This window comes from Equus quagga, chromosome 7 (genome assembly GCF_021613505.1).
Source record: "Equus quagga isolate Etosha38 chromosome 7, UCLA_HA_Equagga_1.0, whole genome shotgun sequence".
Classification (NCBI taxonomy): domain Eukaryota; kingdom Metazoa; phylum Chordata; class Mammalia; order Perissodactyla; family Equidae; genus Equus; species Equus quagga.
In genome coordinates, this window is record NC_060273.1 from 70,501,227 (window position 1) to 70,645,405 (window position 144,179).

At 45.3% G+C, this 144,179-nt stretch overlaps 1 protein-coding gene and 1 long non-coding RNA gene across 4 annotated transcripts; both read left to right on the forward strand.

The window, feature by feature from the left end:
- The first annotated feature begins 13,984 nt into the window (after nt 1-13,984).
- Nucleotides 13,985-64,412, forward strand: CSNK1A1 (casein kinase 1 alpha 1). Of its 3 annotated transcripts, none has more exons than XM_046667696.1 (11): nt 13,985-14,624; nt 15,240-15,346; nt 39,106-39,232; nt 42,824-42,922; nt 45,343-45,426; nt 49,583-49,722; nt 50,608-50,686; nt 51,696-51,770; nt 53,851-53,957; nt 54,942-55,090; nt 61,921-64,412. In XM_046667696.1, the coding sequence occupies exons 1-11, from the start codon at nt 14,502-14,504 to the stop codon at nt 61,926-61,928; spliced, it is 1,098 nt and encodes a 365-aa protein (XP_046523652.1). In that variant the 5' UTR covers nt 13,985-14,501; the 3' UTR covers nt 61,929-64,412. The 3 variants fall into 3 exon arrangements, with proteins under 3 accessions (XP_046523652.1, XP_046523653.1, XP_046523654.1); XM_046667697.1 differs by having other exon boundaries at nt 13,987-14,624; nt 54,942-55,054; XM_046667698.1 differs by lacking the exon at nt 45,343-45,426 and having other exon boundaries at nt 13,991-14,624.
- Nucleotides 55,098-61,537, forward strand: LOC124242552 (uncharacterized). Its single transcript, XR_006889476.1, has 2 exons — nt 55,098-58,955; nt 59,703-61,537. It is a non-coding gene; the product is annotated as an uncharacterized LOC124242552 (long non-coding RNA).
- Nucleotides 64,413-144,179: the final 79,767 nt, after the last annotated feature.

A 144,179-nucleotide genomic window follows, 5' to 3' on the forward strand; every position in this document is an offset into this window, starting at 1 on the left:
TTTGCATTTTACAGACGAAGAAATGGAAGCTCAGAAAGATTAAGTAACCGCTGCAAGATTACATGGCTCCTAGGTGATGAGCTTGTAGCCAAGTCCGTTGTTACACAGTACTGTCGCTCACGTGGTTGCTTTCTTCAGAGACCCATCACCACTTTTTTTAATTCTACTAAGTCCGAATGTAAGTTTGCAAATTATTTCTTCTATCTTCTGAGATATTAAACTGTCAGAAAGATAAGTCAAAAATTATTGAATGCAGTGTCTTTAGCAGACAAAGTTTTATTAGATAATAGGCTAATGTAGTAACCCCATCACTAGTGTATAAAAAAATTTTTTAAGAAGAGTGTCTGCTTTAATGACCGCATGTTATAAGCTAGGTACGCTACTAGTCAGCCCTAAAAGATAAGTATCATCATCTTCTTTTTACAAATGAGAAACCTGAGATTTAGAAAGATTCAGAAACTTGCCAGGGCCTCGCTGCTAGGAAGTGGCAGAATTGGGACTGCAACCTCAGCAAAATGACTCCAAAGCCGGCATTTCTTCCAGTATGTCATACCCGCTCTGGGGCAGTTTTCTAATTTATATCGAGAAACGTCACTAAGTATCTTTTCTGTGTCTTTCTCTTCCTGGCTTCCAGTGGCTTCCCTCTGGGTTCCTGGCTCTTTGCAGGTAAAATAACCCTTATAATAACAAAGCTGTTCTCTCTTCCCTTCCAGGCTTTCCAGCTCCCTCTTCCCACAGGCAAGGCCAGAATCTCCCTGCACAGTCTCAGCCCTGAGCTCCGGAACACTCCTGTTCTTAATCTGTATAAATATGTGAAGCCTTACCTTTGAAGTTTAGGAGATTGCCTCTGAGACTACTTTGCTGAAACTCTATCACTGAGTCAGTGCTTCTGTTCTAGCAATTGGTTTTAACCTGTTACCATCATGATTTTCGTAGCCCGGTTTTGGGGAACTTGCATTACTTTTACCATACTCCTTGTGTTAGTCAGGACTCCTTTGTTTGGTTCCAGTGCCAGAAATCCAACTCATTCAGAAACTATGTCCGTTCGAAGAAAAGACCATCTTTGCCTGTGTGTCTCTTCAAGAGAAGAGTAAGCCTCCAAAAAGCTCTCCAGCAGACTCTTGCTCCTATCTCATTGACTAGAATAGCATGTCCATACATAACCAGACCTAAAGCAATCACTGATTGGCTTAGATGGATGAAGGCCCAACACTGGGCCAGCCCCACTCTGAAGCACATGGTGATATAGGCTTAACAAAATTGGAGTCTTATTGGGAAAGAGGAAGGACAAGAGGGAATGCTCTTGGGTAGGCAGCCAACAGTACCCGCTGCAGGAGGGGATGGGCAATTCTACAGAGAGGTTGCAGAGCCAAAACTAAGGTGGCCCTTCCTGCTGAGTCTTTAAAGAGAGAATTCTTACCGAGTAGATAGGCATGGAAAGTTAGGCCAGGTAGAAGGGACTACATGCAAAGGCATAACAATATGCAACTACCTTGAGTTTTTCAGAAACTGCAATCACTTCATTATAACTGGATTGAATGCTATACATTCAAGTTTGTAGTGACAGATAAGATTGGAGAGGTAGGCAGGCACCAGATCATGCGAGGCATGTATGCCATGCTAAGGAATTTAAACTTTTCCTGTAGGAAATAGGGGAGCCATTGAAAAATGGGGATAGCATGATATTCGTTGAATTTTGGAAAGATCATCTGTCCAGAGAATGGAAAATGGATCCCAGAAGGAGCTAAGGCTGAAAGCTGGGAGAGCAGTTAAAAGGTCGTAGCTTTCAGCCAGGGCAGAGATAATAAGGCGTCAGGTTAAGGCTGCACTAATAGTGAAGTCGAGGAGGGGAGGGGAGGAATGTTGAAAGAATATCTACAGAATTTGATAACCTACAGGATGTGAGAGGATGGGAGGCCTTGTCTGACTCTGAGATTTCTATCCTGGGCAACTAGGTGGATGGTGGTAGCCTTCACTAAAGAAAAGGCATCCTAAAGAAGGAAGAGGTTTGGGGCAAAGGCTTAGGGGAAAGTAATGAGATCAGTCTGGGACCAGTTGACCCCTGTGGCTTATCCAAGTGAAAGGGTCCAGTGGGAAGATGGATGTAAAGTTCTGGGAGAGGGAAGTGGCATTGGCAATATAGATTTGGAGGTCACTGGCATATCTATGGCACATGAAGCCATACAGTGAATGAGATCACCCTGGGAAAATAGGAAGGGCGTAAAAAGAAGAGGCCTGGTGCCGGCCTGGTGGTGCAGCCGTTAAGTGCACACGTTCCGCTTTGGTGGCCTGAGGTTCGCCAGTTAGGATCCTGGGTGTGGACATGGCACCTCTTGGCACGCCATGCTGTGGTAGGCGTCCCACATATAAAGTAGAGGACGATAGCCATGGATGTTAGCTCGGGCCAGGCTTCCTCAGCAAATAAAGGAGGATTGACAGCAGTTAGCTCAGGGCTAATCATCCTCAAAAAAAACAAAAAAAGAAGAAGAGGGTTGAGGACAAAGACCTGGTGAACACAACCAAGGGGCAGGCAGAGAGAGGGGAACCAGCTAAAAAGACTGAGAAGGAGCAGTGAGAGCTGAGAGGAGAGCCAGCCTTTTATTAAACTTCCTTATGAACAATTCCCTTCTACTGCTGTGTTTCAGGCTGGTCCCACACCACCAAGTAAAACTATGGTTAAAATACTTACCAATACCCTTTCAAGTACTGCTTGAATTCTTGCAATACCTGATTTTTATTCATTGGTTTCTAGTTGGAAGTCCCCTCTGTCAATGCAATACTTTCCTGGAAACTGCATGAGAAAAAAGTCTAGTGAGAAAAACAAAGTCCCTCTCCTGGAATATGCATTCACCGCCCTGGAATAGAGACTCAAGGGCTTGTTGCTGCACGTTTAAGGGTCTGCAATTGTGTGGGCAATTGTGTAAGCAGTTTGTAAGGGTTTAAGTTGATCAAACCTTTTTGACTCAGAAATTTCATTTCTATTAATTTATCCTATAGAAATCCACACATGACTGCACAAAGATACATGCATAAGGTTTTTTATTGTGACTTAAAGAAATCAAAGTGAAAAGCTAGAAATAGTCCAAATAACTATCAGCAGGTGATAAATAAATTCTGGCATGGCCATACCATGGAATACTATGCAGCCAATAAAAAGAGTAAGGTTTAGCTATAGGCATGGACATTTAAAGATGTCCATGTTATAGATATGATATATTGTTAACTGAAAAAAGTAAGTTTAATATGTGCATATGTAAATCTATATAATCCATTCAGTCATTCAAAAGATACTATTGAGGTAGACACTGTTCTCAGGATACATTAGTGAACAAGACAGAAAAATCTCCTGTCTCATTGAGTGAATGTTCTAGTGAAGGAGGTTAAATCAATATAAGAGTGAAAAAATAGGGGCCAGCCTGGTGGCACAGCAGTTAAGTTTGCACATTCTGCTTCAATGGCCCAGGGTTCACTGGTTCAGATCCCGGGTGCAGACATGGCACCGCCATGCTGTGGCAGGCATCCCACATATAAAATAGAGGAAGATGGGCATGGATGTTAGCTCAGGGCCAGTCTTCCTCAGCAAAAAAAAAAAACAAAAAAAAACCCGAGGCTTGGCAGCAGGTGTCGGCTCAGTGCTAATCTTCCTCAAAAAAAAAAGAAAGTAAAAAAATAAATATATAGTTTTAGATACTAGTAAGTGCTATGAAGGAAAATAAAGTAGGGTTAAGAGCTGAGGAGTAACTGGGTATGGTGAGGGGATGCACATAAGGGGGTATTTTAAATAATTTGGTCAGGAAAAGTGTTTCTAAGAAGAGAACATTTTAGCAGTGACCTGAATAAAGTGAGGAAGCATATTAAAGTTCTCCAGAGAAAAAGAACCAACAGGATGTGTATTATATATAGAGAGAGAGAGAGAGATTTATTTTAAGGAATTAGCTCATGTGATTGTGGAAGCTTGATAAATCCAAAATCTGCAGGCTATGCCAGCAGGTCAGAGACCCAGGGAAGAGCTTCAGTTTGAGTCCAAAGGCTGTCTCCTGGAAGAATTCCTTCTTGCTTGGAAGAGGTCAGTCTTTGTGCTATTAAGACCTTCAACTGATTGGATGAGGCCCACCCACGTTATGGAGGGTATTCTGCTTTACTCAAAATCCACCTATTTAAATGCTAATCTCATCCGAAAAACACCTTCACAGAAACATCTAGAATAATGCTGGGCCAAATATCTAGAAACTATGGCCCAGCCGAGTTGAGGCATAAAATTAACCATCATAAGCCCATCCATTGTCAACTTGGCACCCATAAGCATCTCCTTAAACCATACTTAGTCTCCAAATAAAGACAGTCAAAAAGTCTCACTTCCAACTATCATGATACAACTGCCTAGTATACAACTGAAAACACACTAACTCTTTCCCCAGAAGAGGGTACAGAGTCCTTGGGTGACGCTTGTTCTTCTCAACAACCCCTACCTGCTCTCTGCCATGTGAGGACATAGGAAGTCTGCAATGCCAGAACTCATCCCTGCTGGCACCCTGATCTGAGACTTCCAGCCTCCAGAACTGTGAGGAAATAAATTCCTGTTCTGTGAGATACCCGGTCTAGCTATCGTATTTTGTTACAGCATCCTGAACTGACTGAGACATGGAGAAAGGAAAGTTTTTTCAACCAGTGATGCTGGAATAAGTGGTTATCCACATGGAATATACACATATATAGACTATATCTTTGTTTTCTTCCCTCTCTTATCCCCTTATCATGTAACGTAACATGCATTGACTTTATATCATAGCACTCAAGTATTGTTAACGAGAAACAAGGAAATGCTTGATCCTGTTCAGAAAGCACCCTAGGTTTCCTCAAACTCCTAACACTTGCCCAGCCCCTCAAATGTTATTCTAAGTTCCCCGACTCCAGCCCTTTCCTTGGCATTTAATGGTTGACTGTTCAGATCCAACTAGGTAATTCTGCCATGCATGAAGCCAGCTAAAGTAACAGCAAGTGAGCACATCCACCAGATGGCAGCAGTGTATAACTATTGAAAACCATGATCCAGCATGGGTTCTTTTTTTTTTTTAAAGATTTTTTATTTTTTTTCCTTTTTCTCCCCAAAGCCCCCCGGTACATAGTTGTATATTCTTCGTTGTGTGTCCATCTAGTTGTGGCATGTGGGACGCTGCCTCAGCGTGGTCTGACGAGCAGTGCCATGTCCGCGCCCAGGATTCGAACCAACGAAACACTGGGCCGCCTGCAGCGGAGCGCGCGAACTCAACCGCTCGGCCACGGGGCCAGCCCCCAGCATGGGTTCTTGAACATGAGTGGATGTCTGTTTTTCTATGTTTACTTAATCTTGAAATAAATAAGCAGTTTCTTTCCAAGAGTGTTGACAGTTCTGAGATGCATAGACTGGAGAAATCAAAAAGCAGTTTCTTTGGAGTCAGAAAAATCTGAGTTCAAGTACAAGATGCTCTCCTGACTTTAGTGCACTTGGGAGGTCAACTAAGATCTCTGGGCCTCAGTTGCCCTATCTAAAAATTTAAAACAATGAAATTACTTCCCCCATAAAATCTTCTTTATGACATAAGATAATATAGGTAAGAATAATACTGTAGGAATTGCTTTATAAACATTTAAAGTAACTATTTAGCATGGGAAAATCAATCAGGGTAGATGTCATCTTAAAACTTCAAGCTGATTAGAAGAAAGGTTCTGAGGCCTTTAGAATAGCCTGGAATATTTGATTTCTGTTTCCTGTGACACATGTTAAAAGCCTATGGTGGTGACCTTGTCAAAAGGAATCATTTAAGTAAAGAAATCAGTTGTGGTAGTGTCGTGGTTCCTATGCTTTTCTTATTTTTGGTTTTGGACAATAATTGTGAAGCTCCTATTTCAGCAGACAGCCTGTCTTCCTCCACCAGAAAGATGAGAAAAAGTCACCTCTGGCTTGAATTGCCTAATAATAACAGCAGCCGGGTATATATGTATGAGGTTTATGGCTTAGACAAAGTGCTCTTACATATCCTATTTCAACTAAGGCAGAAGCTATGGTAATCAATGATACAGTGTGGGACAAGACAATATAGGCTAAGGAGGTCAATAGAATTTGGAATTCTAAGCAACAAAGAAAGTGTAAAAATATATGAGTTTCATATGGATTTAGAGGGTGTTGGGAAGGTAAGCAGAGCTACCCTTCTATCATTTGCCTACCCTAGAGAACGCATATAAGAAGCAACCTTAGGAGTTCGGATCAGGTTCAAAGTCCAACAGGAAGTACCAAGGGTCTGGAAAGTCCGGTAGGTAGCTAAGATTTAAATAAGTCAGTTGGCTTTAGAATCTGAAAGGAAGAAATTAACACCAGTGAGGCAGGAGGTAAGCGGCATTTTCTGCATCAGTATCAGTGCTTCCTGGCATTAGCATGGAGAGCTGAGAGTTAACAGGATGTGTTCTTGGGACCGGCTCTCCTCAGGAAGGGCAACTCAAGCATCTTCCAAATTTAGTTTCACAAAGAGTAGATTACTATACTGAGCAATAATGAGTCACAGGGAGTACAGTTTCTTGCCCTTGCTAATGAACAATGCAGAGGAAGAGAACAGAGGCTGAGGAAAGAAAGAGACATAGAAATTGCAGAAACTCCAAAACACTAATAAAATTCTTTCAAGTAAAAATAGCCAACACAAATATCCCAAATGCCATGCATGATAGTGCATTTCCAGGAATTAATGGTTCGTGTGATTAAAATAGAAATTTTAAAATATAATTTGATTATGTAAATATCGCCAGGTCAGACAGACTGACCAGCACAAGATAACGGGGATAGAGTGGAGAAGGCAGGGGACTCAGGTGTTTCATCTTTTACGGTGCCTTTCAAGTCCTGGCCTTAGTTAGTAAGGTTTTCAATGAGTACACGGAACATCAACGATCTGAATTTCCTCGTCAGGACATATCTCTGGCGTTTAAATATTACACTGCAGAGTGTTCATTGCAGACAAATGAGTTAAAGCCTCAGGCATTATTTCAAAGCAACTCTGAGAGGGAGTGGTGGGGCTAGAAGAATCAGTATTATAAGAGGATATGAAACAAGCTTTGCTTGATTTCCGCTGTTGAATCTCATTCCTTGCCGAGAATGACTGTGTTAAAGAGTAAAATCATTTTGAGCTTTCCCTCTATGAGAATCTTGGCAAGGATTTTTTTTTTTTAGACTAAAAGGGAGCCACGGAGGTCATTTAAGTGAAGCCCCTCCCCCACCTCCAGGGACAGCTATATGTAAACGAAGAAACAATTATTGCCTTTCTTAAACATTTCAAAAAGAAGATATTTCCCAATCTCTTCTAATTTGGGAATCTCTCTTTTTTTTTTTTAAAGATTTTATTTTTTCTTTTTTCTCCCCAAAGCCCCCCGGTACATAGTTGTATATTCTTCGTTGTGGGTCCTTCTAGTTGTGGCATGTGGGACGCTGCCTCAGCGTGGTTTGATGAGCAGTGCCATGTCCACTCTCAGGATTCGAACCAACGAAACACTGGGCCGCCTGCAGCAGAGCGTGTGAGCTTAACCACTCAGCCATGGGGCCAGCCCTGGGAATCTCTTCTAATTATATCTTTCCATTGCTATGTTTCACTGATAGAGAATCTGCTTTTCCTGACAATTAAGTATTAAGGAAGGCCAGCCCTGGAGTGGTTAAGTTCCTGTGCTCTGCTCCTGCAACCCATGGTTTCACTGGTTCAGATCCTGGGTGCAGACCTAGCACCACTCATTAGGCCATGCTGAGGCAGCGTCCCACATGGCAGAATTAGAAGGACCTACAACTAGAATATACAACTATGTACTGGGGGGCTTTGGGGAGAAGAAAAAAAAAAGATTGGCAACAGAGGTTAGCTCAGGGCCAATCTCAAAGAAAAAAAAGTATTAAGGAGCATGGGTAAGGATATGCCCAACAGAATTTTATGTATTTTCTGAATTTTAAGAAGCTGTAGAAAGAAAAGAGCACGTTAATTTCCTCCTTCTACTTCAAAATATAGGAATCATCTTCAGTAATTAGCACAATATTTATTTTTTTATTTTTTGGTGAGGAAGATTGGCCCTGAGCTAACATCTATTGCCAATCCTCTTTTTGCTTGAGGAAGATTGTCCCTAAGCTAATGACTGTGCCAATCTTCCTCTGTTCTGTATGTGGGACACCTCCACAGCATGGCTTGATGTGTGTAGTCTGTGCCCAAGATCTGAACCCATGAACCCCAGGCCACAGAAGTGAAGCGCATGAACTTACCCAGTAAGCACTGGGCTGGCCCCAGTAGTACAATATTTTTTAAAGCTAGAAAGAACCTTAGAATCTGACTTCTCTTTTAAAAGATTACAGTACTGAAGCCTAGGAAAATATTTAAGGTAGAGTCATAACTAAAATTCAGATTTCCTGACGACTTAGGTCAGGATATGTTTCCCTACACCATTTAACCTAGCCTTTAAATACCCAAATAAAGGGATAATTTGGTTTCTCCTCTCCCACCTCAAACCACTTTTTAAGAATAAAATAATTTTCCACTACTCAAGTATTATTTCCATGGGCTGTTACTTAAAGTTAGGAAAACTTACTTAAAGTTACATCCTCTAAATGTAGATGGCAACATTTTACACACACAGGTGGAAAAGGACACATTCTCACTTAAAGTACACTGAAATGCCTAACTGAAGCATTTCAAAGATTTCTGTAGTAAAGTCTGGGTTGATCTCAGTTTTGGAACAGTGACAAATTGAATTCTTCCCCATCTCTAAAACCTTGTACATTTATTTTTGTGGGAATACATATTTACTTCTGAGGGAATACTTGAATTTATGCAAAATATGAGAGATTTTAACATAAATGAGATCACTCTGTTTTTCATACTTGGTTAGCTACATTCTTGATTTTGAGGGTCCTTTGACCTCCATTGTCTCTTACAGGGAACTAATTTTCCCCCTCTTTCAACTAAGTCTAAATATCTCTACAATGTGATTGCTTCACTAATGGCCAACACATGTGTTTTGTTAGCTATGTCCATAAAAGGGACGTTTCCCATCCTATGAGCACATCCTTGCAAACCACAGACTTGCAAAATTCTTGAGATTTTGAAATAGGTGGGGAAGGGAATAGGGGAGTTGCAAAGAAAAGATGTCTTCTAACTAAGTTTATTAGGTTTTACAACAACAGCTTGTCAGAAAAGAAAACCTAACAACCTCTTTTAAGGACAGAATGAAAGGATTAGGATTTAAATTTATAAAGATAAATCTAAGAAATGAGGAGAGCCCATGAATATGGGTTCAATCATCACAAACTGTACCAAAACAGAATTGGAAGTTGTTGTTTATGATCAAGACGTTTTAAGACCAGTTACATTTCTAGAAATATATCCTAACCAGTTAATTTTGTATGTGAGAAAAGATTTAGCTACAGGACTATTCATTAAAGCGTTTTCATACTAGCAAAAGCTTGGAAATAACCAGAATACTCAACTGGGATTGGTTAAATGTTGTTCTGTCAATATGATACATATTTAACATTAAAAATGATAGTTTGGAAGATTATTTAGTTATATGTAAACATATCTCTAACAAATCATTAAGAGAAAAAACTGGGTCTCAAAACTGTGCACTATAACCATTTGTTGCAAATTTTAAGAAATAAAATTAAATATATGTATACACACACATTATACTGATAGATATACATACACCCAACATAAATACACACACACACACACACACACACACACACACATACACAAAATAAGCATAGAAAAAAAGACTGGACATTTATAAACAGCAAAATGTTAACATTTGGTGGTTAAATTCTAAGAGATTTTTATTTTCTTTTTTCTGATTTATCTAAATTTTCTAAACTTTTCAAATGAGTTGTCACTTTTATAAGGAAAAGAACAGCAAACATTTTATATGTATATACGAATATTAAAAGATCATCAGGTAATATACATATGGAATGTATCAATCTTTAGAATCTTGAAACCATGTGTCAAAAGCATACATAAGTTGAAAGAATGAAATTAACAGAAATAAATTTATGGTTAATGACTCCATAAAAAGGAAGAAATGTTTGTGAATGTCTCAACTGGGCTTGTTGCTCTCATAGAAGCAGCAATCGACTTTCACAAAATTTCGTGAACAATGCAGAGAACAGGAACTGACACGAGAAAGGGACATAGAAATTGCTGTCACTGTCAATGACTAGAAAACAGACTAAATGCTCACTCTGATCCAATAGGACATTTCTGATGTTCTCAAGTTTTCAATCACTCCACTAACTCACTTATCTAATACTGATTACCCACAAGGCTATGTAATGACACCTGAGACAGTGTTTGACATATTCCAAGGCATTTCATTATTTTTACTTATTTGTACCAAACAACCTAGGAGATGGGCAGGCTACCCTTGTGTTTTTATTTTCCTCTTGACAGCATCCATCTATATTTCACATGCTCATCCTTATCATTTTACCCAAAACACACTCTGGTTACCAGTGACATTGCCTTAGATAAACACTGTGGCTTTAAAAAATGTTTTATTCAACCTTAAATGCATGTGGCCTTTGATGCAGCAAGTTCCTCTTGCAGGAATTGATCCTAGAAAATGTTTTCACATGGGCATGAAGATTTGTGTACCAGGATGTTCACTACAGCATTGCTGGTGATAGAGAAAAATGGGCAAAATTTTCAATATGGGAAGTATATACATATATTTATCATATAAATTATGCTGCATTCATACAATGAAATAATACATAGTGATTAAAAAGAATGCAGCGTTCTGAGGAGCTGGCCCCATGGCCGAGTGGTTAAGTTCACGTGCTCCGCTGCAGGCGGCCCAGTGTTTCGTTGGTTTGAATCCTGGGCGCGGACATGGCACTGCTCATCAAACCACACTGAGGCAGCGTCCCACATGTCACAACTAGAAGGACCCACAACGAAGAATATACAACTATGTACTGGGGGGCTTTGGGGAGAAAAAGGAAAAAAAATAAAATCTTTTAAAAAAAAAAGTTTTATTCATCTTGACCTCTCTATGAACATAGAAGTAATCACTGGGGCATGATTGTCCCAATCTGCCTTCTACCCTTTCCTTTTTCTCTTTCTTTGTGTTAGAGATTGGGTTTCTAGTCCTTTCTTTGCCACTAAGATCTGTATGATCTTGGACAAGCCACTTTGTCCTAGTGGGGCATGAGTGATATGTGTGAAAGGACTCTGTAAATCGCAAAGCATTAAAAAATATAATTATTGAACTAGATGTTCTCTAAATGTCCCTCAAGTTCTAAAATATTTATTCTATACTTTTTTTTGAGGAAGATTAGCCCTGAGCTAACATCTGCTGCCAATCCTCCTCTTTTTGCTGAGGAAGACTGGCCCTGAGCTAACATCCGTGCCCATCTTCCTCTACTTTATATGTTTACCACAGCATGGCTTGCCAAGTGGTGCCATGTCCACACCGGCGAACCCTGGGCCGCTGAAGCAGAACGTGCAAACTTAACCGCTGCGCCACTGGGCCGGCCCCTATTTATTCTATACTTTTGATTACAGATTTAGTGAATTCATCTGATCCAGGAGTCAGGAATTGCATTTTGGCACATTTTAGAAGACTCCTTCTATTACCCCAAAGCTGCTGTGGATTCAAAAGTACAGAATGATTTGTAACTAAAATAGCAGCACCCAAAACAGGTAATCCTTCAGTTGCTGAAGCTGAAAGTTATCACAGATGATACATGATTTTAAGGAGATGGCTGAGTCATAGCCAACACCTAAAAACTTCATTTTCTACGTCTTAAAAGAAAAAGCAAAAAATGTTTGCCCTTCTTAAGTCTGACAAATTTAAATCTTAAAATGCAATCAACTGAAATCACATTCAATAAGGCTATGACCTCTCATACAGCATTTTAGTACATTTTGCTGGATATTGTCAGTGCTGGAACAGTGACTACAGCAGGCATGAAACAAAGGAAGAGACACGCCAAATACATACATAAAATCATAGAATTTCAGAGTTGGAAGGACTTCTAAAAGTCACTTAGATTAGTGGGTCCCAGAGTGTAGGATTTCAAAAACCTATAAAAGTTGGAAAAAAAAAAGGCGGGTGAGCAGACATAAAGCGTCAACTTTTAATTTTGCCAAATAAGGATATTAACAAAACAACCATCTACCATCAGCACCATTTTATAAAAGGGCACTTTAATGACACATATGTAGGAAGATAAAATCTCAGAATAAAGCACAATTTGAAATTAGATAAATGAAAGAAAACTGCATTATACTGCTCTCATTTTTCTAAATATCTCTATGGAAATCTCTGTTAGACTTGTCCCTGTCCATACACCTTTGGGAATCCTTAACCTAGTCCACTTCCTTTAAAGGTATACCCCACCTCTTATGGGGAACTCTCTAAGCTGGGGAATTCATTAAGTTTTGGATGGCCGCGGTAGAAAATCAGCAGACTGGTCGCTATCTCTGGAAACTTCAAGATGCTTAAACTTAGCTTTTTTTTTTTTCTTAAGACCAGAATCTAACAATCTAACAGCAAAGAATTTTAAGTAAGCCAAAAATGCTCTGGAGTCACCAAAGGACAATGTCTAATGGTGCTGATCTGGGAGTCAGGCAGCCTGGATTTTGATAGTGCCTCAAAACTTCATCCTAAACCTTAGAGGACGTCTCTTCCCCTCTATTTTCAAGTTCAAGACATTTAGACTAGAACTTGATGAAGATAAACACTTAAGTCAGAACTAGAGTAACATGGAGAAATTTTAGTTCAGATATATTCCAGGAGGAACCCCATCACTTCAAAGTGGCAGTTAAGTTTACATTTTTTTTCCATTTCCATTTTAATGAAATTATTTTATTTGGGATAGGTTTTGCTGTTTAAATTCTTACAACTGAGGTTTGATTCATTCACTCACCAGGGTTTGATTCATATAATAGACGATACCATCAACCACGTAGCTTTCTTTCGTGATGATCATTATTAGAGCCCAATATTGCCTGGTCAAATTTCATAATCCAAAACGTGGTCAAGATTTGAATCTTTTATCAATTTTTAGTTAAAAAAAATCTTACTGTGTAAAGTTTTAAACGCTGCCAATTTTATTCTGTCATAGCTATTTCTACCCTATCTTTTTTGGGTGAATACTGTTTTCAACCAAGATATGATTTTTTCGGGGTTTTGTGTGTGTGTGGGGGGGGGGGGGAGGGGGGGGTGGGGATAACAACTTTATGTGCAGTTTTTTTCAAGGTTGGAAATTTTACTTTATGATGACTGTATCTGCTACTAAAATTATGACTGGGATATTGCGTTTTTTCCTTGGGGATCAAAGGTATCAGTAGAGCAACAACATAAAGACACAGGGCAGCAGGGTAATTCCTGGTTTCCCTCTTTTCCTCGCTTGTAAAAAGAGCGTCTCCAACAGTCCGTAAAGCGCAGGATTCTAATTATTAAGCCTCATCAGCTAGACTGGGCTAAAGCAGGGGGCCCGGAAGAAGCCCTGCCCGCCCAGGACTGCCTTTCTCTCCCTCCCCACCAGAGGCGACAGCCTCTTTCAAAACAAACTGAGCTGGAACAGGCCGGCCGGGGGGAGCGGCCCGAGCAAAGATCAAAGGTTAAAAACCGCCTCAAACATAGAGCAAAGGTCAATACCCAACTCCTAAGGAGCCCTGAAGCTTCCATCTTCCCCGAAAAATGAAGGTGAATCCTCCCTAACATGCCCTCGAGGCCTGGGGCCGCCCGGCATTTCAGACACCGGGCGAGTCGGACGTGACAAACAAACAGGTAACGAGAGAAGAACTGCCAACGACCGGAAGTGGAAGTGAGCCCCGGGAGGAGTGGGGGGGGGGGGGGAGTAAGGAGAGACGACGGCACGCCTGCGCAGTCAGCAGCGTTGCAGTACGCATGAGCGGTTGGGCGGGGCCGGGGTGACGCTCCGAGCGTGGGCCGCGACTCTCACGGATCCGGGTCCGCCCTCCCTCTCGCTGCCGACCCTCCGGGGCGAGCGCCCGAGATCCCTTTCCCAGAGTGCTCCGCGCCGTGAAGAAGCGGCTCCCGGGGACTGGGGGCATTTTGTGTTGGCTGGAGCCGGAGTAACAAGATGGCGGCGTCAGCGGAGTGACAGAGGTCCCTCCGGGCGGGAGCCGGCGGCAGCGGTGACAGTGGTATCGCTGCCCTAACACACCGCGCTCCTTTTCCGGCCCGCGAGGGCGCCGCGAAAGCGAGGCCGCGGCGGCCGCCCAGAAATAAGTGGCCCGGCCTGGTAACCGAAAGAACCTCCTCACAGACTGCGGCCTGGCCAGGGAAGCCTGACTGAGCGGCGGTGACCGGCTCGCCTCGGCCGATTCTGGGCCCTGTAACGCCGAGAGAGCCGACGGTTTCCGTTTCCTGCCGCCCTCCTCCGCAGCCTCGCTCCGCGCCCGGGCCTCAGAGGCCTCCGTCCTCCCCTCAGAGGTGTCGGGGCTTGGCCCCAGCCTCCATCTTCGTCTTTCAGGATGGCGAGCAGCAGCGGCTCCAAGGCCGAGTTCATTGTCGGAGGGAAATACAAACTGGTACGGAAGATCGGGTCTGGCTCCTTCGGGGACATTTATCTGGCGATCAACATCACCAACGGCGAGGTAATCCCAGGGGTGGGGTCCGCGGCCGCGCTGCGGCTGTCCTCCCTCCCTTCCCCACCCCCTTGCGGCTCGGGCCGTTTCCCCCCGCACGCACGCCCGGGGGGGTCCACTGGGAGCCAGCTTTCCTGGCTTACGAACCTCCCCCGCTCTCCTTCCCTAAAAGGGAAAGAACCCGATGGGAAGGTTGGGTGAACTCAGAAGTTTCCCAGCTTGTTGAAAATGCGCCTTAATCGAACTTTTTAAACCGTCGTTTAAGGTGAGAACGGCCGAATCTGTGATCCCCATGTTTTTCCTCTTTGTATTTAATTCTCCTGGGGTTCTCGTTCCCATTAGGACGATTCCCGATCGCCTGGTTCCTTCCTCACCTCTCCTTAGGTTTTCTGGATGAATCATTTTCCTGCACTTTAGAGGACGTGCGGATTTCGTCACTACCCCCTGAAGAGGCCTTGGAGGCAGCTTGCCTCGCTCTGTAATTACAAAGAGAGCTTTCTCTTCCCAGCCTCTCACTTCCACCTTCGGGTCGCGAGCTGGAGCTTTGCTAATGTCTCCCGTCCCTGCCCAAGTGACATTGAATCCTAGGGATGTTGATGCCATCGTCCCCTCTTTCCCCTGCAGGAAGTGGCAGTGAAGCTAGAATCTCAGAAGGCCAGGCATCCCCAGTTGCTGTACGAGAGCAAACTCTATAAGATTCTTCAAGGTGGGGTTGGCATCCCCCACATACGGTAAGAACCCGTAAGCAAACAGGCGGTTCTCCGAGGGGAAGTACGGATTGGGGAAAACGGGGAGAGGCAGGTAGTAGGGCCAGCTGAATCCGGGTCTGGGTATTTGCGTTACCGGGGTTTCCTATAGCCGGGCGTTTCGTGTGAACCGTAAGTCACCAAAATCACCGAGTAGATTTGAGTCTGCCAACTTGGTCTAGGATTTCAGTTTCTGACACTGTGTCCCACTTAGCTTCCGTCGTCCTTCCCGAGCCTTTCACCTGCAGTCAGTATGCGGGTCATCTTTGCTCCCTGAGCGGGAGGATGCAGCTGCTTTCTTTACGTCGGCACCTCTGATGTTCTTAGGTTTGTCCAGTGAGATGCATTCGAAGCTGCCGGAGCGGCCGGGCTCGGCCAGTTCGGGTTGCTATTGGAGCTGGCTTGGGAAATGGCTGCTCTTTTGTTGTGTTTTTGTTCCAACATGTCTTCCTCCTCCGCTTAGAAAATGGCGGAACGACGTGACTCAACCACATTTTCCTGCCCTTTCCTCCGCTTGGGTTCACAACTTAGGCTTCCTTGATTCCCTCTTTAGCAGCCCTGAGTGGATTAAACCTTTGAAAAGCCCAGAATAAAGCCGCAGGCGGCGGCGGGGTTCAAGAAAGGAGATGGCATAATGACAGTCTGTTTGTGATCTCTGCAGCAGATGCCACGCGAAATTGTTAAATTATACTATGTAAATCCTTTATAGTCCTTGTAAAGTTGTTAATTACTCTTTTGTGAATGGTAATGTTTGCTGCGTTTCAGTCTATACTAAATTTTTTAGGGTAATGACAAAGAAAGGCACTTTGAGCAGCACTAACTTAAAATTTACTCAAGTCGGTTGTATTAAAAGAAAGCTTAATCACGTAGCCACAGTTTGATAAGTAGCTTCAACCTGTTGAATTACTTGGTCAGTAACTCATCATATCAGGGAAATTGTGGCCCTTTTTTGGGGTGGGATATGGGTGAAGGCAAACAGTAATGGTGATCAGGATAAAAGATGACTAGATAAAGACATTGGGTTCTTTTAAATGGTTGACTTTAAAGGGTTTTAGAGTGTTTCGACTTTTAAAGAACCTCTTCCTAGAGTAGAGACTAAAATAAAGTTTAAAACCCAGCCGTTTTCCAACAGTTACTCAAAAATAACATTTGTGAAAAGATCCAGAAATAGTTGAGAATTAAGTGGAATGGTATTTGCCTCTTTTTCCATTCCAGTTTTTCTTTTCAAACTTTCAATTAAGGACTGGATTACATACATTAGTTCTGATGTGGAAACAAACCGAGTAACACTATCCTTTAAAAATTTCCAATGGTGATAGACATTTTTAATGGAGAACTTGAGTGATAAAATGTTCTATTGCTTGGAAGTGATAAATTATTTGGAAGAAAATTCATTCATCTTATGAGCTGAAGATTAGTGTGAAATCTGAGATGATTTGCGATTTTAAATGATTCCCATCCCCCCACCCCCCAAAAAAGCCAAACCTTGCTGTGTGGGAAAGTAAATGTTATTGTGGAAGAATGAAAATCTTGATTAAAATATTTAAGGGTTTTTCTTCTCAAAACATTTCCATTGCACTAGCCTAAAAATTTAAAACTCCTTTCCCTTTGCATTTAATCCCATCTCTCCATCCCGGCCCCCACTGGTTTGCTTTCTATCACTGTAGTATTTCTTGGAATTTCATGTAAATGGAATCATACAGCATGAGGTCATTTGTATCTGGCTTCTCTCACTTAGCATAATGCTTTTGAGGTTCATCTGAGTTGGGAGGTTTTATAAATTTCACAAATTAGATTGAATATAATGTACTTGAAATCATTTTCAAAAAGCCTTTAGCATCTGGCATTTTCATTGCTAAACTCAAATACATGCCCTTTTATCTGGTAGCTTTTATTTAAGGACAACACTGATACAGACCCACAATGGCAATAGTTAATATAGTGAATAAACACATGAATAAACGAAATTAACCTGTGAGCAAAATAATAGGCATCTATTGTAAGATGGTGAGTGTAGAGAGAGTTGCAGTAGTTATACCCAGTCTGTGGGTGGAGCTAAAGAGAAATTTACCTGGCTTTAAAGGTAAGGCTTTCTGGGAGAGAAGATGGGATTTCAGGATCTGCCTCTATGGAAGAAAGCTTGGTGAACTGGTTGGGGAGGGCATCCAAGAATAGAGTGTGGCTTCTGGGGGTAGTCTCTAAGGTGGAGTGTAGTGATTGGATGAGGGTGGGGAAAGTAAATTTGTTTTAGGAGTGGTAGATTCCGGTACATAGAAACAAAAGTAGTTCGTTGGTTTTAAAGTGTGAGAGAATGGTTTTTCCAGTGAAGTGGAAGGGATAAGAAAGATTTATATAAGCATTGTTTGTTTGGCAGCATCTTCCCATCCCCTCAGTTTCTTCCCCACTATTTCCACGTTACCTGTATATATAGTATACAGTCATTAAACTAGGTAAATATGGAATTAAATTGACTGTTTAGCTAGATAAAATAAGGCAGTCTTTGTGTTATCCATTGTTTTAGAAATGTTGACACTAATTTTAAAAATTTAGATTTATGCTGCATTTACACTTTGCTCACCTGTCCGTGCCTTTCCCCCCGCCCCCATTTTCTTTAAGATACTTTGGGATATCCTAAAACAAAGGCTGAAGATTACCTGGCCTGCTTAGCAGACCTGCCTAATCATAGTAAGGACCTTACTAAGGGATCTGTTGTTATACAGAAGTGTAGCATCCAGTGTAAGCAAGAATGAGAGGATGGCATTCAGTGTCTTGATATTTTTAAGTAACTGAAATCCTTGGACCTTGTGATTTGACCTCTAGGAGCTTATTTAAAATTACTGTATTTCTGTTAACAATCTTCCCTTTCTTTATACCACTCTGAATGGAATTAACATAAAGAAGCAATTATGCTACAATCAAGCCCTAGATCCACCTGTGGTGTCTATCTACAGAGTGATCTGGGGTCAGTCCCTTAAGCTCTTTGGGCCTATCAGTTTCCTCATCTATGAAATAAAAAGGATTTTACCAAGTTAGTAATTTTCTAATTTTGTTGGAGTAGGAAAAGAGAGTGGTGGACAGAAAGGTTTAAGATTTCGTACCCCTCTGGAAAAAGTTTTGCCTACTGAGCTTTTGGGTAGGGTTTTGTTTGAATAAGGTTCCCTACTTAAAAGTCACTGGCCTAGTTGATCTCGGAACTTTCAGCTCTGAAATTTTAAGACTTGTTTTCGGATGATGGTAGCACGAAAGCGTTTCATCACAGTTTGGTGTTATGTCTAGATCTTAACCTTTGAATGTTACTGTAGTAACGAGACACCACTCAGGACTTTTAAAAATGCTATCTGGGGGCCAGCCCTATGGCTGAGTGGTTAAGTTCGCATGCTCTGCTTTGGCGGCCCAGGGTTTCACTGGTTTGCATCCCAGGCGTGGACATGGTGCTACTCGTCAGGCCACGCTGAGGCGGTGTCCCACATAGCACAAACAGAGGCACTCGCAACTAGAATATACAGCTATGTACTGGGGGGCTTTGGAGCAAAGAAAAAAAAAAGGTTAGCAACAGTTGTTAGCTCAGGTGCCAATCTTAGAAAAAAATGTTATCTGTATCAGGTACACCCTAGGTTACCATTTAGAAGGAAGTGAATTAATGAAGTATACTTTTGTAGGGAAATAGTGAATAAAGAAGATGGGAGGGGTATGGGAGACTTGTCGTTGCCTTGCTTTTGTTTGTTTGTTTTTTGCTGAGGAAGGTTTGCCCTGAGCTAACATTCATTGCCAGTCTTCCTCTATTTTTTAGGATGTAAGCTGCCAGCACAGCATGTCTGTTAACAGAGTGGTGTGAATCATGCCCAGGAACCGAACCTGGGCCACCAAAGCAGAGCACACCAGACTTAACCACTAGGCCACCTGGGCTGGCCCTGTTGCCTTGCTTTTTTTTTTTTTAAGATTGGCACCTGAGCTAACATCTGTTGCCAATCTTTTATTTTTTTTCTTTCTCCCCAAAGCTGCTCAGTACATAGTTTGTACATTCTAGTTGCAGGTTCTTCAAGGTGTGCTGTGTGGGACTTTGCCTCAGCATGGCTTGATGAGTGGTGCCATGTCCGTGCCCAGGATCCAAACTGGCGAGACCCTGGGCTGCTGAAGCGGAGCGTGTGATCTTAACCACTCAGCCACGGGGCCAGCCCCTGTTGCCTTGTTTTTTAACCACTTTTTTTTTTTTGCCGTCTCTGAATGTCAAGTATTCTAGAAGATACTTATAAAGTACTAGTTAATCCTTACTCTTCAGCATTAAAAGCAGCTTAAATTTTAATCTTAGCTTTTTGGCAACTGAGCATATATCCTGTAAACAAGTTCAAATGCTGTTAGAACAAAATGACATCTGTACTAGCTATGTCTTTATTAGAGAGATACACATCACTGGATGCATGAGAAATGTGATTTTTAACTCATAAAGTAACTGAATCTGCTGCATTACTAAAGGTGCTTTATATTGACTTATAATGGATTTATTATGGAATAATGTAATGATGCTTAGGTAGCATTTTTGAGCTGGGTGAAACCTGAGAGATATCTGCCCAGACACCTCATAATACAAATCAGACTGTTGAATCTCAGGGGAGGTACTAGAGTCTCCTAACTCCGAATTTTCCTGTGAGCCATTTTCACCTTTATCTCAAGGTTAAATCATGCCTGCTCACATAGCCCACACCTTTTAATTTGATGCTGCAGAGCCATACTTTGCCTCCTTCACTTTAGGGCATCTGACCTCATACAGAGAAACTGAAAAGTCCTTCTATAAATTTAAGTAACCTGTTTGTCTTATTATTTAACTAGATGCTTATAATTCTTATTTTCCCTTTTGAATCCATGGATTGCAGGATGAGAACTTTTGCTGGACATTATTGATTTGAACCTTAAATTGGAGTAAATATTTGTGAACCCATGTATAATACATGCTTTTACTACTTGGCCTTAGTCGTTTTTAGAACTAGATCATTTTGTTTGAAAGTATATTTAATCTGTACCTAAATTATCATTTAGTAAGTCATGATCTGTCAGTGTTTAGTAAGTACCTTTAATGTCAAGAAGTCTGTAAACAGAGAAACTAGAATTTGAAACAAACGTTATAAACTTAATCTTTTCATTTAGTCTTTCCATTATAGTTTTAAAATCAGTCCTTGAGTTTAACAGTTTTTGTGAGGTTAAATGGGTACCTTAATAGCTTTCATAATATAAGTGAACACTTGGTTAAAATGATTCTTTTTGTTACTGTTTTTGTTTCCAATATAGTCTCAGGTGGCTCTGGAAACTTTGAATGACCGCTAATCATGTAATATGGACTAATGCATGTCTTAGTGGGGTTTTTAAAAAATGGGATATAGTTTACATTCAGTGAAATGTACAGATGGTAATGTGCTGTTGAATCCATTTTGACAAATACATGCACTGGTGTAATAATCCACACCCCCTATTGAGATAAAGAATATTGGATTTTTTTTTAAATAACTCCTAATCATTGGTAAACTACATTCTGTGACAACATAGGTTTTATTTATTTATTTATTTTTTAAGTTGGTCTTTTGTATCATAGTTACGTATTTTTTCTGCATTTGATGTTGATTTGTCTGTATGCAAGACTACAGGTTAGCAACGTGTTTATCACGGTGAAGGACACTAGTAGATTTACCTAATAAAATAATCAGGTGAGGGTTGTGAATACTCAGTGGCAATTGAGATCTTTACCTTATTCTCCTCCTTTGAGGAACTAGAATACTGTAAGTCATCAATGGGGTATGTTGTTTTAATGGGGACAGTGGAAGTGCTGTACAAAAAGATTTAACCAGAGAGCACATTCTGAGCCTCAATATAAAGACAAATGGAAAGAGCATTATATTGAGAGTCAAGAGTTAGGGTTCTGTGATATCATTTAGATTTGAACCCAAAATGAATTCTATAATTTGTAATGTCAGCTTTCGTTTATATAAGGGATTTTGTAGACTGACCAGGTCTTAAGAGTTTTTTTAATGCGTTATGTAAATTGGTGGGATCAGTGCTAAATGATGCCTCTTTTATTCTCTGATGCAGTAATAATTTGTTATAACTTTAATGTATAGTTGCCTTTTGTTCATAACATTGATATGGACTATTGAAATAAGTAGTTGAATTCAGTGTGACTAAACTTTCTTTTTTCCATCTATGTGCAAGAAAAAAAATAGACTATTATCTAGGCATTGCATGTGGTCTCATTTAATCATTACAACAGTCCTCTAAGTTGGGGTTTCATATACAGTGTGTGAGTCAGAATGGTTAATTTGCTTAAAGTTACACAGCTAATGTGTTATTTGAATAGATCTTACTGCATCTTCCAACCAGTGGTTCCCAAACTTTGGTGCACATTGGAATCGTGTGGAAAACTAAAAAATAATGACACCTGGCTCCTAAACAGAGATATTTTGATTTAATTGGTTGAGGGTGTGACTTAGGCATCACTAGTTATAAAAGCTCCCCAGGTGATTCTAATGTGCTGCAAAGTTCAGGAACCACTGTACTGTACTGTATTTCAGAGATTAGTAATAGTGTTCCCTGCCCCCACCCACCAACCCCCATCTTTTCTACAACTACAACTTGATAAGGCTGGATTCTTACTTACCTCCTCCTATGAATTAGGAGTTTAATTCAGGAACTCCTATACCAGGAAACATGATACTGGAAAGTGCACTGTAATCCCATACAATCAAAAGCTTTGATTTCTGTAAAAGTGCCTAAAACCAATATGTAAAATAATTTTCCTATTCACATGTCTCGGCTGCATTCCTACAGGAAAGCATTGTAGAAGCTCCTTGAGGGAAAGAACCAGTTCTTGCTGATGGAGGTATCTTTTATGTTTCTTAGCATAGTGCTGGGTAAAAAGAAGGCACCAGTGATTTATAATAAGGAAATTCTGCTTTTATTTCATCTGTGTTCATTTACTTTTTTAATGGAACTCTGTAGAAAGTTACGGCTCCTACACATTTATAGAATTGCACGCATTCATAGTTCCTCAGTTCCTAATGGGAGTATTCATCATCTCTCTAGTACTTAGTATGTCTTAAATATTCAGCTGAACTCACTACCTGGCAGCCACTTTACAAATGGAAATGTGGCTGTACTAGTCTATTTAGCTTTAAATGCTGGTGTAAAGATACAACCATGTCATTAAATGCTAATGTCCATTAATTTCACAGTAAAGTATTGCTATTGGGGATGTTCCTCAGCTTAAGTGTCTATTAGCATCTCCTAGTTAGTGGTGTTGCCTTTTCAATCTCTTGGTTCTAGTTCAGCAGCATCAGGAAGTTGCAACATTTGTGCCAGAGGATTTGTTTTTTTAAGGGAGACAAGATGGTGACTATTGCTAAGCATACATAGTACACATCATTGTTTCATTTGTGCCATCATTAAGTGTACAGTGGAGAAGTTTGCAAATTAACCTTCTGAAATTGAGGTTGTCTTGTATTTCAGCTCATCTGGAAGCTGCTCGGGGTACTTAGCTGTTACATTTTCCTTCACTGCCAGACTATTTTGTCCCTCAAGTGGCTTTTATTGAAAGAGGAGTGTGAGATCTGATTTAAAGCTGCCTTTTGTTTGTGGGAATGTCGTAGCATGAAATTTTTTTAAGTTTTAGTTTCCAAATTTTCCAACTCTTTTAGTTACATTAGAAGTGTCTACTGCATTATCCTTGGTAACAGTTGAAATAATGAAATTCTAATCAGACTGGAGTTTATACCTTTACATAAACACCATTCTTTCTGTTTTCTATTCCTTTACTGTGCTATTCACTTTGTATTCAGGTTCCGTTGTTTTGTTTTTGGTTTTCTCGCTTGGTTGAAATTATTCTTACCACCAAGCTCCACTAACTGAAATCCTAGTGTTCCCTTTTTTGAACTTCCATAATATTAATACTTTGGATCCCTCTTAAAGAAGGGAGTGCTGTTAGTGTTAGTTTCTACTCTTCACACGAAAGCTCTGATGTTCAAGAGTGTCTTGGTCCACTTTATGTACTTTACAACACCTTGTACAGTACCTTCTACCGAATAAGCAAGCGTTTCTTTCATTCAGTCAACAAATATATCTATATAGGAGTGACCACTATGTGCCAGGCACAGTTTAAGATACTGGGCACATTTCATTTACAGACAAAAATTTTGTGAGGTTACATTCTTTTTGAGCATCTACCGTGTACCTGGCGTATAGTTGTGAATTTGTCTCACTGAAAATTAAGAGGAAAGATGTCCAAATCTCAGACTATTTGAGGACATGAATGTTTGTTTAATATCAAAGGGGTAGTATGGAGTATGTGCCCCAATCAGTACGCTGAACCATCCAGAGATTGCCTTGATTGGTCAGGTCAGTAGGATGCCATTAAGGCTTCTTTGAATCCTCTTTAGTCAGCATTTCTCAAATATCAACCATGCATAATAATTACCTGCAGAGCTTGTTAAAAATGCAAGTTTTGGGGTCGGCCCTGTGGGCAAGTGGTTGGGTTCACATGCTCTGCTTTGGTGGCCCAGGGTTTCGCCGGTTCGGATCCTGGGCATGGACATGGCACCGCTCATCAGGCTATGCTGAGGAAGCATCCCACATGCCACAGCTAGAGGGACCCACAGCTAGTGTACACAACTATGTACTGGGGGGCTTTGGGGAGAAGAAGGAAAAATAAAACATTTTTTTTTTAAATGCAAGTTGTACTCCCTCACCCCCAGATTTCTGTTTGATGAGTTCTGGAGTGGGGCCCAAGAGTCTGTATTTTTAACCCAGATAATTTCTGCTAAAGACCAGAGGATGACACTTTGAGAAACTCTATGCTGGGGTTTTTGGTGGTTTTTTTTTTTTTTTTTTTTTTTTTTTTTTTTTGAGGAAGAGTACCCCTGAGCTAACATCTGCTGCCAATTCTCCTCTTTTTGCCAAGGAAGACCAGCCCTGAGCTAACATCTGTGCTCATCTTCCTCTACTTTTTTTATATGTGGGACGCCTGTCGTAGCATGGCTGGCCATGTCTGCACCCGGGATCCAAACCGGCGAACCCTGGGCTGCCGAAGTGGAACGTGCGCACTTAACTGCTGTATCACTGGGCTGGCCCCTGTGCTGAGATTTTGATACTCCATTGCATTGAACTGTTGGGGGGGGGTAGTTAGTAACTATTTTGCTGAATTGGCTATCACTATTGTAGGAAATACTATTGTCATGGTTGTTGCCATTTCGTAATTATTGGGCAACTGCTTTTTGTAGTAAAATTCTTATGTTTGTGTAATGCTTTGCAATTTACAAATTTTACAGTCTCTTTACTACAATGCTTCTTGATAGGTAGGTAAGTTAGATTAAGAATGTTTGACCAGTGAGAAAAAAAATGGTTTATATAGAGTCAGCAAGAAAATGGCAAAGTCAGGACTAAAACCTGTGTTTCTAGCTGCTGGTGCAGTAGTCTTTGCACTGTATTACATATACTGTGAACTTAGCTAGCTTCCCATTCTTAAATCCACCTGCTGGTTTACTGGATCACTTTTTAATTGTCTAGATAGTGAGGGCATATTTTTATGAGTTATTACGTAGTTCTGTAAATTAGTTCAGGTTTGCACAGAATTTTAATTTATGGATAGCTGTTCATGTGTTTATTCATTGCTTTTTTCTTTCGGGTTATATCTTTCCTTTGTAGGAGCTTGTGTTGCCTCTTCCATGGTCCTCATTTCTTTATCTTATGTAGCATTTCAAGCCCAAACCTTGTGTTCTTCTATTCTACTGAAAAAATTTCTATCAAAATTTGGAATTGTTTGTTTTGTTTGTGTGTTCATTTTCTCTGCTAATGTTGAGAATTTGAGTTAATTTTGTCCTTTTGTAACCTTTTCAGATACTTTTTTAAACTTAGAATACTTTGCTAAGCAAATTAACTAATGTAGGGTGTGAGAAAAAATGTTCCATACATCCAAAATTATTTGTTCTTTTAAGTCTTTATATATAAAACTGTAACATAAGTGATCTTATACAGTTATGCACTGTATAATGACGTTTTGGCCAACGATGGGCCGCATGTATGACGGTGGTCCCCTCAGATTATAAGGGAGCTGAAAAATTCCTGTTGTCTAGTGACATTGAGCCATCTTAATATTGCAGTGCAACACATTACTCACGTGTTTGTGATGCTGGTGTAAGCAAACCTATGCTTCTAGTCGTATGAACGTATAGCATATACAATTATGTACAGTATGTAATACTTGATAATAAATGACTGTTACTAGTTTATGTATTTACTATACTGTACTTTTTATCATTATTTTAGAGTGTCCTCTTTCCACTTACAAAAAAGTTTACTTTAAAACAGTTATGCCATGTTAATGCTGACAGCAGCCTCATACATCTATTTCATGCTTACAGCGTCTCTTGATTGCATTGTTTTCTCTTGTGCTTGTTTTGTTCATTGTGGCCCTTAAGCATATAAAATCCACTGCTAATGGCTGGTAAGAGGCTGTGTTGATTAATTAACCTGGAAATGAAATTAAAAGTGATTAAGAATTACAAATGTGGAAAATCAGTGATGGCTATTGCTCGCCAGTCAGGCATGTCCCATTCCATCGTAGCTACGACCTTGAAGAACAAGAATAAGAACAGAGTGACAGAAGCTGCTTGATTGAAGGTAACGAGACTAACAAAAATTCAATAGGGCCCTAACATGGAGAAACTTCTAGTGACTTGGATTGAAGACCAGTCATAGAAGTATGTCCCTCTGAGTGCTGTGATGACCACGGCCAAAGCAAAGAGTTGGTTTGCAATGTTGAAAGAAAAGACTGGACTGACTATGATGTTGAATTTACTGTGAGCTCTGGGTGGTTTAAATGATACAGGAATCGTTGTTCATATTACGTGAAAGTGAGTGGTGAGTCTGTGAGTGCTGATGTGAAGGCAGCTTGAAGAATTTTGGGAAACTCTAGATAACCTGATTGTGGAGGAAAATGACTTGCCAGAGCAAATATTCAATATAGATGAAATCTTTCTGTTCTGGAAACGGATGTCTGAAAGGACTTTCATCCATAGAGAGGCCAAGTCACTGCCGGGTTTCACGACTTTTAAGGACAGGACAACAGTTGCTTGGGGGCAGGGTCACAGGCTGCAAATTGAAACCCTTTGTGATCTGGCACAGTGAGAACCTCAGGGCCTTCACGCATATTAGTGAGTACACACTGCCACTGTACTAGAGAGAGCATTAGGAAGTCATGGATGACCCAGTTCCTTTTCCTAAATTGCTATGCCAGTGAAATGGAGAAGTACTGTTTAGAGAATAACATACGTTTCAAGATTTTGTGTATTTTTGATAATGTTCCCGGACATCGTCCTTTCATTGGCGATCTTCATCCCAGTATAAAAGAGGTGGGGGCTGGCCCCGTGGCCAAGTGGTTAAGTTTGTGTACTCCACTTTGGCAGCCCAGGGTTTCACTGGTTCAGATCCTGGGTTTGGACATGACACCACTCATCAGGCCTTGCTGAGGCATCACCCCACATAGCACAACCAGAGGCACTCACAACTAGAATATACAACTATGTACTGGGGGGCTTTGGGGAGAAAAAGGAAAAAAAAAAATCTTTAAAAACGAAAAAAAAGAACCTTGCTTGGGCTTAGGGTGGTGTCACCATGGAGGGTATAAATGGTATCTGGAAGAAGACTCTCAGGAGGTTTGCCCATGACTTCCAAGGATTTGCCAAGGATGAGGAGGTTGGAAAAAATCAACAAGGCTGTGGTTGAAATGGCAGACAACCTTAAGCTGGGTGTGGATGAGGATGACATTGAGGAGCCCCCAAAGGCGTTTCCTGAAGAGTTGACATTGAGGAGTTGTTGGAACTGGGACAGGAATGCATAGCTGAAGAAGAGACAAGACAAAAGGAAACTGCAGAAGAAAAAGAAGAACCCACAAGAAAATTCAGTGAAGGTTTAGCAGAAGCTTTTGCAGACCTCAACAAGCTCCTTAAAAAGAAAATGTGGACCCCAACACCTAAAGGTTTTCCTAATTAGAGAGGACGGTTCACGGCACGTTGTCTGCTTATAAGCAATCTATGATGAAAAAAAGAAACCAAGCTAACCACCATGGACGTATTTCTGAAAAGAGTGACACCTCCTCAAGATGAAGCCTGAGGCAGGTCCTTGAGGTGTTCCAGAAGGCAGCATTATTATCATAGGAGTTGATAGCTCCAAGCATGTTATTGCCCCTGAAGACTTTCCAGTGGGATAAGATGTGGAGGTGGAAGACAATATTGAGATCCTGACCCTGTGTAGGCCTAGCCTAATGTGTGTGTTTGTCTCTCAGTTTTTAACAAAAAGTTTAAGAAGTTAAAAAAAAAATCAAAAATAGAAAAAAGCTTATAAAATAAGGATATAAAAATATTTTTGTACAGCTGTACAATGTGTTTGTTTTAAGCTGTTATTATAGAAGTCAGAAACTTAAAAAAATTGAAAAGTTTATAAAGTGAAAAAGTTAAGCTAAGTTAATTTGCTATTGAAGAAAGAAAAAACTTTTAATAAATCTAGTGTGGCCTAAGTGTATAGTGCTTTTAGTTTACAGTAGTGTCCTAGGCCTTCACATTCGCTCACTGCATAGTCACCCAGAGCAACTTCCAGTCCTGCAAGTTCCATTCATGGTAAGTGCCCTGTACAGGATACCATTTTTTATCTTTTGTATGTATGTTTACTGTACTTTTTCTGTGTTTAGATACACAAATACCATTGTGTTACAGTTGTGTACAGTATTCAATACAGTAACATGCCGTATAGGTTTGTAGTCTAGGAGCAATAGACTATACCATATATCCTAGATGTGTAGGCTACACCACGTAGGTTTGTGTAAGTACACGCTGATGTTCACACGACGACAATCGCCTAGTGATGCATTTCTCAGAATGTATTCGTGTCATTAAGCAATGCATGACTGTAGTGCAGAAATTACCCTAAAGGAAACTATTTGGTCTTTGAGTAGTGTGGTAAGGGATATTTTGTAAGAAGTGTGTTTGATTTCTGTTACTTTCTTACTCTAATGTTTTAATCTTTGTGCCATATTTTCTTTTTAAGCAGTGAAGGTAAGCCACCTGAGCCTTGACAATTTGAAATTTAAATTAGGAAGTCAGAAAAGGTAGCCTAATTTTGATATTTTGGAAGTAATAGATGGTTATAGCTTTGGACATGTTGAGTTTAAGGTGACAGGATATCCCCAGCTTAGCTCTTGTATAGTTAAGTTCGCAGAAAATACAGAGCTAAACCTAGGCCATGGAATTAGGCTGAAGTTAGAGCTGAGCAAGATCAGCATAGAAGTGATAGTGGAGAAAGTAAATTGAGAAGTGAGGACTAAACCCTTTGGTGGAAATTCATAGGCAATCAAGGCAAGAGGAGAGTTGGGATGATGGGCTGTTGAAGTTAAAGGAAGTCAGTTTTTAGGAGGAGGTAATGTGTATGCAAGAGATAGATAAGAAATGAGACTTTTAAAGGCTTTGGGGTTTGGCTGGAATAGAGCCCAGTATACAGTGATGCTTAGTAAATAATTATTGACTCAATGATATGGTCTGAGGGCAGTCTGTTGAGGTGAATAAGTAAAATTGAAGGATAAGCAGAAGCTAGATTCTGTAGTTCCTCATATATAGAAACTTCTGCTTTTTTTTCCTTTTTGGTGGGTGATAGGGGAGGGACATTGGTTTTCATAGCAGAAAGATGGCGCTATGAAATCATAGAAGAGCAACTGGAACTAGGAGAATATTTAGGAAGCTAGTACCACAATCCAGACATCTCAAAATTTAGCCCAGATGCTAACTTTTCTAGGAAATCTTCTCTTTTTTTCTTTGAAAAAAGTACTCCCTCCTCTTTATTTTGTGTTTACTTTGTTGTTGCATTTATGTATGTATGTATTTGTTTATGAGAAATAAGGTCAGTTTTACTTGAGCCAGGGTGTGGCTTATAACTTAGGAAAGCCTGAGAAAGTGTTCCAGAGAAGCATGGTTTTCAGTACAGTCTTACATCTTTTTGGAACAAAGAACATACAGTAAACACACACAGGATACATACTCATCAAAGTTTCAAAGAGACATTTGGTTGCAAATAAGCAGGTCAACATGACCCTGATGTCCCGAAAGGGACTAATCTGGGTGTTAGCAATAGCAGTAGGAGGGGAAGTATGCATTCTTATCTTAAGAGAATGCATTCTTTAATGATTAAAGCCGATGTACACTGTATGTTTGTTAGGCTGTAAGTCAGGGTTTAGTCTAGCTGAATCAGTTTTGAACCTAAATACCCCAAATGCTTCGGTATGTGAAAGTCTTGTCACTTCACCCTTTTGATCAGTAATCTTTTGAGAGAAAGCATTGATGATCAAAACATTGTTCCTTGGTGCTATGCTTTTATTTCCGTTTATTTGCCCAGTTATCCACCTTGGGCTGAAATAGTAGAGGTATATATTAACAGGAAGCATTTTATAGGTTATTCAATTTGTCAGTTCTTTCTGGATTATTGCACAAGTGTACATGTGCTTTTACATGACTACCTACAGTCACATTGTTTATAATGTTGCTTTTAAATTGCACCTGTGATTTATTCTTCTAGACCTTAAGATGTCTATAGCACTTATCTGCAGTATTAGACACATAGTAGCTACTTATTAAGTGTTGACTCAGAGACTGGAGGAGGAGATTTTGGAAAAAAAATTTTAACAGCTTTATTGAGATAATTTACAGAAATAAAACCTCACCCATTTAAGTGTACAAGTCATTGGTTTTTAGTCTATGTACGGAGTTGTGCAGCCATCACCATAATCCTGGTTTAGGATAGTTTCATCATCCAAGAAAGAAACCTTGAACCTGTTAGCAATCATTCTCCATTTCTCACCAGCCTGAGACAACTGCTAATCTACTTTCTTTCTCTATATATTTACCTATTAGAAAATATTTGATCAAGCTTTTATAATTGGTATTGTGAAAACCGTAGGTATATTATCCACTTCCCAATGGAAAAGTATGTTTTAATACTTGTATCCCCCTGGAGCTTCTTGTTCTCCACGTGCTATCTTCCAGTATCACTACTACCAATGTTAGAGCAGTGACAACAAAGACTGACAAAAATCAGATCATTTGTGATCTTTGAAATATAATTGTGGGTAGAATGATAACCATTTTACTGGGAACCAAGAGAAAAATGAGAGTAAGATGGCAGGTATAAACTAGGTTTTCAACAAGTACTTGGTGAACAAGAAAATAAGGTCATCTTGTCTTCACTATGTATCAGCTATGCTGGTTACTCTGTTTCTTGTGAATGCCAGACTTCAGGCAGGCTCCTAACCCCCCACCCACCCCTTCACCTAGCCATCTTCTGCTGTGCTTCAAGAATCAACCATGCTTGGCTGAGAAGCTTTCCCTAACGCCTCCCTCTAGATTAGGTCGGCATCATTTGTGTCCTCTCAGCCATGGTCTCACCGTCATCACATTTGTTATTTATTTGCCTACACACACCATACTGTAAGCTATGAGAGCAAGAATTATTTGGTTTCATCTTGTTATCCACCATAAATCGTGAATGGATAAATGAATAGTAGCTTTAGTAGTGGATAGTGATGTGTCAAAGTTTTGTGTTTTTAAAATTTTTAGGTTACAGAACGTTTATGCATCTTTGAAGGTGAAGGTCAAGGAACAAGGAGACTGAAAAAAATGAAAATGGTTACAGCATAATTCAGGGATCTGAGGGATAATATCGTGAGCAAAGGATTAGTAGTAGCAGTTAGGAGAGGAGTTAGGATGAAGAAGGAAAACAGATTATCTCAGTTGACAGTATTATTGCTGAGTAAAACGTGCAGATGATGCCCAAGTTTTAGATCTTATTCTGCAGTCTGTTTACCTTAAAAATCAGTTTAGAGCAGGAGTTCTTAACTTGGTTTGGGGATACCCCCACCTCCACCCTCCAAGAGGTTGGTGAATTTGGATAGGAGAAAAATTACTTCTTGACTTTCATGAACCTCTAACTGAATCTAGTATTTCTTTCTGTTATAAATCTAGGCAAGAGCCCCAGCCTCCCCTAATTTTAGCAGTACCTCTGTCTTTGTCACCAGTAGAAATCACAGATATTTTCATATCACATTATATTGGTTTTTAAAATAATTTTATGGTAGCTGAATCTCCCTATAATTGTTTCCCTTTATAAAATGCTGTGTATCATTTTATGCATTTAAAGCATTCTGAGAATGGGTGTATAGGCTTCATCAGACTACTAAAGTCAGGGGTGGGGGGGTACATGGCACCAAAAAGATTTAGAACTCTTGATGTGAATGAGTTGCTCCAACCTTCTCCCCCTCCCCCAAACAGACACTTTTCTGGGACAGGTTCTTTGTCATTGTGGCTGAATATATTGATGCAGGATTTGTCTTTTAGTTGGTGGATTTCCAATAGTTACTTTCTTTTCTCTTAATATTCTTGTTCAATTTTAAATTACTTCCATGCTTGCTAATGCCCTCCCCAAGGGTGTGATATATTAGATAGATAATCAATATCAAAAAATTTTGAAATCATCACATTATCAGAATTATTACTTTGGTCACCATAACCACAGCTAAAACTATGGTTCTTTTTTCAGTTATTTCATGTCTAAATCATTTGTCAGTATGGAGAAATCAGTCTAATCTGTATTTGTGTTTATGGTTCTAGTTGCTTGTATTTTACAGTGTTTGTTTTCTTTATTAAACCTGATTTTTCCAGTGTCCTGCAGTAGCCAGAGGACAGCATTGAGTGTCTTTGTCTAATGAAAATGCTCTGGATCCCAAACTATTTCTAAGGCATTTCTGCAAGTTGTAAATCCAAAGGATTGTGGATAAAATTTGTGTTAACCTTTTAAAATCTGAATTGTATTCTAAATGTGAAACAGCAAGAGAAGGATAGATTGATGCTCTTAAATTTTTGATGGCAGGAGAAATCAAATTTAAATCATTAAATTCTGGATGCCTTGTATTCAGAGTAAAATGAAGCCCACAAATGTAAGGAGCAGATGTGGGTGGAGAAGCTTAAGGAGAATGAGAGTTACACAGCGATCTTGTTTACCAAGAATTAGTAGAAAACCAGGAAGTGGCCTACATTTAGTCTAATGCCTAGTTCTCCTTCAGAAGGGCTGAAGAGTTACCATGAATCAAAAAGTAGTCAAACCTGTCTTGCATTATTGGTTCTGTTTTCATAATAAATGCCATTAATAAGATGGAGCTTATTAAGTACTGACAATTTATAAGTTAAAGTGTCTAAGACTCGGGTTCAGAGATGCCTTCAGCTTCTGGAGGTAATCAACAGATGAATGCGGTACCAGAAGGATTGGTGACTTATGAAACTCAAGAATTTAAATTGAGAATAGAGGGGTTATGTTGTTGAGGGTGCCCTACTGTTGGAACCTGGTGGAACCTGGTAATTGGAGGAGAGGGGGAGAAAGCAATGGCTTTCTTTCTTTCTTTTTTGTTAAAGATTTTATTTCTCTTTTTTCTCTCAAAGCCCCCCGGTACATAGTTGTGTATTTTTAGTTGTGGGTCCTTCTAGTTGTGGCATGTGGGATGCTGCCTCAGCATGGCTTGCTGAGCAGTGCCATGTCTGTGCCCAGGATCCAAACTGGCAAAACCCTGGGCCGCGAAAGCAGAGTGCACGAACTTAACCACTTGGTCCCAGAAATGCCTTTCTTAACTGCTGTAAATGAAGTGTTAACCCCAACACACACACAGACACCCCAAAAACAAAACAAAAAAGGGAAAAGAGGCCAACATGGCATGATTATAATGAGAAGCAGAAAGGAAAAAGGTATAGGAAAAGATAAACAAGAATTACCTGTAGGGGGGCCGGCCCCATGGCCGAGTGGTTAAGTTCGTGCACTCTGCTGCGTTGGCCCAGGGTTTCACTGGTTTGGATCCTGGCCGCGGACATGGCATCACTCGTCAGGCCACATTGAGGCGGCATCCCACATGCCACAACTAGAAGGACCTGCAACTAAGGTATACAACTATGTATCAGGGGGGATTGGGGGAGATAAAGCAGGAAAAAAAAAAGATTGGCAACAGTTGTTAGCTCAGGTGCCAATCTTTTTAAAAAAGAGAGAGAGAATATCCGACAGCTATGAACTCACCTACATGAAACATGAATAAACTTACCTATCTATATCATATCTAAAAGGCTGTCATAAGACAAAAAATAAATTACCTGTAGGTAATTTCTTTGGCCCATGGTAGTTTGGACGCTGTCACTGTTTAAGGATGGAAAGGAGGGGTGTCTATAATTTTAAGAATATATTTTCTGTAATGAATGGCAAAATTATAATGTTAAGAATGGCATATGCAAATATTAACGTATAGAAACATTGAAAGGAATTTGGATAAAAGAAAGCAGGATAGCTGGAACTGTTAGCAGTGGTAACCGAAAGGGAGAATTTGAGCTAATTATTACAGCTTAGCAAGATTGTGCTAGACCAGGTCCTTATTTTCTCCCCTCATAAAAAGGAATCTAAAGGTTGGATGATGATGACTTGACAAGAGTAAGTTTGATAGTATCTGGTGAATGTAGATGCTATGAAAATGGGTATATTATAGCACTGATTCAGTGCTTATACTTTTTATTCCGTGAAGACTCTGACAATAACCTAAAGATGAGATGGTAAATGCATAGGAAAAGACATTGTTCTGTTAAAATTGTCGCTTTTTAACTTTTATGATTATTGACCTTATTGGAATCAAAGATGAGTAGGTGCTTCTTGATGACTTTATACTTTCAAAAGTGCAGGGAGTGTTTTTGTATTCCTGGTTTTGTTTTCCTCATCTGCCAAATCAAGCACTCGCTAGCCTGTTATAGTCTGTAATACGGCTTTTCATTCTTTAATTCAACAAATGTTACAAGCATTTCTTGCATGTAAGGCACTGTGCTGGATGCTGGGAATATGCAGTTGTGAACAGGACAAATACAATGGCTATCCCTATTGTATTGGTCAGGATTTTCCAGAGAAACCGAACCAATGGAACACACACACAAAGAGATTAAGAGAGGTTGGCTCTCACACAATATGGAGGCTAAGTCCCACCATCTGTGATCTGCAAGCTGGAGGCCCAGGAAAACCAGTGGTGTAGTTCTAGTCCAAGCCTAAAGTCCTAAGAACCAAAGAAGCCTGTAGTTTAAATCCTAGTATGAGTCCCAAAGCCTGAGAACTGGGAGCATGGTTGTGCCAGCTCTAGCAGAATTCATTCTCCCTTCCTCCGCCTTTTTGTTCTATTCAGGCCCTCCACCTTGGAGAAGGTGATCTTTACTTAGTCTGTCGTTCAGTTGCTAATCTTGATTCAAAAGCTAATCTCCTGAGACACCTTCATAGGCACGCCCCAAAGTAATGTTTTACCCACTCTCCCAGCATCTCTTAGCCCAGTCTAGTGGATGCACAGAATTAACTATCACACTTATCTAGCTGATAGTCTGAAGGGGAGGACATACAATAAACAAATATCTATTTTTCTGTTGTTGTTATTGTCCTAGTCATAGGGATGGAACATATTTTGGTGCTTTAATCAGAACTGCATACTTAGGATAATTATACTGGTTGATTGTTCTTAGAAGTCCTTAGGCCTCATAGGAGTTCTTAAAATATTTCAGTCATTTTATTTCTTTTCTAAGATATTTCCATTTTCATAAAGAGATTTCTCAGAGGAAAGAAACCCCTAGCTTCAAATCTCCAACTGTAATATAACACTTCTACTTGGTCCCCCCTGTCATTGACAGCCCTTTCCCTACTCCCTGATTTCCATATTGCATACTGATGCCAAGGCTAATCCTAAAAATAATTTATTTAATTACATTATGTTCCAGACACACATTACTGGTAGTTCCCCCAGTTATTTATGGAATTTAAAATTCTTTAGCCAGGCATTCAAGAGTCTGTAATATAGCCCCCAACTATCAACCCAACTTGACTCTCCCCTCTCTAGGAGCCCGTGGTCTGTTCCTGCCCCTGTCTAACACTTTTCCTATCAAAGTATCCCTCCTTCAGGATCTGACTGGTAGCAGACCATTTTCACAAGTCGTCTTTGACAGATTTAGTTCCTATTGATCTTTTGGTTTTCTGATTCTGTCAACAGTTTTTGTCAGCCCCAGCGACTTGTGCAGAGATCATCTTACATTTCTGCTTTTTATGTGTGTTTTAATTTTTTAACTAGGTTTAGTTTGGATATGGGTTTAGAGGAAAGGAGATGAGAACAAAGAGGTGGACCTTACCTTCTCTTAGCATCTTCAGGCCTTAAGGTACCTTTTTTAATGCTCTAAGTAAGTAATGATGGTTTTATAAATTGAGAACTTGTTCTTCAGTCTACTTCCTGGTTGGTTGGACAAGACTAAGTCTTAACAGCATTGATTTGAAACAAACAAATGGAAAATGAAACTCTTGCACTTTTTTATTTTTACTTTCATCCTTTAAATTACTTGATTCTTTTGCATGTTTTGAAACTATTAGGAATAATAAGGTCACGTCAAACCAGAGTTCTTTTTGTAATCTCATAGATATCTGAGTACCTACATTGTGCACATCTCTTTCCCACAGTGTACTTAGTAGCAACACATCTACTCACATAAAAAATGTCTAAATAGAAGACCTGAGTTTCTAGGCTTAGAGGCATCTAGAAAGTGAATAGGAGTGAAATTTTTGTGTTGGTATGTTTTAGATTGTCTGCAAAGTTAAAAGGTATCAGAGAATCAGGTTAGTGCTTGCTCATTACCTAGGTTCTGTGAAGACTTAAAAAAACAAAGAAACAGTCAGCTCTATCTTACCAGGTGTAGAGACAGAAAAATCAAAGTAACAATCCCTGAAACTTGTATTGTCAAGGAGTTATTGTGGATACAAGCAGTGGTCAGTGGCTGTGGGAATTCCATGAAATGGGAGACCATTGTGGGATAGGCTACTTAAGGAAGATTTCTTTGACATCTGCGTATTAGGACTTTAGGATTGAAAATAGGGAGTTAGAAGCTCTCAGAATAGAATTGGAAAATGTGGAGGTGAAGGTAGAAACTGAATAAGTAGGATTTGGATAAAAGCAGAAGATGGTTGCTGTCTCCTAATCTGTGTAGAAGAATGTCTGGCTCAGTTGGACAGATAGAAAGCACAAATGGGGAGCATGCGAGGTGTTAGCTTTAGAGAAATAAGATATATGTTCCTTGAAACCAAAAGGAAATGTAAAAGATAAAAACACCTGTCGCTTAGGTTTAAGAAGTTGGACTACCAATCTCTATACAGCAGAAAGACCTGATTATTTTAGAAACGCATAGTTGCTCCATGGAGAAAAATGTCTTGGAAACATTGTATTTCAGCTTTTTTTAAATGGATTCTTCATCTTCTTGACCTTGAGAATACTGGATATGTTTTATACTCATACACTTAAACAAATAAGAAGAAAAATACCCAATAACTTGATTTTTTTTTGAGTGTGTTTCCAAATTCATCAAATTTTTCTCAATTTCTAATCATTATGAGAGTATTCCGTTAAAGGCTTACATTGCAGATGACCCTTCAGAAAGTGCTATATGAGATCATGTGTAGTTGCATGAAGATATGAAGTATGAATTTGTGCTTTTTACATTTCAGGTTTGTATTTGGGCTTGGATGGATGGTTGTAAAATTTGCTTATTTATTGTAGTTTTGTTAATGAGCCATCGGTGTGAATCTGCTGATGTAGAGATGAGATGTGGTCTTATGAGAGTTGATTTATGCTTTCCCCTTTTGCCTTTGTGCCTTCCTCTTGCTGCCTTGGCTCTTTCTGGATTTGGTGTTTTCTAGAGAATCATTTCTTTTTCTTTAAAACCTAGATAAATTAGATTTAGTATTGGACATTTATAATGGCAAGGACTGATTTTGAAGTTCCTGACAGCTCTCTAGCACAAATTTGCCTCTGCACTAAAGTTAAGGAAGAGGAAGAAAAGAAGGGAAGGAAAACAAAATAAACAGAAAGGAAAAAGGAAAGGAGAACATCACCTATTCACTTTGTTCATCATTTGCTTTTTATAGTAGTATTATTTGTTATGTTTTATCCATCTCTTTCCACGCTGTCGACTCCCCGCCCAACCCACCACTGTGAGTTTTTCTTTCAAGTAAATGTTTGAGTGAATATGAAGGGTGTTGAATTCCTATATGGAAAATAAGGGATGGAAGAGGGAAAATTATAGCAGCTTTGTACACAGATTTAGGTACAGTAAAGACAGACTAACTCTACCATTGGCACGTCTATTGCTTTTCTCTTTTTTTTGCTGCTTTTTCTCCCCAGATCCCCCCAGTACGTAGTTGTATGTTTTAATTGTGGGTCCTTCTAGTTGTGGTATGTGGGACACCGCCTCAGCATGACCTGATGAGCGATGCCATGTCCGCGCCCAGGATCCGAACCAGTGAAACCCTGGGCCACTGAAGCGGAGCGCGTGAACTTAAACCACTTGGCCACAGGGCCGGCCCCATTGCTTTTCTTAGGCTAGTGGGCAAGATCTCTAGAAGGTTAAGCAGAAACTCTTTCCTCATCAGGGTACCTTTCTCTACAAAGAGGATGTGAAAATGGATTCCTTTTTATTTGTTTGATAGCAGCAATTCATATGTCGGGCTTGCAAAGTAGTTCTCAAGAACAGTTCAAGCAAAAGTATAGGAAGGAATGTGAGCTTTTTAAGCCTCGTTCCCTTTTGATCTTTTACTCTCAACATAAAATTCTAGGAAACATATTCACTGTATCTGAATATAGGACCACACCTATGTAGTTAATTTTGCACTTTCTAGAAAAATATAATTATTAAAATATTAAATCCTCATACTTTCAAATATGGTATATTTTGGTATTAGTTCTTATTGGAGTTAACAAAGGAATTACTCCAGTCGAGCTTTAAAATAGCTTTTGCTTCTTTTTTTGTTGTTTTTTTAACATTTTAAATATTGACCAATTTTCTTTTCAAGCAGAATTCACAACCTAGATAAGTTTGAAATAAAAATGGTAGTGCTTATTTCTAGAAAAGTACCCTTACCAGAATTATAGGCCTATAGAAACTTGAAATAATTTATTGCAGTGATTCCCAGTCCTTGGAGTCTCTGAAATTAGCAGTAGATGTTTCTTGAGTTACTCTGGACAAGCTGTATATTTATCTGTAGGAACACAGCATGGGATAATTAAAACATGATTCCAATCAAAAGCCCATGTTATCTTTGTGGTAAGACTGGTTATTTTCTGTAATCTGAAACTAAGCAAAAATGAGGCTCCTTTTTGTAAAAAGGACAAGTAATTATTGATTAAATACAGCTTGGTAGGAAATGGAACAAGAGTTTAATAAAAGGGATCTTTGCTTTCTGAAACATTTCAGAATGACTGATATAGTTTCCTTCATTTCTTCAATTAGGAAGTAGGAGATTAAGAAACTTGCCCAAAGTCACAGGAGTCAGTGGCAGATGGGGTATAGAATTCAACTGCCCTAGAAAGAGCAGTGTTAAGACTGCCACACAGATTCCATCTTAATAGGACAATGGGGTCACTTGACAGAAAAAAAAAGTCTCCTTATACTTATATTATGTTGGGCAGGATAGTCAGTCAGTGAGTTCATCCTCTGAATAGAGGAAAACTTAAATAAAACCTAACCAGAGAGGGAAGTCTTGTGCTTGTGCTTAGGGTTTAAGAATTTTCAAAATTGGCAATGTTAAGTGATAATCAACTTTTCATAATGCCCTCCCTTCTACTTTTCCCCTTTTATTAGGTGGTATGGTCAGGAAAAAGACTACAATGTGCTAGTCATGGATCTTCTTGGACCCAGCCTCGAAGACCTCTTCAATTTCTGTTCGAGAAGGTTCACAATGAAAACTGTACTTATGTTAGCTGACCAGGTATGTGAAATTTTAATGAGAATAAAAATGGAGAATATTACTATTCACCTCTATTTAGCTGTAATTTAAATATTTATAAACCAGAGTATTATAAACCTATGTGTTACTATTTTACCCTTCAGATTAGCAAAAAAAAAAAAAAGATGTTAGTAGGGGTGTAGTCATTCAAGTGTGGTACTATAATATGACTTGGACATGTTTTCCTATAGATATAGGACAAAACTGATTATATTGGTTTATTACTCACCTATAGACTAGTAATTTTCAAGCTGCTCCATCAGATGGAGTATATTTGTTTTAGTGTTGAATATAGCAGGTTTCCTTATAAGATTTTGTTTGAAGAAAGGGTTCAATGTATATAAGTATAGATAAATATATACCGTCATGGGCCATGTAACGACATTTCTGTCAACAAGGGACTGCATATATGACAGTGGTCCCATAAGATGAGTACCATATAGCCTAGCTGATTCCATCTAGGTTTGTGTGAGTATACTCTGATGTTTGCACAGTGATGAAATTGCCTAACGACGCATTTCTCAGAACATATCCCCATCGTTAAGCAATATGTGACTGCATATTGAAATTTTGGTTAAATTAAGCAAGTTGAATGCTATATATTATGTGTGGGACCCTTATAAAAGCTATATTTTTGAGGAAAATAAGGCTTTTATTTAAGGAAGAATTTTTGACCAAATAGATGCTTCTTGAAGCAATGGATTCTCAGCCATTGATAGTATTTAAGCAAAACCAGGCAAATTTTGGAGATGTCATTAATTAGATTCATGCATTGGCTGGAGGTTAAGTTGTTTTAAAGCCAGAGCTTAGATTCTTTGATCTTAATAAAATAAGAAAGAAAACTAGTTTTAAAGAATTTTTAAGATAGGGGAATGGGATCAGGAACAAGCCTTGAGAAAACAGATAATACAATAAAAGATAACAGGTAAATGTTAAGGAACTTATTTTAAATTTTGGTCAAGATACCTTTAAGGGCAGGAACATGTTGGAAATGCTTCAAGGGAAACTCACTGTCTTTCTAAAAATGCTGTGGAAGAGAATGACATTTTACGATTTAGATTGGATGTCATAATAAAGTAAATGAGATGATAAACAGAACTGGTATTTGAGGTAGAGTTTCAGAAATTATAAATTCAAATGATTAGAAAGTAGTGCTTATTTTCTGTAATCAACGCCTTGTATTCCCTAAGCTTAACAAAACCTTTGAGTGGCTCAAGCAAATATTAGCAAATTATAGTGTTATATTTATGGCACATTACGAACTCAAACCTTTTAGTATCTTTTAACTAAGATGTGAGTGAATTCTAATGAAAGAGTTTGTATTCTGTAGGGCCAGGAACACATAGGCATTCTTACAGTGAGCATTTATTCAGGGCCTACTGCTGTACCTAAGTTAGCACTGGAGGATGCAAGGAAGAATAGGAATTAGTCCCTTCCCTCTAGGAACGTAGAGTTTAGTAAAGAAAAGTGGAAAAATACAGTGTTCAAGATGTGTGATAGAAGTTTATATTGGGTACACCGTTGACATAAGAGAAAGAATATACTTCAGGGAAGAGTGTTGCAGGAATGCATTCGTTTAAGGAGGTAACAGCCAAGTCTTACTTTGTAGATGATAGGCAACACTTGAGTAGTCTGTAGTTTATGCCATTGTCTTTTGCCTGACCTATTTCCGGTGAGTTAATAGTCACAGTTTAATGATGGATATTGCTTACCTAGGACAAATATGTACGTTAAGCAAGCCAAATGTTTTGTTTTACTTCCTTTAAAGTACAGCTTGCTGCTGTACTTAAAGGTGGTATTTGGACATTATATACATTTACTTCCTTCTAAGTATAAAATAGTTTAAGCCAGGGATTACAGGTTTGGCTTCAGAAGACATTTGTCAAGGTAGAGGAGTAAGATTTAGAATCTGTATATCCGTGGTAATAAAAGCCCTGGGGAAAATGGGGACAAATAAAAAATAGAATCCTGACACATACTACTGAGAAGAGCAAGAACATATGGGTAGAAAGATAATGTCAGTCATCTTTGGATATGGAAAACATTTTCAAATAGAACTTCTAAGTATCTTACAGAAAGGGTAGACATTTGATAATTTGAAAGTTAAAACTGACGGAAGAGATACCATAAATAGTTAAAAGACACATTTTTAAAAATGTAAATCTGTTTACACAACAAATGACAGATAAAAGATTGTCTCTTATATCCAAGAATTCTTAAAATTAACAAGAAAAGGAGAAGCCAAAAGAATAATGGACAGAGTATGGATTGACAGGTCGTAGAATAGTAAATATTTAAATAGTCAGTAAAAATGAGCAGATTTCCAAACTAAGTGTTAAGAGAATTGCAAGTGAGATTAATACGTGTCAAATTGGCAAAGTTTAGAAAGAACTAAAATAACTTTGCTAGTGAGAAAAAGAATACTATCAAATACTACTGCTGGAAAAATGAATTGTTATAGCATATTTTGAAAGGCAGCCTGATGGCACCTAACAAAATGAAATATATATGTACCCTTCAAGCCAGGAACTCTCCCTATAATTGTATGGGATTTGTCTCCCATAGAAATAAAAGCCCTAGTGGATAAGGATGTGTTTGTCTATTAATAGCATTATTGTTTACAGTGGGAAAACATTGGGAACAATGAGAATACTGTGAGCTGGGGGATGATTGGGGAAAACTTAAATCTATACCACAGAATGTTTGTAACCATTAATAAGAGTGCTAAGACCCATACCATTTGACTTGGCAGAATTTCCAAGAAATCAAGAAAAGCTTGTTAGAAAGACATGTTCACTATTCAGTTTTTGAATATGATTCTATAATATAAATGTGGAGGAAAAACATGGGAGAGTCCAAAAAGCATGCCAGAAAGGAACCCCAGCATATGGATGTTCCCATTTATATAAAAGATATGCTTATGGTGCTACCAACTTCCAGGAATGTTTGGGATATGTTTAGTTAAAAACAAACAAGCATACAAGAATAAAGTGGATAGAATGCTGCTTTTGCAATTTAAAACAATAATGACAAGATAGCTGTATCTGTCGATTGGTCATCATCCCCTACTCCCAAGTATATGTGTGTCCGAGTTTATGCAGTACGAATATAAGAGTGTGGAAATAGATCTGGAGAATACCAGGCTGTTTTAACACAGGTTACCTCAGGGGGCATAGAATTGAGGGTGGAAAGTGATGATTTAGCTTACACTTTTTATAATTTATTACAATAACTGAAACAGTTCTAAATTTATTGTAATTTAAAATTGCAAACACCAATTCTTCTTGTCAGGTTAGATGCTGTCATACTGGAAGAACAGGCCAAAGCCTGCTGCAGGTTTGTGCTTAGATAGCCATCGATCTAGAGATTAAAGATATCCACATCAGTCGAGATAAATGGAAAACCTGGTTGCTCTTTCCATTTAGTTTTGTCTAGCACTGTCTCTGTGATCTCTATTAATAGTTATTAAAATATACTGTGATCTTGAAAAACAATTGAGGAATAATATGTTGCTTTCTTTCATCACAATTCAAATCATGTAACTCACTTTTCTCTCCCCTTTTTTTTTTCCAGATGATCAGTAGAATTGAATATGTGCATACAAAGAATTTTATACACAGAGACATTAAACCAGATAACTTCCTAATGGGTATTGGGCGTCACTGTAATAAGGTTAGTCAAATGTTCTTTGCATGAAAGAACAACAAGTAAAAACTCCAAGAATTGCTTTGGTTCTATCTTTAAAAAGTCATAGTAAATTGAATTTGCTGTTGATAATTGCTTTGAAAGACTGTGCTAGAAGAATAATCAGCTAACTCTATTAACTTTGTAACTTGAAATAAATTCTCTCCAACTTACCCAACCAAGGTTAGTTATCTGTTTGGAAATATAAAATTCCCAAGGGCTTTATAATGAAATGCAGTCTTCTGTGTTACTTAACTATTTGACAGTTGTATATGTTTTTCATTCATTCAAATAGTGAAAAACCCCATATACTTTTCTTCCTGAATGCGAAAAATAAGATTTTAACTTTTGTCTCTGAAATGTGGGTTTTTGTAGTATATGTGCTTGTGCCACTTTGGGAACCACTGACCCAGCTGTCACCATGGCGATAACATTTGCTGAATGAGCATAGTTGATAATGAGAATTCTTTAGTCCTCGGATTTGTGTATTCAAAAGGATAACTTTTGGGCCTTCTTCAAAAGTAGTTGACAGTTTTACTTGGGTGCCAAGTTGGGTGGGTTTCCCACCCCTCTTCCCCCTTTCAAAGGAAAATACAGACAAGTGAAATGAACGTTAATACAATAAAATTGGTATTCATTGGGGTCTCAGAATGGTTGAACTTAAGGGGTGATTGGGTTTTAGCTAGTGGTGCATGACTGCAGTTAGAAACTAATTGTGTTGAAACTTTTTCTGCAATTATTAGTTTTATTGAGTGAATTGCTTTTTTTATCAATTCAATGTTGAGCTCGGGCAGACAGGCAGCATTGGCAATGCACTAAGCATGTTATGATCTGATGACCTGATAGAAATTCTCAACTTCAGGACAACTTGGGGTTTTTTTTGTTTTTTGTGGTTTTTTGTTTTGTTTTGGAAGAAGATTCCCATTTGTTTAATTAAACCATTAGGGAATGTCTGGTGTTTTTAGGTCTAGTTATAAATGTTTACCTTTGTTTGCCTGTATGAATGCCAACTGGAGCCATTGCCATTAGAACTGGTGTTGTTAATATGTGAGATATTAATGTTGGTCTGACCAAGTTTTAGGAAATTAAAATTTTTTGTTGAAAGCTGAGCTTTAAATAATGAAAGGGGCTTAAATCTACATATAGCTTACCTTGCCATTCCCAAATTGCATCTTTCTTTCTTTTTTTTTTTTTTTAAATATTACGTAGGTTCTCTCTTTGAAGTCTCCAGGTTCTTAATTGTTATTGCAAAACCTGGTACTTTAATTGAAAAGAAAATTACCGGTCTTAATTTTTTGGGCAGTTCTGTCAGTTTGACCCTAATCTTCTGTTGACTATATTTCCCAGCCCTCCCTGTCCGATTTTCTTCCCGCTAAAGATCCGTTATCCTTATGTGATCCGTGTTCTGCATGTTGACATTGCAGTACACGGTTTTTGCCTTAAAATTAAACAATGACCTAGATAATACCTCTCTGCTTTTCCCCTCCCCTTTAAAAATAGCTTGTCAATCACATGGTTATATTAGGAAGTCCAAATTGACCACTGATGAAAACCTTTTTAGAATCTTGTGTCCTCTTCAGAGATATTTTAAAAAATATTGTGGATCTGCTTCCTGTTAACACAGATTCAGAGACAGTCTAGGGTAGAGACGCAGTGTTTTCCTTAAGATTAAAGTAAGTGTTTCCTTACTTAAGATTCAAATTCTAAATGTTGTCGAACATTTTAGATTAGTGTTTCGTTTATGTAGTTGGCTTTTAGTGTTTTCTGTATTACAGTTTGAAAAATGCCAGTTATTTGAAACTGGATTCTTTGGTCAGCTTGTTCCAGTAGTTTTCTATTCTTGGGAAAAAAGAGTTTTGGGGGGCTTTTGAGGTTGATTTTTGAAGTCAAATTTCTTATTTGGAAAATTGTTCTGAATTTGATATTTAGGAGTAGTCACTCCAATCTTAGTGAATTTGCTCATCTCTTCCAGTAATCAGCCCTGCATGCTTATGAAAATAAATTTTAAGGTGACTAAATGCCTTCTACCTCTTCCTTACTGAAGATTTTTTTCCCCTGTACAATCTTTTTCGGGGGAAGGGCAGATTGTGGTACCAATGATTGCAGATCCAAATTTCCCATTTTTGATTAAAAAGTTAAAGAGCCAAATGTCACCATTGCTATCCCTGTTTCAGGCAGTGACACAATATAGTGGCATTAAAAACCTGAGTATTTTCCAGAATTCAAATGTTCTTGAGCATGTGATTCTTATTTGGAAAACTGAGAAGCTACAGTGCTTGGTGGAAGAAGGATGGCATTTGGCTACCCTATTCTTTCTCTAATGCCTCGGTGTTGCCTGTCTGCGCCGGCCATTGTTGCAATGTAAGCAATACTGTTTGATGCACTGCCACCCTCTATTGTCTGTTTAGTGTTTAGAATCTCCAGTGGGGAAGAGGAAAAGAAGCATGACTGTTAGTACTTCTCAGGACCCATCTTTCTCAGGATTAAACCAGGTCTGAAACTGTCTCCTATTCCAACCTCAATCCCAACTTCATGTGCTTTTCTTTTTTATTGTTTTATTTTGATTATTTTTGTTTTGTTTTAATTCTGGAGAATGTAGATCTTGCTCAAGCACCTCTTACGTTGGCATTATTCAGACATACTTGGCAAACATAACATTACTAAGGTGTTTCTTTGTGGCTTTTGCTTAAAGCTTGTAAAGTTTAGAGAAAACGTAAATGAAAACAGGATTATGTTTATACCTCTAACATTCACTTGAGGAAATAATATGTTGGTCTAGTGTTGAAATTCCTTACCTAATAGTATAAATTTGAGGTAGACTATTTTTTTAGTTTTTAAAAATATATTTGGAGTTGCAGAACTTAATGCATGAAATACATCTAAATTCAGTTGCATAAGTGCTGTATGATGAATATATTCTACCTCACCTCTCTTCCCCTTCCCTAATGAGCTTCAGGTAAGTGTAGATCAGATTTCAAATCTCTTGTTTCTAGAATTGATTTACCTCAATCTCTAGATTCCCTTAACTTCAACCAGCGGCATAAAATGCTTCAAGAGCATTATATGCTCTGGAACTAGAAGACATTCATTCTAACAATATAACAATAACATAATTGAAGCACTTATTAAACAGTTACTATTAGTAGCACATAGAAGCAATTCAATGAATGCATGAGCTAATGATTTAGTGTTTGGCAGGCTAGATAAACACCTCAATAATTTTCTAAATAGTTTTTAAATGTAAGTAGAACTCTTCATTTTCTTTTACTTTTGTAGAAGTTAGCTTCCTTATTGTATGACTTTTCAGACAAACAAGGGAAAATAGTGTTTTGTTTTAATCACAAAATTTAGCTATATAAATTTTGAAGCTCCTTAAAAAAGAACGAATCGTTATCATCCGATTTAGTTTATACTGAGAAGCAAGTATTGGCATGAGTAATCAAAAAGGAAAAAAAGTTGTATTTGATACTGCGCATACTTTGTAGTTGCTTAATTACCACATGCATCATCTGGGTAATCATTTAATCCTTTTTCATTCTGCCCAGCATTATTCCAGGGACCACCTTCTCCTGCTGTTAAAATGGTTTCAGAAGTTCAAATTTCTTTCTATTCACAAAAACATCAACTGGTGACTAGATCTTGGTTGGGGGTGGGTGGGTAATTAAACACATTATAAGGCAACTTTAGTGCCCTGTTTTTACTTAACCATCCGTTGCCACATTTTACTTTTTTGTAGCATAATCATTTAATAATTTCCATAAAATTGTATTGAATTGTTTATATTCTCTGCATACAGGTTAGCAGGGTTGTGAGGAAAAGTGGTGTTGTGAGGTTTTTTGGAAGGGCAGGAGAATGTGACCCTTGAGTCAGAGAAAAATTGGCTGCAATTACTAAAAACTGAAATTGGCAATAGTGTTTCTGAAGAAAATACACCTCTGCTGAATGGAGTTATCCTAGCATGTCCAACATTAACTCATTTCCACGTGCTTCTGGAGAATAGACGGCATTCTTTAAAACAGGCACAAATTTTACTTATGACATGTAATTAAAATCCACAGAAAAGTAGCCTGACCCACCAACGAAATTAGACTTGTCTTTGCATATGCAAATCTGTAAAAGTACATTGTCTTATGACTTACTGAATATTGTCTTTTCCTCATTTGGTTCTGCTTCTACATATTTGCTGCCGTTTGGTTAAGTATCCTTGGTATCTAGTGCTTTTGTGTAAACACTCCATTATGTTTATGTTCATTTTTATTTATTTTTTAAAGATTTTATTATTTTTACTTCTCCCCAAAGCCCCCAGTACGGAGTTGTATATTTTCAGTTGTGGATCCTTCTAGTTGTGGCATGTGGGATGCCGCCTCAGCATCACCTGATGAGCGGTGCCATGTCCACACCCAGGATCCGAACTGGCGAAACCCTGGGCCACCGTAGTGGAGCGTGGGAACTTAACCACTCAGCCATGGGGCCAGCCCCTATGTTCATTTTTAAAATCAAGCATAGAGAGCCACTTAAAGAAGCTTGATAGATACTAGAAGACAATGAACTACCAAGAGATTTAAAAAATTTTAATTTTAAGTAGTTTTTCTTTCAATTGTTTCCTCTTAAAATAGAATACCTTTGTTTAGCAGTGACGTTACTTTTCCTGTGTTTTCAGTTTTCATAAAAGAAAATTTTAAATTGATTTATTTGCTTTGTAGTTTTTTGTTTTGATTAAAGACTGAGATATTTAAGAAGATAGTGTTTGTATTATGTTTTATTTTCTTATTGAATTTGATTTCATCCTTTAGAGTTGTGGAAGGAAAGAACTCTCTAGTGAACACTGAGTTTTTATAAAGCAATCTTTTAGTTATGAGAAAATGTCTGGTTTTAGTTATAAATGGAGCTACTGAATGTAGAGTTAGCCATGAATGGAACTATCAGACGTAATCATGTCTGAGTTGTTGCTATTTTCTCCTTCATTTTGAAGTACTAAAGGGAGCTATCCCAGAAGATATCCCTTAGAAGAGCGTCTGTGTCCTATATCAGTTTTTATTCAAAACCCACATAATTCTTAGGGATATTTGAAAAATACTGTGAAGCTAGATGTCCTTATGTGTTTGTTTTCCCTTTTCTTTCCATGTGAATCTGCAGAAGCAAAGTTATAATTTTTGTTTTGCTTAACAGAAGTGTAGTTCATATATTTTAATATTTGTGTACTAATTTTTATAAGAAACTTGAGTATGAGCTTTCTCTTAGTGTTTTATAACACTAACTTTCTCATCTTCCTATAATAACTTAATTTCTTAGGAAGTGAGTTTAATCTTATTAGAGAACTTTCATTATCCAATTACATTTTACTAAAAATTTAATCTTCTTTTCTTTATATTAGACTAGGAAAGTATCTCATTGTTAAAATGGTGGTAGGAGCTCAAACCTCAGTTCAGTGCCTTTCCTGTTCAACATATAACTAAGAGAGGCACTTGGTCACATCTGTTTCACCTAAATTAATAACTTGCTTTGTTTATATTTTGACACAAACCTTAACAGATTAGGTGGTTGGGTTTTCCACCTTATCACAGGTTATAAGCTATAGCAGAAGGGACCCAATGTCAGCCTAATGAAAAAACTACAGAATTTAGGCATAACTAGAAAAAAAATGATCTAGGGCTATGGATTGTAAGGGTGCATAAACTGGCCTTGCTCGATAGTCTTTGTAGACTTATGATAAAGGCTAAAATTTTAAGATGATTTGTTTTGCTTTAGAAGGTGGGTAAATATGAATATATTGGAGTTTTTTGGTCAAAAAGTAGTTTTGTTCGTTCGTTTCTTTTTCTTTTAAAGGTTTTAATCATGGAGAGTAAACCTAAATTACTTTAAAAAATTAGCTGCATTATGAACAAGATCTTATTCCCTGTGTACCATATAAATAAGATAGCACAAAACATTTTGTTCTAAGACACTAGTTTGGTTTTTAGTTAGCTTACTTAAACTGCTACTTGTGAGCCACCTTGATTTAAATAATGAAGTACCTTTTTAAGATCTTAGATAAACTTGTTAGGCTTTCCAGAAGTTTAAGCATAAATGTCAATGGGAAGTATTAGAACATAATGCATGCTTGTTTTAAAAATACTTATTTTTTGTTAATAAAAAAATCTGGATTTTGTTATCAGTATCAAACTTTCAGTTGTCTTATTTTAGGTAAGCATTTGTTGGCCTACTTAAAGAATGGCCTTTGTAGAATGGAAGAGTTCCTGATAGCTTATGTCTAGTTCTTGAAACCTCATGCTGCTTGTTTACCAGTAGTAACAGGCTGTCAGATTTCATTATGGCTGACAGCACACTTGTCAACTCTGCTGTCAAGCATATATACATTTCTCCACTATTTTTCTAAAGACAGGTTCCCGAGTGTATAATGAATGAACTGGGCCTGTGAAATTGTTCAGCCGACAAGGAACAACCACTTGATCTAACTGTATTTTTTAACTTGGTTTATTGATGAAGAAAAGTGAAAGCTTACTGGAATGTTAAGTTTATTCATTTCTCTTCTGCTTATACTTTGTTTTGATATAATTGAACAAAATAGAATAGATGCCATTTAATGAACAAGAAACATTTTAATTGAACAAGCTTGGAAATCTAATGTCTGTTTATTTTCTTTTAAAGTTATTCCTTATTGATTTTGGTTTGGCCAAAAAGTACAGAGATAACAGGACAAGGCAACACATACCATACAGAGAAGATAAAAATCTCACTGGCACTGCCCGATATGCTAGCATCAATGCACATCTTGGTATTGAACAGAGGTGAGTTTGAAGATTGAATGTGTTTATCATATCCATAGTGAAAGCCATTAATGGGTTTTTGAAATATTTTAATTAGTTTCCTACAGTATCTAAAGATGTCTCTTGTCTGAGGATTTCAGGGATGCTTATTAATCCTTTTACCCACTGTTTTAGCTAGTACAGAGGAGCTGATTAAATGAGGCCTTTTTGTTTTCTTGGTTGAAAGTTGTCTCTTGGGGAAAAAAGATTGTGTGATGGAAAGTTAGAAGCATAAATGTAGTTTGTGTTGATGTTTAGTTTTGCAGCTGAAGACAGTACTTATTTTCTTAATACTGATCTTGGGCTTATATACTGTAATGATGCAAGTTGAGTTTTGGGGAAGAATATACTAGTTATTTTTAAAATATCTGAATACCCTGGGTTAAACTGTAGTTTCACATTTCCTGTAAGCCAGAATATCAGCAGTCCTTAAATACATGTGTCTGGATATATATGTATGTGTGTATATGTATACATATACGTATAGATGTTTAATTAGCTTTCAAATGTTAATTTATTTCATCCCTGAAGTTATTTTTTATGAGCTTTTGTAAAACTTCTATGTGTCCTGCTCCTTGCCTCTTCCGTCTTTGTTGACCTTATTTGGAAGGTTGTTTAGCCAAATCCTTTTGCTCTTTAAAAATTAAATTGCAGGACTGTGTTGGATTTTATAATTTTGGCTTCTTTGAGAAAATTTTGTTTAGAAATAACTCATTATGAACTTTTTTATTACCTTTGTGTACCTTCTTGCACAAAACACCAAATTGCTCCCTCTCCTGCTTGGGAAAATGTCTTCTTGTGTACCTGGCTTTCTTTCACATGGTTTCTATAATAATTCCAGCTCATAAATTTACGTTTCCTTTCTAGTCGCCGAGATGACATGGAATCATTAGGATATGTTTTGATGTATTTTAATAGAACCAGCCTGCCATGGCAAGGACTGAAGGTAAACCAGATGAAGACTATCAGTTTTTTGTTTGGTTTTAAAAATAGAAATACCTATTAAAGATGACCTTTAAGGTCCTTTTCAAATATGAGGTTTTCTGAGAATGAACTAACTTTAATTTACTTTTATCTTTTATTGAGAAAATAAAATCTGTTTCAGTAAGAATTAAGTTAATAGAATCCCACAGTCATAACTGAAAAACAGTTTCCTTTGGGACAGTAAGCAGGTACCCATTGGTAACCAGTAGTTTTATTTGGATGAAAGTTGACATGGCCTAAGATAGATGGAGACTCTTCACATTTTCATATGTTGCCATTATATTGAAAATGTATGCTTTTATGTACAGTAAAACTAGTTTATCCAGTATTACTAACTATATTATTTAATTATCCTAATATTTTGTTTCTGTTAACTAGGAGTTTCACCATTAGTTTTTGTAAGTGTTTGTGTGTTAATAAGTCACTGCGCCCTAGAATTTAATGGCTATTTTGATACTTTATTGTTCCTTTAAAGGAAAATGTTTCCTCTATTTATTCAGCATCTGTGAGCTAGACAAATTGCTCAATGCTTGTGTGGGTGGCTTTACACAATATGAATGTTTTTACATTGGATAGATATTTTGACTTAAAATGAGTTAATAATGTCACTAAATGATGGGCACTTTTTTTGTATTGAGTGGTCTATACCTTTCCCTTTTTGTTGAATATGGGCTAAGAAAACTCATTTCAAATTTGACTTCACTCATTTTTACTTAAATCATAATTTTGATACTCCTCTTAGACTCACCCTTCCCAATAGCTAAAAATGTTCTAAAAGTAGAAACTCATATAAAAAGCTAACAGTTTAGAAAAAAACTTTTTAAATATATTGTACTTTGATTTCTCATTAACTCGAGGTTGTGATTTCTCTTGAATCTCAAGTTTACATTTATGTCTAGTGTTTTAAACTAATAAGGTTCTTCTCAGTAGTATTTAGTATGTCTTTGTGGTTTAATTCTTATTTTCCTCAGGCTGCAACAAAGAAACAAAAATATGAAAAGATTAGTGAAAAGAAGATGTCCACTCCTGTTGAAGTTTTATGTAAGGTAAGTGTGCATAGTGAGTATTTTTAAAAAAAATATAAATAATCCAAGAACAAAAAGGAACATTTTACTTGCCAGCCCTGGAACTTAAACATCCTGTTAAGTAGCTAGCTATTTACCATTTTAAATTTAGTTTTTGATGATTCTAAGTATCTTTAAGAATGGCTTGAACATATGAATCATTTTGAATAAACGTTCATTTTTCTGATTGGTTTGGGCCCTTATATTCTATTTAAAATTGGAGGAAAAATAAGAGGTCAGGTAAACGTTTCTACTAGAACCTCACTAGTTTATGAAGAAAATTAAATTAAGAAATATCCTCCTTATCCCTAAAGTGGTGTTAGAGAAGAAAGGATGTCAGCAATTGGCACATCAAAGAGTAGGGAAACAAAGGCAGGCAGATCAGAACAATTCAAAATAGTGATTGTCTGACAACATAGTTGACAGTTTGAATCAGGCTCATTTCTCTGCAATCTCAAACTTCACGGAGAGAGAGGCATGTGAGTTGAGAATAGAGATGTGTCATGATGAATGACCATGGTCTCTTCCGTAGAAAGAGGACTACGTGGTTGTCTTTGAGACAACAGTTGCATACTTGAAATAATTAGAAAACAGTATATAATTATATAGTTGAGTGATAGAAGGGAGAAATCAGCATAAGTTGAAGTAATACTTTGTGGAAGGGGAGAAATGGTGAGGTCTTCATGTGTATCCCCATGCACAAATTTGCTTTTTCCCTTTTCTGCATCTCTGCGATAAAGAAGGGGATGGAGTGGGAGACTGATGTTTCCTGAAACTCTTTGGGATTTTTTTTTTTAAGTTATGAAATACATTTTAGGTTAATGAATAAAATGTTCATATGTTATAGTCCACCCAAATAACTGTAAAATCTGTATACTTCAGGAAGCAAAGTGTATTTTCTGTACACTACTATTTCCATACAATGGAAAAATTCATTTTGTTTATTGGAAAAGTCAGCCATTTTTATAGGATGGGAAAGGGAATTTAGTAGATTCTTTGCTTGTGGGCTGTGTCTTAATTTTGACCTAGACATTGTGAGCCATGTCTGTCTTTCTGGATTAACCACATATAATTGAGTCAGGGTACGATTAACACAGAAATATTAGGTATTCCTATAAAGTAGTGACATTGTTTTCAGTCTCGTGGTTCACTGGTACTTCTTATTTTATATCTTTAATGCTTATGATATTGGTAGTTTTCTTTTGGTAAGGTTTTGCCTGTTTGCATAAGGGGGTAACACATGAACTATGCTATTAGACTTTCATTTGTGGTTAACTCCATTTGTAATACATGTAAAAAAGCAAGTTCATAATAGAAAAAATTGGAATCCCTACATTTCTAATTACAGGGAACAAGTTAATTATAATGTGTTCACTAGGTCAAATATTATACAGCCATTCAGTAGCTTATGAAGAGATTGGAAATAGCATAGGAGGATGCTTGCAATATAATGTTAATGGAAAAAAACAATATATATGCGATGTGGTAACAGTTACAGAAGAAAGAAAAGACCAACTCACTCTCTTCATAGGACAAAGCATTGGATTGATCTGTAATCACGACAGTGGTTGCTTTGTATGGCTACACTCTTGGTGATTTTAGTTTTTTGTTTTTATAGGTATATACTACTATTATAAAAAAAGAGTAATTTCAGAGTGGGGAGAGAATACTGTTCATTGTCCTGTTCTGGCAAAGAGCATTGCTGGCCTCTATTTTGCCGTTTTTCATTGTTGCCATCGAATTATTAGACATTGATAAAATAGTAAATGAACAAGTGGGGTACCTAAGTTATTTAAGAACATAATACTGTAGGAAAAGGGCATATTTCCTTTACCAGTAATAAAAGATACTGTATGTAATCAAGTGGTTAGGACGATGAAATTTTATTAAATTTATGAGGATACCAAGTCATAGCTTAATATTTTAGTTTTCAGATCTTCTGGCAAAGTAGTAAAATACCCTCCTCAAATAGGTTTTTGTTTGTATTTAAATAACATTTATTTTTCTATCTTAAAGTAAGTTTTTTGTTCTTTTACTTTGTGTTTTAACTCTTAAACTTTAGGGATTTCCTGCAGAATTTGCCATGTACTTAAACTATTGTCGTGGGCTGCGCTTTGAGGAAGCCCCGGATTACATGTATCTGAGGCAGCTATTCCGCATTCTTTTCAGGTCAGTTTTTAAGGTGTTCTTAAGACTGTAAACTAGGTGAGGGAAATTAGTTAAATCCATCAGACATTCTCTTCTGACAAGGAGCAGATTAAAGTGGATCTAACCGATATGAATAAAATTTTAGGAAACTATGAGTTTGGCATTTTTCCATTGTGCAGTGTGCAGATGTGCTTGAAAATATTTTAGTTTGGGATAGAAAATCAGTTGAATCAAACTCAAAGTGGAATCTAACTTTTCCACAATAATTGCAATTTACAGTAGATAAAAGTGACTGTTGGTGGCCCTTGGAACTCTCTAACTTTGGTATAGAACCCAATTCACTACCAAAATGAAAAACAGTTAAAATATCGAACAGTTACAGAGTCTGTGGTAGTGTGGAGGCAGGCCCAAACTCTACGGTTCCCTAGGTGCAACCCAGAATTGGTCTTGAACAAAGGGGGAAAATAGAGTACGTGTGGTTTGAAATCTTAGGTGGAAGAGACTAAGAATGTGGAGTGAGTCTCTAACCACAGAAGAGTCTTCCTAAGCCACCAGCATGGACATCTCCCTCACAAACTTTCAGTCCCATACCTACTCTGATTTGTTTTTAGGAGGTACCTCCTGTGAATATCTCCCTAGATAATTGACATCTTGACTCAGTGTATTTGTTTGTCATGCTGCCTTTCATTCCCACTCTCCTGCCTCTTGCAAGGAAGTTTAAAGGCGGCTTCTTTTTGAAAAAGGAGAGGATTTACTCTTATTGAATACAGTATACCAAAGTGCTGACATTTTCCTCTAATCATGACATGTAAAAAGTAGAATTAATTAACTGAACAGTTAAAATGAAATTCATCAGTAGGGAAGGAAATCTTTTAGAAACTACCACACTTAATAGAAAAATCTTCTTTTTCTTAAAAAAAGTGCCCTCAGTGTTTTGAAAGTTCAGTAGAATATATAACTGGACTCTTATTGCAGGATTGGTATATATAACTTTATATTTTCCAGGACCCTGAACCACCAATATGACTACACATTTGATTGGACAATGTTAAAGCAGAAAGCAGCACAACAGGCAGCCTCTTCAAGTGGGCAGGGTCAGCAGGCCCAAACCCCCACAGGCAAGCAAACTGACAAAACCAAGAGTAACATGAAAGGTTAGTAGCCAAGAACCAAGTGACGTTACAGGGAAAAAAATTGAACGCAAAATTGGGTAATTCATTCATTTATAACAGTGTTAGATCGAGGAGGTGGTTTTAAAATACATGAAAATTTGGCTCTTGTTTTAAAAAAAAGACGTCCTTGGAAAATTTGACTACTAACTTTAAACCCAAATGTCCTTGTTCATATATATATGTATATGTATTTGTATATACATATATGTGTGTATAGTATCATTTCTCTTGGGATTTTGGGTCATTTTTAACAGCTGCATCTTTTTTACTCATTCATTAACCTTTTTCCAAAATAAACATTTGGTGTTGGGAATATGGTATAATCAATCAATCCAAAATCCTAGACCTAACACTTGTTGATTTTTAATAATGAATCTGGTTAGCCATGGTATTTTGACTTTCTTTCAGACTAACAGTGTTAAGAATTTTTTCTGCATGTTAATGCCTTTGTATTTAAAATGGAAAATTGTGAACATTATCTGATTTCAAGAGGTGAGTCTGGCATTGCCCCCAAAGTGTCTATCTTCTCAGTTCCAGAGCATCTTGTTTACTCTCTCAAATGCTCAAATAACTGAAAAGCTCGACGCAAATTTCCTAGTCACAAAAAAAATATCTCTCTTTTAGTTGCTATTTAACTATGTTGTTCATAATTTCAAAATAATTCTTTTGTTGTTTTTGGCTTTATTTTTAAAAATCTTGCAAATATTCAGGGTCTAGGGGTCCATTGTGGAATGGAATTCTGCAGTTAGGCCTCGCATATTGAAGAAAACTGGGGCCAATGCCATTGAACTGCTAGTCTGTTTCCTTTCTGTCTTTCTCTGGCACCCCTGGTGCTACTGAGGAGTAGAACTGCCAGGGCGCAGCTCCATTTCTTACACTGCTGCCACACAGTTCAACTCCTGTGTTTGTGTCGTGTTTCTTGTTTGTTTTTCTTTTCCTGTTTCTGGGGCTTACCTCCTGATACCTGCCTACTTTGTGGAAGTGGTGGGCAGATAAGGTTTGGTTTTTGGTTTCTGATTATTTAATTTCTGAATGACTGCTCTAGTCTGAACTTGGTCTTCTTTGGTCCATATTTTTAATGTTGTAGTTAAACAATTTTGTAATTTAAAAATAGACTAATCTGAGGATACTTTTCAAGAAGTATAATTAACTGATGTCATCCTCATCCCAGCAGCTCATCTGTTATGAATCAAGTTGAGATGCGTCTCTTCCATGTTTCTGTATTTGGGAAGGATTCACAGTTGAAGGTTTAATATAGTGAGGTTCTTAGATGATGAAATTTCACCTCAGGATAGCAAACACTGGTGCTTACACACTGGTCTGCCTGTGCATCTCAGTTGGGACTTAGTTGCCCCTTTTGAGTGTTTTAATCATTGTATATCTAATCATAGTGCCAAGAAGTTCTTAATGAGATAGGTAACTACTGTTGCTGAGAAATGGTCCTAAGATCCGGTAGAGTCTCTAAACTGAGGACTTGTTACAGCTGACAACTATAGTATTTGCTTTTTCTCACAAAATGAAACCAGTTTTTTCCTAAAGCTAGCTGGGATAATAGGATCATCACGAGTTGCAGTTTCTAGAACTAAAATTAGATTGAAATCTCATCTGACCTACAACAGTTTACTTCAGGCATTCAGCAGCCTTCAGAAAGAATTACCGTATTTTGAACTAGTTCCATTGTTAGTTTATTGTGTCTCTTACTTAATAAACAAGCAGAATTTTTGTCCTGCTTTATCCAGGTCTTAAAGATGAGAAGTTGGATCCACTGAGTTAGTATGTTTCCTTGGGAAAAAATTGTAATTAAACTTAAGTTTAATCCTTATTTTGTATTGTAGCTATTTTTCGTAGAAGCAAGTTAAAATCAGAAAAATTTCATAGCATTACACAGAGGAGATATACAAATTGTTACATAAACACACACTTGTAAAATTTTGAAAAATTGGACTTTTCGTGAAACGTAGCACATAGCATTGACTGACAACTGTCACAGATGCATTTCCAGGTGGCATATTTTGACTCCAAACAAAATACTTCTTCCTATTAAAATGTGCCATTCCATAGAATACAAACAACAAAATTCTTTTTTGTCTTTGACTTGTTATAAACAGTTGTTTTATTTTGGATATAGAACTTAGTGCCCCCAAAAAAGTCTTAGACAAAACCCCCTATATATAAAGCCATGAAAGTATAGCAAGTTTGAGGGTGGCTCATGAAGTAAGTACAGGGAGCCTGTTCCCCTAACCTCTACCCCAGCCTTATTATCTGGGTCGTCCATTAAGAAATCTCCTATGAAGTTTGAAAACAATTTCTCTAGGCTACTTACTCTTGATTCCAAACTCTAAGTAATAAGAGTATTTAGAAGCCTACTCTCTTAGGATCCACTACAGTAGCATTTCATTCACGGAAGAGGTCATGCAGCTCAATAATTCATTGATTACAAGAAATCCTTTCAGTGATGATGAAAATAGCATATTAGATTTTTCTGGTTAAAATTTTTGTAGGTGTTTTTTTAATACATCGGATCATTTGTGATTCACAGAGTTATGTATTCAGAGGTTTTCACTGCAGATAGTTCAGTTTCTTAAGTGAATCTTCACCAAGTAGATCTCTATATTGCAGGAATACCATTCCTGGAAAAATCCCCCAGGCGGTGGCATCCACTAATATATTTTATATGGTTATCTTTATTTTCGAAAAATCTGTATCTAATGTTTCTTACATGGAAAGTTGTTTTTGCACTTCACTAAGCAAATATCTAAGTTTCTTCAAAGTCTGACTTAACTGAGATAGGCTTTATTAAATGTAGTAGGCAACCTAATTACTTTTCTAAAGAAAAGGTCTTTTGATATATTCCATTCCAAAGCCCATCAAAAGACTAAGAAACAAGGCATTTCTCCTACTGCCCTCTATGATCTATACTAGTTTTCAGTGCTCAAGTACCACAGAATAATAGTTACTGTTTTCGTACATGGTAAGGAGAAAAATAAAAGATTCACGTCTAACAAATTTCCAAATGCACTTCACTCCTTTTATATGTGATTATTAGGAAAGTACTTTTCAAGATGTTTAAGAAGCAGTACAGAAAAAGGAAATATTTTTAGGACATTCAGAATCCGGTTAAGTTCACCGTTTCTTTAGTTGAGGGCAGAGATGGGGAGAATTTCAGAAGGTAGTGAAGCCAAAGGTGGATCCTCACATAATTCTGCTATTCTCATCATCTTAACCCATCTGTTCACTACTCCAGCCATCAATACTAAGCGTAGTTTTATCATAATAGTATATGTGGTTGTCAAATTGTTGACATTTAAGAGATTAGAAGTATTTTTCCATCACATTATCCTATCCATGTCCATGGTCTTCCTTGAATTACCTTCCAGTATTTACTGGGCTTCACCTGCCATTTATGTCTAGCTTAACTTTTTCTGACTTCACCAATTGCTGCTAGGAACGTGGCTGGTCACTCAGCAACGTAACCCAAATCACAGGGGAAGACCTTGAAATATCTGGAGAGACTGATCTGCTCTGAATACACTCAATCCAGAGAAGTACCAAGGAGCTGCATTTGTTTGCTGAAATTTTTGTCAGCTTTTTTCACTGGACAATAAAGCCGGAGAGAAAAGAACTAAATAACCCAACGGGAAGTGAAGATGAGTATGCAAGAGTCGATTTGTGGTGGTCTGAAGCCCACGTCTCTAAGGCTTGTTGGACCTGTCAAACTTTACAACTTGTGAGATTGTCTGGATGATACCACAGCAGTTGGAAGACCTAGAAGAATACAGTGTTGCTGTGACTCGGTGGTGTAGAATGCAGACCATCCACCAGTTGGCGAAGGAATCAGTTGTAACAGGTATTTTAAAATTCAGCAACCTCAGAAATCTGTGGGAGAGTGAATTCTGTAATAGGGAAGACAAAAGAAATCAGATCAGCAGTCTGTTTCTGTAATGCTCTTCAGGGATGTTCAGGGATAATGTGTACCTGCTATACTTAAGTTGTCATTATCTTATTTGTAGTGATAAAAAAATAAAATTTATTTCCTTTATCTTTCCCAACTTAATACTTTGTTAGTTTCTGTGGAGAAAAAAGAGTTAACTGTATTGTTTTTCTTTAACATTTATACTGCCAGTCTGATTCAAAATTCTCCAAGCTTGATTCTGATTCTGTGCGACCAAAACAACCACACAAGTGTGTTCTAGGAAAAGTTAATTAATATAAATGGCATTATATAGTGAATATGAATATTATATTCAAAATTACTTTTAAAAAGTTACGTCTTTTCATATACTATGAGAGGGTCCTAAATTTCAAAAGCCCATCACAAACTTCCAAGCCTTAGTATTACATAAGTATCCCTTCGAACTAGTTTACAGTTCTATTAAAAAAGTTTAGGGACATCTGAAGTTAACTCACAAATAGGAGCAGATATATACTTTTCACATTGAGGATTAGAATCTCCTGATTAGTTATATAAAAATAAACATTTTTTTTCCTTTTGCAGATTTGAAAAGAAACTTAAGTGTAGCTATTAACTCCTAAATCGTCACATTAATCCTCCAACACTATTTTAACTTTTTCCCCCCCTCCCCTCTTTTTTTAGGAACAAAGGCATTCATTCCTTATTTTAACTGTTGTTGCAGTGAAGATGGGTTTTTGGACTTTCAGAAGCCAAGAGATGCCACCTAAACTACGAGATGAAAACCAAGGACTAATGCACCCTGGGGAAAAGAATGCTTAGTACTTGAAGATTGAATGTTGAATACCTGCTGAATGCTCTTATTGAGATTTTTTCCTAAACAAACTTCACTAACATCTTAGGACTGGAGAAGCATTGATCCCTGGGTGGAGTATCCTACCTTGGCCAATCTGAAGAGTTAAATCTGGATTTGACTGCTGTATTCTACCAGGAATATTGTTAGGCTAGCCTTTAACGAATCCCTAAGTAATTGTAATCATCAAATGACCCAGCAACTGCTCATATATCACATTAAAAGATGAACAGATATAATTCTTATCCCTATTAAAGACACAGGAGTTTTCTAATGTTTTGACTGACAAAGAACTAATGTTTCCTTTTTATTCTCAGTGGCAATGGTTTCTGTTTTAGAGCTACTTGGATATTCAGCAAAGTAAATTATCCAATATAATGTAATTGTGTAAGCAAGCTATGGTAAAAGAAAACCCAGCAATTTTCGTAGTTGCGAAAACATTATTCTTTTTATCGTATTTAAGAATAGTTGCAGAACTTGAAACCAACTGTTCATTGGGGTTAGGGTTACTTTATTTAGCTTATCCATAGTTTTAATTTGCTTTAAAATATTCTGTATTTTAAAGTTGGAATTAGGTTACAGAATTTGGTCAGATCTTTAAGGTTTGATTTGACAACCTTTTCTTTTTATGCTTACCTAGCTAATCCTGTATAATAATTTATATCAAATAGATAATATTCCTTGTGGTAAAATACCTTTTCACAAAGTTTCGTTATCATTTTTGGCGTTTGGTTTATGAACTTAGTACTTGAACAGGCAGCAAAGGTCTATTTTGCATCCTCTGTTAGGCACTATGGGGAGACAGAGAAGTACAGCACTTCGTCTTTATTCTCAGGCGTAGCACAGCAGATTAAATGAATAAAGATGACTCTGACCTCAAATGGGAAAACTCCTAGTTAACGAGTGAGAATATTTACCAAGAAATAGTATATAAATGTTTGGTGGTATTATCTTTGGGGAAAAAAGGCATACATGCATGAAAAGTAAATTATGGAAGTATTTTATGTATCCCATAAAGCCCATTGGAGATGGTCCAACAAATGTTTGAGAAGTACAAAAAAGGGAGCAGTTTATGATTGGCGAAAACATGGTTTGTGCTACAGAAGTGAGAGATCAGAGTGGGCTAGAATGAGCTATACTTAGGTCAGCTAAAAGAGTTTGGAAGGGGGTGGACCAAGAGGCATTGATATCTTAAAGGAGGGCTTTAGATGAGAAGGTGCTGATGGGGTTTTTATGTTATTGCTAAGGGTTAGACATATTTCCTCTCTGCCATCAGGCATAGATGAAGCATGCAGCTATATTACTTGAAGCCTTCTATTCAAGCCTGCCTTATGTGGAAGCCCTGCGGTCTACTTGTCGGGGAGGAGGGGAGTGTATGCAGGGTGGCAAGGCTTGAGAAGTAAATAAAGCCAAAAAGGCATCACTTGTTTAACTTTCAAGTCAGTGACAAAACCTAACATTTTTAATGTAACTGATGGAAGTAAAGAAGTTTTAAAGACCTAAGGTTTCTGTTTAAGAATTATATACTTAATAGCTTTATGTTCAGTGGAATAACTGAGATAATTATGCCTTCGATAATTTATTATTAAAGCTTATCATTCCTCGTTTGTGTCAGAAATGTGCAGAGCACTTCCTGCTCATAGGATAATTAAAACTATACATTCTAGTTGTTAAAGCAATCTGTTTTTCATTCATTTGACAAATATTTGAACACATAATATGTTCTAGATGCTAGAAATACAGAAGTAAACAAAACAGGCTCATTGGAAATACCTGTAGTTCTATAGCTTGAGGCTTGTATGCTGACTGGGAGACTTTAATTCACTGTACATTACTCCTACGTAGAGGCATCCAGAACAGGAAGGTTTCATGTTTTTCCCAAAAAATTGAGCTAGTGATTTTCAAATAGATGAAATTAACATGAGTCACCATGCTAAAGTAATTATTGGCCCAATTCCACTCAGTTTCCCTATTTGGGGTGTCGTTTAAAAAAAATTATTTAACTTGGAATTTTAATAATCTTTTTTCTGTTTTGATTTTTTTAAACAGGTTTCTAAGCATGAATCAAGGAACAGAAGAAGCAGTGCAGATGATTGGAGCAGCATTTGTTTCTCCCCAAATCTAGAAATTTTAGTTCATATGTACACTAGCCAGTGGTTGTGGACAACCATTTACTTGGTGTAAAGAACTTAATTTCAGTATAAACTGGCTCTGGGCAGCATTGGTGATGCTGTCCCGAGTTGTAGCCTCTGTAATTGTGAATATTAACTGAGATAGTGAAACATGGTGTCCAGTTTTCTATTGCATTTTTTCAAGTGGAAAGTTAACTAAATGGTTGACACACGCAAATTGGTGGAGAAATCGTGCATATGCCAATTTTTTGTTAAATCTTTTATTTTGAACTATACTGCTTTGAGATCTCATTTCAGAAGAACGGCATGAACAGTCTTCAGCCACAGTTGTGATGGTTGTAAATGCTCACAATTGTGCATTCTTAGGGTTTATCCATCCCTGGGGTTTGCAAGTTGTTCACTTAAAACATTCTTAAAATGGTTGGCTTCTTGTTTGCAAGCCAGCTGATGTGGTAGCAACCAAAGATTCCAGTGTTTGAGCATATGAAAGACTCTGCCTGCTTACCTGTGCTAGAAATAACAGCATCTAAAGTGAAGACTTAAGAAAAACTTAGTGACTACTAGATTATCCTTAGGACTCTGCATTAACTCTATAATGTTCTTGGTATTAAAAAAAAAAAAAGCATATTTGTCACAGAAATTTAGTTAACATCTTACAACTGAACATGTATGTATGTTGCTTAGATAAATGTAATCACTGTAAACATCTATATGATCTGGGATTTTGTTTTTATTTTGAAATGGGAGCTTTTTTGTTTACAAGTTCATTAAAAACTAAAAACTGTTTCTGTAAGGAAATGAGATTTTTTTTTAAACAACAAAAATGCCTTGCTGACTCACTATGAAATCAAAATCTCCCCAATTTTTTAATAGACTACTTCAAGCCATTTGTTACATGATATTCCTTTCCAAATCATTTTAGATTTAGTGTTATACCTTTTCTTCAAGTTTTTTTATTTAATTTTTTTTGGTCTGAAGGGGAAAGGCATTCTTTCACTTTTCTTTTTTTAATGACGTGTGGGCACAATACCTAGTGCTGAGGCTACCAGCACCTGGTATTGTAATTCCTGCAGCCTCAGACTAACAGCTGGACTGATTTTGAATAAGAATGAAAGCGTTAAAGGGTTTAACTGTAAAACGAAGTTTTTCTTTTAAATTCCTTGTTAATTGGCTTTGATCAGATTGATTCTTAACCCTGGAGAGTATCACACCTGTGAGGTTCATGTGACACTGAACCCTCCCTGGCTCCCACCCATTTCTGTAAGTTATTGGCGCTTCCTTTCTCAGTCATATATGAGGCTCTGTTCTCTTTCTGACCCAAGAGAAAGAAAAACTTATTGACGGTAATTCTTTAAGTAATGTAATTTATTCATTTATAGCATGTCAGGATAAATTAAAAGAACTTTTGTCTCAAAATGCTGCCAGAAACCTATTGTTAAATGTTGGTATTTTGTAAAATAACTTTGACACGTGTTTGGTCAGATTGTGTCAAGTTTAATTTGTTTTATTTTCTTTCCTTTTTTCATTTGAAAACTACTTTAGCAATAATTAATTCCATGATTATCACATCCTGCCATTAAAGCATATATTAGCACCATCATACTGCAGAAATCTTAATGAGTATGAACTTTTGGGGGTAGGCAGCTTCTTTGTTTCTTTTCTATCCACTCATGTCAGTTAAGGTATTTGTTTCTTGACTAATAAACCCTTTGATACTTTTAGCCAGAAATCAGTCTCATAAAGCTATTTTTGAGTATAGTTTGTGTAAAATAAAAATGTTTAGCTTTGGTAATAACTTTTCCAAGCTGAACTCCCTCTAGCAAGATATTTTTCAGTGCTTTTATTTACTATGCACTTAGACTATGCACTTTTTCTGAAATATTTTTGTAACACTTAACTTTTTTGTATTTTTGCCATTTGAAAAGGTTGTGGTGTAGTTGGTCTGTAATTAAGTTGCAGATTTAAAACTGCTGTTAGCTTTGTAAATCAAAATATAGTGTTTTTGTCCTGGTATATCATCATTCCATCTGCAGCTGGAGTTGGAATCCCATTGATCTTCTAGCTACCATTCATTTTCTTCACAGTTCACAAAAGAAGAATGTGAAATTCAGTGAATGCTGTTACTAATCCTGTCGGGAGATGAATCTCATTTCACCAAAATTAATTATGTTTTTCCACTAAAATGATGATACAAGTTGAAGACACATCACTCTGAAATTGGAAGACCTCACCACTTAAGGCTCCGCAGTGGCTTACTCAGCTGAACTCTAGGTTACTACTCTTTACTTTGTTCACCCATTGGGGGTGCAGTTTTTTTAAATGTTGGAGATGGCCATTCTAACTACTGTTGAATGTCTCTGTTTTGGGAAGGTATAACAAGAAAATAAAAAAGAATATATATGAAGGGAAGAGACTGGTTATCTCCTCCCATATGGTTGTGCTTATGCTCCTATGGCCTACAAATGGAATTTTGGAGGTTTGCTTTTACTCTTTATTTCCCATCAACAAATACCATTGAGATTTTCGTATTTCTACTAGTCCTTGCAATACTATTATGGTTCAAGCAGAAGAATATACTGTAATAATTACAAACTTAATTTTATTATAATAAAAATACCAAACAAAAGGATTTTAGAACCCACGCCAGTGAGCTAGTTTTCCCTAATGTTTGCTGAAACGTCAAGAATAGGATCTTGTAGTTTGACTGGTGTGAACCTTGGGAAGAGGTGGCCTAGACATTTTCTGCTCAGCTCCTGAATATTCAGCAGTAGTCTGAGATAGCTGACTTTTTCTGAGCCAAACTGATAAGAGCAATATTTTAGGTTTTCTCTTTGTCAGTTAACTAGTGATAACCATGTGACCAAGATGTTAGTAGGTGTGTGTGAGGTAAAGTGTTAGATGAAGGTGTTTGTGTCTCAGATGTGCTGTACCCTTCAGAGTGAGATTTTATGAGACTACACTTGTAATTCGCATTACCATTGCTGACAACATTTTAGCAATTACCTCCTCTCACCACAAAGAAATTCCCCTTCTCTGGAATATATTTAATAATAATGGCAACTTTTTTAGTATACTTCTCATCTTTTGAAATGGCCATAGATGGCAATGAATCAAATATTAAGTTGATCTGATCAGGCGATACATTCTGTATTTAGTTATCAGATAGTATATTATTGATGTAAAATGATTTGTTTTCTGAAATCACTTGTTAGACCAGTTTTGAGGACATAATGCAAAAGTGTAATGAAAATGTCAGCAATATCAGAGCTATTAGAGCTTGATGTCCAAGCCCTGTTCCAAGTTTTTTGTTTTGTTTTTTTTGAGGAAGATTAGCCCTGAGCCAGCTACTGCCAGTCCTCCTCTTTTTGCCTAGGAAGCCTGGTCCTGAGCTAACATCCGTGCCCATCTTCCTCTACTTTATATGTGGGATGCCTACCACAGCATGGTGTGCCAAGCAGTGCCATGTCCGAACTCGGGATCCGAACCGGCGAACCCTGCGCCGCCGAGAAGAGGAATGTGCGAACTTAACTGCTGTGCCACCGCGCCAGTGCCCCAAGTTGTTGCTCAAAGGCATTATCTGGTGGTTGAGGCTGTCGAACCAGAGTAGCTAGAGTTCTACAATGAGAATGCAGACTCAGCAAGTTTGAGAGACCTCCTGGGAATTCACACACTTGGTTAGTCTCTGCTCCTTTTCAGCCTAGTGAGGTGAAATTGGTTCATTCTGCTTTTTACTTTTACTAAAGCAGATCCCTTGAAGAGGTTTTTTTGAGGGACTCCTAGTATTGCCTTCCGTGTACACCTGTCTGGATCCAAATTATGAAGAAATACTTGCAATATTGTTTTAAGTACTGAAAGCGGTGTTACTTGGTAACAGTACCACCCAAGACCCGAGTCAAAGCGCCTGACTGAGTTAGGTGATTTCTCCTTAAGTAGAAGAATGAAGTTAGAGAAGGTCTTTAAAGAGGCCAATAGATCGAAGTCCTTCATAGTGAGGAGTCCAACCCGAGCATATAATTTAAATATCACCTGATATTTAAGAATTTTCTGTTTTACCTGCCTATTTATCACTTCAGTCATGCACATTTTTCGTACATAAATATTTCTATGCAATAGAGTTTGAAGAAATGAGCTGTTTGCGCGTCAGTGTACATTCCTAATTGATTTTAGACTGTCAGGAGCTATGCTAGCTACAGGGAATTCAGAAGTGACTAAAACAATCCCATTTTAACAGCTTACAGTGTAGTTAGAAGACGTAGCAATTTTATACCCACAATGTAACCATTGCTGAAGAAAAAACATTTGGGAGTTATGGGAGCACCTAGCAGGGATATCTGACACTTGGATTTGTTAAAGGCTTTTGGGAAGAGTAAGAAATCTAGACAAACGTGGGAGTGGGTATCTTAGATGGGGAGCAGCAAAAGAAAATTGTGAAATAAGGATAGGGCTGAGTATGCAGATCGAGAAATAAAATAGCTGCAGAGTCATTAAAATGGACAAAAGTGGAGGTGCCCCTCAGAAGGGTCTATTGAGGAATAGATCAGAGACGGGGAACCCATTTAAGCTGTTGTAGGAGACAGGATCTGAAAGAGGAGAAAGGTGTGGAAAGCCTCTGACTGGGTAGGACATTTGATCTGTTCAGAGTGCAAGAAACCTTTAGAATCTGAATATAGACGAAAGCTGTGGGAGAGGATTAAATCATCCATTGGTAGTGGAAAGAGGACAGGGTGGAATCTGCAGATTATGCCTTATTCTGTCATATTCATAAAAACTGAAGCATTTTTGCTGGAGGTGACAAGAATCATAGACTGGAATATATGAGGAATTTTTCTTCCAACAGTGATTGTGTATCTCGTTTGTAGGAAGTGGAAAGAGATATTCCATATTAAGATGAAATTGAACAGTTATATGAAACTGCTTTCAGTTATTAACCCTCAAAAACCTTTGCCTATAGCAAAATTAGTGATTATATCTACATTTCTTTGATGCCATTAAAAATATTAGTATAGATTGTTTTAACTTGATTCTCAGAGCTAAGATAGTTACTTTTGTCCCTTGTCTCACTGCTGAAATGATAAATTGCCCATTTATTTACTAGATAATATGATCATGGTTCAGACTTTAACAACACAAGCAAGAACCTAATACTACGTCATCTCTGTGACCTGAGTCAATACCCTTAGAAATAACCTGTGTTTTATATAGTCCTTCAGTTTGCAAAGTGGTTTTAAGCTGTCTCTTTGTAATTTTATTTTGATTTTAAAACAAAGAATTGCAAAAGATTACAATGATTCCCCCTTATGCTGTTTACACAGATTCAACAACTGTTAACATTTTGCCCCATTTCCTCTACCATTTGCACATTTGCTCTGTAAACATGTACCTTTTAACCGAGAGTAGATGACAGCAGCATCCCCCTTTACACCTAAATGTTTTGGTGTAGGTTTCCTAAGAACAAAGGCATGGTCTGAATAACCATGGTACAGTTATCAAAATCAGAATGTTTTAATATTGACACAATTTTGTAGTCCAATCTGTTAAGTTTCATCAATTCCAGTGTCTTGCATAATGTTTTTTCTCTGTGTCCAGGACCCATCACAAGGACCCTTTATTATGCTTAGTTGTGTCTGTCTAGTGTTCTTCAATTTGGGACAGTTTGTGGCCCTTTGTCTTTCATGACTTTAGTACTTTTGTGTGTGTATATATATTCTTTATATATATATAATATATATATGTAATGTTTTATTTCCCAGCTGTGTTCACTGAGAGCCTAGAACCTGTAATACTGCAGGAGCAGTGGAGCACACCTGGCACCCACATCTTGATTTCTAAATAGTGAAAGAAACTGTAGCTCCTTAGAGAAATGTCTGACTTCGGGGCTGGGGCAGGGAAATACAAGATGAACCTGGAACATTTTGTTGTGTCAGAAAGAGGAAATGTTCAAAATATGATGGGTGCGTCTCAAAAGGACACAGGAGCCGCTTGAAGGGTTCTTCCTAGCCAAATCTATAGCAAATGGACTATCAAGATAGCAAAATGAGTCACTGAATAAGAATCCATGATTTTCATATTGATAGAAGAAGGGGAGAAAGGAAAGTTACTAAGTTTCATAGAATGTCTTGCAGAATTAAGGAATTTGAATCCACATAGGACTTTACAGTTTTCAGGAGTGTTATATACCTCATGTCACTTAATCCTCAATTATATGAAACAATTACTGTTACTCGCGTTAGGTAAGTGGGGCTACCCAAGGCGAGACCAGTTGATAAGTTCCAGAGCCAGGACCTAAACCTGATTTCCATTCATTTTCATACTGTTAAACCGTGGTGTCCCTCTTTTTATTTTTATCACCATTTTACCCAGAGTCGTTAGTATTAACTATCATTTCTTGAGTACTATATGCCAGACGCTTTTCTGAGTCCTTTATGTGTATTCGCCTCCTGCTCAGCTTCCCACGAGGAAGGTCCTCCCTCCATTTTACATTTGAGAATACCAAAGCACAGCGTTGGGGGAGGCATTTATGTTCTCTTGATTTCTTCTATGAGAACCTTGCTCCTTTCAAAGTAACTTGTATTATCTGTCTTAAACAAATACGATGGCAGCCTAGGAGGAGTTAAAATCCAAAATGGTGTTGATAGGAGGGTTTTTATAAACAAGTCGTCCACTCCTCTGTTTACCTGTTAGTAGAGTCCACATTTAGGACCAAATACTAGAGCTTGTTTCCTTCAGTCTCTTGGAGATAAGTTGATGGAAGAGAAGCCCAAAAAGATGTACAGGTGTACTCACGTTCCCACAACCAGGGCTAGAATCCAGGCTAAATAGTACTGTTCACATTTAAAAATTTTTCCTAGTGGCACTCACCATTAAGCTAGAGCAATTTTTTTGTATGTTGCATTTGTCAGGCAGCATTTACCTAGTTATCACCAAATACCTCACCTGTGTGTTGATAGTGAAAAGAATGTTAGCCAATTTTGCTACTAAACAGTCATTAAAAATTGAAATTAGTTTTTAAAAATCAGTTTAAAACTATTAAGTGTTAGTATTGAGTAGATTTAAGATACATTGTCCATATCTGATACTTGAGGGGAATGCACTAATATGCATTCTGCTAGATAAAAAACTGATCAAGTTATTTTTGCTTGTGGTTGTGAATATTTCATTTAAGCTTTTGGAGCGTTTCCATGTAACCAAGTTTATATAGGTTGTTCTAATATATTAGTATATTCACTGAAGGGGTTTTGTCTCCCCCCAGTATGATAGTACTTTTACAACCTGATAATGTCATTTATGGAATAGAATGTCTTAGAAAAATATAGCCTTTACTCAACAATACCATATTAAGTTACTGATGTTACTGGTTCAGAGAAGTAAAATAGAGTAACCATTGGAAACAATTTCTGTGGGATGTCAGGCAGCCATCCATTGGTTCTCTGCCAGTGGACAGTGGCACAAATCTTAGTGATGATGAAGTGCCGCATTAGATATGTAGGATTGGAAGGAAGTGGGGAGGGGGGTGTTTTTAGACACTGCTCTCGACAGTTGCTAAGTAAATATTTTTCAATAATTGCAAGACTGGTTTGCACTCTGCTAGCATATGTGACTCCATCAAGAGTGTAATGTTTTAGTCTAGATTGAGACGCAGTAAAACTAGTACATTAGCCTCTAGATTGTGTGTGTGTCTGTGGCCACCGAAAAACATGAAAGTAAATTCTTCGAAGAACTTTTAACATCCTCAGCTGCCCTGCCCCCTGCAAAATGGAGCAATGTGTAAGTTATTGCTGCTTTATCTTGAATTTTATATGACGGCATGCCTTTAAAATTTTTAGCCTATATGCAGAAGTGCAAGTTCTGCACAAACAGGAATTATTTTATGCACAAAGAAGCAATTAGCAATTAAGAAGCATTTACCAAGTCTCTTAAATGCCAAGTACTGTGCTACTCCCTGGGAATTCAGGAGTGACTGTTCATATGAGACTGTATGCAATATGGGGTGTTACCAAAATGGAGGCAATACTAGTAGAGCAGACGGCGATCAGAGAAGATAATCTCTGAGTTGAATCTTGAAAGATGAGTAAGATTTCACCAAAGAAGACTGTCCTCACCTTGAGGAAACTAATCTTGGAGGAATGGTAGCAAAACACACCAACATGAATAATCCGGCAGAGTACTGGCTCCTTTAGCAAAGAGCAAGATGAGTGGTACAGGTGGTGAGTGCTGCAGGTTCACATCTGTTAGATAATGAGATTGCCCTGAGCAATATGTAAGTCGTACATAAGTTTTTACAGAAAGTTGAAATAATGTGTAAGTATATAGAGTTAGGAGAAGTCCCACCCAGCCGCATCCGTATCCAGACAGTTTTATTGATCTGCAAGCCCTTGCGTTGCTGTCTAGGAGAGATCTGAAAGACAATGAGATAAATGCCCTTAAGTAGTAGGAGCTGAGGAGGAGGATGAAGTATGAGAAAATGGTAGGGAGCATGAACTCTATTTTAGGGAATTGTGTTGGAGGGGTAGGGGTGGTGATAGGGTGGTTCAGAGCAGGCAGCAATCCTGACAGTAGAATATCTTCCTCAGTCCACACCAAGTCCACCTTTTCTCTACCACGTGCTGAACAGTTGCTTCAATAACAGCCTCATTGGGCTGGCCCAGAGGTGCAGCGGTTAAATGTGCATGTTCTGATCCGGTTGCCTGGGGTTGGCTGGTTTGGATCCCAGGTGCAGACATGGCACCGCTTGGCAAGCCATGCTGTGGCAGGCACCCCACATATCAAGTAGAGGAAGATGGGCACGGATGTTAGCTCAGGGCCAGTCTTCCTCAGCAAAAAGAGGAGGATTGGTGGCAAATGTTAGCTCAGGGCTAATCTTCCTCAAAAAAGAAAAAAAAGCCTCATAAATTACTGGTGGTGAGGGCTCCTTGGGTTCCATTACATATTGAAACCAGTCTTTGTTGGATTTTAAGGTTGATAATCTCCCCCTATGGGATGAATATGTTCTAATGTCTTTAAATGCCACTTTCCTATCTTCAATTTCTATCTTTAGAGGGAAAAGTGCTATATTTATAATGACATCAGGAAGGAAAATTCCGTACATTAGTTTTACTGAATGTGCATTGTCACCTGGGAGAATGTTAGGCCTGTTAGGGGGATTTTGCTGCTTGCACAATCTGGAGATACCCAACCCTGTGCTTATTTGTCTCCAGGTACTGTATGTGGAGTAGTAACAAACTAAGATGGATGAACAATAAAAGAGCAAAGCATGGAAGGTAAACAAATAAGATCATTGAATTTTGAAGTTCTTATCTTCCTTTGGAATAATATCCTGTTCAAGGTCACAGGGCTGATTAGTGGCAGGGCTGGGAAAGAACCCAGCTGGAGCCCTTTTGCCGCTAAATTGCTACTCTAGGCACAGGGCAGTGATTCTGAGAGTTCCAGGACCAGCAGCGGCATCTGGGAACTTGTCAGAAACAAATTCTCATGCCCTGTTCCAGACCTACTGAATCGAACTCTGGGGATGGAGCCCAGCAATCTGTGTTAAGACCCTTCAACTGATTGTCATGCACACTATAGTTTTAAACACTGACCAAAGAGAATGAGACCAAACGAGTGGCAGAGTGAACTGGGAAGGGACCGGGATGTAAGACCTATGATTTGTTTCAGTTTCCTAATCTGTAAAAAGGAAATAATCACTAGCTTGTCACCCTGCTGGTGGTTGTATGAAGTGAAGTGAGAGACATCTTGTAGGTGGATTTGCCCCAGACAATGGGAAGCTGAAGCGTTAGCTCACGAGGATTGTCCTCATCTCTCCCCATTTCTATGTTTGGTGGCATGTGGGTAACTGAAATTAGCTGTGTTGGGAAATTGAAAACTCGACATCCCAGGGCTTTGCTCCCACCCCCCAGTCTGTTTGTCAGCACACCACTGGTTCCAGATTTCAGAGGTCATCAAGTTTATTTCAGTTTGTAACTCTCAGAACTTGTTAAAATTACATTTTTAAATGGTTGTAGCTACAATTTAAGTTGCAAACTTTTTGATTTTTATTTTTTAATTTTTTTTTTTTTTTGAGGAAGATTAGCCCTGAGCTAACATCTGCCGCCAATCCCCCTTTTTGTTGAGGAAGACTGGCCCTGAGCTCACATCTGTGCTCATCTTCCTTTACTTGATATGTGGGGTGCCTGCCACAGCATGGCTTGAGCAGCTGTGCCTAGGTCCACACCTGGGATCCGAACCTGCAAAGCCCGGGCCGCTGAAGTGGAGCACGTGAACTCAACTGCTGTGCCACCAGGCCAGCCCCACAAACTTTTTTTAAAAAAAATGTTAGTTTAGGGGAGAAATCTGACTTACACGTCTTAACAGGACTTCACTTTCTATCCAAACCGGTTATCCATGACTCCTGTGAAACCCCACATTTTGAATAACTTTAAGGCATGGGGTCAGAAGTGCCCCAAGCTAGAGATGTGGATTTAGGAGTTGTCACAACAAGAGTGATGGTTGAAACTCCAGGACTAGGTGAGTCTTTCCAGACTCAATTTTGATCTGGGTGTGAAGAGGGTTTAAACAGAACTCTGGAGCATACAAGGATGAAGGATGATGACTTACTGAAGAAGAATGGAGGGTAATCACAAAGGAGGACATCCAGAAAGTCAACAGTGCCATGTGGAGAGGTCAAGAAGGGAACTGTATTGTTTATTAGTCAAGGTACTTCATGCTGATTGCTGCAACGGACAAACTAGAGTAACAGATTTTTGCAAAGCGTATTTCCCATTAATGTGAGCCACGTAGCCTTCCAGCTTGGCCTCTCAGGTTGAGGCAACGGGAAGGATGCTGGGGGCACACTAGCAATGAACGGCCTCAGCAGGAATGGCTTGGGTCACTTTCTTTTCATAGACCGTTGGCCAGAACTAGTCAGGCCTAATCTATCTGCAAAGGAGGCTTACAAATGTGGGAGAGAGGATAAGTAGGTAGTTCTAATTTTCTTGATTACAGATTGTTTGCAAGTAGTGTTGTAGACAAAGTTGGGTGTGTCAGAACTGTTTCTGGCTGTTCTTGCCCTCAGGTATCCAGGCTAGATCTCCAAGGAAGGCAGAGCCTGGAGCCAGTAAACTGATGGCTCTCTGGCACAGGCTCCTCGCCTCTCTTTCAGGTCTTGTCACATAGGAAAACAAGCCATGCAGTCCCCGTTGCTAGGAAATACATAAACACAGCAAGAAATAATCTGCCTATCTGCTGAGGGTTTAGCTTGCAACTTTCCCATAAATGACCAACAGCTGTTTGACCTTTGAGGGGCTGTAGCCCCATGTTGGCATAGGAATTAGGAAGAAATGACTATGTGTCTCTCCTGCTAGAAGAGGAATTTCTTTTAGGGCAGAAGCCATACTCTTTTTTACCTTGTATTCATAGAGTCTAGTACAGGAAGTTGGCCAGTAAAACCTCTGTTGAATATTGATGCAGACCAGGATGGTACCTATTAGCTTTCTTTCCGCAGTAGTATGCTGTTGATTCATTGGATTTGTGGTTGGTTAAAATCCTGCATTATCTCTATTCCAAGATCTGTTGCCAGGCCACATCTCTGGAACTGTGCCAAAAATTTTTTTTCCCCCTACATGTTGATTTTAGATTCAAAGCTTTTAAATGGCTCGGCCGTTAATCAGTACTACCCCCAAAAGACATCAGCAAAAGCTCCCCAGGTTCAGCTTCTTGAAAATTCTCTCCTTGACTCTAAAAGGAATTTTATCAATACGTGATCCAGGGCTTTTGTGTGTGTGTGTGTTGTGTTTAAGAATGTTTTCAAAAGATCAGTGTTGCGGGCCTACCTAAATCTAACAACTTTAATTTTTTCTTTTCCTTCAAACCAAGCTGACGCCTCAAGCAGACTTTAAAACTTTCTTATGCTTGCCTGTTGCTCCAGAACCTGCCATCCGTTCTGCTTTCTGAAAGACTATGGAAGATGACTTGAAAACTTATTTGGCTCTGTTTAATAGCTGGCTCCAGAGCCCACACTGGTCTTGTTACTTTGGTTACACTGTGTGCCCTAGTGATTTGCCACATATAGTGTGTGATAAACTCTTACCTCTGGCTTTTGTGTAACCTGAGCACCAAGATCCATGCATTGCAGTGGCTGGCTAAGTTATCAGGTTGATTTGCCGTGTCTCCAAATGAATCTACTATTTTGCCTCTCTAAACCTGCTCTTCCTCCTGTAATTCTCTCTTGATGGATGGAAACTCTCAAGCAGGACGCTTGGGAGCTATCCTTGACTCCTCTGTTAAGTCCGTCTCCTCGCTATCTTCACTGGTTCTGCCTTAATTTGGCCGTTATCATCTCTCATCTGAACTCTTGAAGTAGCCTCAGGTTAGGTCTCCTCGCCGTAAGTCTAACCTCTCCAATCCATTCTCTGCATCATTCTTCCAGAATGTGCCACCCGCCTCTCCCACCTTGCTTTCAGGATAGTGACCAAACTCTGTGATCTGACTGCTGTTTACCAAACTATCAACCTCATCTCTTGGCCTCTATCCCCAGCCCCATTCTCCATCGCAACACTCTGCGCTCCAGATACACTCACAGTTCCCAGGGCCCATTGCACCATCATGCCTTCATATGCTTCCCTGTGCTAGAAATGCCTTTCACTTTCTCCTCCAATCTGCCCAGTGTTAAATTCAAACATCTCTAGGAAGCCCCGAGGTCACAAACCCCACCAGAAGCGTTGATCACTCCCTCCTCTGTGCCCTCACTGTAGCACTTTCCCAACTGTATTTGCAATTGTATTTCTGCAAGCGCTCAGACGTGTATTTCTCCCTCACCAGACTCAGAGCTCCTCAAGGGCTGGAACTCTTCTTTCTGTCTGTACAATTAATGTTTGAGGAATGGCATATGGGTAGTAGATGCTTAGTGAATATTTCTTTGCTGATGGACTCTAGGCCAGTTAGAGCTAAGACAAGACAGTGTTGGGGTAGGGAATGAGGGACTTTTAATCAGAAAGAAACTCAAGAATCTATAGGGCACAGGATTTCAAACTGAGCATATGTTTCACCCAAAGATGTGTTCATTCCTCTCCAGAAGGGGCATAGGTGGGAGAGGAGTAGAGAACACAGGGTTTCAGTGTTGAGAAACAGCAAAGAGTCTAAAAATGATATTGCTGGAAGGGATAGTCAAGATCACAAACCTTTAGGACAAGATTGTGCCTTCTAAGTGTACATTTAAAAATAGGATCCAGTACTCTTTGCAGTTGAGGAAACTGAGGCCCAGAAAGGGGGAATTGACCACTCTGAGGCCACAAAGCAAGTTGGTGGCACAGTGGTTTCTTCATTCTTAAGCCTGTTCCCTTTTCACACTATATCACAGTTCTCGTGGGAATTGGGATTTAGATCAGATAAGGGGGAGAGAAAATGGTTCTTCTCACTTCTCCCAAGATAAGCGGCTGGAAATTAGCTAAGTGTTTCTTGAGAAAAGTGAAATGTGGATGGTTATCATGTTGCTTGCCACTGCTGGTTTAGATTTTTGTCTTCGCACTCTTGCTCAAATGTCCCTAAAAGACATTTGAAAAATGATGGATCCCTATGCACACTTTTAAGTTGACATCTAATTTTTTTTTGTCAAATAATTTTAAGTAGTTGCAAAGGATGTTCTTGGAGAGATTCTACAGTGCTGTACATTGACAACTCTTGTCTGAGCACTGTTAGAATGCAGTTTCGAAACGTCTATCTTCAGTTATATCCCATAGGGGGCGTCAATAAAAGGCATCCACAGCGTGGCCTCCTTTCAAGTGCAATTATCTTGGGCTGGTGGTACCTATTGGACTGGAGCCCGCACTCCCGGTGGGCTCACCATCGCCCTTTGAAAAAACACAACGACAAATTCCAGTCAGAAATTTTACATCATTCCTTTTTCTTCTTGAACTCCTATTTCCATTCTACTGTCCCCACAGGATTTAATCATACATGCAATTCATTTTCATGCCTGTCTTTTAATGATTGCCATATTGTATTTCTTTGAAACCAAAGTATGCACTTAGATTTCCATTTTAATTTTTAATTTCTTGTGACCATAAACCTTGAAGTGTTACTTCTTCTGGCTAGAGTTGCCATAACAATTATTAGACCTAATTGGCCAAAGCCACATAAGTGTTTTACAAAGTTTGATAGCAATTTGAATATGGAGAAGTATATTTTATTTATTGAGATGGATTTTTTAAATGTATGTTTGTGTGTACATTGCTAAATGTTGTTTATTCCTAGATTGACAGGAATCACTGTCAGCACTATCCCTGTTTTCCATTTTAATCCATGTATGAGTTTAGAAGCCTTGTTCATGTAATTATATGGAGCTGGAAGACTCATTATTGCAGTATCACTCAGTTCTTCCAATTCTTTCCAAGATATATGCCAAAAATCACTTAAAGCTCTTTTATCGAAAATCAGAGAAGCCCATTAGACCTTCCTTTAGTGTTGTACTGTGTGAAAAACCTCTTTTCTCTGAGGCTGTTTCTTGGAAGGAGCTTCTAGAACAAGGTCGAGTGGTTTTACAATTTGCCACTGGTGGCAGGCCCACGAGAGCAGAAGCTTCTTGGGCAAAGCCGCCCTCAGGCCTCAGGGTTCTAAGGCCGCAGGGGCCGCTGATAGTTTTCTTCTAGCTTCCCCGTTATTGCTTTCCCTCTCCAGGTTTGAATCTCTGGATCTCGTACCTGAAACCGCCTTGAGCTGAAAATCAGGATTGTTTTCTGCCTCCCACTCGAACAACCCCTCTCTTTGCGTTAACTTTCTCTGCAGGACAACGACGCACCCTCTAATCAGAAATCAGTCCAGGGATCTAAGAGGAGGGTGCTGCTCTTAAAAACACCGTCAGCAAAGAGATGGCCTCTGAAAGCCTGCACACTCACCTCCTGGGTTCAAAATGATGTGCTCTTTAAAAGACAAGTTTGCTGAACGCTTTCTGTGTCAGCTTTTTGAGCCGTTTACAGTCAGCTCTTACACAACGCAGGGAACTAGCAGGCTCTACCCGATTCTCTAAACCACGCTAGAAAATTGTGTGGCGCCTCCGTTAGCATTTTAGTTCAGGGCATTAATTTTGCTGTTGTATCTGGGCCTACTTGGATTCTTGCCTCTTTCGGACCACATTAATTATCTCAGGTTCCACCTGGACCCTCTCCTTGGCTTGCTGCCATTTCTAATAAAGGTAAAGTCACAAGATCAAAGCTGTGTACATTGGTAACTTCCTCTTGCATTAACCTTTGCTCTGAAACAGAAGCAAGCAGAATCCCCTTTGTTCCTGGAAGGCAGATTGATGCCTTGGAAATAACACAGAAGCTGGTGGAGACAGAAGAGCAAAGTTATAGACGTCACCCTGTTGTGGACAGTGACCCAGGTTAGCTGCTTTCTCCACCCTGACACTCAGCTCCTATGTCTAAACAATTGGATACAAATTTTTGCTCTGTCTTATCCTCCCTCCTAGGATCAAGAGAAAGGTGAAAGCTTTGCTAATGTTTAGAACAGTGCCAAGCTTACTGTTAGCTGTTGACAAATGTTAACAGCCATTATTAAGATCCAAGAGGAAGATATTCCCCAGAATTTGAGCCCCAATTCACAAGGAAAATCTCTCTCGTGATCTCAGGGAACATGACGGATTAGGTGGTTTGTGATGGAGAAGGACGGAACTCTAACTGGTAGGCAGACCTAGAAGGTTAAAGCTTATCTCCTTAAGCCCATCCTCTCAGTGGGAAAAGCAAGGGCCTCACTGCTGAGGCCTGGGCTGGCTGGGAAAGTGGGTGGACAGCTGCTTTGCCAGCTCGGACCCACCCAGCTGGTTTCCACAGCTCTTCTTGGAACAGGTGGGGTGGGGCCCAGGCTGTGGGTGCGTCATGGTGGCTGCATGTCTGGGCAGCAGTTAGCCCTGCCTACCTAGTGGAGTAAATGCTGGGGTCACCTAGGGGGCCAGTCCTGCCCTGCTGGCTGCTGGGAAGAGCCTGCTTGCCCAGCCCTGAGGTTGACAATGGGAAATGCTCCTGGTGGAGCAGGGAAAAGAGCATATGCTAGACAGCCATGGCCCACAACAGGGAGGCGGAGGAGGCCCAGGCCCTGCCCTCAGACAACTGTGGCCCATCCAGAGCCCAGGGCCCACATGTAGACGGGGGCTGGGAGAAGTAGTGGCAGTGTGAGTGGTCGAGACCTCAGTGCAGGAGTCTCCGGAGATCTGAGTGTGGCTTCTGGCCCCACCCCTTACTAGCTGTGTGACTTTAGGCAAATCACTTAGCTTCTCAGCTCTAAAGGAGGGGATGGTACCTGTCCCACAGGGCTTTTATGTGAATTTAATAATGTTTTGTAAAACACAGGTCAGTATGAAGAACTCTGCAAATGTCTGGCTGGTGGAGGTTGGGGCATTCCAGGCAGAGCCGAACTAGGGCTGAAGCTGGAAGGGGATGACCTTCTGAGAGTTGAGGAGGCTACAGGGTAGTCCCAAAGGCTGAGTGCAGGTGGCAAAGGGAAGGGGGACGGGGAGGGTGCCTCGACTGTGGGGTCATGAAGGCCAGATTATAGAGACAGGCTTTCGTTCCTTAGGTCACAGGGAGCCCGTGAATGTGTCTGCAGAGGGTAGGGGTCACTTCAGGGCTCTGGAAGCCAGAGCTGTACAACAGTACCCCCTTATCCACAGTTTTCCTTCCTGTGGTTTCAGTTACCCACAGTCAACCGTGGTCTGAAAATATTAAATGGAAAATTCCAGAAATAAACAATTCATAAGTTTTAAACTGCATGCCGTTCTGAGCAGCGTGATGAAATCGCTCGCTGTCCTGTTCCATCCCACCTGGGACGTGAATCCTCCCTTTGTCCAGTGTCTCCACGCTGTGTATGCTACCTGCCCATCACCCACTTAGTAGCCTTCTTGGTTATCAGATCGATTGTTGTGGTACCTCAGCGCTTGTGTTCAAGTAAGGTATTTTACTTAATAATGGCCCAAAGGCAACTTTATTATTAGTTATTGTTGTTAATCTATGTGCCTAATTTATAAGTTAAACTTCATTATAGGTATATGTGTATAGGAAAAAAACATTGTATATATAGGGTTCAGTACTCTCTGCAGTTTCAGGCATCCACTGGGGGTCTTGGAACATATCTCTCACGGGTAAGGGAGGAGTACTGTACTGTATCTTCAAATATAAGGCTTGGCATGTTTCCTTGCGGAGGTGACATGGACCATGGGGACAAGGCAAAACACCACCCTACCTGGGACACACCCACTAGTAGGTAATAGCATCACTCTTCACCCCTTGGGGAGGTAAGAAACCAGTGGGTGAGCCACAGCTCAGCTGCAGGAATCTCCTGCACTGAGCTCATGAGGCCCAGGCCCTAGTGGGGAGACCAGGTGTGCAGTGGGCTCTCCGGATAGGGTTGTAGAATGAAAGAGCAATCAGGAGCCTCTGGCCAGGCCTTCCGTTTTGCAGGCGGGAGAAGTGCCCACAGTGGGAGTTTAATGTGCACAAACCACACAGCAGGCGGTGGGAGAGCCAGGCGTACAATAGAGGGGCTCCTCCCTTCACTCCAGCCTTCCCCTAAAAAAGAACACCACCACTGCCCGCCCCCTTGAGAAAGGGCCATGCTGCAGGGAGGGGCAGCTTTGTCAGGCCCCAACAGGGCCCTCTGTGCCTCTCCCAGGCCTAAGGGCCCTCCAGCACAGTGATGGGCTCCCACCCTGGGGAGAGGAGGTGAAGTCAGCAGTTCTCAGAGAGGGGGGATGGGGGTGCCACCCTGCCTGAGATGATGTCACAGTTTCCACCCTGGCTACAGTCCTACAGGATCCTACAGTTTCCTGGCTACAGTCAGGAGTTTCTGACAAACCTTGCTGGGCAGCCTTTGCCCCCCTGGAAAGCCTGCAGAAGACTTAAAAGTAAACAGTCCATGTCTCCGATCTGCGCTCTCTTAAGGCCTTTGCACTCCCTGTCCAGAGAGGCGTGGGGCTGCTCCTCTCCTCCTTCCAGTCTCTCCTAATGGCCTCCACAGTGGAGGGCACGAGTCCCTTTCCTCTTCTCTCCACTGTCCTGGAGGGCAAGGTCCACCTGGAGAAGCAGGGGTAGGAGAGCAGAGGCACGGGGCAGCGTGTGAGCCCCAGGACTTGCCTCTCGGCTTCTGCCGGGGCCCTCCTGCAGTCTCTTCCCACTGCAGCAGCAGCCAGTACCCGAGTCACCGTGTGCAAATATTCAGCCAGGTCACGGCAGCCCTCCTTCCAAAACGCCACCTCAGTCCAGGTAACGCCCAAGCCTGAACAAGCTCTGCACTCTCTCACCCTCCGTCACTTCCCAGACCTCAGTTCTATGGGACTTCTCCCTCAGTCACCCCCCAGGCCACCCTCACTGCTTCTCTCATGCCGGACACAGGCCCCACCCGTCTCCGGGCCTTTGCACCTGCAGTGTCATGGAGCATGTCCCGCAAAATCCTCCTTCTGATCTTTGCTGAAATGTCACCTTCTCGGGGAGGCCTTCCCAGACCACCCTGTTCGAAGATGTAACCTGCCCTTCACTCCTCACCCCTTTCCCTGTTTTGTTTTTCTCCAACTAACATATTGTTTCTTTGACCTATTATTTTAAAGTAACAATAATCTCAGTCCCCGCTAGGATGACAGCAACATGGGAGCAATGTTTTTGTCAGTCTGTTCACTGCCATGTCCCCAGGACTGTAGCACAGTGTGCCCAGCACCTAGCAGGCCCTCCACAAACACGTGCTGAACATTCAAAAGACAAATGAGGGAATGCAGAAACGAGTTAACAGAGTGACAAGAAGCCCTTATGCCCTCCTGGGCAGGACAGAGGGGTTCCTTCCTAGCCACAGAAATCCTGAAAAGTGCCAGATACGGACTTCTGTAAGAGACTAGGCCAAACCGTGGGTCGGGCTCATGGTTGTTAAAACCACCAGGGGCGCTCACCACCTCCAGCCTCCTCCACCCCACTCCTCCGAGCACTCCTCTTTCTAAAGAGTTTAGTCCACTCCTTTGGTCCCAGTCATCACTCTTTACTGAATCTTCTCTGGTTTCTTCACATCTGTTTTGTTTAATTGAGGTACAAATTAGATACAATAAAAGGCTCCAATCAGAAGTGAGAAGCTTGATGACTTTTTACATATACATCCACCTGGGTGACTACCACCCAGTTCAAGATGTGAGCCATTTCTATCACCCCGGGAGGCTTCGCCAAAGACAACCGCCCTCCTGACTTGATCACCAGGGGACTGGTTTTGTCCACTTTAGAACGTCACATAAATGGGATCACATAGGATATGCACTTCTGCGTCTGGCTTCTTTTGCCCAGCACTGTGTCTGACGTTTCCCCACGTGGTCCTGTATCACAGGAGTCTGCTCTTTTTTATTGCTGTGTGTATTCCTCTTCACATCTTCCTGAGTGTGGATTACATGATCTGGACCAGTTCTTTCGTCAGGCCTGACAAAGAGCACAGCGAACCCCCACACTCGCTCAGCCCCCTGATCTCTGGCTTTTCGTGGATGTACAGGCTAGAGAGAGACTCAGTTGCTCAGCTGCAGACTTGGGGACCTCATCACAGCCTGTGGAAGGCAGACCAGCATTGTGGACTTGGGCTCGGGTCTTGGAGTCAGGTCTGGGTTCAAATTGCTCATCTGCCACTTCTTGGCAAGGTGACCATGGGCACGTCACTAAGCCTTCCTTTCTTTTCTTCATCTATAAAATGCAGATATAATGATACTACTGACTATGTGGCGTTGCTGTGAAGATGAAAGAAGGTGACCCATGAGTCTGGTCCTTGGGGCATGGTGGATGCTTGGTAAATGCTAGTTGTTTTTATTATGGGTTAGACCACCAGACATGCCTCCATAATTGTCTTTATTGGGATCTTTGCCCCACAGGCCAATCCATAGCTATTTCCTGGCCATCTTACCTCACTTCTACTGGGCTACCTGCCCAGGCCTCAATTTCTCCAACTTTCAAAACACTTTTATAGATGGGAACACGGGAACAACAAGAACCCGGAAGAAATGTAAGGAAGCACACACAGAAAGGGACCATTTATGAGCAACATAATGAAAGCCTTGCATCCTCATTGGATAAGATTCGTGATCAGATCCTTCATTCAGGACTTTGAACTTGAGCTTCCCACAGTGCTGACTGAAGAAGGAGCTTAAGCGAGCAGGCAGGCACCGGTCCAAGATCCAGTCTGCTCTCCCAGATGGAGGAGCCTGAGCTGCTCACACCCACTCACCCTGGCCTGCTGCCTCCCAGCTAGAAAGCTGCCGTCCGCACCAACACAGCCACACACGGGACACAGCCCCACTGAGGGGCCCAGGGCACATTATGGGGATCACTTTGTCACCCCATGACTCACCCCCTTGGGACTACCCGCCTGGCCACAGTGACATGGCACGTGCAGTGGCTGTGTCAAGGGTGACGTGGGAGCACTTAGTCACCTCACCCACCACCAGCAATGACCATTGCTTCCCCTACAGACTATCACAGCACATTGATAGCAACAGCAATAGTGTTTGATATGCATGACAATTGTCGGTTTCTCACTCACACGTTAAGTGGGATTTGGAGGTCTTCGGGGACCATTGCTGTCTTTCCTGATGTGTAATGTGACATCTCAGAAGTGTCAGTGAGCCTGCTGAGCCCCCACCACCCTCAGGTTCCTCCTTACACTGAAATTGTGGAGCCACCACTGGCCACATTCCAGGGATACACTGGCACTGTCCCTGGGCAGTCACCCCACAGGACACGCGCAGTGCTCCGGCAGCCACTACGCAGTGAAAGGACAATATGAAATAAAGAACATTCATTGAGTGATTACTCTTGGGCAGGGACCTCACACATTAGCTCATTTAATCCGCTCAACAATTCCGTGAGGGGGTGTTACAGTTGAATTGTGTGCTCACCAAAAGATACCTGTGCATGTGACCTTATTGGAAACAGGGTCTTTGCAGATGATCAAGTTAAGATGCAGGCATTCGGGTGGGCCCTAATCCAGTATGACTGGTGTCCTTATAATGGGGGAAATTTGGACACAGAGACATGCACACAGGGAGAAGGCCACATGCTGACACCTGAGCTCAGACTTCTAGAAACAGGAGGCAATAGATTTCTGTGGTTGAAGCCCCCCGGTCTGTGGTACTTTGTCACAATAGCCCTAACAAACTAGTACTGTTTGTTTGGGTGGGTGCTACAGACGAGGAAGCTGAGGCTTGACTCTGGCGGGGCTTTAGAGAGAGTTGGGATGATGGGGTTACTGAGGTGGGACTAGGGGAGTTCCTGAGGGGCTGTTTGTTCCCTGACAGTTGGGCAGGTGGCTCCTCCCCTGTGAAGGGCACGCACTCCTACAGCAGTCGAACTTGACGGTCTCTGAGGCCACTTCCAGCAAGGATATGGCCAGGGCATGGAGGGGGCCACGGAGCTGGGTCTGCACCCATCGGATGTGGACTCGATTCTGGGTGCCCCTGCAAACAAGGGGCGTCGCGCTTGCCTTGTCTCTGTGGGCACAGTCACACTTCAATTCTTCTCCACGTTCTCATAGGGATTGCAGGACGCCAAGAGAATGAGGCCCCGCAAAGGCCTTCACTTTTCCTTTATTCCCATGACTGGCAGGGAAAGAGCTAACCAAGCCACCCCTGGCTGCCTGCAAGTGGAATTCTTCAACCTTGAGGATGAGGCTCCGGGCCTGGGGTGCAATGGAGGGCCCGCCAGGGTTCTGAGCTCCGAAGGTGTGAGACCACCTACTGGCCTCTCTTTTCCTCCTTGGTTTTCATGTATATTCTACGTGTTAGTCCCTTGTCAGTTTTTTTTTTTTTAAGATTTTATTTTATTTTTTTTCTCCCCAAAGCTCCCCAGTCACATTGTTGTATATATTCTTCGTTGTGGGTCCTTCTAGTTGTGGCATGTGGGACGCTGCCTCAACGTGGCTTGATGAGCAGTGTCATGTCCGCGCCCAGGATTCGAACCAATGAAACACTGGGCCGCCTGCAGCGGAGCAGGCGAACTTAACCACTCAACCACTGGGCCAGCCCCCCTTGTCAGTTTTTGACATCACATTTACCTCTTTGAGTCTCTTATCTGTGTGTTAACTTTCTTCAGGGTATTCTTCATTGAACTCAAATCCTTCATTTGTCTGTAATCAAATACATTAAAATGCTTTTTCTTACACTTTATCTTGTTAAGCCTTGTTTAAAGAGTCATTCCCCGCCTCAGGGTCACAAGCATGTTCACCTCCATTTTATTCTTCTAACCGTATAGCTTTCCTCTCCGTGGAGATTTAACCCATCCGGAGTCCACCTTGGCGTGGGGTTCGGTGGGGCCCTCAGGTGGCAAAGGATTCGTCCCAGAAGCAGCTCCTAAACACTCAGATTTCCAGCAGGCAGAGCCATCCTTGCCTAGCCTGGCAGCTTCCGGCTCATGTCTGGACGCCTCTGCATACCGGCTTGCCAAGTCCCGGACTCAGTTTGTAGCTCAGCAAAACAGGGATAACGAGCAGTGAGGTCGAGGATGTGAGCGAAACGGCTCCGAAAAGCAGAAGGGGTTCGAGGGAGGTGTGACCAGGGCTCGCTTCAGGCCCACGCAGAGCCCAGAGGGCGGTGGTGCCCAGGACCCTGCCCTCCAGCCCCGCTCCAGATGCCCACCCCGGGAGACCACACCTCGTTAGGGGAGAGCACAGTCCCTGTCGATTCTTGAATGTGCATCCTCAGTTCCAGGGCCATGTGGGCACCCAGGGCTCTGAATTGCTACTTGGCTGCCAGCTGGACATGGTGCAGAGGTCTTCCTCTGGGTGCCAGAAAGATTGGGGTTTCCCGGGAGTCATCATTTCTGGGTTTGGCTTGTTCCCAGATGGGGTGTGGTGGCAGGGGCTGGACTTGGCAGACGGCCTGGGCTCTGGTGCTGGCTCTTCCCAGATGCACACTGGAACCCTTCGCCTCTCTGGGCCTCTGTCTCCTCACATGTAAACTAACAGATTGCTCCCATCTGGTGACAAAATTCTGGATTCTCTTTCCAATCTTAAATGACAGTAGGTACTTACTGAGTGTTTACTGGGTGTGGGGCCCTCCCTACACTATCATTTAATGCTCACAGCTCTAGGAGTACCCTCTATTATTCTCCCAATCTACATTGAGGACACTGGGGCTCTGAGAGGCAAGTGGCTTCCCGGAGGTCACACAGCTAGCAACTGACAGAGATGGAATTTACGCTTTTGTAATTTTGTTTAACTTGCTGCCAGCTCCAGCCCTCACTGTGCTCCCATCCTTGTAACTGGGCTGGGCTGGGGGATGTCACTCCCCTGAGCACATTCTCCAGAAGCACCTCCTCTTCAACTAATTTTTAAAGATGGCGTAAAGAAGGAGTTGGAAGGAAGTTGTGCCAAAGCCGTGACTCATCATGTGAGGAAGGTAGTCCCGGGGCGGTGCCGTGTTAATAAGCGTGCCGCCTCACTGAGGCTGCGGGCCCCACGCCCCTCCTTCCCTTCCCCCACCCCAGCCCTCGTCCAGCCCCACTCCCACCCTGCTCTGGGGACTGGTTAGAGCCCTCACCTCACCAGCCTGGGAAGGGACACCTCTCTGGCTGTAGCTTCAGGCCGTCCCATGACCAGGGTCAACGCAGTGCTCCAGTTATCAGGACCAGGCTTCCCAAGGAATGGGGCCCACCTGGGTGGCAGGTTGCTGATCACCACCTCTGCTGCCTGAGGCCATGGGCTTACTTGCCACCAAGCTCACCCTCAGATACTTTCCAGAAGGGCCTACCCGGCCCAGGGGAGTGTCTGGCCCAACCCCCCCAGCCCTGCACTGGTCAGTCTCTCTACAGCAGGTTTCCCACAGTGGGTTCCACCGCTGGCTCAGAGCTGGTCCCAAATGCACAGTCCAGAGGCATCCTCGTCAGCGTGCTCTTGTGTGCTTGGCTCTCGTTTTGATTTATTGAAGTGCTGTGAAGGATTTGAATTGACCAGTACTCCCTGTGCTGGCCTCCTGCCACCCTCTTCCCATGCCACTTCTTGGAGCCACTGCCACAGGGGTACGCGTGGGCATCCTGGCTTCTCACTAAAGATTCCGAAAAGACTAGGAAGAGAAATGATGCCCTGGGCAGCTCAGGAACCATCTGGTTTCTGTGATGACAAAGCAGGGAGCCCTGGCCAGCGTGAGCAGCCGGCAGAGTTTGGCTCTCCAGTCCTCAGGGGTATCTAAACACACTGACATGGCAGCCCAGAGGCCCTGCACAACCCAGAGGTCTGGGCAGAGGCTGCAAGGATCTGCCACCATCTGGCAGTTTGGTTTTGTGGAGCTGATGTCTTCAGCCATCGTGAAGGAAGCTCGTGGAAAACACTGGAGGAAAAAACCTGGGACTCTTCCTCCAAGGATATGAAACGTACATACATGCCTCAAGTGACATGAATGTTTTGAATGAGTTGCCACAATTTAAAAGTAAAAGTATTTCATGTAAAAATCTGGATTTTTGTCTTCTGTTGAAAAATGGGAAAATCCAGCAGCACTGGGCCTGTGCTCTTGGCGTGGAAAAATTTGCTCTGACTTAGCCCTGAGCTCTTCGTTCAGGATCCTGTTAACCACGGCCCATTTTCCTTATACCCAGCCCCCTTCCCTCATTTCTGTGGGTGAATTTTTTTATCTCCTATGTTGTTCATCTGTTAAAATAAGTCTAATAATTTGAGAAAGCCCTGCCTCCTCTGTCCTGCTTTTGTTGATGCACAGACCACATGAATATATTAAGGCTCTGAGAAGTCCTGCAATTTCCTAAAGCATAATGGTCCCCCATTGATATAGTGGGTGACTCCCTAGACAGACATCCTGGTCCCTGTGCCTTTGGGGTGGCCCCTACCAAGGTCAGTGCTTTGGCATCTTCTTAAAGCACTGGCAGGTGTCAATGAGCTGGCTGAGGAGCACCTGTCTGATGTGGGGGAAGCTGCTTGGTTGATTCACAGATGAGACAGAGACAAAAGAAGATCAGATGATGAACTTCAAACCCTGAGCCAGTGTTCAGTCAGCATCTCACCCCCAGCCTTGCCCTTGGCTGGGCGTCCCCTCACAAGCCTGGCTGATGCCAATAGCCTAAGGGTTATAAATAATTAGAACCTTCCCTGGGACCACTGACCACTGGTTCCAGGCCCCTCCCAGGGTGCCTGTTCTGCTTAGGCAGGAGTGCTGACTCAGACTCAGGCCACACCAGCGCCCAAAGCAACTCCAGACACCATCCCATCCTGTCTAGTTCTTTCACGTCAGCTGGAATCTGTGGCAATGGCTTCCTGGAGGGCACTGTCGATTCTGAGTCTGTCTGATTCTGCTCAGCGCAGCGAAGGGGGTGGAGCACCAGGATTCGTTGGTAACGCCTGCCATGGTTGGAAAGGAAGGAGCGCTGGGTTTGCCCCAGATGGACATCCTGACTGTGGGTCAGTTCAGAGGCCCTTCCTGGAGTTGAGGGGAGCCCATGAGAGCGAACCGGGCTCTACAGTTTATAAAGGGAGCTGAGGCATGAAAGAAACAGTTGATGGCACAACCTTCTGGTTGCACCTGGTTCAAGCCAGCCTCAGCATGTCTGCCCCTCCCACGGCCTCCTTCTCAGAAGCAGTCACGTTGGTGCCATGTGACCCCCACCTCCCTGGTTGCAGCCGATTGCCCTGTGGGTGAGGAACCAATCTTTAGGCTGACTTACCAGCCTTTGATGTGGCCTGGTGGGAAAATTAACAGCACCCAGTATATCCTCTTGGGGAATGTGCACTGAAGGCAAAGGGTAGAACAGTTGGTTGCAAAAACAGAAGCTGTAAGATCAACAAACAGGAGTGGAGAGAGAGAGGAGAGAAGCTGAATGGGGTTAATGGTACACCCTAGAGTGACAACCCCCAATTCCTACAGCTGACATGCCAGCTCCCGGGAGTCGCCTTGGGCAAGGATGTGGGAAGGCAGAAGCGATGCATGATGGATTATCAACAATCGGGTCCCTGAACCCACTGAATCTGTTTCTACCCAGAGAGATCTTTCCTGCCCCCAGGGCCGGGGCTGCCCCTCCTGGCCTGGTTGGGTCTCAGCCCCCGGATGGCACGTCAGCGAGATCACGCAGTGGGGTTGAATAGCGACAGCCAACTTCAGGTAGAACCCGTGCTGCGCACATTCCCAGGCCACTGTGGGTGGAGCGTGGCGTCTACCCTGTGACACCTGCCCCCACTGCAGGTCTGGTAACGGATCTCAGTTTGGGGTGGGGATGGGGCCTTAAAAGAATGTGTGTGACTCTGTCACAGGCTGCAGTCTGTTTCGTTACTTCCATGAATATCGATAGGGAGTAGATAAAAGCTGGGCTTGCCAGCCAGACCACCCAGATCTGAATCCTGCCTCTGCTACCTACCAATAGTATGACTTCAGGCAAGTCATGTAAGCTCTCTGTGCCTCAGTTTCCTCAGCTGTTAAATGGGGGCAATGATGGCACCTCACAGGATTGCTGTGAGGGATAAATATAAGCACTTAGAACGGGGCCTGGCACATAGTGAGCGCTACTCAATGTCAGGCCCCACGCCAGGTGCTGAAAGTACGAAGTGGACTTGGCCCCGGCCCTCGAGTCTAGAATTCAGTGATGGCTGAGGGCCCCTGCCCACCTTTGTCTTCCACACTGTGGGAAAACTGGCCTTTCCTAGGCCTGATCTCAGCTAACCTTGGGAAGATTGCCATCGCCTGGGCACGTCCGGTCCTGCTTCAACCCTCCCGCCCAGCCTGAGCTGGCACACGCTGGCAGGAACGGCAGTGGTCTGTGCCCAAGGGGAGGGAGGTGTTCAGGGCTGTGAGTCAGGAAGACCACTGGGGCTCAGGGGGGTACAGGGATGGAAGAAACACTAACAAGCCAGGCGCAGCTGTGGGGGTGCCCTCTATTGAGGGGCCCCCTTGTGGCAGTTACAATGCTTATAGACATCCCTGTATGCATTTCCCAGAGCTGCTGTAACAAATCATCATAAACTGGGTGGCTTAAAGCAATAGAAACGTTTTCTCTCCCAACTCCTGAGGCCAGGAGTCCAAAATCAAGGCATCGGCTGGGCCCTGCTATGTCCAAAGGCTCTAGGGGGGGCATCCTTCATTGCCTCTTCCAGCCTTGGGTAGCTTCTGGCGCTCCTTGGCCAGTGGCAGCATCGCTTCAATCTCTGCCTCCATCTTCACACGGCGTTCTCTCTGTGGGGATCTGTTTTGTCTCTGTGTCCAAATTTCCCATAAGGACACCAGTCAGGATGGGTTTAGGGCTCACCCTAATCCAGTATGACCTCATCTTAACCTGATTACATCTGCCAAGACCCTATTTCCAAATAAAGTTACATTCCACGTTCTGGGTAGATGTGAATTTGGGGGGACACTATTCAACCCAGTACTATCCCTCAGCCATCATCTATCAGAATGAATTCGATGTGATTTTCCCCATTTTACAGATAAGAAAATTGAGGCACAGATCAGCCCAAGGCCATTCAGCAAGCTGGACTTCAAACCCAGCTCTCTGACCTACAAAGGGCCTCTTGGTCCCCAACCACGACCAGACGCTGTGGCGCTGGAGGAGGGACTGGAGCCATACTCATGAGGAAGAAGGAAGCAACGACAGAAAATTCCCTCTCAGGGCAACGTCCAAGACTGCTTATCAGGCCGGGGACTGGACTTCAGCCTCCCGGCCATCCTCCCCTCCTTCTCCAGCCTGAACACCCTCAGCCCTTCCCAGCAGCAGGCAGGAAACAGCTTGACCTAATGCTCTGCAGAGGTCTGGTTTGTGCTGATCTGGCCCGAATAAGCGAGCAGCAGCTCCAGAGGAAAAGCAGTGGCTGGAACAAGCTGGAAAGAATGTTTATCTGGGGCCAACAGAAGGGAGAGGGCTGGAGCCCACAACCGGAGGCCCACTTGCCTGGGAGGGGCCTTATCTCCTCTGAGAAGCTAGGCTCTCTCGTGTTTGTGGTGGCCAGAGGCTCCAAGTGGTGGCCCCCAGCTCTGCTGCGTGTCCTCTGCGTGCCTGAGCTCGGAGAACTGCTGATTCAGATCACAGGGTGTGTTCATCGGGCAGGCAGCGCCATTAGAGACATCCCAGCCCAGGGTATCAAATAAATGGTGGGCCTACCATCAGACTCCCTTCCTCTGAATCCTCCTCAACACAGCACCCTTTATAGCTACCATCAATCCATCAGAGCTGGCACAAGAGTTAAAAATTGCCATGTGTGGTTCTAACTCCAGACCTAGGAGTCTGAGCCTTGATAATACCTCCCTGAAGGGTTGAAGACCTCCCTCCAGGTCCTAAGGCCTGAAGGGAGAGGCAGGTCAGGGCCTGGTCTCCCGATCCAGACCCCAGGCCCTTTTCTGTGATACTCAGACATTTTACACAGGACGACACCCAAGCCTTCCTGTCTTTCCACTTTCGGTGAATCATTCCTGGCTGCTACCGGGAACCAGGTTTCACAGCTGCTGCAATTGCAGCCCTGGTGCTAGCATCCAAGATAGCAGCTGCTACTCCAGGACCCACCCTCCCCCAGGCCAGGCTGGGCTGTGTGGTGGGAAAGTGCAGAATGGTTTTGAGGTACAGGTAGGAGTTTTCCCAGTCAAGAAATCCCAAGGAAGGAATTCTGGGCAGAAGAATCAGCAAATACAGAGGGTCAGACAGAGCTGAAGGGACACATGAAGTCATTGTCCACAAGATCTGGGTTTTGGTCTTGGCTTAGTCACGATCTTGCTGTGGTGCCTGGTGCAAATCTCTGCCCTTCTGGGCCTCAGTGTCCCCATCTGTACCGTAGGGGGACAGGGCTGAGTACTCACTACAGGCATTCTGGCCTTGTCAGGGGTCCCCACTGCCTTCCTCCTCACTCTCCTGGCCAATAGAAGGGTCCAGATGCTGATCCTTGGAGAGGCCTGGCCTGGCTGGGAGCTAGCCCAGCTGTTCCCACACCTCTGCATGGCCCAACCCAGGAGTGGGGGAGGCAGACACTGTGTCCTTCTCACCTCTGTGTGCTGGGCAGGAGGGTACCAGCCACACGCTGCTCTGCCCCTGGGGGAGTCATGCGTCCTCTCTGGGCCCTTCCCTCGTAGTGCAATAGGCTACTGGCCAGGGACCCAAGGCCCCGCAGCTGGTGGGGCAGCTGGAGCGGGCAGGGGGTCTGGGGTGGGAGGTGAGGGTGGAGGATTCCTGCAGAGCCCAGGAATGTGTTTACTTCCTCTTGTGCTAGAAGGAAACTGAGCAAGGCCCCAGCTGGATTCCTTCCCAGCCAGGCCAGCCAGCCCTCCACCGCCTCCCTAGGCCAGCTACACTGTTCTAGGCAGCCCCTCCTCCCAGCCACATTTCAGGCCATCCTGCTTCTCTTCATCCCTCCACAGGCATAACCCTGAGCCAGCTGGGGCCCCCCACCGATGTCAGGCTCTCAGCCTGGAACCAGGGCCCTACTCTCCCTGAGCTCTGTGTCTACCCACTGTGGGGCCCTGACAAGTTCCTTGCCCTCTCCAGCCTCCGTTTCCCCTTTCTGTTACTCAAGGACGAGAGGAGGTGAGCTCCAAGGGACCTTTCAGTCCCAGGAGCCAGGGCCTCCGTGAGACCTCCCGGGAAGGCAGGGCGATCTGATGGCTCTGAGCACAGGCTGTCACTCACTCACCAGGGATTCAGCACCTGAATGTGTCAGGCTCTGTCCTAGGTGCTGTGGCTCCAGCAGCCAACAAGACAGAGGCAATCCAGCCTCAGTGAGGGAGATGGCATGGGACAAATGCCTCTTCATCCACTGTGGTGCATGCTGAGGAGAAGATTCCTCATGAATGAACTTTCAGAGAGGGGAGAGATGGCGGGTCAGGGGAGGCCTCGCCCGGGAAGTGACATTTCAATTGAGATGCAGGGGAGGAGATGGTGCCTGTGTCATCAAGAAAGGGGCAGGGAAGAGTATTGCAGGCTGAGGGGCCAGTCTGTCTGAAGGAAGGAGGAGGAAAAACTGGGTAGACAGCTTTTAGGTCAAGTAGCTGACTCCACCATTAGAGTCCATGGGACCTTAGAAAGAAAGGGCCCTCAACCTCCCCCAGGCTCTTTGGCATCATCTGCAAATTAGCCATAATATCTAACTTGCAAGATACTCATGAAGATTTAATTACATGGTGCCCCCTACTTATTTCAGGGCCTCATCAAGAATAAGCTTTCGACAAAATGGCAGCAAAGCATCTAGTTACGCACTGTGCATACATGATTTATATCTCTTGGTCTGATTATATTTTATAATCCACTCCTCTTTGTATTTCTTTATTTTTCTGCTATTTTTAGTTTGCACTTTCATGTTACATTTTATGTATTCCTTCAAATTTCTGTAAAGGGGATATTATTATCACTATTACTATTATTATTACTAATAACAGTAATAAAATGAAAGTGTGGGAGAATGCTTTCAAGTATGTAAGTTGCTATGCAACTGTGAAGAATTCTTATCCATACTCCAAGGGTCTCGAGCTGCATTGATGTATAACATTCAGCATCACAGGACCAAAGCTTCTTGCACAGCTGAACCCTCACCCACGTGCGGGAAGCTGTGGATACTGGGCATCTTTTCCCATGGGGCTTTGGGAAGTGGCCTGGGGGAAGCACTGTGAGGAGGGGAGGGACCCAGGGAAGAGAAGTCCTGGGACCCATGAGCAGGGTCAGCAGGACCCTAATCCATCCTCCTGAGGGAAACAATTTTGCTATGTGCAGATTGAACAAATGAAGATGAGGAAGAATTTTCTAACACATTCCCAACAATTCTATTCCAAAGATGAAAGGACCTTGAGAGGCAGTAGTTATGTGAGCTGTACAATTATCCTTTAAGCAATAGATTGAAGAGGATTCTGTGTGTTTGGGGGGTAGTGGTGAAGGATACAGGAAAGTTAGAAGAGACAACATCCTCAATTAGGACTAGATTCAGGATTAGAATTAGGATATAGGAAACAGAAGTCCAAAGCAATGGCTTACACAACATCAATGCTTATTTCTCCCTCCCAAAAAAGTATAAAGATGGGTGGCCCAGGGCTGGTGTCCTGGCTTTGCTCTACCTAATCCTTCTGGGTCACATCCGCCTTCCCCGTGGTGTGGCCCTCGTCCTCACGGTACAAAACAATAGCCATCATATCCACATTCCAGGAAGCAAGGTGAAAGAAGGGACAGAATTGGAAAGGTGAAGGGACAAAGATGGAAAGGGCAAAGGAAGATTCTCAGAAGTTGCCAGCTGATGTTTATGCTCTCATCTCATTGGCCAGAACTAAGTCACATGGCCATGCCTAGTGGCAAAGTAGGATGGGAAATGTAGTCTATTCTGGGTAGCCATGGCATCTTTGTGGGAGGAGAAAATGGATGTTGAGGAACAGTCAGCATGGTATTTCTGATCTCTTTCAGCTCCAAAAGTCCATGAGTTTGTGATTCTTGACTCTCTATCACTATAGCCAAGGTCTGAACCCTTGCTCTTGACCCAAAGTGAGCATCTGAGTGGAATAGGACATGCTGAGACTGCTAAGGGAAGGCTCCCAGAGATCCCTGATATTAGAGAGGTGACAGCCTCTCTGTTCTTCATGCTGACTGAGCACCATCCGGATATTTGGAAGCAGCCTGCGAAATTGCCTTTCCTTGGGGCAATGAAATGTTCCGTCCTTGGCTTTCATGAGTGGGCAATTTACAAAATGCACACTTGAAGCACGTTTCCATATCTATGCAAAAATGGAGGTGAAACTGTGGTTCACCATGTCAGGAAATACCCTGGATTTAACTGCTGTGTGAAGGGATCCATTCTGGAATTCAGACTCAGGAAAATGCTTATCTCCAACTGAGCTCATGTGATTTTCTGGCTCTGTTAACACATCAGATAATGCAGTGGCCCTCTGCTGTGCTTGCCTTCTCAGATTACAACTCCTCCTCCTCCTTGTGGTAACACCACCTGCTTTTCTTTTGGGAAACCCTCCCCCTTCCCACCCTGGCTTTCAGTCCATGTGGTTTTGTTGTGGCTAATTTTATCCTTTCTTCTCATCCAGGGGGTGGGCACAACACCCAGGCCTGGCTAATTGGAGTGATGGTGCTTGATTTCTGGATTGGATCATGGTCCAGTCTGGGCCATTAAATGACACCCTGGAACTTTTTCAGAAATTATTGAGAGGTGGGAAGAGACACATTTTTTCTCTGGGGGGTGGTAAGCCAATAAGACGCAAATCTCAAGTTGCTGGTGGTCATCTTTGCACCTTGTAGAAAGAGCTCACTTGAGAATGAGGGAACCAGGCCAACACGGAAGACAGTAGAGCAGACAATGGAAATTGTGACACATTCCTAATGACATTGCTTGAGCCTCCAGTTCCAGCCATACCTGAAACCAGTCCATGCCTGAATTTCCCAGTATATCCTTGCCCTGTATTTCCCAGTATATGAGTCAATTCATTCTCTTTTTTGCTTAAGCCAGTTTGTGCTGGGTTCCCATCACTTGCAAATGAAATGGTTCCCAACAATACACTAACCCAAATGCAATTCTCCCGAGAAGTGAAGATAAGAATTTTGTGATTAAGAATGCTAAATTACCCCAGGTGCCTGATACACCTGCTGCTCATAGGAAACACGTTGGGAGCTTAATGAGCTTGCCCACTGTGGCAAAGTGCCAGCAGAAGTGGTTTGCACTGGGGCCGGCCTGGTGGCCCAGAGGTTAAGTGCGCACATTATGCTTTGGCAGCCTGGGGTTCTCAGGTTCAGATCCCAGGTGTGGACATGGCACTGCTTGGCAAGCCATGCTGTGGTAGGCGTCCCACATATAAAGTACAGGAAGATGGGCACGGATGTTAGCTCAGGGCCAGTCTTCCTCAGCAAAAGGAGGAGAATTGGTAGCAGTTAGCTCAGGGCTAATCTTCCTCAAAAAAAAAAGAAGTAAATAAATAGAAGTGGTTTGCACTGATTTCCTCTCATCCCTGTGTTTGTGTGCCACTCCTCTCACTGGGGTGAAGTCCATTTTCCTCCCCTTAAATTGTGACCTGGGCTTGCTTTGTGACTTGCTTTGACCAATAGAATGTGGCAGCAGTGATGCTGTGCTAGTTCCAGGCTTTGTCTTCAGAGCCTGGTGGCTTTGGCTTTTGCTCTCAGAGCCCTGAGCTGCTGTGTAAACCAGTCTGGCCACCCTGCTGGAGAGACCATGTGAGAGAGGAGGCCTGGGCAGTCCCCAGATGTTCGGGTCACCACAGCGGAGGCGCTAAACATGTGAGGGAAGCCATCTTGGACATTCCAGCCCCAGCCAAGCTCCCAGCTGAAGGCAGCTGCCTCAGGGGTGGAGTCCCAGCCAACACCACGTGGTGGAAAAGAACCACCCAGATGAGCCCAGCCAACCACAAAATCATAAGAAATAATAAACTGCTTTTTTATTTTTTTTGAGGAAGATTAGCCCTGAGCTAACATCTGCTGCCAATCCTCCTCTTTTTGCTGAGGAAGATTGGCCCTGAGCTAATATCCATGCCCATCTTCCTCTACTTTATATGTGGGATGCCTACCACAGCATGGCTCGTCAAGCGGTGCCATGTCTGCACCTGGGATCCAAACCGGCGAACGCTGGGCCACCAAAGTGGAATGTGCACACTTAACCACTGTGCCACTGGACCAGCCCTAAACTGCTGTTTTAGGCAATAAGTTTTGGGTTGGTTTGTTATGCAGCAAGAACTGACTGAAACAAGCAACTTGGGAATATCAGAATGATCCCTGGGTATCTTATCTGAATGAGGGCCTCATTGAGAAACGGTGCTGGGAAGTGTGGGACTGAGGGTCCGAAGAGTGGATCATCAGGACTGAAGCTCTAGAACAACGATGGGAGGAAGTTTGCTCCAGCGCTGGGGGCTCCTGTGGCTGGGAACTCCCCTTGGGGAGGAGAAAGGCCAAAGCCGAGGTTTCAGCCCAGGAGCCTGACTGACAACGGGTGGGAAACACCGACTGGGAGGTAGCCGTTCCGATGTCTTTCAGCCCAGCCACCTTTAGGGAGTGAGGGGCTGGGGGAGGCAGAGCCTGGCTGCCTGAACACCCCAGGCAGAATTGGACACGCTGGCAGGGAGTGAGTCCTTCCACAGCCCCCTTGGGACACGGAGCAGGAAGAGAGGTCCTCAAGCGCTGGAGTGCGGTGGGATGGTCAGGAGGAGGCAGGGTGGGCCCGGGCTCTGTGATCAGACCACGGGGTCCTTAGAAGGCCCGGGTCTGGAGAAACGAGGGTTACGCTTTTAATGCTTCTACCCTCCTGTTTTTCTTTTTCATTATCCTGTCTTATCTGGGATTTAACCTAAATCATCTCAAATCCTTTTTGGGAGTGGGAGGCAGCATGTCACAGACGGGTGAGGGCTGGGATCATCTGATCATCTCTGGAACCCCAGGAAGAGGGAGTAGAGCTGACAGACCCCCTCCTGGCTCTGCCTGTCATCCCTGGAGAGGCTCCCATATGTGCAAATATGTGAATGTGAGCGTATGAGTACAGGGAAGTATGAGTGTGTGACTGAGTATATGCAAGAGTTGTGTATATGAATACTTGTGAGAGTTGTGTGAAAAAATAGGTGTGTGTTAGCATGTTCGAGAGTATGAACGTGTCTGAGTTGTGTCTACACAAGTGTGAGTGTGTGAGTTGTGTGGAAATAGATGTGCATTCATGTGTGTGGGTATGTTAGTGTGATAGTGTGTATGAGTGTGATCATGAAACGTGTTTGTTAGTGTGAGAGAATGTGTATCCGAGTGAGTTGGATGTGATCTGTGTGAAAATGTGTGCTAGTGTGAGTATGTGTCTGAGAGTGTACGCGTGTGAGAATGAGAACATAAGTGTGTGTCTGAGTGCGTGCGAGTCTATTCTCCCCACAACACCAGCGTGATCTCTAGAAAGACACAGGGATTGCGTCATGACGTGGTCAAAGACCCTGCAGGGTGCCCGCTGCTGCTGGGACGAGCCCACGCTCTGTGACACGGTGACCTCACCCGGATGATCCCGGGCTGCCCTCCCGGCGGCTCCTCTGCCCTCAGTGCCCCGCCCGCCCTGGTCACAGACGGTCATTCCTGCCTCGCCCCTGGACCGCCCCAAGACTGTCCTGGGTCAGCTCCTCCCCGGACTGGAGAGTGTGGGGGCGTCGCCGCCCGGGGGCCCAGAACCGAGAGAATGCTGATTCGCCGGGAAACTTTTTCCCGACAGCAGCGGGGCTGAAAATTCCCAGACCTCCTCCCTCGCGGACTGCCAAGGTCACGGGCGCCCTCCCGCTGGGATCCGCTCTCTGCCGCCCTCTTCTGGGCGTCTGCCGCCGGCGGACGCAAAGGGAAGCCCCGCCCCCTGCTTCCCTCCAGCTTTCTTGCTGCCCAGAGCGGCAGAAGAGCCAGGCTGGACGCTCCCGAGGCCTGGGATCCGGGTTTACTGTCTCTTTGATGCTATTGCAGGTCTGACACTCAGTAGATGCCCCATGAAGAGAAAATGAATGCATGGATTGGTTTAGTAGTCAAACGGGAAACTGAGGCCCAGAGAGGGGAACTCAGGGAGCCTGTTGCACATGCGGGACTCACACGGAGCCCCGCAAGGGCCCAGGGCTTGCTTTGCTCTGACTTCATCCGGGAGGGAGTCCCAGCCCTTTCCTTCTCAGCATAAGCCAGACTCTCATTCAACTGGGCTGCCTCCGGAAAAATGGGCTGTCCCTAAATTGGGGCAACTGGGCCAGCTGGGGAGGCGGGCAGTGAGGGGCCGGCACCCAGGCTGGTCCTGCCGGATTGTGCTGAGCTGGCCCACGCCCGGGCGGAAGATGACGCAGACACGGACACATCTGGGAGCCGGATGGTGTGTATGGGGGCCCCAGATGCCTCCGCTCCACCCGCTGCTGCACCAAGGTGTCGTTTCCTCCGGGAAGATGGGGACACCGAGGTTCAGAGGGGCTGGAGTTGCCCAAGGCCACAGCTCCATGTCTGAGCCTCTCCCCGCGCATCCCTGGAGCTCACCCAGGAGCCCTGACTGCGTTCTCCAGCTACCCAGAGGCTGCTCCCGCACCCCTCGGGGGAGACAGGGCCACCGATTCCCATCCCGGGGCTCCAAAACAAGGATAGCTTGCCGCCCTCTGTTCTAGTTATTCAATACAGAAAGAGGGAAAACACAGAAAAGCAGAAAGAAAGCAGAATCACCCGAGACACCACCCCAGCGATGAGCTCCTCCCCACAGAGACCTAACTGCCTTTGCGGGAGTCTAAATGGATTCCTCCTCTGTGGCTTTCTCCAGAACCCAACGCCCAGCCCTGACCTCTCTATGAAGCTTCACCGGGTCCACCTGCAACCCTCACTCCAGTCAAGATTGTCCCCACCCCAGGGGTAGGCCTTCTGTGCTAGGCTCCTTGGCTGCCCTGTCCCCATTGTGCCTGCGACAGTGGTGCTCAGGAGCCCCAGGACCGTGGGTACCAAGACTCCGTTTCTAAGTGAGATGACTGGGTCAGCCACTCCCCTGCTCTAAAACCTTCCACGGTTCCTGGGCACACAAGAGAAGTCTCAGATGGCTTGTTGTGGCATTCAAGACCCCACACCATCCTGCCCAACGCCATCCCAGCCATTATCCCTCCACACTGCAGGCCTACAGAAATACTTGGCTCCCTTCCGGGCCAGCCTCCCCTGATAGCTCGTGAGCTAAATGAGAGCAGGAGCTGTGTCTGCTTTATCTCCATATCCCAGGGCTTTGCCGAGGGCCTGGCACCGAGTGGCTCTCAGTAAATGTTCACCGAAAGGAACCGAACTGGTTTGAGCCAAACCAAGTCACTCCTGTTCGCAGCAATGAGAAGCATTTAGTCAGCACGTATTATGCCCAGACATTGTGCTGACGGCGTTGAAGGATTCCTCACTTCGTCCTCAGAAACTGCTCTCTGAGGTGCTACTACTGTAATGCCCATTTTCCAGGCGAGGGAACTGAGGCCCAGAGATACTAAGTGATTTGATCAAATTCCTATCGAGGATTCCACCCCAGCCCATGCCCTTGCCCTAGACTGTAGGCTGTGCCTGCTGCTGCCCTGTAAGCATGCTGGCCGTCGGCCCCCTTTCCTGTCTCTTTTCCCCACCCTCCTCCATCTGGGCCCGAAGCCCCTTCCATTCTGCTCTGGCTCCAGGCTCGGGCAAGTCTCAGGTGCCTGGCTGTGACGGAGCGTGCCGGGGAGGCTGCAGGGATGGGCTCTTCAGAGAGCAGGAATGCAGCTGCTCTTTCATGTGGCTGAACAAGATTCGACAGGTCGATTTTAGGTGTGGAAACTCAAGTTTCTGACATGAGCTTGAACTGATGCAGCATTGGAAAGGCCTGATCTGGGCATTTGGGCCCAGGTACAATCACAGACTCACTGTGTGACCCTGGGCAAGGAGCTTAGCTTCGCTGAGTCTCAGCTTCTGCATCTGTACAATGGGCACGACAATGTCCACTTTCCAGCGTCGTTGGGAGGATTAAGCGTGAGCTGGCCTGGGAAGGAATTCCGTAAACTACAACCGCTGATGGAGGGCAAGGGGATGCGGCTGCCCTGTGGGATGGGCTCAGCCATGGCCTAATTTAGAGGCTGGGAGGAGGGATGGGCAGGACAGATGCTGCCATGCTGGGTGCAGGTTTTTCTGGTTAGGATGTGTGCAAGGGGGCGGAGGGCGAGAAGTGGAAATGGGAGTCGTGAAGGGAGACGGGGACAGTCGGGAGCTGCTGGGGATCCCAGAAGAGCTGCTGAGTCACCCTGCTCCTCTTTGTCCTTCTTTTTTTTTTTTTTTAAAGTCTTAATTATTTCTTTCTGCTTACAAAAGCAGTATATGCTCATTGTATAAAGTCCAAACCACCACCAGCCTATATAGGGTAGAAGGTAGACGGTTTCCCATGCTCACGCCCCCCGGATGTAACTGCTGTTACATTTTGGTGTATGTTCTTCCAGATTTTTCTTTTGATGAATAAATGTATATCTTTTAATAAAAGAAGCATGTTCCTTGAAGACAATTCAAAGCAAAGCAGAACTATAAAATGTGTACTCCCTTCCACACCCCTCTCAGAACCAACCGCTATTAAGAGCTTTGTTGGTTTCTCCTTGACCTTTTTATATGCATTTGTACCCACAAGTGGGCACAAACGAGGAGGGGGCAGGAATGATTATAGACACGAAAGCCAAGACTGCCAGGGCACAAGTCCCAGTCACAACAATTACCAGCTGGGTGACTGTGGGCAAAGTTACTTAACCTCTCTGAGCCTCATTTTCTTCCTTTGTAAGATGGGATTAATGATAGAACCTACTTCAAAGTGTGATTGAGAGAATTAAATGAAATAAAGTCTGCAGTGTTCAGCATAATGCCTCAGTGAGGATTAGCTATCATCATATAGACACATAAAGAGAGTTGTTTTTCCCCCCAAGAAAAATGAGATCATACTATGAGTACCCTCCTGTTTGGTTTGGAGGCAGAATTATGTGGAAAGATTAGTCACAGGGATCCTGAAATTTACATTGGAGATGAGACGTCTCGCCTTATGATGTGAGGAATTGGTTGCATAAGTCTAGGACGGGAGGAAGCTAAATTTCCCAAGCTGAGTCACGGCCACCTCTGTGATGTGGCTGCAGCCCGGCCTTGTATCAGTGGACCCTGAGCTTTCCAAACGAGGGAGGAATGGTGTTTCTGTAGCTGGGCCTGTCGCCCACATGAGGTTTCCATTCCCGTAAAGACTTTTATAGCTTTCACCGCGTGTACATCCAACTGCCTCCATGGCACCTTCTACCTTGAAACGTCTAAAACCTCTCCCTCCCGTGTCTCACTTCCCCACTCCCTCAAGGCCCCTTGTCCTCTCATCTTCCCAGCCTCGGTGAGGGCACCCAGGTGTGCCCATTTGCTCAGGCCAGACCCGGGGAGGGGTCCGGGGAAGCTGCTTTCTGACTTTCCCTCCCTTCCTACAGCAGAGCCCTCTGGACCTTTGCTCCCACATGTCCCCCCTCCCTCCCGCTCCCTCCTCTCCTGCTGCTTCCGTCCTGCCACCCTACAATCCATCTGCCACCCTGCAGCTAGAACAAAGTTTTAAGTTTGCTTTGATCTTTTCGAATAGGTATCGTGATGGGTTGAATGGTGGCACCGCAAAAGATACAGCCACATCCTAATTCCTGAACCTGTGACTCTGACCTTATTTGAGAAAAGGGTCTGCAAAGGTGTGATTACGTTAAGGGTCGTGAGATAAGAGATCCTGGATTTTCTAGATGGGCACTAATTCAATGGTGAGCATCCTTATAGGAGACACATGGGGAGAGCTGGCAGCAGACGAGGAGGAGGCGACACTGGGGCAGAGACTGGAGTGACACAGCCCCCCGGAGTTCTCCGAGGAACTCTCGGAGCCACCAGGAGACGGGAGAGGCATGGAGCAGAAGCTCCCCTGGCACCTTCAGAGGGAGTGTGGTCCTGCCGACGCCTTGATTTCGGATTTCTGGTCTCTGGAACTCTGGGAGAATACATTTCCGTCATTTTAGGCCATCCAGTTTGTGCTGATTTGTTATGGCAGCCACAAGAAACTAATGTGGGTAATATATACATGTGGTTCAAATGTCAAAACAGTATAAAATGTCAATATTGAGAAGTCTTGCTTTTATTAGGTTCTTTTGTATTTTTCCAGGGTTTCTTTATACAGATATAAGAAAATATGAAAGGGGAATACATTTCGATTCACCTGCCCCCTTTAAGAGTGACCTTTTAAAATGTATATCTGTGGCGCTCACTGCACTTAGCTGCAGTGGCCCCCACGGCCCCACTCGGCCTGGCGCCTGTGCCCCTCAACCTCGTCTCATGCCCCCTCCTCCGCTCCAGGCTGCAGCCCCCCTGGTCTCCTGGCATGACGATCGCACGCTTCTTCTGCCTCCGGGTCTTCACACCCATCCTTGCTCCTGCCTGACCCCAAGACCCTTCAGTCCCCACTGTCTTCCTGTCATCAGATCTCTACTCCAATGTCACAGAAACCCTCCCTGACCTCTCAATTTAAAACAGTGTTGCTATTCTGCCACTTATTACACAACTCTGCTGCATTTTCGCTCTCGAATTGTCACCATATAAAATTGTCTTGACGATGTGTGTTGGTTTCTGGAGCAGGGTCAGTCCTGGTGGTCGAAGTCTTTCTTCTTCCCAGAAGGAGGCAGCTGGGGGAGCTTCTGGGAGCTGGAGGACCAGAGTGGACACTCCTCTCTCCCAGCTTCTGTGGGAGATGGTTGGCCTGCGTGCGGGGCTGGTGCTAGGTTATCCTGGGTTAGCTTCCCCGTGTCGCTACTTACCAGTTATGGGACCCCGGACACATGTCTGACATTCTGGAACTGTTCTCCATCTATACCATAAGGGCCACCACGAATCTCACAATTAAGATAATATCTATAAAATGAATTCACAGTGTCAGGTACAGAGTAAGGGCTCAATAAATCATAGGTGCTGTGTTGATGATGATGATGATTTTAATAAGTATTGGTTAACCTCTCTGGGCCTCTGTAAAAGTGTGATGACAATATGCATCTCATAGCAAGGACCACATGAGGGCATGGGATGGAAAGTGCATTTTGAGATGCAAAATCCTATGCGAATGTGTTAGATAATGATCATTGATAGCACAAATAATGGAAAGTTTTTCTAAGCAGGGAAACCTGTCCTTCCGGGGTAGGCCACAAGAGGGCACCATTCTGCCCGGCCCGGGTCAAGCCTCCTCCGCGGCTCCCCAGAGGCACCAGGTCCAGGCTTCCCCTGCAGGAAAAGAAGGCGCAGACCCTCCCTGCGGGAACAGCCTCGGCCTGCTCCTTGGGATCTGTCCCTGGACTTGTCACTAGGATGCCAATTCCTTCTCCCCACAGGACGGAGGCCCACGGCGTGGCATTTAGGGATGTGTTTGTAACTGTTATTGTTGAGGGCTGTGTTCGGGAAAGGTTTCAACGCTGAAATCCTGCAGCGGGAGTGCTGGATCTCACGTTTCTGTGCGTGGGATGGTGTCTGTGCTTCCAGCGCGCTGGGGCTCCGGCTGTCTCGTTCCCGCGGCAGCCCCGGCGCACGCGGATGCCCAGGAAGGGCTGGTGGGGCTGCCTTGAGATGGGTAACGAGGGCGCGGCCTTTGCTGGATGTTTGCTGTTATTCCCGTCCACCCTCCACCCCCGGGGATCTCAAACCACAGCGCGGAACCTGCCCCGTCTTAACTGGTGATAGTTCCCCAGGGGTGGAGTCGGGGTTCTAGAAGGAACAAGGCCTTTGAGTGTCGAGAAGGCCCTGGCGGCTGGCTGGATCCTTTCTCAAAGCTGAACAGCACCGGGGTGTGTCACAGGGCCGGTGGGGTCTGGAGAGGGGCTCCCACGTGCGCTGACTCCCCCCTCCTCCCCGAGGCTCCTGGGGTGCGCAGGAGAGATGTGGGGAGGTGCCATGCATCTAGGAATGGTCGTGTAAGACGTTGTTGGTCAGGCTGTAGGGTTCTTTACCTCAAAATGTAGCAGAACCTGGAAGATCATGCCAAGAGTGGGGCAACTGTGTTTAAAATGTCCCCAAGTGTTGGCCACGATGCCTGTGGGACGGCTGGAGCCCGGGGGTCGGGACTCTCAACCCTGACACCTGTGTGAGGTGTGATTTCACACTCTTCTGTTTGCCTGGTCAGTCACGCCTTTGGGACTGAAGGGGACAAGGCCGCCTCGTGGCCAGGCTCCTTGGCCGGTGCCTGGCCCACCCCGGTGGACCTTACCTCCTGGGACTCTTTCCTTCCCCTAACCCTCCACAGCGGGGTGTTCCCAGACAAGGCATGGCAGCTTTCTGGGACTTCTGCTGCCCCAGTGTGGGTCCCCATTGCTGTCTGTGCTGGCCTCTGGAAACGTCTGGCGACGTGAAGGCACATGGGGGGTCACCTCAAGGGGGCTGTGCTATGGGGCTGAATTGTGTCCCCCCAAATTCGTGTTGAAGTCCTAACCCCCAGTACCTCAGAAAGTGAGCGTACTTGGAGACAGGTTGAATGAGGTCATTAGGGTGGGCCCTGATCCAGCATGACTAGTGTCCTTATAAGAAAGGAGATTAGGATGTGGATACACAGAGTGAAGACACAGGGAGAAGGCAGCCATCTGTAAGACAGAGAAGCCTCAGAAGAAACCAACCCTGCCAGCACCTGATCTTAGACTTCTAGCCTCCAGAATGATGAGAAAATAAATTTCTATAGTTTTAGCTGCCTAGTCTGTGGTACTTTGTTATGACAGCTCGGGCCAACTAATACAGGTTCTTTCTATGCCTTCTCTTCCTCCCCTGTTCCCAGGAAGAAACGGGACACAAATCAAGGGTCCAGCAGTTTATTATAGTCACAGAGCACAGAAGGGACCACACAGGTCTTACTTTTTTACCTTCCGCCACCCCCCCAGGGAAGCCACAGAGAGATAGCCCTACTCGTCAAGTCAGGCCAAATGGGAGGGAGGAGGCAAGGGCAGGTTAAAAGCATAAACACAGACTTGATCTGATCCCAGATTCACCGTTATTAGCTGTGTGACCTTAGGCAAGTCTCTTAACCTCTCTGAGCCTTGGCTTCCTTGTCTGTGAAATGGAGTAAATGATAAAACCTGTCTCACTGGGTTCTTGTGAGACTGAATGAGGTAATGCCTGTGCACCTGTTTAGAGAGTGTCTGGCAAATTGTAAGTGCTCCATGAGTAGAAGCTATTACTATCATTGTTAGGAGCAAATCAGATTTCTCAATGGTCAGGCCAGCTCCAGTCTCTGTGTATGAGAAGAGCAGATCTCGTACATCATAAATGTCTTCCATGTGGGCCGTTAGGAAGACAGCTTGAGCCATGTGTGGGAGCCACCTCGTCCCTGGGACTATGGGGATCAGACCCCCAAAGTGAGGACTCTGGGGCCATGACACCCACCATCTCTACCAACTCCATGAAAAACGCAAGGAAGAGTTTGTGAAAAGTTCTGGTTTTGTCCCTGGACCACCTCGGGTCCTCGGCATTCGGTCCATTAGCATTCCCAATGTCTATTCAGAGAGTTTTTTTAGGTTTTATTTTTGTAGTTTTTGCTTTTAGCTAAGGAATTGCCACAGGCCACGGGACTTGGGATCAATCCTGGCTCTTCCTTTTGCTGTCTGGGCGACCTGGGGCTGGTCACTTCACCTCTCTGAGCCTCCCCTACCACACAGACCTTCAGGGAGCTTTGAGGAGGAAGCCAGGCTTTGGAACTAAAAGGACACTGAGTGCTGGAGCCACCACTAGTAATGAGCTGATGGATGGGGCTTGAGTGGTCACTGCCTCAGAAGTGCGTGGGGCTAAAGGAATCTCGGGGCGGTGCGTGTGCGTGTGCGTGTGTTCCTGGAGTGGGTAGCAGCAGGCATCACCACAAGAGGGCGCTCTGAGCTTTTTTGTCTTCTCCGAGTTGATGGAAAAAATTTCTATTTTTCTCTGGCTGTATTCCAAATGGAACTAAGACTTATAGTTTTTAGTTTACCTAACTGATTTAATAAACTGTTAAAATAAATTCGTGCGCGTTTATTAATTTGTCAATCATGCGGATACGCTCTTGTGGCCCCACCACACGGCATGCTGGGAAGTGGGGTAAGGGTGGGTGGAGACCGGGAGAACCCGTGCTTTACAGCGTCCAGGTTCAGCCACTGCTCCGCGAGCGTCGGGGCAAATTTCCCAAGAGTATGGCAGCGGTGAAGTTCCCACATCCAGCCTCATAGGGATGTTACGAAATGGACAATATGGAAAGAAGAGCAACTTAAAGGTCAAGAAGACGGTCTGCGAGCCCTCTTACCTCCAGCGCACGGGCCTCTCCTTGCCCCTCATCCTGTGCTTGAGCCGAGGCCCCACAGGGCCAACTCTGGGGTGGGAAGGAGGCGAATCCAGCTGTTAAACCATGACCTCAAGAACAGTATTTCCAGGAATCCCCATCTTAGCATCTAAGGGATTCCTGGGAAAACTGGACCGTGAGGACAAGGTGAGAGAGTGGCCTTCAGCCCCAAGGCCCTGCTACGTCCCTAAGGACCAGCTGGAGTTTTCTTCTGCTTCCAGCCCCATCTGCAGAAGCCAGCATGGGTGCCACAAATCGCAGGATGTGGCTGATCTCTCCAGGAGGAATAGTGACTGGAACTTCCAAGTGCCCTGGAAAGTACCTTCCGCGTTGTCAAGAACCATGTTGTCGACCAGAAGCCCTCTGGGGTCCCAGCCGCCCTCCCTCCCCATGGCTGCCATGGGTCGTGTGTATTCCTGAGCCTCCAGCCAAAGGGAGGCAGATCCCGTTCCCAGTCTCTGGCAACTCCCTCGCTGGTGACCTCCAGCAAGTCACTTAACCTTGGCTTTCCTCAACTGTAAAATGGGACAGTCTAGGTGCTACTGCATAAGGTGAGATAAATACAATGTTGGGGGACAGGCAGGAGGAAAGGAGTCCTTAGGATTAGTGGAGAGTGGCTGGGTCTGTCTTTGCTAAAAGCGGCCTGAGATACAGGGACGAGACCAGAGGAGGATTTATGATGTTCTCCTTCTGCTGCCCACCCCTACGGCACACAGTCACGTGGAGTGGGTGAGAACACGAATTTGACAGCCGAGACATTAGGCTACAACCCCGACTCAGCACAACTCACGAGTGACCTTGGGTGAGTTGCTTAACCGAACCTCAGTCTTCTCATCTGTAAAATGGGTCAATAACATTGCTCACCTCCCAAGCTTGTTGGGAGGTTAAATAAAGTTGTGCTTAGCCCAGCTATTCTCTGCTGGTCCCTGCTTGTCTGGCGCCTCCAAGAGAGGTCAGACATTGGTGAGGCCTGGACTGGGTCAGGCAAGGGCCGGGAGCCAAAGGTAAGAGCTCAAAACATGAAGAGCCCAGAGCTTTGTCTTTAGGGATGAAAGGGTTTTTAGAAATTGTCCAATCCACAAATGATGAATGGGTTTCAGCTCTGAATCATTAAGAGTCGCTACCCAGGACTTTGTGTTGAGAAGGATTCTGAAGCCGCATCTGAACATTTCCAGAATGGACGCCTTCTCTGATTAGCAGGGGCCACCAAGGGCTCAGAAAGAGAAAGCAGAGGCAGGGTGCTGGGTGAGGGCCCCCACTGGAGGGTCCAACACTTCATTCCACAGATGGACAAAACTAGGGTACACAGAAGAGTCAGTGCTTGCCCCGAATCACAGAGCATAGGGACACTGGTGGGACCTGAGTCCAGAAACTTCCTCTGCAGGAACAGCTGACAGTGTGGAGACTGGAAATGCTCCCGTCCTGCCTGGCGCCCCCAAGCGCCACCACCACTCACCGCTTCCAGGCTGATGGCCGCAGAACAACTTCTCCCTTCCTGAGCTACAGTGCTTCATCTCAGACTCCCAACTGACCAGAGATGCAGCACTGCACCTCGGGCCGGGGGACAGGGCGCCGGCGCTCCGTGGGCTCATGGCTGGGTCCGCCCTGGGCAGGAGAAGGGGTGTTAGACGGGCCTCAGCCCTGCCCACCAACGCCAACCCCAGAGACTCTGGAGCTCCCCCTGCTGCGTTCCCATCCTCAGCCTGGCATTGGAGCTCTCTGGGACCAAGCCTCCACCTTTCTTTTCCTTTCTTTTTTCAAACAGCTTTATTGAGGTATAATCCCCCTACTGAAAGTGTACAATGAAATGGTTTTTAATATGTTCACAAAGTTGTGCAACCATCACCAGCATTAACTGTAGCCTTCATGGTGCCAAAAAGAAACCTCTTATCCTCAGCCCCTTCCAACCCCCAGCACCCCCGCCCTGGGCAGGCCCCTTTCTGTCCCGTAGAGCTGCCTATTCCAGACATTTCAATAAATGGAATCATCCAATCCGTTGACCCCACGCCCCAGCTTGACGCTTGGTACATCCCAGCCAAACAGCACATTCACCGTACTTGATGTTTTATTTCATCTGTGTTTGCCTCAGCCTCCTACTGGTCTCCCTGCTCCCACTCCCCCCACTTCCCAGCCATCCTTCTCAGCCATCCTCCCAGAGCGGTCTTTAAAAATGCAAATATGGTCATATCTCTCCCCTGCTTAAAATCCTGCTTAAAATTCTGAAACTCTCTCCAAAGGGTACGGCGCTGCCCCAGCTGGCCCCAGCTGGCCTCTTGGGCCACTGCCCTGTCCTTCTACTCCTCCAGGGAGCCCTGTGCCCACTACCTCGGGGCCTCCCAGGGGCCATGCTGCTCCTCCCCGCTCCCCTGCACCTCTCCTCTTCATGTGCTTAGTCTCTACTCAAACGTCCACTTCTTCTGGGAAGCCGCCCCCTCCGACTTCCTCGGACATCAGGACGCCCTCGTCCATGTCAACAGGCATCCTGTGCCTTCTTTCTAATCCTTTACCACACTTGTGATGTAGTGTTCGTTTATGACCACCTACACTCGTGGACTGCATGGCCCGCCTGTGAGGGAAGGGACCCTGCCACCTGTACTTCCCCCCCGGAAGCAGGGCCAGGCAATGTAGACATGCAGTGGGCACTGGTTGAATGGCTGGATGTTCTGCTCAGTCTCGGTCTCTCCAGTGTCAGAGCTTTTTGCCTTAGGGGCTGACTGGGCTAGGTCTCCAGTTCCCGGAGGACAGCGCCCACATTTGTTGATCTGGGGGAGTCCCTGGGCCTTGCTGAGGGCTTTGTACATGATAATGGGCCCAGGAATGCCATTGGTGGATGACTGAATGGCCATGTAGATAATTCACTTTCCTCTCCAGACCTGGCTTGGGTGGGGACCTCAGAGTAAGCAGGCAGAGCCGCCCACCCCACCTCCTCCTCCTCCCGCCCTACAAGATCTCTGGGCATCCCCAGAGGACCCATTGCTGAACTGGCTGTCCTCTGTGGTGGCCTTGATGCTGGATGACACATCCTTTCAAGGACGTCTGAAGGGCCAAGGGGGCGGGCAGCCTTTCCTCAGGGCTGGGAGAGAGCAGGAGAAACACCCCTCCTTAACAAAATCGTGTCTCCCATGCCTCTAGCAGAATCTGAAGTCAGGCCCAGATCCGAAGTGTTTTCCTCTGGTCTGCCACTTGGGGCAGGTCAGTCCCCATGGCCTGCTGCGGGGTGCTGCCCCTCCCCGAGGTATTCCCAGCTAAAGGACTGCCTTCCTCTAGTAGGGAATTCTCTTGTAGGAACTCTTTCCAAATTGCCCTTGGCTGGGGAGTGAATCCAACATCGGGACCCACCTTGGGGGTCCTGGGTGGCCCGCAGCCTGTCTACTCCACTCTCAGGCGGCTCCCACCAGGCCTGCGAGAGAAAACGCTTGGCCTGACCAATGTGGAGGTTTCCGAAAGGAGCCAGGGATAGCTGTCCTGAAAAAGCGATCATTTGCTGCCAGGAACCAGCCCCCTGCATTCCGCGGTCCTGACTGTTCCCAAAGCCCTCTCACCTAACGACCTTCGGCTTAGCGCAGGGAGAGGGCCATCTGGGCAGCCGGTGGCCTCAGCCCTGCCTTTGGAAGACAGAGTGACTCAAGTTACTCCTCGTCCGTTCGCTCTCAGTCCTTCTGTTCACCAAGCGGGGAGAAAGCCTCTGTTAGGTACTATCCCGTCTCTGACGCTTCTCTGGCTCCTGTTTATCTCCTTATTTATATTTAGGTATTAACCATGATTCATCTTAAATTTAAAGAGATTATAATTGTTTGCAGATATGGCAAAAAAATATAAAAGGGGGCCTCCGAGTGAGTGCAGTTTGGGAAATTGTGCCTGTCACGTTTAATCTTCAGAGCGGCTGGTGAGGGTGGCAGGCGGATGCTGTCACCTCCACCGGGAGGACCAGGAAGGGAAGGAGATGGTTCCAGGGTCACAGCCCAGCTTGAACCGGGGGAGCGGATGGCTATTTCCAGCACATCCCATCGGGCTGAGAATATTACCGCAAAGAGTGCAGCTCTCCTGGGTGTAGTAACGGGAAGGAGAGGCAGGCCCACGCTCCTGTGGGAGAGACCGTGACGCAGGGCCAGGGCTGGGGCACAGCCTTTGACGGGGGAAGGGATGGCCTCCGTCTGCTCTGTGGCTGTAGGCTGACTAGTTCTGTTCCTTTGTCTCTAGAAAAATCATGGTGATGCTGACGGCAGTAGGAACGGTCACTTATTGGCTGTTTTAACCGTGCTCATCCCCAAGGCCCGGTGGGAAGGGAATTTTCGCAGGGCATGGAGCTGGGAGCTGCGCTGGGATTCCTGACTCAGAACAGCCGACCCAGGACCCTCATTTTTAACCTCTACGCTGGATATCTCACCCCCTGGCCAATTTTCCAAGCTTTTGGGTTTGGGACAGTGCCTAACCGTTTCACCTGTCCGTTCAGCGACCCCAGTGCGTCTTCGATGTGCCAAGAGGAGAAGGGAGTAAACCTTGCCCTGGAGGAGTGCAGTCAGGCTGAGGTGGAGGGAAATGCCCCTGGCAAGGTAAATAGAGAGCAGAACTAAGTGGCACAAGAGAGAGCCCAAGAAAGGACTGTTTGTCAAGGGCTTAGAGCACGAAGAGGTTCCTGCCCTGGCGTTAGCTGGGAGAGCTTCCTGGAGGAGGAGGTGGCACGGCTGGGCTGGGAGGAGGGGCAGAGGTGCAGGAAGGGTGCCCTTCTCCTGGCTCTCTGGCCCTGGGAACTCCTCCCCGAGTCTTGTGTCCTTGCTGGGCGGGCGGACAGTGCTGGCCCTGACCCCTGGTCTCCTTCAAATGAGGGCCTCACTGGGCACCTACCCACGATAGGCCCCCCTCACCCTGGGACCCCAGACGACAGACAGGGGCCACTGGGAGACCTGGGTTCTATCACTAACCGGTGTGGTCCCTTCTCAGAGGCGCCATCCTCCCGTGGCTCCATTTCTCCTTCCACCGAAGGAGGCGGATGCACAGGTGGCCCCAGTCTCACCTGGCAGAACTTACCTGGTTGTTGGCTGTCTGGAGGTGGCTCCCGGAGGACCGGCCGGTTTCCCCTCCCTGCTCCCCACTGTCTTCAGGAAATGTCACTGAGTGGGGGAACCTCTGTCTTCTGTCGAGAAGCTCGGGGAGGCTGGGAAGGAGAAAATAAACACTGGCTGTCTGGGTTTTCTCGCCAGGCCGGAGCGAGGAGGCCTCCCGGCTCCTTCCCTTATATGGCCAGGCCGCTCTGGGCTGGGAGCGAGCGGCGGCTCCCCCACCCTCCACCGCCACTGAGGGCTGGGGGCCACTGCCGGTCACCTGGATTCTGGTGCTGGGGAGGCCAGGCAGGGCTGAAGGTGGAGGCTGGGACCCAGGACATGTGCCCTGGCCGTCTGTCATGGAACTTCGGGCTGCTTGGGGTGGAGCGAGTGGGGAGGATTTATATTGGGAGACGGGGTGGGGGAGGAGGGTGTCCACCTGGTCCTGACTTAACCCTCAGCTCACGGCGTGACCCTGCCCAGGCCCTTCCCCTCCCCCAGCCTCTGTTTCTCCCTGTGTCATGGGGGTAAGGAAAATACTAATTAATCCTCACAGTCAGCCCCATGGGGTGGGAGGTTTGTAACCCTATTTCACAAAAGGGAAGACAAGTTTGGAGAGGCTAATCGGACCACAGCTATCCACTAAAAATGGAGCATGGTGGGATTTGAACTTGGGGCTGTCTGATTTCAGTGTCTGTGTTCTGAATGGGCTGCCTGTTAAGGCTTCTCTTAGTGATAATGTTCAACCACTCACATGGGCCATATGGAAAAGGGATTCTGCTGGAGCTGCTCCCTGGAAGACCAGGGAGGCCCCAGTGCCCAAGGACCCAGCCCAAAGGAGACTGTTCCATTAAGCGATGGGGGCAGAGGCTGTAAGTCATTCATCTCGGTGTCCCCAGCACCCCACACAGGGTGCGGGGTGGACTCAGAGCTCAGGAAAGGAGACTTGTGGAATCACAGAATCAATGGGCCTCAGTGGTCACATCTGTATTGTGGGCACACTCTCCTAAGTCTCAGGCACTTCTGAGCATTAAACGAACTGGATGAGAAAGCACTGAGATGCCACCTTACGATGGCATTGTCTTTCTGTTGACAAGTTCCCTTGTCCCTGTACAGCGCCTGCCTGTGTCTTGTCCCTAGGCCATTGTCTCCTGAGCTGACCAGTTCCCGCTCAGCCCAGCTGTGGGCCTGCATGACGGAGATGGATCTGCTCGGGGCCTGGGCTCTGGGCTCTGGGCTCTGGCAGCAGTGACCGTGGGAGAGGCTGCAAGAGGGGATGGCGGGAGGGGAAGTGGGGGTGGGTGGCTGGGAACAGCTCAGAAGTGAGCCTCGCACAAGCACGAACATCCTGTGTGCTCTTGAGCCAGCCCTGGAACCTCCCTCAGCCCATCCATCATCGTGGCATCCTCTCAGACCCCAGCCCTCTTCCTGGGGCCTGGGGGGGGGCAGTCGAGGGGGCCCAGGACTGACTGTCAGTGCGATGGAGAGAGACTGCAGCTGGCAGCTCCGCAGGTCTGCTCAGTGTCGGAGGTGGACAGTCGTGGGGAGGAGGCGCCTGCAGGCTCCTAATCCAATTTGTTTAGACCCGTCTCCGAGGCTCATTGGCTAGCGAGCCAGGGCCGGGTGTGTGCGTTGTGCTGGGATGCACGTTTGCACACACGTGTGGGGCATGCAGAGGTGAACAGGTGTGCTGCGTTATGTAAGCCAGGCCTGGGCCTCGTCACATGTCCCCTGAGTGTCAGCTCCTTGCTGGAGCCCTGCCTCCTCTGCTCACCCCCAAATCTTCCTCCCCTTTTTCCATCCTCATGAGATCTGGTACCAGAACCCCCTCTGCAACTGACTGTCTGTGTGACTTTGAGTGCATTCCTTCATCTCCCTGGGCCTCAGTTTCTCCACCCCTCTTATAGATCCGTATCTCACCCTGCCCGCTTCACATGCAGGGAACTAAAAGCTGCATGTGTGGGAAGAATGTGACCAATGGTAAAAACAACTGCTATGGTTTCTTGAGCTTCATTCCATGCCTAGCACTGCGTGTGTACCCTCACGGAGCCACTTGAAGCCCCGTGAGCCAGTTCTGTCATCTCCAGGCTCACACAGCCCTGGGTCTACCTGTTTCTAGAGCCTGACCCGCTTCCTCCCCTCTGGGGAGGATGACCACATCCTCCACGTTTCCCATCTTTTTTTTTTTTTGAGGAAGATTAGCCCTGAGCTAACATCTGCTGCCAATCCTCCTCTTTTTGCTGAGGAAGACTGGCCCTGGGCCAACATCCGTGCCCATCTTCCTCTGCTTTATATGTGGGACACCTACCACAGCATGGCTTGCCAAGCGGGAAGCACCAAACCAGCAAACCCTGGGCCCTTGAAGCGGAACGTGTGCACTTAACCGCTGTGCCACCGAGCCAGCCCCCATTTCCCCATCTTTACTCTCCGTGCATGCATGATTGCGTTGCTCATTTGTAGGCAGCGTGGGGTGGGGTGGAGTCTTTGCTCCTGCTTGGTTTTCCTTTCTTTGGTTCCATCTCTTTTCACCTACAACCCAGACCCAACAGCCCCACATTGCCCGCACTCTGTCAGTCAGCAGGGACCTTCCTTCAACTCTTCCCCTTCTGTGGCCTGCTTTCCTGGTCATTCTGAGGGTTGGGATGGGGAGTTTATCCCGAGGGACGGGGGTTCCTATAGGAGCCGCCAACAGGGCGGGTGGGGCTGTGGCTGCGTGAGTGGATGTGGGAGACACTCACCGTTCTGTTTCCAGGGCCCCTGCTGCCTGCCCTCTGGTCCTCAGGAGGCACCTCTCTGGGGTCCTGGCTCCACCAATGTCAGAGATGTAGGGGTGGCTCCCACCAGCCAGTGCCCTAGCCTAAAAGGAAAGAAGAGACCACCAGTCAGAAAGCCCTGGGGTGCCCTGGCCTTTGTGGGTCCTCACTGGGCTGCCAGGCTCCAAGGGATTGAGGATGGGCCTGGACTGCTGCTGGGCCCTTGGAAGCCTCAGCTGAACCTGCTGAGATTTTCCAGGCCTCAGAGAGCCTGCTCCTCAGGCCCTAGGCAGCCATTATCCTGCTCGGCCTGCCTGGCTTCCAAAGAGGGTCTTCTGACAGCTGCAAGCTCCAGGAGAAGAAGGGGCTGCCGCCTCCCCCCCAGCACACCCAGGCCCCCTCAGCAAACGAGCGGGTCTGGAGGGAAATCTCCCGGAGGCCCCTCTGAGCAATGGCCCCCACCTCCAGCCTCACACATCGGAAAGGAACCGTTTAGCAGCAGATGAAAATCTGAGGTTAACACGGTGGCCAAGACCAAAGGGACAGCCCTGGGGCCACTTGTGACCACTTTAAGGTACACGAGTCTTTCAGCCTGCAAAATGCTCCCTCCTGCAACTCAAGGAACACTCACGACCACCGCCAGAGGTAGGAATAACTTCCCCGCTTACTGAGGTTCCAAGGGGCTCTGGGTGGAACGAGCCCGGGGCGTACACTCAGTCCAGCTGTCTCCCGAGCTGGGGCAGCGGGCCACTGGATGACCACAAAACAAAACTCATATCATCACGGTCATTGCAAAAGCATCTGTGCTCTGTCCTGGCCTTTCTCATTTCCCAGAAACGTGAGGGGCAGGGAATGGGCCACATGTGTGAGCCAGATGGCACCACGGTGGGAGAAGGCTGAGACGGGGGCTCCAGGCAAGCACACGATCCCACACCCACACCTGGTTCTTTCTGGAAGGGCTTCTTTGCCCATAGCCCCCTCCTTGGCTTCCTCACGCTTTTGCATGTACCACAGCCTGTGCTCTCCTTGGGCTCCAGGGCCCTAGAGTTTCCACCACGTGTTTGGAAAGAATAGAGAAGACACAGGGCTTGCAGCCAGGCCACCTGCATTCGAATCTCGCCCCTAGCACTTTCTACCTATGTCATCTAGAGCTGGTGGCTTCACCTCTCTGAACCTTGGCTTCCAACCTCACAGGCTTGTTTGTGAAGGTCAAATGATGCAGATGTCAAGGGCGAGCACAGTTGCTGTCACTTTAACAAGCCCACAATAAATGGCTGCAATTTCCATTATGAGCACGGGCCTGGGTGCCCAGCGAGGCCCAGGCAGGAGGAGAAGAAGCAGGAAGGATGAGGGCAAAGGTCCAGAGGGGATCCCAAGAAGATGTGGGAGCTGGGGTGTGAGCCACTGTGTGGGGCCCCTTTCCACATCCCCCCCATTGCGCAGCTTCACTGGGCCTCTGTTCCCAGAACGCCCTCCACCCCCCTGACACCCCAGCTGAGTTCACCAGCCTCACACGCTCCCCACTTCCTCCCCAGGGAAGGTTGCTACCGGGGACTTTTGAGCAAGCCTTGGGAATGCAGTGTGAGGCTGAAACAGAGTGACAAGGGGGAAGGGAAGGGAGGGAACGAAACGGGGCGCAGACCTGCCTGGTCCAAATCCCAAGCTCTGCCTCGAGCAGCTCCAGCTCTGGGAGGGTGGGGGGTAGGGACCAGCATCGGGGGCTTTCGATGTGCTCCACGCTTGCTAAGTGCTTTATTTTTTTCTCATCTGATCCTCACCATCGCTTATGACTTAGGTACCGTTCTTTCCCCCATTTGACAGATGAGGAAACTGAGGCTCCCAGAGGCGACAGCCCTCCCCCAAGGTCACACAGCTAGTAAATGTCAGGATCGAGACTGGCTCCAGGCAGCCCAACACGCATTTTCATGCCTGCCCAGGAGATCAGACTATTCACGGCACTATTTTCTCAGAGCGACAACCTGAGTCAGTGTCTCACGGCGTTTTGTCAGGCATGTGTTCGTTTGTATGGAAAGGGGGCTGTGAACAGAGAAAGACTTTGCAGTCTAAGTGGAGGTTACGTGGGCCCTGGCCAGGGCCGCACGTCTCCAGAAGCAAGGGGACTTCTCAATTAGGTGGTTGTTTCGCCTCTTTCCCACAGGATTTCTCCCTTGCATGCTGTCTATTTGCTTAAAGAAACACCATGATAAGGAAATTAGTTCTCCCTTCTGTCCTGTCCACTTTGCAAAGGACTAGGACCTCCAGGGTCCCATTTTGCTGGGACTGAATGATGTTTTCAGGGTAATACAAGTGTTGGTTTCTTCTGGAATGTGCTGGATGGGAAGAGCAGCAAGTTAGGAACTAGGTCTCCTGTAGACATGCTGTGTGATTGCAGACAAGTGCATTCCCCTCTCTGAGCCTCATCATGATGTGGTGGGGAGAGGACTGGACTCCATGGTGTCCGGAGTCCTCCCAGGGTCAGATAAGGGGGGATGGTTCGACCCCATCCCGCTGGTGTGTGTCAGTGTGAAGGAAGTGAATGGTCTGTGTTCATCTCCATGGAGAGGGAGAGATGGGACATCGAGGGTGGGGGTGAGAGCTCTCCCAGCTGCTTCTCATGCCCTTTGTCCCCATCCCACCCCTCCTGCTCAGCCCCAAGCAGGTCCCGGGGAACCGGACCAGGTGGATTTTCTGCAGCAGGACTTGAAGTCTCAGAGCGTTAATGCTGGAGGCACCCCAATCCCGTGCCCATTGTTCAGATGAGGAAACTGAGACACAAAGAGGAGAAGCAACGAGCTCCCAGTGATGCAGTCATTCAGAGGCCCAGCTGGGACTGACCTCTTCTCTGTGAGGGATCCTAATCGGTCAGATCTTAACAGAGGGGCCCTGGGAGGAAGGCTGGAGAAAGGAGGGCCTTTGAGTTCCTTTGGCTTTGAAGATGGAATAATCATGACTTCCTTTTCTAAATATCTTTTGGCCCTTCCTAGAACCAGATGGCGGATGTTTGGAATTTATGTTGTAAATAGTGTTTAAGAAGGGAGTGGGGGTGAGGATGTGTTACTTTCTCCAACCACCAAAAACAAGCTCTGAGGGAGGGAAGTGGGGGAGGGGACCTGGCTATGAGAAGATCTGGGGAGAAGGCAGAGAGGTGAGGGGGAAGGAAGAGAGAGAAGAGGGGAGGGAGAGACAAGGGCAGAGAGATTGAGGGCGTGAGTGACAGCAGGACAGAGACAGGCACAGAGAGGGAAGGAAGGATGGGTAGAGTGAGGAAGAGAAATCAGGTGGGCGAGGGAGGTGGGGAGGGGGCTCGCGAGTGTAGGCTCAGACAAGCTCCATCTTGACTTCAGGAGCAAACCCTTGAGTTTTCCAAAAATAGCTCAGCCTTTCCCCCAGCGGGGCTGGCAGCAGGGACCGAGAGAGGCACGCTTGCCCTTTTATGGTAAGAAAAATCCAGATCCTCAGAGGGGGAGCTGGGCTGGAGCCTGCAGTTCTGGAGGAAGCTCAGCCCTGGGGTCTGGGGGGCACAGGGCTGAGTGGGGGTTGTGACTTGGTGGGATTTCCTGGCCTGAGTAGCCGCACGGTCTGTGAAGAAAGGGCTGAGGAGGCCATACTGGAAAGCCCTGGGGTCCTGGTGGAAGGGCTTCTAGAGACATCTGGTCCACTCCATCTCCCTGTTTTATGGAAGAAGAAACTGAGTCTCAGAGAAGGGGAGAGATTGTAGGCTCCCTGTGTGGGAGTTTGAGGTGTCAAGGTTGATCGGTGTCCAGGTCTACATGAGGACGGTTACATGCCCATTATTCTGGAAGCCACTGTGGTCAGGGCAGAGAGCACCGGTCTGGGCACCAGGAGACACAAGGCCCACTCCTAGTTTGCACATTATTTGCTGGGTGACTGTGAGCAATCTGCCGAACCTCTCTCATCTCAGATTCCCTCACAGGGGTGATCTTAAGGGCCTTCCCAGCTTTTTGCGTCTCTGGGAATTCCAAGGCTGGAAAGCAAAGCTCGGGCATCAAGGATGCTGCTCCCAGGCAGAGGGGAATCTGCAGACTGCTATTTGCTTCCTATGCCTGGCCTTCCTCCTGTGCTGAGGCAAAAGCTAAGATGGACCAAGACAGAGAGAGAAGGCCCCACAGGAGACTGAGGCAGATCATGGATGGAATCTCCAACTGTCCAAGCTAGTTGGGTCCAGCCCCTCACTGGACACACTGAATCCAGAGAGGACCTTATGATCAAGGTCATGCTCAAGGTCATGTGGCGGTGGGGGCAGAGACAGGCATAGAACCAGGGCCTCCCCTCCCAGCCCTCTGCAGGAGGCCTCCCATCTGTAGCAGCCAACAGCTTTGGGGACCATCTCTGGCCGAAAAAAGGGCCTTCCTGGGCAGAGCAACCAGAATTCAAGATAGGCCGTTATCTTCTGACTACCTCTTGGAGACAGTTATGTCCTGGCAAGGCACCTGCCTCTCCTCTCTCCCCACCCTTGGCTGTGAGGACCATACCGTAGTCTCCCTCTTTGGCTAGAAGGCAGGGAAGAGGCAAAGAAGGACGCACAGGGCTGGGTGGCCACTCTGGCCGTGTGATCTTGGGCAAGTCTCTCCCTGTTCTTGACCTTGGGTTCTGCATCTTGCTTGATGCTCTTGAAGCTCCCTTTCAGCTCTAACAGGACTATGATGCTCTGAGATTAGGATTCAACACCAGGAATGTTTACTAAGCATCTACCAGGATCACAAGGGTGAAGGAGATGGATCTAGTAAAATGCTGTAGCTTTACAGTCAGTGTGAGGGGGACCCAGTGCCCAGGGATCCTGGAAGCCCCAGCCCCGAGACCCTCTGTGTGTTCTGAGAATCTGGGCTGACTCTCCGACCCCAGCCTGACTCTTTGACCCCAGAGCTCAGGTGGCTCTGATCTTGAGCATCCAGGAATGCCTGTTGCCCTGGGCGATGTTCACGCCCGCCGTCCAGGACCCTGCCCAGGCCTGGCTGTCCTCTTGACTTTGCCCTTTCCTCCACCCTCTCCCACACGCTGTCCACCTCCCCAGGCCCTCTCTGGTGCCTCTCCCTGTCTGCCCCACACCCCCATCTCTCCCGACTCGGTCTCTCTGTGACTCAGCCCGAGGAGGAGACTAGCCTTCCTCTTCCGGCCTCCTGTGACACCCCTGCCACTGCTGGGGGAAAGGAGGGACTGGAAAGAAAGGGGGACAAAAATAAAGAGTCTTGGTCTAAATTGGAAGCATCCCTGTGACCCTCCTGGAATTTCCATGTAGACTCTGGGGCGTGTGAACAGGGCTCCCAGGGATGCTGGCCCCTCTGCCTCATTCCTGCTGGGTGGAAGGCCATCAGCTGAATATTCCCACAGGGACCCAGTCTCATAACCAGACTCCAGGTCTCTCTGCTCAGGCCTGGTGCTCCCTGGGAAAGGAAGGCATCAGTGGGTGAAAGGAAGTGGGGCGGGGGGTCCCCAGAGGCCCCTGTGTGAAGTCAGGGCAGGACTGATGTCATGCCTAGCTGGGAATCTGACATCCAGGCAGCGGGAGGACTCAGCCCCACGAGATTGTCCCAAGGCAGCTAGGGCTGTGAAGTGAAGTCCCAGGCTGGTGGTGGGAAAGGCCACAAGGCCCAGAGTCCTCTAATGTTTGACTTCTCACTACAGTGTCCCTGCCGAGCTTGCATACCTCTGGTGATGGGGAGCTCACTGCTTCTCGATCACCTCATTTCTCTTTGGACAGACTGTTAGAGACTCCTTCCTAATATCCTGCTGACATCTGCCCCTCTGGGGCTGCACTCCCTATCCTTTGGGGCTGCAAAGAACAAGTTCCTTTTCCTCAGGAAGCTCTTCAGAGGTGTGAAGATGGTGACTACAGCCTTCAGGCTTCTTACCCCTTTTAATCCCACCCGAGGTCTCCTGTCCCATTGCTTGACATCTCAGAGCTGCCAATGCCCAGATTCCCGGCTCTCTCCCCTGCACTTGGGCTCCCAGCCTGACGGCGTTTTGGGGAAGCGGACAAACAGGCTAAAGACAGGGACCCCCTCCCAGAGACAGATCCCAAGGGGGACTTCTCCCCGCTTCTGGGGTTTGGTTTCTGGCTGGCAAAGCTGCTCCACGACCAGGCCTTCCCCACTTTGCCAGCCTCAGACCTCACCGAGCTCCGAGACCTACCCTCGGTTCCAGCCAAACGGGCTTGTTTGCTGCTCTCCTGAAAATGTCTGTCCAGTCCCGCCTCCACGTCTTTGTACTGAGAGCTCTCCACCTGGACTGCCTTCTTCTTCTCTGTCTGTCCACACCGTGCCCCCTGCCACTCTGACCACCCGACGCCAGGTTTTCCCTCCCTGCGAGTCTGGGCCTCCCTGCCATACGTGGGATAAACTGAGCTGACGCTCTTCCATCCCAAACCATGGGACATCACAGCCTGAAGGTCCCAGAGGGACGGAGGAACTTACCCAGGTGTGCTGGCTGCAGGGCCAGGGCCAGAGTCTCTGCCTGGTTCTTTCCCTTTCTCCCTGTCTTGTTCGGCTTATCTCAGCAGAGGCCCTCGGGCTCAATAGGGTTGTTGGGTCACGTGCTTGAGGCCTGGCAGGCTCTGGGCACACTGACCAGTGGCCTCTGAGCTGGGCAGCCCAGCCAGGGGTGGTGTCACAGCCACTATGGATGCCATCCCGAGGCGGGAGCTTGCTCTGTACACTTCACGCCATCTTAAGGAAGAGGAGTTGGGTGTGGGGTGGAAGCTAGTAGCAGCTGAGCAGTGTCCCTGTTAACCTTCAGGGTCCAGCGTGTTTTCCAGTTTGGGGTTTTTCCATCTCCCTCGGAGCTTGGCTTGGCTCAGAGGAGGGTCTCTGAGAAGGGGACGTAGGCTTGTGGCTGGTATGGGCTCTTAGGCAGGAGCCAGAGTGAGGCTGCTTCCTCCAGCCTTGGCCTAGCCGACTGCCCCTTCCTCAAATTTCCGATGGATTGTGCCCCACAAGAGGCGGCCCAGGACTGAGGAGGACCCCAAGGGCACTCTGCCCACACTCGGGGGGCTCATTGGGAGAAGCATTGTTTCACCAGGGTCTGCGTTTTTGCCCCTGAGCACATGTGAGGGTGGGGTGGGGGCTCTGTTTATCCCCTTACCATAACAAGGCCTAATCTAGAATATCTAAAAGGAGGCATCTGGCTTCAAATGGTCTTCTCCCCAAATGCCAAGAATTGGTCCTATTAGGCAGAGCAGAACCAGAACTAGCTCTTGCTCACAAACTTACTGGGGTGGTGCTGGAGTGTCAGCACATGGGTTCTGGAGTCAGCCAGACCTAGGTTGGAGCCCTACCTTGGCCATTTAGAAGCTGTGTGACATTAGGCAAATGACTAAACTTCTCTGAGCCTCTGGGTTCCCAGAAGGATAATGGTACTTCAGAGATTGCTGGGGGAAGGACTGGCACTTGGGAAGACTTGATATGTGGCAATTGTTATTATTGAAGGAACAAGGGCAGCTTATCTCCCTAGATGGATAAAGAACAGTTGGAGCCCAGTACGGCACCTCCTTCCCTCTGAAGAAGCTGCCTTTAGTAACTACATCTCAACAGTTATTTTTTATTGAGTACTTACTATGTGCCAGTCACTGTTCTGAGGGCTTCATGAATTTTAACTCATTTAATCCAGACAACTCAATAACCTCATGAGGAGGTATTATTTTCTTTTTTGCTTCGGGAAGATTGTCCCTGAGCTAAGATCCATGCCAATCGTCCTCTGTTTTGTATGTGGGACACCACCACAGCATGGCTTGAAGAGCAGTGTGTATGTCCGCACCTGGGATCCAAACCGATGAACCCCAGGCTGCCGAAGCAGAATGTGTCAACTTAACTACTACAGGGATTATCATGCCCGAGGTCACACAGTTGCTACGAGGGAGAGCTGGGATTCAAACCCAGGCAGCCTGACTCCTGTCTGGCACCTTTTTTTTTCTTCTTGCCTCCCCCTTCTCGCCCTCCCATCTGGCACCTTTGACCGCCAGCCTACTGCACCTTAGCCCCTCTCTAGCAGCACTCAGACCCCTGCCTGGTCCCCTCATCACCTGAGCACAGGGATTCACCCCACATCTGAGAGCCCCCTGGCTCCAGAGTCAGCCTCCATTTCCTCATGAAAACAAAAAGGGGCCTGCAGGAGTTGGCGTCCACGGGCCATGAGAATGGGTGGTCCGTGCTGTGCATTAAGGCATGCTTTGAATTGGAGAAAAGGTTTCTGGTGTGAAGCATTGCCGTCAACAAGCCTCTTTTGCAAGAGGGGAGGGGGCGGCCTCTGGGATCTCGCAACCTGTGGTGAAGCCCCGTGGGGCCTGTCTAGACAGGCCGTTAGGAGGCAGCCACTGTGGGCTCTTTCCCCCAGATTCCTGCAGATCATCCCGCAGGCGACCTCTGATTGGACCATGGCCACTGCATCCTGCTGGGCTGGGGGAGGGCCACGTGGGCAGTGCCCACTTCCACCCCAGGGCCTTCAGGGTCCTCTGCAACTTGGTGCCTGTCGGGCACATTTCTAGATACCCGTGTGGACAGGAGCATAGCTGCATTTTTGTTTCTTCCTTACATTCTTTATTATACAAATTTGATAGATACAAAATAGAGAGTGTAACACATGTACTTCAAGAAATCTGATAATGTCAAGTGTCTCAGGGGGCGCTGCTCATACACTGCTGGTGGGAATGTAACTTGGCTCAATCACTTTGGAAAATAATCAGGTGCTCTCCTGTAAAGTTGCCAGGCATGCACCCCAGAACTCAGCAATCCTTCTTGTGGTATAAACCCGGGAGAAACTCTAGCTCATGTGCACCAGGAGATGTGGACAAAAACGGTTATAACAAGAATAGGAAAAAACCTTTATCACGGTTCTTTACATGACCCCATGGCCCTGAAGCCCGGGCAGTGTTTAGCCGGGAAGTTGCAGTTGAGGTGGGGCCCAGGCATAGCCCAGAGGCGAGGACCTCAGAGGCCATCTCCTGCGACTCCTCGACTCCTCAAGACTCACACGGGGAATCAGGTGAAGGTGGCCGTGGGCCTGGAACTTTCTATTCCTCAGGGCTATGTGAGTGTCAGCTCTTCCCCAGAACTGGCCAGGCTGGGAAAATGTCTACTCTGCTCAAGGAGCTGCAATGTGGCTCCTGGGGACCAGTGGCTAGCAAACTCCTTTCCAACCTTGGGTAGCGGTGAGGCTAAAGGGGAGCGGTGGCCTTGGACCACTGCCAAGAAGACTTGGGTTCGAGCTCTGGCTTGGCCGCCCTCTTAGCCCTGATCTCCTCTGTGAAGTGGGATTCTTTGTCACTCCTCTCGGAGGTGCCGTTGTGGGCAGGATACGATCATGCGTTTGGGAGTTGCAGACTGGGTTCAAGTCCCCTCTGCCACTTTCTAGCTGTGTGACTTTGGGGAAGCTCCAGTGGTTTTCCACCCTATAAATGGTGATGATGGAATGATGCTAGTTCCTGCCTTACGGTAATCCCAGGAGGATTAAATGATAACGCAACAGACTCAACCCAGGACCTGGCTCCCAGGGAAATCCACCATGCATATTCTTGAGGTACATTGGAAGGTCTCCGTTCCATGGTGGGGTGGCCGAGGGGAGGGCAGGAGGTGGGAGACTCCTGGGGAGAGAGCAGGTGGGGCAGCCAGCACACATACAGTGACCTTAGCAAGCTACTTAACCTCTCAGTGTCTCAGTTTCCTCACCTGTACAATGGGGATAATCGTTGCACCCACCTCACATCATCGTTGTGAGGAGTAAATGAATGAATTCGTGTAAAGGCCTTAGGTAGTGCCTGGACCACGATAATCGAAATATAATTCTCCTATCCACCTTATGGAGCCTTGGGCTGGGCTGAGGGGCTGATTCTGTCACAGCTCTGCCATCAACTGTGTGACCTAGAGCGGTGTTCTCTTTTTGTGAATTCAGTTGCCTCAGCTGTGTTTGTGAGGGTCCCAGACTGCTTGACAGCACAGCATTCTCAAAACTCTGTGTGGGTGGGAACTCCCTGGGAGCTGGTAATGCAGATTCCTGGGCCCCACCCAGGATTCCCTGTCAGGAGATGTCGCTGGATGAGGGTGCAGTGGTTCAGACACCACACTCTGGGGCACATTGCCCACACAGTGCCCTATGAATGCAGGAAAGGAGACCTCACTTAGCCCTTTAGGCATCTCAAGTTGACCCCTCTTCTGTGCCCCTTAACCTCCGACCTCTAAACTCATCCCTCCTGCCTCTTTCCAGACCCCGTTCTCTTTTCAGCATCTCCAGGTGCTCCCTGGCCGGGTTTCCTTCCCGCTTCTCTCTAAACAGAGCTAAGCTCATCTTGCCCCACAGGAGGAGAGTCTAACTGTAAAGTAACACCAGCCCCTTTTATCTTGCTCTTCTGTGCATGTGTCCCTCACTCCTCATGACAACAAAGTGATGTCAGAACCAAGACCATACCCATTTTATAGAAGAGGAAGCTGAGGCTCAGACATGGCAAGCGACTTGCCCAGAGTCATGTGTCTGCTAAGTAAACAAGCCAGAATTGGACCCAGGCAGTTGGATTCCAGAGTCTCCTTTAGGACCATTATGGCCTTGGGTCTTGTGTGACCAGAAGTAGGGAGGTGAGGGGGCTAGGCAGTGTGACGCTGGAGGACTGTGTCCATTCTGGGCCAGGTGCGTTCAGAGCATGCTCAGAAGGTCCATGTTGCCTGTGTTCCTTCCAGCTGGTCCCAGTCCTCTGCCTCTACACAGCCCTGCCTTCCACACTGCCCATCACAAGTCTCCTGCCTTCCTCTGCGTCCTCTGGCCCCACCACTTCACGCCCCCTGAAATCCTCTGCTGTCTTTTCTGTCCCCATGCCTCTCAGAGGTCCTACACCTCCTGATCCAGAGATGAACCCCTTCCCCACCAGGGGCTGCATTGGGGCCAGGTCCATCCTGAGGCCTCAGGGCTGTGGGCTGGTCCTCCCCCCGGCCAAGCCTGCAGTCAGAGACCCTTTGGTTTCTTTCCATCACTTGAGGATCAACCTCTGAAAGCTCCCATGGGCCTTGGGCATCTGCTTGGACTCTAAGCCCGTGGTCAAAGGGCGGACTCAGCTCAGCGACTCCTGGGGGAACTTCCCGACACTGGCTGCCCTTTAGGCTCAGAAGCCACATCCTGCATGGAGACTGTGTTGTCCAATTGCCTCATGGTACAGATGGGAAATTGCGGCCCAGAGAGGCTAGGGTGCCCCCCCAAGGCTGAAGGGCCAGAACAGTGAGAGGCAGGGCCCGCGACCCCATCCCCCAGCAAGCCTGCCCTTCCACTGCCATGTCCTGGCCTTCCTGCCCCTCTGCCTTTCTGCCGGAGCCCGAGCTGACATCGCTTCTCCTCTAGCTTTGCTTCTTGAAACCATTATTTGAAAACAGTTTTCCTCGCCAGCAGCCCCAGACTCTTGTAACTGTGAAATCAAACCTCATAGAGCAAGAAGGAGCACTGTCTGCAGAGAAGCCAGGGAGACGGGCCCAGACTCCGGAGCGGCAGTGAAGGTCGGGCCGGCATGATGTTAACACTGTCCACTCCTCCCCGCCTCCCCCACTTAACTGCAGCCACAAGGAGGCCTGGAAGCCAACAGGACCACATCTGGTCAAAGCAGGGTGGGTGCTTAGAGATCCTCCAGCCCAGCCACTGTACAGATGGGGAAGCTGAGGCCCGGAGAGGCAGAAGTTAGAGCAGGTTAGCAAGAGAGCAAGGACCAGACCCCTGGATGCAGCGTTCGCCTGGGGAGGATGCCGCAGAGGCCCCGCCACGGGCAGACCCCACATCTGCCGCGGTTCTTACCTCTCTGGGGGTCTGGTCCAGATATGGCTCCTTGCAGCCGGGATACGGGGGCCAGACCATTTGGGGAATGGTTGGGGGTGTCATTTCTTCTCAACTAACTTGACCGGGCCTCTGGCACCCTTCACTGCCACAGGGGCACTTTTAAACGGCTGGCACCAGGTCCCCCTCCCCTCAGCCCCCTGCCCGCCGCTCCCTGGTCGCAGAGGCCCTGCTGCCTTTTACCTTATATGAGCTGAAGAGGCCAGCCCTGTGTTGGGGCGAGGCGGGTGCCGAGTCCTCCCGGGGCCCCCCATTGGCCCGGGCGCCTGCCACGTGACCGCCTCGCCTTGACCTGCCCCCGGTGCCGAATGTTGCTTTTACCCCCTAAGGAAGGAGTGGTTGACAATTTTCATATTTCTTCTAAATTTGGAGATTTCAGACAATGCTGGGAGGCTTGGCTCCAGCTGCCAGAGGCCCATGTGGAAGTCATTAAGCCTGAGCAGGGGGGCTGGGGGAGAGAGGGAGGCAGGGAGAGGAGGAGGAGGAGGAGGAAGGGGAGGGGGATGGAGTTCTGAGGGTTGCCAGTTGTCAGCCTGGGAACCTGAGCAAGCTCCCGGGGAGCAAACTGTGTGTGAGAATTTCCTTCCTCCTCCCCGGGCCTTGTCCCAGGACTGGAGTGGCAGTTCTGAGATTTTCTGGGAACCCCCGGTGGGGAAGACACCAGTCGTGGCTCCTGGGGTCCAGGGGGTGGTGGAAATGGCAGGGGACAAGGGACCGTGAGGAAGTAAATCCCCTCTCCAAAAAGCTGGGACCCTGGGAGGCCAACCCCATCATTGTGCAAAGGAGGCTGGGGCCCCAGTGGGGTAGAGAGTCACATGGGACGGGACGCTGTGACAGGGCAGGAGCTTGACTCCAGGGACGCCTGCTGGGGCTCCCCTTCCCCCACAGTCCCAGTACTGAGAAGTGCCCATCTCTTGCTATGCTCGCCCTTCCTCATTATGCTCTGGCCACATTGGCCTCCTGTAGATCCCTTATCATTTCTCGTGCCTCAGGGCCTTTGTACTTGCAGTTCTCTCTGCCCAAAGTGCCTTCTCCCCAGAGCTTCCCATGGGTGCTTCTGCTTAAGTCTCAGCTCACAAGTCACCTGTGGGAGAGGCCGTGCCTGCCCACCTCACTGTTCTCTACCACTCCCCTGCGCATTGCCCTCCAGGACCTGCCAAACACTGGGCTTAATTTACATAGTTACTGGTTTAGTGGCAAGTTGTTTAGCTCCTTTGGGAGAGCAGGACTCCCCTGGGCAGGGTCTGTGTCCCCATGCCTCCCACAGTGCCAGTGAAGAATGGCCAGAAAGGCACGTCTGTCCAGGGGCAGCTTCTGGAGTGGGAGCAGCCACTCTAAGGCCTGCAGAGGGCTCCTCCCAGTGGCCAGCCATGGCCTGGCCCGGGGCTGCCACCCCATCCCTGCCCTTTGTTGCTCAGCGCTTCCTTTCTGAGGCCAGGTTGGCTGGACCCCAACTCCCTCGGTTTGCATTCTCCTTCACAGTCCCCCAGACCCATGGCCCGCACCGGGCCACTGCCCTGTCCCTTTCCTCCCTCGGGGCCGGGATTCCTCCAGCACATGCCTCGTGCCATCCTGTGTGGGCCGGCTGAGTGGCCCCAAGGGTGTGGGATACTGAACTTGACACCATCCCTGACCTTAAGAGGCTCCCAGTCTAACAGAATCTTCACTCTGCTTGTTCCTTCGGAGGAAAGCTCTTGATGTCGGGAGGCCTGTGCGCTGTTCCTGCCTTTACCACTTCCTAGCTGTGGGGTCTGGGTATGGTTCTCTACTGCGGCCCTGAGCCTCACTTTCCTCCTCTGTGGAATGGGGACGGTGAGGCCTGTCCTACAGCACTGCCTCGAGGGTCAGGTGGGCTGGCGGCTGCACTCAGACTGGACTCAGCTCTGCCTCCACTGCTTCCCATACAGGGGGAGGCTTGGGGAAGTCACTTAACGTGGGTGAGCCTCACTTTCCTCCTCTGTAGAGTGAGCGAGAAACAGCACCCAGCTCCCAGGATGGCTGTGAAGATGAAGGGAGACGATGCTTATGAAGGGTTACCCGGTGCCGGCTTCAGAGTAAGTGCTCAGTAAACGTTAAACATTATTAAGCATTATGACGCCAGACCTGACACACTGCAGACTCGCCATTCATGTCATCCTCTTCCTTCCTGAACCGAGAAGATGGATTCCATTCATCAGCCCACCCCTAGGCAGTGAGATGGTAAGCTGGTAGCCTCCACTCCCCACCTCTGCTCAGTGTTCTGGTTTAACACTCCAAAGCACCACCAACAGACCCTGGGGCAAAGACCACGCCAGCCCAAGAGAACCATCAAAATTATGGAAAATCCACTCTGGAGATTGTGGAGATTGTGGAACTTAAGTTTTGCTTCTGTTAGTTCTGCTACTGGATAGGCATGAGAGGGTTTTTTTTTCTAGGAAGATTAGCCCTGAGCTAACATCTGCTGCCAATCCTCCTCTTTTTGCTGAGGAAGACTGGCCCTGAGCTAACATCCGTGCCCATCTTCCTTTATTTTATATGTGGGATGCCTTCCTCAGTGTGGCTTGCCAAGCGGTGCCATGTCCGCTCCCGGGATCCAAACCGGTGAACCCTGGGCCGCCGAAGCAGAATGTGAGAACTTAACCGCTGCGCCACTGGGCCGGCCCCAGGCATGAGAGATTTTTCAAGACAGAAAAGAAAAACAGAGAGAAACTTTCAGTGCAAGTTGTAGAGAGACCCACTGTTTCAATATCCAAGGAGGAGCTCTGTGCCTGGCCCAGCACTTGCGCCGGCCACATCTCTGAGCCAACAGGCTCCATGTCAGAGAGTCCGTTACCAGAGGTCAAGACAAGGAGCTAAAGCGACCTGCACACAGGTCCCAGGACATCCTAGGAGAGGTGTTCTGGCAGCAAAATGTCTCCAAAGGCTAACGAAATCATAGCCATTTGTGACTCAGTGTCCATAAATCTGTCTCAAACATTTTCGAAGCCGTTTCTGTTTCCTCCCATACCCTCTCTTGGGAGTCATGAGTGCTTTATGCTTATTAATCACTGTGTGAAGTGGCTTTCCTTTCCAAACTGTGGTGAAGCAGCCTTGAACTGCCTCCACTCTCAGAAGAAGCAGGTCAATGAGACTCCGGTTAGAATGTGTGAGTGAGGCGTCTTGGGAGGCGGGGAGCAGGGCGGGGTTCTTGTTAGGAGCTGGGTCTGAGGGTGTTTGGTGAGTTTGGTGTGTGCAGTCAGAGGCAAGGGGAACCCCAATCAGGAGGGGGCGGGGCCTGGAGGTCAGGGGACTCCTGGGCCTGGGAGGGCTGCCTCACCTCTACCAGTGATCAAGGGAGAGGATGAGTTGGTACAATTGGGACCTTCAGCAAGATGGAGTTTAGATCTACATAAGAAGGACTTTGTAAGTCAGTGGAGCTACTCAAGGATGAAATGGGCTAATGGGCTGTCATGGTAAAGTGATGAGCACTCTGTCACTAGAGGAATGCAAGCAGAGGCTGGATGACAATTTGGCAAGTCCCTTCTAGTCCTGAGATCCTATGAACTTCCTCTCACACTTCATCTTCTCGCCCCCAAGCTGTCCCTAACCCCTAGCTCTGACTTTATACCGATTTGACCCAAAAGTCATAGCTCAGAGGGGATCAGCTGGGAGACAATTAAGTATTGGAAAGGGCTAGAACCCCAGAGTTAGAAATCAAGCTTCATTTGTTTTCTTTGAAGAGCCTAAGTCTTTTGTTTCATTGATTCAGTTTGATTCTGGGAGGTAAGTTACACGTAATTAGTGAAGGAATGCTTATAATTCTAATCAAAACACTTTGTGAAAAACATCATTGCATAGAAGGCTGTCCACAACGTATTATTGAGGCTAAAAATCATGGAACAGAAGATATATGGTATAATCCCATTTAAGCAAAATGATGTGTCTGCAAAAACTACAATGAAGTGTCGCTTCACACCCATTAGGATGGCAATAATAATAGTAATAATAATAATAACAACAAAAACCCCCAGATACTTAGGTATTTGCACACTGATGTTCATAGCAGCGTTTTTCACAATAGCCAAAAAAACAACCCAAGTGTTCATCAATGGATGAATGGATAAAGAAAATGTGGATATAAGCACGATGGAATATTATTCAGCCATTAAAAAGAATGACATTCTGATAAATGCTACAACATGGATGAACCTTGAAAACATTACACTAAGTGAGAGAAGTTAGACACAAAAGGACAAATCTGTATGATTCTATTTATATGAGGTAGCTAGAACACACAAATTCATAGAGACAGAAGCTAGAATGGTGGATGCCCGGGCTGGGGGAAAGTAATGGGCAGTTTTTATTTAATGGATACAAAGTTTCTGTTTGGGACGATGAAAAAGTTCTGGAAATCGATACTGGTGATGGTTGCACAACACTGTGAGTGGTCTTAATGTCACTTAACTGCATACTTAAAAATGGTTAGAACGGCCGATTTTATGTTACATATATTTTACCATAATAAAAAAGTGCTGTGTCTGTGTGTGGGCGTGAGTGTGGGTGTACCAGGCGCCCTGCTGGAGGGTGAGTCTGTGTTCTGTCTGTCCTTAGTCTCCTGCACAGACTGGCCGGGTCGGTGTGGAGTGCCTGAAGGGCGTGCTCTTGGGGGCCAGGGAGGGCGAGCTCCCATCGTCCTGGGGGAAGGATGTAGCAAACCTGTGTGCTGATCACCAGGGAAGAATGGCTGTGGAGAAGGGAAGCATGGTGCAGCACAGCCCCCCAGATCTCTGTGACCCCCTGGCATGTGAATGCTGATAGGATGGGACAGGCTGGCGCGGAAGGGCCGTGGGTGGTTGCCTTGGAGCCCTTCCCTGTGGAGGGAGAATATTAGCTTCCACTCCTCTGGCCGCTTTGGGAGTCGTGGACTTGACCCGCCACTCAGGATCTGATTCACCAAGACCAGCTTCTGTTGGACGTTCGTGTCCTTCCACCTCAGTCGGAGCACCGACACAGCCCCGGCTGGGACTGGACACCGCCCCACCCAAGACAGCTGGATGCCCGAGAGGGAGGTGGGAAGGACTTTGGAGAGAGCGGCTGCTGGGCATGTCTGACCTCCTGCTGACACCAGCACCTGGGCCTTGAACATTTGAACTCTCAGGGCCTCTAATTGCGCTCTGAACTGTGCAAAGGAAGACCCCAGTAACACATGCATGTGATTTGCACATGTGTGTGAAAATGCGCTCTTAGACATTTGAAAGAATAGGGGAATTTGGGTGTTTTTGGCTTACTTCATTATAGTTTTCTGCATTTGATCTTTTCCTGATTTACACTGAGCATTTATAGTTTTTCACTATCAGAAAAAAAGGCAATTATTGTTTTAAAAAAGGCTTACAACAAGTCTCAACAACTTCCTTGGTGTTAGAATTTATGAATGCCAAGTGTGCAAAACTGAAAATTTAATGCAATGTTAAACGTCCAATGAAGTGAGAGCAGTCAAGTTTCAGTTGTAGGAAACCATTCCTGCTGTTTTAAGCAGAAAGGGATTTATGATAGGGAAATGGGTGCTTATACAATTGTCAGGGAGGCTGAAGAAGCCCTACGAAGGGCCCTGGAAATGACTCGGTTGACAACCCACAGAGCGGTCCCTCCAGGAGTGCTGCCTTCAGAGGTGCTGGAACCAGAAAGGGCAGCCCGCTGCTGACGCTGAGAGCGCATGGCTGCAGGCCAGGGCAGGGCTCAGGCAGCCACGCTCGCCTCTGCCCAGTTGCCCCTCAACACCCGCACAAGGGGCAACAGCCTTCTCAGTGTCTCAGGGCCGCCGGAGACAGGCTCGTACACTGCGTGGTTTAAACAACAACCCCGTGTTGTCTCCAGTTCTGGAGGCCGGCAGTCCAGGATCAAGGTGTCGGCTGGGTTGGTTCTTTCAGGGGCCGAGAGGGAGAAGGTGTTCCGGGCTTTCTCCCAGCTTCTGGTGCTGTGTTGGCATCTTCGGTGTTCCCGGGCTCGTGGACCATCAGCCTGAGGTCTGTCTTTATGTTCACGTGACGTCTTCCCTGTGTCTGTCTGTGTCCACATTTCTCCTGTCTGTTAGGACCCCAGTCCTGTGGGATTAGGGTCCACCTCACTCCGGGATGACCTCATCTTAACTAATTACATCTGCAAAGGCCGTATGTCCAAATAAGGTCAAATTCTGAGGTGCTGGAGGTTTGAACTTTGACATATGAGTTTTGAGGGGATACAGTTCAGCTCATGCCATGACTAATGGGACATTGCTGCAAAAAATCCCATAGGGCAGGCTCGCCATCAGCTGCACTGAAGCAGCAGGCTGTGAGCTTCATCCAGAAGCCCAGGAGGTCTGCGAAATGCAGTTTTTAGCTTATTAGCCTCCGCAGTGATGGAGGCGCTCTAGGAGTGGGCTGGAATGGATGCTCTGCTAATCCACTGCATCCCTTACCGAAATCCAACATCTTCTACCTGCCACCCCACCCCTGGTCACTTTGCAGCTGGCAAAAATTCATACCACTGATCACGTGAACTTGGGGTACTAGAAACAGCACTGTCCTCAGAAACCAGGAGATGGGAGTCGGAGCCCTGGCCCTCTCATTAACTGGTAGGGTGACAGTCACAGCTAATCAAAACCCACCGACAGAAAGTCCCACCATCCACAATTCACTCAACAAACACTGATGCTGACCATCCTTACCACAGTCTTGAACCTCATGCCACATGCTGGCAACCAGCTTCCTAAATTTGTTCCACGAGGCTGTCCCATCCACAGTTGTTTCTTTCTTCTTTTTTGCTATCCTGGGACTTTTGAAAAGATAATTGTGTTATCCCAACCGTGACCAATTTCCTGCCATCACCCTTTCCCTCTCTGTGTCCTGAATATTGTGTGCATGTGCAATCCCAACCCAGCATTCTCCTTTGATGACAGGTAAGTGATTTGGCAGGGAACTGAGCCGGATGGCCATGCTCTCCACCATGCCGTGACCCTGACTTGCTGGGTGACCGGGACCCCTGATTCCCCACCTGTAAGCAGGGTCCTTACGAGCTGCCCACCTGGCAGAAATTGGGCAGGGCCCTGCAAAGGGGAGAGGTCATGTTGCATGAGTCTGTTTTCCTCCATCACCAGCCTCAAGGGCTGGGGCTGTGCCTGCTGCTCTGTTTTCTCAAAGAAACACGTGAATCTGTCATATACAAAGTGTTGGAGAAAGGCAAATGATACCCTTTTTAATGCAGTTAAGGGTGTTATCACAGAACATTCTTTTTTGGAAAGGAATGGAAACTCGACTCTTAGTGGCTTCAAAACAAAAGGGTATTTATTGGCTCACGTGACTGAAAAGTCCATAGGTAGATTCCGCTTTAGGCAAGGCTGGATCCAGGGACTCAAACAACATTCCCGGGAGCTGTCTCCTTCTGAGGATGGATCCTGGGGAAAGGAAGGAAGGAAGGGGAAAGAGAGAGGGAAGCGGGAGGGTGGGAAGGAGAAAGATGTGCCCCGCAGATATGCCCAGAAATAATTACACTATGAGAAAGACAGTGCCAAGTGACATGAGAGAGCTCTCAGAGAAGCACAAGAGGATTTCAGAAGAGGGAGAAGTTAATGCATTCATTCATTGATTTATTCAGGTCTTAAACATTAAAATCCTGTTCCGGGCTTCACACCAAACTAGGCCTGGGCTCCAGAGAAGAAGGCCAAGTGCCTGTTCTCAGGAGCTCCCACCAGCTTTGCAGAAGGCAGGGGATTTGTACCCCGCTGCAGGGATGCTGTAGGCACACGGAGAGGTCATTTCAAACAGGAGATCTGGGAAACTTCTTGGAAGCAGTCCACAAGGACTGGGAGAGTGAAAATGGCAGGTAAAGGCATGAACAAAGGGAACAGCATGAGCAAAAGCTCAGAGGCTGGGTTCACAACTGCTCAGAGGCTGACGTACTGGGTGACATTGGGTACACAATTTTCCCAAGCTGGGCCTCAGTTTCTCTATTTCTACAACAATAGGGTTGGACAACTTGCTCCTGAGAAAGGGAAGGGAAAAATAATCACACACATCCAATGTGGCTGCCCCCACCTCGGAGGGGTGAGTCCTGACTCACTTCTAGTTTACTTCGTTGACTCACAAAGGTGAGGCCTGGGCCCAGCCCAGAGGAGACGGGAAGAGAGAATGAAATGATCCACATCACACAGTAACAGGTATTTATTTTTTCACTTAAAAGTAGTATTTGTCATTTGACGAGATATCTGCACATTGTCACCGTCGAAAAGGTAGGGCTGGCGTCCTGTGGAGTGTCAGCTCCCTCCCCACCACACCTGCGGACCCCGTCAGTTCCCTTCCCAGAGGAAATCTGTTACCATTTTTTGGGTGTACTTCCAGAGATAGTCTGTGTAAACACAAGCAAGTTCACCTACGCGTGTACACATAGACAGCCCCACATGTTTTTTGTTTTTACACGCGGGAGCTGTGCAAACAGGAACCCAGACTGTTCACACTGCCCTGCACCTTACTTCATTTTCTTAATGACGCGTCTCAGATCCTGCAGGCTGTCACTTTGTAGGGGGCTGCCTCATTCTTTAATGGGTGGATACTGTCCCCCTGGAGGGATGTGCAGTAGTTCAGGCCACCAGTCTGTACAAATGTGTGGGTGAACAGTTAGGGGTTTCCTGTCCTTTGCTGTTATAAACAGTACTGCAAAGCCTGTCCTGGTACCTGTGTCCTTTCCATGTGGGGGTGTCTCTGTGGGACAAAGGCCCAGAAGAGCAGTTGTTGGGTCAAAAGTCTCATGTGTTGGTGGTTCTGATCCATATCGCTCCAGTCCCTGCCCCCCACAGAGGCGGTAACCAGTGTGTACTCCCACCAGCAATGGGTGACAGGCTCTGGTGAGCCCCGGGAAGGGAGTAGGGAGATGGGGACTTGGGAGGAGCCCAGGGCAGCAGAGTGGAGGACGCCCTTTGGAGGGGGTGGGACCTGGAGCCTGAGGAGAGACAAGGCCAGTGGAAATCACTGAGGCAATGGCTGTGACCAAGGGACCTGCAAAGCTGGTGGTGATGTCCTGTGTACCTCGTCAGGCGCCCTTCCTCCATCAACAGTTCAGGGAAGGGCCTGCTACCCCGACAGCCTCTCATTCCCAGGAATGGCCCTTGGGAGGTGAAGGAGGGGTGCCCACTGGGACCGGGGGCAGCTGGGTGAGTGGGTGGTGGCTGTGGGGACTGGAGCTCCGGTTAGGAGCCGGAGCCATGGAGAAGCAGGCTGTGCCCAGCCAGGACTAATTCAGGAGAAACTAAAACTCCCCTAAAACTCAAGAGATAGGGAAGGACTCCTGCACTTGCCCGAGAGTAGGGGGAGGGAGCTGAAGACATTTTCTTCAGATAGTCGAGGAAAGAGATGGTGGACATGGAGAAGGCAATCACCGGGGTGCCATGCCCGATGGATGGCGGAGGTACTCAGTGCCTCTGAGACAGGGTGGTTCCTGCCCTGCTCTTCCAGTCCTGATCAGCCAGTCCTGAGTCCTCATCCCCTGCTTTTCTCTTCTGAGAAGCAGCTCGACCCCTGGGGTGTTTGGTGGTGGGGGGTCCTCCTTGCCACCAGTCCATCACCAGCCCTTCTCCTGACTTGGGCGGTAGAGATCCTGGACCCCCGTTGCCCGGGGTCTGAGACTCCCCCCAGGACCACACGAGCAACACTCCTTCCCCGGCGCTGCTCTTTACCGGACAGCCCCCATTAGCGCGGCTGCCCGGGCCACACAGCCCCTCCCCTCCAGCCGAGGTGGGACTTTTCACCCCACTTTGCACTTGAGGAAACCGGAGTCTAGAGAGCAGCTTCTAGGGGAAGGTACCCCGCCGTCACCCAGCATTGTCCCCAGGGCTTCCTGCTTCCAGCAGGCGACGTGGAGAGAAAGCAAAGCTGGAGCCCTGGCCTAACCACGGGATCCCAGAGATGGGACCGAGGGGACATGGGGAGACTCCTGAATAGAGTGGAGGGCTCCTGAACTGCCCTCTGCCCTTTCCACGCCGTGACCTCGTCTTACCAGCAGCAAGCCCCACAGCGCTGGGCAGTGAGGGTAAACGTTTGGTAAATGTTACTGCATTTACCTTCCTCTGCACCAAAGTCCGAGTGAGGGGCTGGGGACTGATCCACGTCATTAATCTGTGTCACACTGCAGTGGATGGATCGGGCGTAGCTTTGAAACCAGTAGGATCTGGGTTTGAATCCTGACTCTACCACTAGGCGCTGGTGTCTTCATATGTCTCAACCTCCAGGCTGCTCAGAGTGTGAAAGAGTCAGGGAGATTGAGAGGCTCTTCCCCTCCTCACATCAGGAGGTGGGGGCACCCCTCGTTCCACCCAGAGTTAAAGGGCACTGAGTCCAAATTCCTGGTCTAGGGTTGCTCAAGCCTTTTTGATCATAAACCTCTATGAGTAAACAACAGTTTATTTAAATAAATAAATTTTATTTTAAGTAAGTTATTAAAAAAGTAAATCTTTATAAATTCCGTAAAGTACTACTACATGAATATATTACATTCCTTTAACACAAATAAAAATAAAAATTAGAAAAGATAGAAGTAAAAATAGGAGTCCTTAGTGTTTTTTCCAAGGCTTCAATGACACCCGACTTTGGAAACCACTGACCTGGCTTCAAGAAAGTGCAGAACCGGGTTGTCCAAGGGACTTAGAGGGCTGTGTGTATGCATACGTGCATGCGTGTGTGTGTGCATGTGTGTGTGTGTGTGTGAGCATGAGCCCTGTGCTGACTCAGGAATGGAGGTGTGTGGACATTTGGGAGACTTTGTACCTGGTGAGGGTTTGGGAGTTTTCTCGAGTGGCAGGGCTTGGGCTGAGCTTGCAATGGAGCCCTGAGTGAGGAGGGCACGTGGCTGTTTGGTAGATGCGCTCAACCTTGAATATCTTAGCTTGAGAGCAGCTTGGCAAGATCCCCCCCCCCCCCCCGCTTGGGTTGAAGGAAGAGGGGCAGCCTTCCACCTGCATAATGATCCTATTCCCCACCTACCCCCCTGAGCCCCCACCCCTGCCTCCTTAGACAGCACGCTTAAGCACAGGGACCTAGTTACCCATCGTATTATAGTTATACACCATATGAGGGACTTCTGCTTTTACTTCTATCCTTTCTAATTTCTATTTTTTATTTGTGTCTATTTATTGTGTTAAATTAGTATAATAGTACTTTACAGAATTTATAAAGATTTATTTAAAAAATAACTTACTTAAAGGAAAATTTATTTACCTAAATAAACGTGGAGATCAAGCCAGCCCCTAACCCATTTTCTCCCTGAGAGGTGGGGAGCACTAATAATGACTGCTATTGCAGGGGTTTGATTTGACATATAAAACAAGAGAAATGTGGTCCTTGTTTCACCTGCTTGCCATCGAGCCAGTTCATACTCACTGCCCATGCGTGAAAGGGCTGCGGCAACAGAGGGGAGGTGTTAGAGATAATTTCCGACTGGGTGCAACCTGGATTAGGGAGAACAGCTTCGATATTCACCTCCAGGCCTCGGCTGAAGTTCCCTTCGCTCGTCCATCTCACCCCTTTGCTGCTGAGGCCCCTGCTGCCTCCCTGCCCCTACCCTGCCCATGGCTCCCCGTTGGACACTCCTCAGCCAGCCCTCAGGACTGCAGCCTGACTCCAAGCCTGCGTAAACCACCCAGGACTGTTAAACAAATCCTATAATTAGAAGCCAGGTTTCCTAAACGAAGTGAAAAATGTAACGTTACCCTCTGTTTGTTCACTGGATGCTCAATGCATGTCCCATGATCCAGAGGAGCTGTGACTTTGGGTTTCCAAGAAGCCTTAATAAGGTAATGTTTATAAGTTCCTAACTTTACAACTCCATTGGAGTACAACTCTGTGAAACGAGGACAAGCCATAATTCCAAAGAAATTCTGCCTGCTCCCCTACCCCCCCACCCCCTATCTCAGTGGTGAAAAATGTTGTCCCCTTATGTGGTGTGCAGAAAGCCCCAAGGCTGGGATTAAAGGAAGCGGGTTCTGGCCCCAACTCTGATGCTGAATTGCTGTGTGACATTGTTTCAGTCTCTTTCCCTCTCTGGACTTGTGTTTCCTCATTTGTAAAAGAGAAAACATGATGAGACTTGCTTGTTCTAAAAGCCATTTTCCCCTCCGACCTTCTACAGTTTGATTTCTGTGTCTCTCTGCCATCGGGGTTTTATCTCAAGCAAGGACTCGTCTCCAAATTTGACCTCCCTTTTCTGGACTCCTCAAAAGGACTTGGTGATGAAGCAACGGGTGAATCTCATTTGGGGTTGGCAAGACACATAGATATACATTTTTCTGCCTCAGCTTAAACCCCTAAGGGCCTCGCTCATGAGATAAAATGCATAAAAAATAATGTGAAAACGACTTGTGAAAAAAACAAGACTCCCTTAACTCTTCGAAGGAATTCAAACTGGTCAACACGGGGAAGAGCGGAAAGCACTGCTGTTCTGTCTGGAGACAGTAGCCACCATTAAGTTAAAATATTATGATAACATCATAAGAGCTGACATTTATTGAGTTCTTTCTGTGAACCAGACTCTGAGCTAAGGGCTTCCATCCATCCTCTCAGTTAACCTCCCAGCACATCTGTGAGGTAGGTGCTTTTTCATTAGCCTCATTTTACAGATAAGAAGCTGAACTTAGAAAAAGGAAAGGAGTAGTTGGAGCAGAGACTCCAGAATCCATTTCTGACCTCTTTAAAGCTACTGCCGACAGACCTCTGATCCTGTTGTGGTACTGGCGGAAGCAAGTGTCGTGAAGGAGCTTCCATTATTCTGTGTCCCTGGGTGACTCTAATGAGCCAAGCACGCCTGGCAGGCTACATGGCCCTTGTAGTGTAGGTGAGACAGACATCTTCGCTGGACTCAGCCTCCAAGATCGGGGGGTTGTTTGTTACTGCAGCGCAGCTTGGCCCATCCTGACTGATACTGCTTGTCCTGGGGCAGAGGGAAGAGTTTTATTCCGTATATTCTCAAAGAGCAAATTTGTCATCAGTGGATGGAAGGAGCAGGGAGGTAGACATATGAAACAAGTAGAGGCTGATAAGAAACTTGGGAGCTTTTGAAAGCAGTCTCATTGGGAAGCCAGCAAAATGACCCCCAAGCTTCCACGGAGCCTGTGATTCTGAGAAATGGTCTAAACAATGAGATTTGCAAGTGATTCTGGAATGACAGGGTCAGAGCCAACTGTGTGGTTGAGATAATGGGATAGAACGCAAAGGAATCCCAATATGGAAGACACAAAACTGTGGCCATAGCTATGTGATGGCCAACCCCAAGAGCCAAACAACTCATTTCTCTCCAAGAGCACACCCCTGGGGGAGAGGGAGCTCGGGGTCAGCCCGACCCTTGAATTCTCTCCAGAGCTGACTCAGAAAACATGTCCCCCTGGCACAGAGCCCCCTCAACAGACACATTTCCCTCCATTGTAGGTTAGTCTGCAGAGCACAGCAGGCCACGCTCACGGCAACTCGGAGGGACTTTGGCATTCTGTGTACGCTGCCTAATGACACAGGTGCCCGCCTCTAACCACTGCCTCGTTCCAATGATCATTAACACTCCTGAGCTGGGGCAAAGGTTAGGGTGGGTGGTGGCCAAAAGTGGCCTCAGGGGCCCAGGGTTTCATCTGAAGTTCTGCCCCTTTTTTCCTCCCTTCCCTGGACCTCCATTTCCTCTGCTGTAAAAATCTTTATATTCCCACGGGATTGAAACAAGGAGGAAATAAAGTCATGGATGGACAAATGCTTTGTAAACTGTAGAGTGCGATCCACATGCAAGTGGTATCACTCTTACCACCAGGCAATTTTCAACAGCACCTGTCCAGGTCCTATGGCTGGACCACTTCCATCTCCCAGGGCCGGAAGCCTTGAAGCTGTCTTCTAACAGTAGAACAATTATCAAGGTGTCTTTCCTGGGAACCAGACTTTGGAAATGATCAGATTCCACACTAGCTGTTTCTTCCTCTTTCCTCACAAATCCAATATTTATGAGAACCGACCTGCCAATGGAAATTTGGCAAGAGTTTACATTCTGGAGACATCATACCTTCCTCCACATGGCCCCAGGGCTGAGGTCATGGGCTTCCCAGGAGATGCGGCCGTTCCCACGGAGGCAGGAGATGCAGGAGACTGACAGGAGAGGGGCCCAGCAGGAGTCCCTAAGCCGTAGGCTGGTTCTAAAATGTCAATATTCTTATATCCACCCTCCTCTATGAGAAGATAAACTCAGGAACTGTTTCAGTTGATCAGTCCAGTGCCTGGCATATATGAGGTGCTCAACATATATTTGTTAAATGAATAAATGAAGTAAATGACCCCTCCTCAAGAACTCTCAAGGCATTGCCCATACCTTGAAGGTCACAGTTCGTAGAAACTTACAGAGCATCTCGGTAAGATATTGAAACCCCAACTGGGGGAGCTTCTCAGTGTCGTCCCCCGACAGATTCAGGCACAGCTTGTGCAGGAGGCCAGGGTTGGAATTTACTGCAGCACTAAGAGCCTGTAAGTTTCTGAGGCTGTTTTCCGAGGGGAGGCAGGGTGGGGACAGAGGCCTCGGCTATGGCCACCAAGGCTCCTTGCTGAAGGGTGGTGTGACGTGTCTCGGTGTTGCTGCCTGTCCCCTAGGTGGTGGGTGGTGAGTAGCTCTCAGGGTTTCTCCACTCCCTCAACAAGTCCTGCCGTGGTCAGAGCCGGCCCCAGGCTCCGGAGCCAGGCACACATGAAGCACGTGTGTGAATACGTGTTCGCTGCATTCCAAAAGCTTTCACCTCCTGACTCTTCAAAACGGTAACCAGACAAAACGCACACACACAAGACTCCTTCCACAGATTCGCACCCACACACGTGTCCACCAGAACAAGCACAACAAAAATAGCGCTACCTGAGCCGATGGCAGAAGCCAATGTGTAAGGCAGACTTTGATCAAGACCACCCATTTTTAGCTTTGTTCCGGGGAGCAGGCTTTTGACTCCAAGCGGCAGAGGAAGTCCCTCTCCCGCCCCCACTCCACCTCCCCCTGGACTCCTCTCCCACAAACAGCCCAGGCTTCTTCCTCCACTGGGGTCCCGGCTCTGGGGGTCTGAAGAGAACATTTCTCATGCTGTACCTTTTTCCTGCATTTGCTGGAGGATGAGGCCTCCCACCCAAGATCGACGCAGACCCACCCAGCAAGAGGAGGGGCTGACAGCTTTGGGGGAAAGTCAGAACTCTGGATCTTGTAAGTCCAGAGGTCCTGTAAACTCTGACCAGAGTATAAACATCCCCCGGGACCCAGGGGAGGATATGCCGTGGGCGGGGGGCCCGGCGCCTCCGTCTGCTCTGGGGACAGGCTGTTTATTCCATATCTCTCGTGGGCCCCCTTGGGCTCCTTCCTGTCCCAGGCCTGGGAAAGTCGAGGCAGGCAGGACAGCCCCACAGCGGGGCCTGAGGCCTTTGATACAAGACTGGGACAGCTCAGGGCTGGAGGGGAACATTTAAGGCTCAACAAACCCAACATTTCCTCTTCTTGAGCCTCCCTCACAGCATCCAACTGATCGACGGGCCTCTGCTGATGCATCTCAGCTGATGGGGAGCTCACACTTTCCTGGGGCAATCCATTCTATTCCTGGGATTCTGGCAGTTGGAAAGTTCTAGAAGAGAGCTGACTAGAATTGTTCTCTGTGACCTGATGGAGCAGAGCACAATTGGATGGAACAACGTGTACAGCAAAATAATAGCAGGACCATTCATGGAGCACCATGCTGTGCCAGGCAATTTACATGCATTATCACATTGAATTCCCACTCCTTTCAAGGAGAACACAGTAGGCTCAGAGAGGTTAGGTCACTCCCCCAAGGTGATCCAGCTGTTGCATGGAGGGGCCTGGGGTTCAGGTCACTCTGATTCAAAGTCTGTGCTTTAAATATTAATCTATAATTGTTCTTCACAATCAAAAAGCAAAAATAGCACACACGCCCACCAAAACACCATACAACAAACACAGACACACACGAAACCGACCAAATTACAACAAAAACAGCCCAGACTTGCCAAATATTAAATATCAGTTGTATGCCAGGCAAATCATATTTTTTATGATAAATCCATTTTAACAACCCCTAAGAGGAAACTGAGGCTCATTAAGGTTAGGAAGGGTGGACATGGCCACCTAAGAAGGGACACAGCCATTTCTGAAGTCTGCAGTCTCCCACTACACCATATCACATCACAGGAGGGGAGCTCAGCATAATGAAAGAGAAAACTTTTATGATTATGACTTTCAAAAGCTAGAGGTTTACAAAGCGGGGTGTGCATCCTCAGAGAGAAATGATCTCCCTATACAGGCAGGAAGTATCCAGTGAAGATGCTTTCCAAGGGGTCCCTCCACTGGTAGGGGCTGCACAAGATCTCCACAGCTCCGAGGTTCTGTGGGTAGCGAGCGCTAACAAGAGACCAGCTACCGTGGGGAGCCAACCTGCCACCCAGGAACACAAACTTGGTGTTTTCAAGGCTGGATGCTGGGCCGAGGGGAGGCCTCAGCCCCCCAGTCCCAGAGCACAAGCCCATCTCTTGGAGCCCTCCCTCAACTCGAATTTCCCTGACCGCCCCCTCCCCCCCCCCCCCCCCCCCCCCCCCCCAGTTGGGGGGAAGGCACTGGCACCTGGCCTGGGCAGAGGGTCATGTGGGTGTGGCGGCCCCTCTGCACATCCCAGGGGCCGCCGATTCACCCGGGCCTTTCCCTTTTTTGAGAACTGGGAGTCTGCTGGCTGGGTCTGTTCCCACCAACAGTGTTCCCGTCCAGGGAGCTTAAAATAGTGCCTCTTGGCTGGGGCTCTGGAGCGAGCAGGGAGGCAGGCATTTGTGCAAATATGGGCCTGGGAGAAGGACTCCGACCCGGGGGGGTGGTGCGGGTGGGCAGCACAGCAGGAGAGCCAAGACCTCCTGGGGAGGATGCGCCCTCCTGGTCACAGCCCCCTTCATCTTGCAGCAGAGGCGCCTGCTAGTCTGCTCTGCCTGCCCACCTGACTGGGTCCACTTGGGCAAGTCTTTAGGCGGAATCCCGCAGGTCCTCCCCACCCAACAGAGCCTCAAAGCTGGGTCCACCGGGAACAGGGAGCCTCTGCGTTCTTCTGCTGGTTCTATCCTTGTCCTTGTCCCCGCCTCATATTGCCCTTCCTACCTAGAAACACTGCAGAAGCATCCCTGAAGGCCCAACTCAAAACTTGTTTTAACCATAACAGTGACAATGGCAGCTACCATTAATTGAGCGCTCACTTTTGTCAGGCACTCTGCTAAGCGCTTTAATATGCATTGTCTCATTTGATCCTCATAGCTATCCATTGAGAGTTAAGTTATTATCCCCTCCAATGTGCAGAAGAAACTAAGGCTCAGAGAAGCCAAGTAACTTTCCCAGGTCACACAGCCGTGACGGGATAGAGGCAGGATTAAAACTCAGGTCTATCAAGCTCTGCAGTCTGAACTCTTACCCCCTGGGCTGCACCTCCTCCTTCAGGTCCCCAGGGCTCTGGTCTCCCATTCTCCATTCCAGCATTTTCACCCTGTAGTACAGCTGTTCTGATTCCATGCATCAAATATTTGGTCAATGCCTACTGTGTGCCAGGAACATTGCTGGGTCCCATGCCCATACCCTGAGTTCTCAGATCCCCTGAGGACTCTGGTTTGGGCTTGGACTCAATGATCTCCCCAAAGCTCCGGGTCCGGTCTATTTGAGGATGTCAGGATGGGGCTGGGGCTAGCAGAGACCCTCCCGGATGACCAGCGGACCAGCCGCACGCTGCCCCTCCTCTCCTGGCTGCAGTGCTCTTCTCCTTCCTCCCCTACAGGGAACAGCATGTGCAGGAATCAGACAAAGTTGCCTTGAATCCTTTGTGACTTTGCGCGTCTGGAGCCTCAGTTTCCCCATCCGCAGATTCAGGATAAAATTAGGGTGGTTGGGAGGATTTAACGAAACAATGCACATGCAGGACTTAGCACAGTGCCTCGCAGTCAGTACGTAGATATTAAGCGCCAGCGATTATTATTACTAATTGTTATTTTCTGAAAATTATGGTGTCTAGGTTCCAAATGCCTAGGGCCTAGCACATAGTAGGTGCTCCCCGAAGGGAATCACTCACACATCAGAGGGAGTCCCCCTACCCCATCCTGCCCTGACTCCCAGCTGGCTGTGCCATTCCTGCCGGGAGGCGGAAGGCGTCCTGGGCAGGGTCGCTCAGGCAGCTGGTGAGTGCCCACTCACCAGCCCCCTCATTTTCAGTCCCAGGGCCCAATCCAGGGAAAAGCGACAACAACGGCTGGCGTGGAAGCTCCGGCAGGTTGCCGCCCTTCTCTGGGACATCTGGCTTTCTGGTGGTGCCACCTGGCGGCGAGCACAGCACGGCTCCTGGATGAGCCGAGGGCTCTGGTGGCTCGGAGCACAACCACCCCCATCCCTCAGTCTCCAGCCCATGCGCCCCTCCGTCATTCACGTGTACCCACCACCTCCCGTGGGAACAGACCTCAGACCCCACCTTGGTGTGGGGCAGAAGGCCCTGCCCAAGTTCCTATGGCTCCCTCTCGGGCCTGGCTTGGGGTTGGGTCCCACAGTGGTCTGCCAGGGTTCACACTCAGGACATCCCCGAGTGCAGATGACCCTGCAGTGGTTTCTAGAAACTGAGGCTGGAGGAAGGGCCCTCCTCCTGGCCTGAGATGGCCTAAGAATGGGAAACCCAAAGCTGATCACTGGGCCTATCCCTGACTCCCCACAGCCCCTGCCTGGGTACCCCACAGTTCCTTCTCCCCATTGTGAGGGGTCTTGGGCCCCCAGAAGGACTGGCCTGGCTCCTGGGCTCCATCCAGACCAGCAAAGAGGCCCAGCCTGGCTCTGACCTGTGTGTATACAGTTTGGGGGAAGAGTAGTAA

Bases quoted from the DNA above. Each gene is read 5' to 3' on its own strand.
- CSNK1A1 (XM_046667696.1), top strand. From the start codon at position 14,502: ATGGCGAGCAGCAGCGGCTCCAAGGCCGAGTTCATTGTCGGAGGGAAA. The intron at 14,625-15,239 runs GTAATCCCAGGG...TTTCCCCTGCAG, and splicing joins TCAACATCACCAACGGCGAG to GAAGTGGCAGTGAAGCTAGA. The intron at 50,687-51,695 runs GTAAACCAGATG...TATTTTCCTCAG, and splicing joins TGCCATGGCAAGGACTGAAG to GCTGCAACAAAGAAACAAAA.